The sequence below is a fragment of the Fusarium oxysporum genome, chromosome 14, assembly GCF_000149955.1.
Source record: "Fusarium oxysporum f. sp. lycopersici 4287 chromosome 14, whole genome shotgun sequence".
NCBI classification, from domain to species: Eukaryota; Fungi; Ascomycota; class Sordariomycetes; order Hypocreales; family Nectriaceae; genus Fusarium; species Fusarium oxysporum.
Window position 1 is genome coordinate 1,064,519 of NC_030999.1, and position 131,685 is coordinate 1,196,203.

The window sequence follows — 131,685 nt, forward strand, 5'->3', positions numbered from 1 at the left end:
AACTCAAAGGGAATTATTTTCGAGCATTTTTATTTTGATTGAATGACTAGGAGGGAGAGGATAAACTAGTAAAGTGACAGTCAAATTTTTGGATGCTGCATCACGTGCGTTGTCGCCCGGTCAGCATGAGCTAAGCCAAAAGTGACATGATTGTTTTCTTGCCCACTGAGCTCATTCAACACCATCACCATCACCGTCCGTCATCATCAACTGACGCGACTGCATCAAATGGACTTCAAAACACCAATCCGTCAAGTCTCAAGGCTTGATTCTCTCCCTTTTGACCAATCAACGCCACGTTCGCCACCATCGCCATCTACTACTCTCAAACGACCACATCTCAACGAGTCGCGCAAACGTCAATATCCAGCATCACCACCTGAATCTCACTCCTCGCGCAGAGTCAGAATCAAAACCATGCCTGCTACTCCAGCTAAGCGTGCTCGCCGGACATCGACAATGACCAAACTCCACGCCCCGGCGCAAATCCTCTCATCAATCCTCCCAGTCTACCTGCAAACAGTGAATCGAGCCTTGCTTCCCAGAGCGATGCATCCATGTCACGCGGTAGTAAGCGCTCGAAACGCTCTTCGTCGCCGACCAAGTTATTTCCGATGTTTGGGCCAGAAGGGCACCGGTTGGTGAGAGATTCACTTAGCATGACGGCTCCACGGCGAAAGCTTCCTGAGTCCCTTGCTGAACTATATCGAGACTTTTATGATGTCACGGGGCGATATGGCATCATTCCGCGGGGTATCAAGGGGGCTTTGGATCAGCATCTCAAATTGACAATGTCGCTTGATCGCGTGCATGATCATATGTTCTTTGACGATGAGACGAGCGAGGACTTGGATAAATCTGAGTCTATGTCTCCTGTAATGGTCTTAGACGAGGAAATCCTTCGTCGCGCTTCGCGCATTGCTGATCGGTCAGATCAATGCTCTCAGATGCTCAGCGATGAGGCGGCCTGGAACTGTCTTGTACATTGCCCTCTGCTCGATCTATTTACTTTCGACATGGCAGATCAAACCATACTCGATTTTATGCCTTGGTAAGCTGAACCCCCCCGCCAGAGACCATCATATCAAACTCTAAACCTCCAAGTACAACAACAAACATCGATTCCACATATCATCGCTTTCCTGACCCTGCCAGCCGCGTCGACTTTGCCTTTTACTTTACACTTAATACCATTCCTCCTGCGAATCAACCGCCTGCCATTCCGTGCTTCAACTGGACTTCGGACAGGATGCTTCAACAATACCCTCTCGCCTTCAGCATCGAAACTAAGTGCTACGGCGGCAACGCAGCAAAAGGGGAGCAGCAAATGGGAATCTGGCACGCAGCGCAGTGGGAATTCCTCATCACTCGCGCGGGTGCCGAAGCGGTAGCAAAGCTAGACTTTCTACCTGGTATTGTAATCCAAGGTCATACCTGGTCACTTGTTATCACGATGAGGAACCAAGGCATAACGGTACGTTTGATGAGAGCTTTAAGAGAGCTTTAAGAGAGCTTTTGCTGAATATGTCTAGAACGTGCTTTGCAGTGTCGAGTTTGGAAATACAAGTTCTGTTGTTGGTGTGTTTCAGGTTATGGCTGGTCTGAGGCGGCTGCGGAAATGGTCTCTTGAGGTGCTATGGCCATGGTATACGATGTATTTACCGGGATTATGCGCAGATGCGAGAGCTGATGAAGTACGCCAACCGTAATAGAATTATGACCTACTCAGGTATTAACGGCGGAAACGAGCCCCGTTGCGTGTCTTAGTCCAATCATGCTTCTCCAACTTCGATGGTTCTATCTCTGTTCACGGCAGAGCTGCCTCAACTGAGCATGCTGGTGACTTCAAGCAAATGAAGGATGAGCGTCAGCGAAAGAAGGAACAGGCTGCACGGGAACTCGAGGAGCAACGCAAGTCTCTGGCCAAGCGTGCCCAGACACCTTCAATCCCCCATCCTAACCAGTTCTCTCCCGCTCTTGCGATGACGGTTGAGACTGCTGAGCCCAAGCCCCTGCCTGACGATATTCCACCTCGCAGTCTCCAGAACGAGCTATTAGCGTTCAAAGCTTGGTGATTTAAGCAAAACCTGTGGCATGGAATACCTCACATAGAAGATTGAACCAATCAACTCACTACTGCGGCTCATTATGAATGACCCGATCTTCAATCCATTTTAAGCACATCCAGTGCGACGCATGGAAATAGGTCGGAGATAGACGCATGCGTGAGAATGAACAGGGGGTACACGACAATTAAGAATAGAAGAGTACGGATAGGTATAAAGCAAATGAAAACAGATTAGAGCAGATGTTCGTATTGGATTAAAATGCATTTTACGGGGCCATAGTCAGGTATTCAGTGTTATGTTATGTTATGTTATGTGTATTTTTCGTCCGGGGGGCCATTGGCCCCGAAAAGTCTCCTAGGGGAGCACAGGACGTGCTGAGCTAAACTATCTAGAATTGCTGTCGCATCCGAATCCACCTAGAATACCCGCAATGTCCACTTGCATCAACCGAGAGCGCCGGACGCCCTTTCCTCCAAGTGGCACCTGCCCTACTCGTAGCCAGCCCTACGGTAGTCTCAAGCACATCGTCTTGGACGTCAAAGCAGGTAACCCAAGGAAAGCCCTTATGCAACTGCTATTCCATCTAGCCCATCCAGCATATCATCGGCACAAAGGCGCATTTACTTTCAAGAGGTCATCCCGTCAGCGGGTCCCGCTAGTGTTACAGCTGCTTCTGTTGCAATTTTGGCCTATAAAATTTTTCTGCCCTAGCAGAACGCCAACAGCGGGTGCCAAGGAAAAGTTTTTACAGGAGAGGACCATCAGGTATTCAGTGATGGCTAATTATTGCCTACCCTAGGGTAGGTGCTGATGAAATTGCGGGGTTCATTTTATCTGTTACATGGCCAGCTGCGCAGCCACACCCCAGTCCGACGTTGCCCCACCGACCACAAAATACCAGGCTTTAAACAAAAACATTCACGACTCCGCGCCATCCCTTGACATTTTATACCGCCTGCACTTCCCATCTATCGCCCTGAACCACAATAACCTTGCGCAAACTCGCTCTTTTCAGCTGTTTACAACCCATGTGGTATCTTGAAGGGGATTCCGTGGCTGACCCTACAACCACGTTCATCGAGGGTTGGATACGCGAACTCGAGAAAAGCAACCCCCCCCGTGTATGGGAGGACGGTAGCTTCGACATCGGAATCATGCCAAGCTCAGGAAGCCCCAAGAAGCCAAGGACGAGGAATACAGCACCAGATCCGGATGCCACGCCGCGTCAAAAAGGTTCGCTCTATTGAATGCCGATCTCAGGCTTACCACTGACCGTTCTCTTAGGAGCGGCGAGTCTCTCAGACGCCAGTTTAGACTATGCATCATCCGAGAGCGGGTCTAACAGATCAATTCCGATTAGTTCTGGATCCTCAAGCCCCAGGAAGCGGGAATTAGAGCTGCGCAATGCAAAGCAATATCCACTTCAGCGGAAGAGGATAACGGCGGGTATAGCTCAGATCACGCCGCTCATGCAAGACCTTGCACATTTGATCAATGGTCCTACTATTCCCTACAACATGAAGGTGAGTAAAATACATCTTCAATGAAAGGTCCTTTCAATGGTTGACGTTGGAGTGTGCAAGGCTCGAATCACGACGCAAGAGCGCTTCCCTAATCCTCCACTAGAGAGCTGGTTCATGCCACCCACCACAGACCAAAGCGTTATAGCAAATGACGAGTATATCTACAGACGGCTTCGCATGATTCGTCGCCGGACGGCTGAGTGCGAGGACCGGCTCTCTCATGAGTCGACCTGGAATGATTGCGTTCATTCTCCGCTACTCGAGGTTGCCCTTTACGAGAGTGAGCAAGATGGCGTCTCATATGAGAACATGTATGTTTCTCCAACAACGGACTGAGACTGGGTTGACAATTGTTCTCACTACCAGCACGCAATGTCGAATTTACCCGGGCTTACGCGACCCCGACACCTTCATCACGGACGCAAGGATCGACTATGGCATATTTTTTGAGCCGCAAGAAGACTCATCGCTCTACTCAGCCATCAAAACATTCAAAGCCCGCAACGAGAACAACCGAGTGGCCCATGTTCAGCTGACCGACGAGCGAGACACGCCGCTTGCCATCAGCATCGAGACCAAGAATCCGAAGTCGACTGGTAGCGGAGTTGCTGGTCCTGCTCAACTTGGGACCTGGGTGCGAGCTCACTTTCGACACCTGGAGTCTTTACCTCGTGCTGATCCCGATAACCTTCCTATGCTTCCTATCATCTTTGTAAATGGGGCTGACTGGCGTGTTGATTTTGCTCAGCGCACACCTGATAAGCTGGTTGGATTTCTCACCCTTTTTCACCATATGCGTGCTAACTGTGTCGCAGATTATCTGGGAGAGCATTCAGATTGGTTCCACAGACTCTTCGCACGGATGTTATGCTATCATCGCTGCTCTACAACGACTCGCTGGGTGGTGCCGAGATGATTACGCACCCTGGTGGGAGAAGGCTCTAGCTGGACTGGAAGGACCTGTCTAGAGAGATGCACCGAGTAAACCTCTGGAAAAACTGTGCAGCTTTGACTCGCGAGTGCCCTTGGTAAGCCGGGCTTTCAGAGACCATCGTGTAAAGAAATGACCCCGTTCCGTCTTGAGAAGACCCATGCCATTGTGGAAAATGTTAATTGGTTTGAATCCTGGAATGGGCCTAGCCTGACTAGATTACTTAAGTAGGTGGTAGTGCGGTTCTGGTTTGTAGAAGAAGTCAAATCGATCCTACAAGAGCAGATGTTTTACACAGGGGGTTAGGCAAAACAGCGGCATTTGAATCTCGCAAGATTAATGTAACCATTAGATCCGGAAGGACTGAGAGTGAGCTATTTCTATATGTGTCCGGGGATGAGGGCGGAGGCAGGAACTTGAGATTTTAAAAAGACGCCACACATGCACGGGCCAGAAGAATGGTACTTAGACGAAACACCTGCGCAACTGTGTACAGTAGGGACAAGTCATCTGGATCTGGAAGGTTCAATGATGGATGATAGGAGGGGCCTGAGGCCATGCCGAGCAGATCTGGCAATGCCGTGCTTTTTGCCCGGATGCTCCGATGCAAGTTTAGGACTCAGAACAAAATCGCATTCGATACATATGATAGCTGCTTCCGACAAGCTGTAATAAAGACTGAGCTTCTGCAGCTTTGCTGGGGGTAAAATAGGATGGGTACATTGTTCATCAACACAGGAGCTGGCCATTATGACTAAGCATACATAAATATAATAGACAGGAATGGTGGAGATGGGGTAGATATCAAGTCCAAGTTACGTATTCTCAGCTGCGCCACTGCACGGCGGCCTCAATACGCCACCCTAAACCTGCAGATGGGCAGGTAATCACTGTACCAGCTGCATTTGTCTCGTAAAGATATGCGAGGTTTGCCATGGAAAGAACTAAGGGGAAAAGTTTAGCGTCGTCGCTTCTCCCAGTGTGCATGTATATCTCATCTCCAAGTTTGACGGTAAGGTCAGGTAGTCGCCGGGTACAAATGAATGTCCTGACTTGGACCCCAACAATGAAGTCTCCCGGCACCTCGACCATCATGTTCATTTTATGAACACAGAGTGCAATATCCACAGTCGGCTGTATACCACGAAACATAGCCAATATCCTGTAGCTATCGGCAGATATTTCCCCGTGGATCAACACTTCGTACAGGAATAGGTCGGGTTTATCGACCTTTTCGAGGCCCAGGACACGAGCTATGGCGAAGGCATCGTAGATTCTGGATAATTCCTTCAACCAAACGGCGACAATAACAACTTCGGTAGCACCCTGTTCTATCATCCACTGTCGCCGTCGCAGGGCTGCATGCCAATTGGTGAAGAACGAGACAAATGGTCCTCCCGGCCTTTGCCACAAGAGGTGGTCACGGCACGCTTGGGCGTCACCGGGTCGCGAAGGATTGCGTGCTATCATGTTCCCATTCTCATCGAACGTGCAGTTTTGGAGGCGATGATTGTTGTGCACCTCGACGCGAAAGCCAATATCACAGGGCCAATGGAACTCTTGCAAGTTGAAAGCCATAACGCAGTATTGAAGAGGACGACTGACGTCAAACGGCCTAGATTCTTGGCTCCATAAGTTCTTCAAAGGAGAAAAAAAACGAAATAAAGAAAGAAAAGACACGTGCCAGACCAGGCATCTAGAGTGGAATCATGAGACACAATTCTAAATTTCAGCCTCAGGCAGCGACGCATCGGCGAGAAACCCATGACTCATTGTAAAACATGGCCAGTATCACCCTGCATTACGACAGCCCATTGGGTTGGTTCTGTATGCCTTTCAAATCTTCTCTTTTCTATTTCCTCGTAAAAAAAAGCAATCACAGATACCTCATATGAAGGTGATGACGTTACTCCTAAACTATCCAGAGGATCTGAGCCTTTGTGTGAAGGTAACCCTACTGCATTATCCAGATGCTGTACGAAGGGCGACACCCCATCGCTCCCTTGTGTCGATCATGAAGACGATCCACTTCTGACCACAGTAGTGTCGATTGATGATGTGGAGATCGCAACAAGAGAAGCCAATCAAAAGACCCCAGCACGTATGAGACACGGTCGTCATAAGCGCTGGTATGATCGAAGTGCATATTCGAATGAGAGATACACGTGATGTATACTTGCCAATCGTCATGCAACCCCGCATCGGACTCGTAGGGGATGCACGGCGTACATGTCTATAGGCTAGAATACATGCTCGAGTATTCGGGCATGAGATGGTAACTTGTCGAGCTCCTTCTGTATGGAGAGGGCTGCGGCCTTTATGCCACACAAACATATTGCTTTACCTCCCCCTCCCCCTCCCCTCCCCGACCTTTTCATGTTGAGGGAGCCATGCCTAGCCTGGACGGGCAGTTCCCAATCCGTGAACGCTTTGCACCAGGCCGCTTCGACATCTAGTTCAGCTCACATCAGATCTTCCATGTGTCGATTCTCTGCGCCATCTACGTGCATACGCCGGTGCTGGCGCAGGCTTTCATGGCGTGCCGTACGTTGAATATATGCCACATTCAGTCTTCTCATCGAGCTGTGAGAGCTAAAGTAGGAAGGTGTGAGTAACATATCTCCATTTTAATATGTTCTATTCCCAAGACCCCATTGTGTCCTTTGCTGCCTACTCAGTAATCACCCGGACACTTCGTTTCGTCGTCTAAGGTTCACAACATCTTTACAGACAACTCTATCGAGGGTCTCGCCTGGCGAAGCGCGTCGCTTCCTTGAGAGAACTGGAGTTGGTGAAGCCTCTAACAGCGCAGTGTCAGTTCTGACTGGCTGATCGCTGGTGGTCTTGGTGGCGATGACTGCGCCGACGATAGTCCCCGTAGTGCCGTCTACTTGCCCTTCCATGCCGACGTTTAAAGAACGTTCTGGGCCAGGTATGTAATCTTTACATGAAATCCCACACTCGTTGATCTCAACAACAGAGATTGGAACCGGTTCTGGGGCACTGGCTCATTCGTAGTAAGCCAGGTTCAACGATCTGTAACAAAGAGCGTTTGTGCGCGCCAATCAGGCTTAGGCCATGTCGCCTTTCTGATAGGTATCGTTACTGCTACAATCAGCTATCATGGAAAGAAGCCTGTGTGCTGGCACAACTCCGAATCGGAATGGCACGACTGGATGGATATCTGCATCAGATCAGAGCAGCGCCTACCGATGAATGGTGAACACTTGGAGAAACGGAACTTCAAGTTGACTTGCTACTGCTAATAGCTCACGGGGACCAAGAGGACAAACGACAATTAGGCTGCAAAGAACAAGGCAAAGAACAATAGGGGCTTGACGAAACCTGAGAGGTAGTTTCTCGAAGGGACGGTTGCTGCGGGTGATGCGCTGTCAGAGTTGGTGCCTGTTGTTGTTCCCTGACCGCTTGACCTGTCAGTTAGGAAATTTCAGCTTGAGATTCGTCATACACCAATCCTTGGGGATGCGCTGGCCAAGTTGGCACCGGTCTGGATAAGAGGGTTGTTTCTGGCGCCTCTATTGACATGCTGATCAAGATGAAGAATGACGGTGGGAACGAGGAGAAATTCGTAAAGAATATAATTTTACATCATGGCGCGGAAGAACATCGGGTAGCCGGAGACTGGCAAACCAGTATATCTCATTTGCCGATGATGCTGCTAAATGCTACGAGGATTGAGCGGAGCATGAATGTCCCAAGGCCAGTTGCCACGCCGCAAGTCAATGTTGCATTTGACAGCGAGAGCCAGGCCCGAAACCTCGATCGAACCCCAATGTCGACCTCAACCAAACTCCCTGGCTTGATATCATGGAGTCAGCAAGAGCTACAGTTCAATATGGCCTAAACCGAATGTTGATGCTGTCGTCATCATCTCTCTTCCTTCCATGTCTGCCAATGGACACTGTGGTATCAATACTTTTGGGGATCGGTTCCATAGTGATGTTGGAAATACGACCTCGCACCCTTGTCGGTCCCAATGTAGATCATCTGCTTGGACTTGTATACACATCTTGCGCTGTTCAAGGCAAAACTTTCGTTGGCAGCATTCAGAGTAGTGTGTTCAAAAAGAGGGGACTGGATCGGATCGGCAGATCCAAGAAGCTATGAAGGCAGTATTTAACAGAAAGCAGTGAAACAATCAACATTCGGTATTTGGATCAAAAGTTTTTACCGGTGGTCTTTTGGGCTGGCACACTATACCAGTCGCCTTCAAGTGCGCTGAAACGCAATAATAATGGAAATTCAAAGGTAAACTAGCTCCATAAGAGTGTGATATACGCTTTCCGGTTAGTTGATGCGTCGAGTTTCGACCGAGTCGGCTTTCTGATGAGCGCCTTGGCAAATGCAGGAAAGTGGCCTCGGAGATTCGAGTCTGTCCAGGATGACTTATGTATGACCCGTAGTCCACATCCAGAGAACCAGCTTTTGTTGTTCCTCTGCGCTTCCTCAAAGGCGCATTTTAAGGCTCGGGATAAATTCTAGAGTAAGATGGCTTAAAAGCGAGTTGGGCTCCCCCAAGTATCTTTTTATCCACATGATGATAGAGGAGGGCGAGATCAGGAACTCGACCCCGGTGGTCTCCACGATGCGGCTGGTCAAGATAATGATAGAATGTCTTGAGCCTCGTGCTGGTCTGGAACATGTGCATATCACGTACGTTGATGCGGCGTTTTTTTTTTTTTTTACCATACGAGCGCTAGAAGACTGTCAGCACATGAGCTTCGCTAGCCCGTGGTATATAAAGACCTTAGCATCCGTTTTCAATAAAAGTGCGTGAGCCTACTGAGCCATACCTGAAGACGCCATTTGATACTGAACTGAAAGTCGGTTCGCAGTGTGCAACAAGGTAGGCTGTAATTCTGAACGTTCTTCTCAGGATTCACCGCACGATATCATGGTATCGCGTGGAATCGGTGGCTAGCACTCTATTTTTATTGGCTGATTCTGTTACGGGGAAACATGGCCCCTGCCCGGAAAAACAATCGGATACATCCGAGCTGACGCCTTCCAATCAAGGTTTCCCCGCATAGTCAAAACCTCCATGAAAGCGTACGATACAGGTATCACAATCAAGATCAACAGGAGGTATTTTCCCGTACAAAGAAAGAAAAGAAACGCAGAAGCAAAATAGTATGTGCTACCAGTCTTAAAATGAAAAATCGAATCATCACGAGTGGCCTGACGTCAACTGCAAATGAATCATCAACTACTGTACGGTTAATCCAAGGACGGATTCAGGAGGATTTGTATGAAGGAAAATCCGCAGGCATAAACAAGGAGATACTCGGAAAAATTGAGTCTAGGCTCGCGTCATGCCAACTCGACAAAGTAACGGTAATATGCGCGTCCAATTACGTTTGGGAGGGGGATTTCGAGGATGGGCTGTATATCGTGGGCGGGGCGTGCCAAATCCAACTTCGCATTGCCGGGTTGGCTGGGGACAAGATGAAAGTTGGTATGTTTTTACAAAGCAGTTTTGGCGATATATGCAATCCTGTCTAACAGCAAAAGACGCGACTGAGCACCACACAACGTGCAGTTTGTCGCGCGACAGCGAAGGGCTCGATGAGACAATTAGGAGCACGGACCTCGACATCTACGAGAGCTACGACAAGGGCTCAAAATTCTCATCGTCCGGCCAGCTTACGCCGGGTTCTGGAGACGATTCGGATTGTGGACCTTTCGACGATGAGCCTGCTCCTGTTCCTCCGCCGGAGCATCCTGGCGAAGATTATACGGTGGACTCGCTGTCTCGTGAATCGACATGGGGTTCAGACAACGGAACAAGCGCGGATGAAATAGTCGAGAGTGCCCAGCGCTCGGCGCATTCTGAATCCGATGCTCTATCGACAGAATATGACCTTCCACCCTCGGCACCCAGTACAATGATCATTACGGGGCATGGAGATGAATCTATCGAAATTTCAAACATAAGCCAAGGGGATAATGCAGTCTTCATTTTTGGGTCCGGTATCAGCGAAGACTTGATGGAAACATTATTGCCTCATCGATCAAGTTGAGATTGACCTTTCAAATCCAGCGGACATCACCTTGAGCGTACTGCTGTGGTTGATAAACAGCCTTAGACTGTCGACTACAAAGGAGCAATACCTTGTTCCGTGCTCACCCCCGCCTTTTGATAATCTGTCTGCGGCCCTCTGCCGATACCGAAGTCCTCTGCCTTTGACACAGCCAGACGGACCCAGTAACTATAAGACAGTTAGGATGGCTTCGGCAAGTCCTTCTGCGTTGGTGAGGGCATTTTGCTAAGAAGCCGTTGGCAATCCTTTCATCTGATACGTTGTAAATAAATCCATATGAAATTGAACGCATTAGTTTGTATGATGCGTGGAGTCCGAGTTCATCCATTTGTCAATAACACTTAGGAAGGCATGTATCCTTGGGTTGGAGGGCAATGGATATGAAAGTCGACACTTGTTATTCAAAAGATGACAGGCCTCGATGGTTTTGTCTATCATAGGCATGTAATTCCTGCATCCTGTTCTGCCTTCCTGATACTCGCCCATCGTTCTTTCCATCCCCTTCCTGATAAGCTTCACCATGTAGAGCCATTCGCCTGTTCGATGTCGGCCATTTGAACCCAACACCATAACTATCTCTAGCTATCTCAACTTTGCTCCTTGATTCTCATCCGGACACTCAATTTCGTCGTCTGAGATCCGAAACTTCTTTGGAGTCGACTCTGACGTCTCGGGCGTCGAAGAACGTCGCTTCGCTGGGTGAACTGGAGCGGATGAATCCTCTGACTCTGCAATGCCGGTCCCGACTGGCTGACCGCTGGTAGTACCGTCTACTTTTCCTACCATCCTGGCCGTTGATAAGCGTCCTAGTACACGTATGTAATCCTCACATGCTCTTCTACGTTCCTGAGTCTCGTCCGTTGATCTTTCCATCCCCTCCATGATCTGCCTTAACATCTCGAGTCCCTTTTCCATTCGTTGTAGGTCAATTGGATTGGACAGCAAACCTCGAAATGAAATGAAAAATGCCAGATTAATCTGGTTGCCGATAGTTAAAGGAGATCCCTTTCCCAGCTGCCCGGCCTTTAGCTCAGGGGCGCTTTGAGTCAGTGAGAGAGCCTCCTTCGGCTTTAATTGCTCAATGTAAAACCAAGCGAGGTTGAACATCTCCAAGATCGTTTCCGGGTGTTCTGGCCCCAGTACCTCTCTCTTAGACTTCAGCACACTCTTCATCATTTCCTCCGCTTCCTTGAAGTGTTTTTCTTTCCGCAACATTATGGCCATGTGGTGTGAGTGGGAAATCAAAGCAGGATGGTCAGCACTCACAACCTTCGCCATCCTTTTCAAAACATCCTCTAGCATTGGCTTCGCTTCTTTGTAACCATCATGTAGGGCACAGGCACTAGCAAGGCGGCTTTTTGATTCGAGCGTTCTGATGTCCCCCTCGCCGAACAGCTTACACTTTTGTTCTATCACATTCTCTCTTATCCGTAAGGCTTCCCGAAAGGAACCCGTTCTTTCATAAGTCAATGCCAGTTTTTCCAGAGCAGTCAGTGCGTCGATTTCGCCTTCATCCACGATATTCTTTAATTGCTCAATTACCCTGTCTCTCAATACCTTGGCCTCTTGATAGCGGCCTTGAATGAGGTATATGTACGCCAGATTAGCCGTTGAAATCAGTGTTCTTGCGGGATCCTCTTCTGGGGCGCTCCTTCTCGTTTTGAGGACCTCGAGCTGCAGTCGTTCAGCCTCAAAACACTCATCAAGATCAACAAGAGTACTTGAGAGGCTTTCCAAGCAGTCCAATGTGTTTTCGTGTTTGTTGCCAAGAAGCTTATTGTATGTCCCCCATAGTTGGCAGTAAAGAACCTTTGCCTCTTGTTGACGTCCTTGTTGACGAAGGTACAAGGCCAGGTCTTGCCGTGAGCGCAAGGTATTGAGGTCGTCCTCTCCCAGCACCTGTTCCATGATTTCAATGGGCTCGAGCAAGATTCGGCTTGCTTCTTGGGGTCGACCGCCCTTGGAACGGAGCCGCGCCAAATCCCGCCATAAAACAGGCGTGTCAAGATGCCGCGCCTCATGTTGATCTGTTCGTGCTCGCATCGCCTCGATAATCATGTGTCTTGCCTCGTCTAAGCGATTTTGTTCCTCATAGATTGAGGCTAGGCTCAACTTGGTAGCGCCCATGTCGAGTTGGTTTTCTCGACTTGGTGGGCGTTTTTTCTTAACCTCCAAGACCTCGCTCACAAGAGATTCAGCCATTTCGTAACGGCCTTGCTGCTTGTACGTTTCGGCGAGAACAGTTTTGCGTTCAAGTTCGACGGCTGTGTCGTCAAGCATGATAGCCGACGTAGAACCTTTTCTTTCCCCCCATTTACCTAATTCCAATTGTACGTTGTCTGAAGCTTTGTTGGTATCCGGATCCGACATCGCGGTCGATTCGGCAATACGGTAGTCTGCGAGGTTACAATGAGAAGATTTGGAAGACCAAGTCCCAGAGACTCTAGGCGTGGCAGTCTTTTCAGGCGGTCTCGCAGGGATAAATGTCATACGATCTCTCCATTCTCCATTCTCCAAGGCAGCTATCCAACCTCTTTTGCCTCAGGCATCAATGCAGTTGAGTCGCGGAAGATGTGCCCTTCATCTCTCACCAATCAGATAGCTCATGTACGCGCTACTGCCCGAAACGTTTGTCATGTTACGACCCAAGCGGGCAAGTCATGTGGGACCATGTTTCCACCAATCAAAACTAACCAGACCCACAAACTCACCAACGGCGTCATCTTGGACTTCGGCTTGGTAAATTATGGGAAAACACGAAGTACCCTATAGGCAGTATTTTTCAGCTATCCCCTTCCTACTCAGGCACCGGATCACATCTTCTACTGCGGAAAAGTACCACCGCGTCTTCGGGTGAGGCTGTCCCCATCACCGAATGCAGCAATCAATCTAGCAACAGGGAGAGATTTCACCAAATTCGTCGACCTTTCCAAGGACAGCTCGTTCTTTGGAAAGATATGCCCTCGTTATTAGGCAACGGCGACCAGAGAAGCACTCGCGACTCTCCTACCGTCCCTATCTTCTGCACGTCTCTTTTGTACAGATTTTGTTTCTTTCTTTGTCTCTCTCTTATCTGTTTTTCGACCAGATGAGGGGCGTTGCAGCGCCCTTCATCTGGTCGGGATCAACTTGAGGCAGTCTCAAACTGCCGCACGCATAGGCTGATCTCTGCCTTCCTAATATCAGGCTCCAAGAAGCGGCTGCGATGTGCCAGCTGCGCCTTGTCATCCCGCTGACGGGTAACAGGCTCGATAGAATGCGCCATTTGTGCCGATGATATGCTGGATGGAGTACGGTTCACTGACGCGTTTGCAGAAATTGGACGCCATAGGAAAGACTAATTTCGCGTGGCGAATGACTAATCCTCTATGGCCAATAGCATTCCTGTAATTAGCGTGTAGATATGTTCCGATTTCTCTAGCTCAGCACGTCCTGTGCTCCAGTAGGGGACTTTCGGGGCCTATGGCCCCCCGGACGAAAAACTACACATAACATAACATAACATATCCCCTTCCTGCTCAGTCTCTATCATGATCGTCTACATCATTATAACAATCAAACTGTTGTAGGGCTGTATAGTGGACGAGTCGCTCACGCGACCCATCAATGTCAAAAGCTCAAAACCGCGAAACCTCGTAATTTCTCTTCTCTAAGCTTTAGTCCAATACATTCGTTCCACCTACCTAATTTCTGCCATCACAATTATGATTAGCAGCCGATGGCGAACCTTTCCAGCACTAACGTTCGCTACACATGATGTTTCGCAAGGCAGAGAAAGCTCCACAACACACTTGCCTCCTCCCCGAACCTTTGAGCACTAAATGCCCATCAAGGAAATATTCGGACTTTTCCAGGGTTAGCAATTGAAGTAAATAGAGAGCAAGGGTATATGGTCTAGACAGTACAAGAATGAATAGAGGTTACAGAGACAAAGAAGACTTGAATGGAAATATACCCGTTCGAGTGGGAGACATTGTGCCAGGATGGGGCAGGCAAAGAGGATAGGAAACAAGCCCCGTCTCCATAGTTATCAGGTGTCTCGAGCAGCTGTTGAAATGACTAGTTTGATTAAAACACTTTTTTACTAGGGCACTAGCCAGTTTCGCAGTTTGTTCGACGGTTTAGCCAGCCTTTCACAGGCCCGTCGTGCGATTCCTTACTCTTACATCTGAAGCAAGAAAACGTCCACCTAGTACCGGCGAAAGATCAGGGCCGTGCTTAGCGAGGCATTGCAAACGGGCGCCTGCGGTCGCTGGCTTACCGGATGGTTGTTGAGATTGCCTCGTTCCCCAGTCCCGTATTGCTAAGATACGGTTCGGCATTGTTCCATTTGCTCCGGCGATTGACAATCCCTGCTTGCATTGTCAGCCCTGTTAAACTAGCCTGTCAGTTTCGGTAGGTAGAAAGGACGTAACGGCGTGACCGACGCGGGATCCTCGCATTAGCTGGTGGTGGGGAAGGCGGCCATAATCAGCCGCCAAAGTATGCAGCGGCCGGTATGTGACGTCGAAACAAGCGAGCTTAGACACACTAGTTATAATATGCATTTTTCTATTTCCAGCCGCGCACAACCAGGCTGTAGTGCTTTTGTCGCCGATACTCAACGTCCCTTGTCCCAGGCCCCTCTATGGTTGTGCAACCATCCGGTAAGCTGAAGATGAAAACTCTGCTGTCGAGAAAATAGGGGTTTTGTGGCCATCCCTTCATTCAGGCACGGTACTGATTTGTGAGGTACGACGAGGGAATCTGACCCATGAACCCAACATACACGTGTCTTGTTAAAGTCTACGACTCCTAACGGTTTCTGCAATTCAACAAAACCCGCCTGGACTGTTTATGACCGTCAACTTGTCATTCCGCCAGCCAGAGTCTTCAACATCTACAGCATCAAATGCTTGGCACCATATGCAAAGATCCTCTCCGGAACCAGCGACTGCGACGTGAAAAGCCTGTTAGGCTAACATATAACTGCGTCTTTCCTTTCTTCGGCCGATAGCTTTATCCAACGTTTTACCTTGTCTGAGCGGTCACTTGGCCTGATTGCTCCAAGACTCTGATCTATCGCGCAGCCAGCCGCAAACCAGATGCAGTAACTGCATACTTCGTATCTGTTCAATACGGCCAGCAACAAGAAGGATACCCTATCGCTCGCTCCGCCTGCATCAATCTCCATCGCCCTCGAATGGAGGACCAAAGGTGCTCTCTACCCTCGATCTCGACACTCCTTTGTTTGGACGATGCCAGCTCGTCTTTGAACAAGTCCTCTCCGACTTCATGGCAATATTGTCCTCCCGTCGAAGGTCAGTGACGCTACTAGCTCAATATGTGCCTGATTGACGTACATTCTCATAGTCTCTCAGTCGTCACGTAGCCGTGGCCAAGCCGGATCAGGATGGACCCAACCCCCCCGGCGCGGACCTCCTCCCACGCCTCCTATGAGCACAGATGCTTCATTCAAAGGCTGCAGCTTCCCTTCTACGAGATCACTCAGCCGGTCATGCTCAGGTTCGGTACCAAGACTGTGCTGTGACGTGACCACGCCACCACTCAAAGCTGGTGCGCACTGTCAAACGTCGATAACAGCTCTTCGCCAAGCGACACTCCCTGTTCTTGCTCCACGTCTTCCAGGAACACATCACGCAGAACACGCCAACACAGCAGTGCAAATGTTCCCCCACCGTTCAGGCACCTGAGAGGACGAATACACGAGCCTCCCAGGTATGAGCCTCGTGTAAGCTGGAAGTGCACAAGAACTAACAGCAGTTAGGCGTGCGACAACTGCCGGAAGCTGAAGGCCAAGTGCGATGACACGAAACTATGTACAACTTGCAAGAAAAAAGGTGCTGAATGCAAATACCGTGACCCGGTGCCTAAGCCGTAGGTTTCAAGGGATTCACATTATCTTGATATCAAAACTAAGAATTGTTGACAGGACGGATAAAGCTCAAGTAGACATTCTAGAGGCCATCGGTTCTATTCACACCACACTTGACTCGGCCATGATGTACCTAGGGCGATTTGATGAGAGATTGATCAAGATAGAATCCTTCTTGCTAGGATCGCCCTCTGTCACCAATGGTGCTTCTACCAACCCAGCGAACTTCATAGCCACACCCGTACCACAGAAAAGCCTTTCAGGTACCTCATGATGAGCGGCGTAGAGCCTTCAGCGTACACAACAACATGAAGCGCCATGAGAAGCGCTTTCACAGGTCCGATTTAATCGGCACGGATTCGCGGTTGAGAAATATATGTTCAAATGACGCGACCGTCTTACAACAAGGGACGATTTGGAGAAGAAGCCTCTGGCGATTGTGCCTCCGAGACCGAGAGTGAGCAGGATGATAAGACGGCTTGAAAGATCCGGTCAAGGACAGTTTGCTCGGAAGTCTGGCGAAGTGGATAGTACGGCTCCTCAACGATGGGATGTCATCCTGAATAGGAGGCTGGAGGGTACCAGAACAATGCAGTGGCGTCCAGGGTTGGTTTCTCGTCCAATGTCGACTGATCCGTTATTTCAACAGTGAGATAGAAGACCAAAAAAAAAAAAAAAAGAAACAAACATGGAAGAGCAAACGCGAGATTTATCGTACATAGGCTTCACATTGGTGCAGGTTGCGTACACCGCCAACGGCGACGTGATAATACCAGCGGAAGCACCTCCATCTTTACTGGATGTCGACGGTAATGAGCTGATCCGTCTCCATGCTAATCTTGCAGGTGTTAAATGCATCGTCCCTGATGAGAAGCCAATGGCAAAGTCCAAGACGTCCCGTTCCATCAATTAATGATTGCGACTCGAATCCCAGCATGACCATCTCAGGTAGTGGCAGTGTTTTGATCCTTTATGACTAATTCTCAATTGCCAACTATGGTCGCAAAAACCCTATACGTAAAGGTCAGCCAGCTGTCAAACTTCCTCGCGAGTACAATCAAAAGTGGCCCGAGGAAGAAGTCACTGCATGCCATGATGCTTGACGCATCTTTCAACGTAATCTCCAAGCCAAAGAGCCGTGCACTGATCCTGACTGCTGCCATCCATGCCAACCAGTCTGGTCATGGCGCAGAGTCTCCCGCTGCCGGCGGCCCTCTCAAGACACTTCCCATTCATACCGGTACTCTTGTTATGTTTACAGTGTACTTCTCTACTGCCATGTGTTTGGTGAAAAGGGGAAGTAGGTGTTGGTGAAGGTGTCGGCTTGGTAAGAGCGACTGAGGTTATATTAATCGTTGCTGCGAAGCGCGCGTTATTGAAGTCCGTTTTGAGACCTGGTCGTCCCAGTTTCGAATATAAAGTTCCTAATCTGCTTGGGAATAAGATCAGTCCTGTCTTCCTGTATATGCGGAAGACGAGGGTATGTCAGCAACAATTCTCTGCGGCAAGCCGGGCTCGGATCGTGTTGGAGCCGACAGTTTAGGTGAAAGCGGTCAAAGCTATCGGTTTGCAAGAAAAAAAATTTCTAGCTTTATTTGGTCCCAGTCCTGGGGCTCAGCGACAGCCGTGATCTCGCATTTAAACCATCACGTCCGAAATAAGCTCTCGGCGGATGTATCCCGCTCATCCCCCGCCGCCTCTCATCCCTCTCTTCACCCCCTCCCATGAAAAAGAAATCCAAAGTAGAAAAACAAAATGGTATAGACACAGGATATGACAGTACAGTAAAGATCAAAATAGATTGTCCTTTTTTTTTTTTTTTTTTCTTTCACTTTCTTTGGTTTATACCGCACCGAAACTTTAGCCAGAGGCGTTTTGATTGTACAGACGCTTCTCACCATTCATACAGCGTGAATGTACTCTTGCTGACAACTAACGTCTATGCTATGATCGAAAAGCGCAACGCGATTCCTCTAAGGCAGATAATCAATCCCGTCCTCACCTCCACATGCTGGTCTTCTCCAACATAGTCCAGAAACAGTCGTTATGGTCTACAGATGGACTTTACAGTATTCTTTCTAGAGTGTCCAGAATCTGACCTCAGGATCTCACGGCCTCGATGGAATGAAGTAGATAGATGCTCAGCTCAGCTGCTCTAAAAATAGGTCGAGCATGGCCCGGCTCGTGCAGTTCTATTCTACAACGTACGCCACGGAAGTTACTCTTCAATTTCTCAAGACGGTGGCCGTCGGCCATGTCAGGAAATATAGGTTGAAAAAGCACGGCGCCATACCTCTCCACCATGTCGTAAGTCTTGCCAGTGGGCGAACATAATTAGAAAACGATTTCATCCAATGTTATCGATAACATCAGCAAGGCCCCAACTCTGGCTTTTTGCCATCATGTCTTGATTTAGAACATGATACTCGCTGGCTACAAGAGCGCTAATATGCCAGGTTTCTTCTCGAGCTGACAAGAGCACCACGGGTCGCGGAAGCTAGCAATGGAGGCCTGCATAAAGGCCCAGTTCCTAATAGTACAAGGGAGCCCGCATGAGGACGCACGCCATATAACCAAGTTACTCTGCTTCCAGTATAAGTTACACATCATTTTGCTAGGCTCCATCTGTACAGCTCTCTGGTACCTGATCGATGCTTTTGCTCGCATCCGATTCGTCTGATCCCCCTGTAGTAATGGGCTTGAATTCGCGAACGCTTACATACGCGTCCAGGATTTCCGTTCTCGAAGTAGCATTCGAGAAGTAGAGAGCCAAGGCTAGATCCAGTCTGCAGGTACAACTACCCAATATCTTGGTGTGAGGGTATGTTAGAGAAAAACATGGCTGTTCTGTTTTCATGTGTTCGTCATGAATCATGCCATCCAAAAACATCCAACCTCCCAAAAAGAGTACCGAGGAGATACACGTTCAAGAGCTCTCAGACCACGACTGACTGATCACTATGTAGCCATACGAAATGACGTACAAGTTCAATCAAAGGTACATGTTCTGGACGGATAAAGCAATGGATGTCGCTAGGTCTAGACGAATACCAACTTCTCATACCTCCTCAAGCAAACTACTTGGGGTCTAGTCGAGCTTATCTCATGGGCAATAGAGACTCCATTGCTAAGCAACCCATTTTCTGACAGTCAAAGACACGAGTGTCTATCAATCTCTTGCAGTGAGATTCGACTTTCTGCTCTGGTGATTTCATCATGGCTATTAATGTAGACATGCCATGCATCTGGGGCTCATACATTTTCACGAACGTTGCTTTCCTTTAGTTTCAGCCGAATACGTTCCAAGATGAGCGGTACTGCAGAAGCCATTAGGCCGGGGGTACATCGCTGATCCCTCCAAAAACAAGCACATTTCTGGTGGCCCAAGCGGACCAAACACACTACCTGTTTTCTGACTCAGCCACGGATGGCGACATTCACATCCCGCTTCTCAAGGACCCCTATAACGCTAGCTTGCAGGTTGTGACTGCGTTTCTCGTTCCAGAATGCTAAAAATACGCGCGAAAGGTAGCAGGCAGAAATTCTGGTGCAGTATTGAAGGTGGCTTCTCTATAAGGGAAGTTATCTTCAATCCGTCCCCGGTCGAGCCCGAGTTGACGCTGATACGACTGAGTGTTTGGTGGCTGATTGTAGTGGCCAGGGCAGGGGGGAGACAATTGCGCTGACAAGAAAAGTGGCCGTCTCTCCATTCGACATGATGGGGAAGATCTCTTTAGGTGACACGGAACGTGGGGGCGGCGGCCCGCAATGGGTCCAAAGTCCAGACCCGCTGACGACTGTTGCTGCTAGTTATGTAAGCTACGACGACACCTGGGACACGAATACAGTGGTGCACCGCCGACAAACAAGGAGAGCGGTAGTGATACTGCATCAATGGATGGGTGTACTAGAGTCACTGTACCGACTCCAGCACCCCGTATTCAGTAGGACCGCTGCCTTGTCTGTCTCATTGCTCTACGGGAGTCTGGCCAATGACGCCAGCCAGCTACTTCATGCAGGGATGTGCCAAGATATCAAATATAGTTCCTGCGCTAGCCAACACGATGGAGTGCCTTTTTCCTGCTCACTTGCTGACCAAAACATCATCAAGAAACGACACACTCGGCAAAAACAGTATTTTGGCTTCACGATAAGAAACCAGGGACGTTTGTCTTCTACTTGAATCCCGTCTGTTTCGGTGATGTTCCTTCCACAGTTGCTCTTCAGGCCATGTTCCAACAGCTTGTCTATCAAGATCGCCGAGCATTACAGCATGCATACGATCAGACAAACCTTGAACCCCAATGGATCATATAAACGATTGCAGAAGCCTTCAGCGGGAAGGTTGTCTACATCATGACTGATGATCTTGATGCTTCTAAAGTATTGAAGATTCCCAGTTGGTTACAACTTGAAGGTTCCACTCCGTCATCTCGCCCAGAAGCTTCTTTCAAGTTTCTCATCCATTTGGAGAAGAGCAGAGTTCCCGACTCTGAAGATCTCTTGAATGGATGTCCCACCATCGATCTTGACATAGATACACCTCAGCCCCGAATGAGGGAGACGTGTATCGAACGTGAATCGAAAGAGATTTGCTGGATGTTCAGCCAGCCCGAAGAAGTGCTTCTTGAGCTGGTTGATATAATCACACCCGTTGAAGAAGGTTTGTTCATCTTGTGTCCCTATGTTCCACAAATCATAAATCTGATTCGCGTCTCGCGATATTGAATCACCAGAGAAGGCACGACAATACCTGGATCAGCTGATGAGCCAGCTGACTTTCGCTGGATTCGAGCAGGAATTTGGGCGGATAAAGCAAGAAGAGGCAGTCGCGCTATTAGACATCCGGAAACTATTCATCGACGCCTAGCCAAGTATCTAAACAACATCCGCGCATTGGCAATTATGGCTTGAGAGAGATCTGGGAAGTCGTATGTGCCGTTATCCCAGAGCGGGCAACTACCTTGTGCGACAAGGTCGTGGAGAATTGATAAAAGCTTCTTTTCGAGCAAGGGTGCAGCTTGTATGTCGTGATATCAAATGGGGAGTTTGGTCTCTGACTCCTTCTTCCAGTCTTTGATGTGCTTTCGTAGGCTCCGCTGGAGCTATAACGACCTTTATAGCTCATCCGCGCAAGGGCAGGTTCATTAACTGAACACCTTGGTTCAGGCTCTTGCTCCAGGCACGCTCACTCGTAGTGAAGCGTGCTGCGTAGCCAATGGGTTGCACATCTCGATTTCTGTCTTCTAAGAGGTGTTTGCTTTAGATATTGTATGTAATTGGAGAGTCGAATAGAGTACTTTGAACTGGACGGAGGCAATACTACCGAGGCTAATCTTCAGGCAGGTTCAGAGGATTCGCCATTGGCTGCAAACAGGAAGCCTAATATTTGTACCCTGGGGTCTTTATTAAGGTTTCGTTTGCAGTGGAGGTGATCAGCAACCAGCAGGGGCAGGGGTGCCATGCAGTATGTAAGAAAATCAAGCCAGATAAAACAGGGGTCACTATTGCCTTGATCCGATTGTGGCGACAGGGGTCAGAGGCAGTAGTCACGCCCTCTCCTAGCCCGACTCTCATTCTGATTTCTGCACTAGGCAAAGAAGAGAGCCTTGCATCTGGACAGAATCCCTCCGAGATCTGGGATCCTGCGGCCTCAACTTGGAGCCGCCTAGGATGGCAGAATTATAAGCAAACTGTCTTTCATAATGCTCTCTGGAGAGATTTGGAAGCGGTAGATAGCCGGGCTGGATCACATTGGCAACTTCTTCCTTCAGGTTGCCATTCGGAACTTTCGTCAGTTCACCCGTAGCTGTTACAACCAAGTTCAGAGCATTTTTGGAAAGGAATTGAAAATGTAGGTGCTGGAAACACTGATGTCAGCAGCCCCCTGGCTTTTGGCAGTTCGCTTTGCTTCGAGAGGCCAAGGCGATTAGAGAAGCAGGCGGGGAGGCAGAAAATATCTCTATATACATTTATAGGAACATGCAAGTAAAATACTGTAAATACTCAGTGATAGCTTTTTCCTTTTCAATTATGTATAGGGATAGCCGTAATCCTGGAGACGGTCCCTATTTATCGCCGAATGCCCATCTCCCCGGTAGCATTAAAAATACTAGTCTTTTTGCTCCCGTCTCATCATGGTCTTTGGATTCACGCCGTTAGTTTCAATGGATTGACTTTTCAGATTATACTAATACATTTGGCATTTCCGAGGTTTCGACAATCTTTACACTCTTCTGTCAGATGAAGTACCATTGTCCCTCTCTTCGCAATCTTCGTCATTCTTTGTTGCTTCGGGACAGCGTTGAATGCTAGGTCGGATGAAGGCAGACTCCGTAATCTCCTCGTTACATTCGTTGCATGTAATCTGCTATTTAATGTTTTAACACATAGTGCCGGCTTTAATCTTAAGTTTAAAGAATAATGATACATATAAAGTTTTGTAGTGAAGAAGGAGAGTTCGATGCGAATGGGAGGGAACTTTCCTTTTATAGCGTTCAGCGCGCCTTACGCTTTCCATGCCACCAACACAAGAACACTTTGAGGAAGATGAATATGATGTCTATCATCGGATCCGGCACGGCGACTGAGAGTGTGTAGTAGTCTGTCGCGGCGCCACGACAAGATATGATGGACCGGATCATCATGTAAAGCATGTGAAGGGCGGAGAGACAACAAGAATGTCCCGTGCACAGAAATGGAAGCGACAGGGATGCCGCATGAAGCAGGGTTCATCCGTCTTCCCCGAACCACCCCATAATCTGGAGGCCGGAGTTGGGGACACGCCACCAGCGGCTAGAACGGGCCTCCGGGCTGTAGGTGAATATGAGACATATTGGGCAATCTCTCAGTTGGACATGGGAGATCAGCCAATGATGAGTGCCTATGTACGCTAGTTGAGGTCCATTTTTGGTCTTGCAAGGGGATGATAACATACAGCCAGGCTCTCTTTTTGGTCCTGGCACCAAAAGTCGCGTTCGCAGCCCCACTCGCTTGTATCAAGAATGATTGGTCTAGGTGCATCCAACAGACGCGGCTTTAAACCTGTGACTCTGCGGCAAGTCTAGACGACTAAAGATAAATACTGGGTAGGTTCACCATTCGCTTTCGTCTCGATGATCACATGCTCATAGATATTCTTCCCACTCAGCATACAATCTGGCCTTCTCGCACCCTTCCTGCCCACCCTCAGTTTTGAACACCAAGATGCCTACCACGCGTCGCCAAGCCCAGGAGAAGCGACGTCGGGGCGGAAGGATGCTACTTGCATTGCCGAACGGTTGGCGCTGCCGGACTCGCCATACCCCATACTGCTGCTGACGCCTTGCCAGAAATTAAAGATGAAATAGTCACGCTTCTCAACCGAATGCCGAAAGGAAGAACCTTTGTCTTTCAGCCTAAAAAAGCCCAGTACTGCTGCACTGACTGTAGGGAAGTAGAAATGAGGCAGAGCACGAAGAAAGAGAAGGAATAGTGGTCGCCTTGGACCCTTACGTAATTGTCGAGAGACTACAATAAGTCTTGGCAGCACTCATACACCTACTTGACGAAACACCTTATTTGCCCGTTCCAGCTGAAGGATTACATGGCCACATGTTTCAATGACCGGAAGGATGATAATGTGGTCGACAAGCGCTTGCGTCCTCCGGTGAATTCCATATACGTTCGCCTCACTGCTGAGAATCTTATCCAGGTACCACTGCATGAAATTTATCAGGCGGAAGCCTATCCGAAAAAGCTCCAGGTCAGCCTCCAGCTTGGCGGATGCGACAAACAACAGGTGAGCAAGGAGGAGACAAACCGTCGACATTCTGTCTTTAAGCAACTGGAGACACTCATCTTCGAGGGACCACTGAGAGAGCTGCTACTCGGCACCAAAGAGAGAGTCAAGATTGGGTCTATATTTATGGATCAGTATACAAATATTTGGCTGCACCCGACGCCCGAGTATCTGTCATCGAATCCGGCCCTGGATCCGGGTCTTCGGAGAGCGCTCTATGAACTGTGGACCTCTGCGGCGGTTAAATCTGTAAATCTACTGGTTCTTCCCCTCCGTGAGAGCGATGGGGAGGGCATTCTACCACTCGATTACGAACCCCGTTGTCAACTGAGCGGCCCGTTTTGGAATCAACACCCGCATAAAAGTCATATCCTTTCTGTTCAGTCTATCGAACGTTACAAGCATCAGCATCGGATAGTCTCTGCATTCGTCGTGAAACCTAAAGGCTATGTCTTGCCTAAGGGATACAGCTTGAAAGAGATTAGCATTAACGAAGAAAAGATACACGCGGCGGGAGGCGCGACCGTATATTTGCAGCTAGTCGGCGCTGAAGATCAAAAGTTCGATATCCAGCTTGAGGGCTAGGAAAAGTTCATTTACAACCAGACAGGCGAGGACGTTAAGGTGTCCGGTGGTGAGGCTAGTGTGATTATGACTGACGCTCCGGCAGCAAATCGGGCTGCTGATAGCGGAACTGAAGAAAGATGTATATGGCGTTACGATGGAGCATCCTTCATGTGCTCCATCATGCGCTTTGTTCTGTACTGTATAAAATCCGCTACCCTATACCTGCCCTGTGACTTTGTTTTTAGATTCCCGTACATAACATAACATAACATAACATAAAATTTAGATTCCCGTATTATCAGTGACTCATAAAAAAAAGCGATGCCAGGGTAACCCCAGGGATTCGCCAGATGTTACCAACCCCAACTACTGTTTGGTGAGAACTAGAAGGAAGAAAGAGGGCGGATATTCCAGCTACCTTCTCCCTTCATTTCCTTGCGAAGGAGCCCACGTCAGATATCGGACCTTTGACTCAGTACACAACTTGACCTGGACAAATAGGGCAAGGTCGGCTTACAACGCAGGATGACGAAAGGAAAACGGTACCAAACGTCCTATATCCGCTCCAGGGCTACGGTTTCCCATTAGCGCGACAAAAAAACGTCGCTCTTGAGCCAAGTGAAAAAGATGCGCGTACATGGGCGCAGCTCGTCTTTGCCAAGTAGTGAGCCGTGAGAACATATACATGTAGTCAGGGTTGGTATCAAAGCACGTACCTGAGCCATCGCGCCAGTCTCTCGGCCTGCGCCTTTCAGGCACAATGTCTGCCACCCGAACAAGAGGCCTGCCGACCTGGCTGTCTGCTATGCAAAAACGAAAAGTCGCCATCACGATAGCCCATCGGACCTTCATCATATGGTCCATCCACAAAGACCCGTTCCCTGAGGCCACGACGCGTCTGTCCCGGTTGGGACGACACTTGCTTGCATCCGTGCTCCTGATCATCCAGTTGGCTTTCCTTGTTGGTGTGCCTGCGGCGATGAGCTTTCAGGCATGGTCTACCCAGAACCAGCTTTGGCCGGCCCTGATCGATCTGGGATTGGGGAAGGAGGCAGGCGAAGTCGTGGTATATCTCATTCTTGATGCGATACTCCTCACGATCATCTTCTGGGGTGCCGTGCCGGTGATGGCGCAGAGGCGAGGCCATGGCGATCGAGTCAGGGTCACGGCGAATACGGCATTCGTCTTGATGGTGACGGCCATTGTCGGCGTCTCGGTTCGCACGATGTACTTGACATGGAACTGGACACTACGTTCTGCGCTGGCGTACGACCATACTGGACTGAGAGCGCGGTGCAAGTTGATCTTCTTCACGGCGGGCATCTTGCTCTGCTCAGGCTGTGCCTCGATCGCCGTCTTTGTGTTTTATGCGGCAAGATCGGGCACCCCTTCCAGGAAGCAAATCCGGATGGTGGACGACACAGCGGATGGGGAGAGCAAGATGAAGGCAGTCGATGCTATCTAAGGGGGAAGATGTGTCGTGTTCTCATCAGAATTTTGTGCAGGCTTGGCCATCTGGAAAATGCAGGAAAGGAAGGGTCGACGCAGACATAGCCAAGATACTGAATCCAAATTTACGAAACAACCCTATGGCCCGCGACATTATCGTCCTGCCTCGTACAGGTCTGTTAGCCGTTTGCTTGAACCGCTGGATATCGGGCGTCGCTTGCTCCGCAAGTGTTCCCGGAGGCGCTCGCTGTATTTCGTCCTTCTTCCTCTTCTCCTTCTTCCTCGTCTTATTCTCCTCACCGCGGCGGTTACCCTGTCAGCTTTGTTGTCAAGCTGCCTGTACTTTGCTACACAGTCGAATGTTTCTAGTTGATCGAACCAGGAACTGTATTTTTCTTCGCGATAAAATATAATCAGGCGCCCCAAGAAATCTTGGCATACCTCAATTTGAACTCCTCTCTGAGATTGAGAGGCGCTTTAACTAGACGGCGACCAGTTTTTTTCGGGGCCATTACAGAACCTGGTGCCTGGAGATGAGGCCCTCTGTCCGTGGCCGGAACAAGGTCCTAGGGCTCGGGTCTCCGTTACGCCAACATCCAGGCGCCGGAGGAGCTAAACTCAACGTTTCGATTACCAACACAAGGTCGGCCAACCATAGGCGTCTGCACATGCTAGGTCAAGTCCAGACCTTGTCGTTACCATGAAACGGAAGGCTGCTGACATGGAGCTGACCCGGCGAGATTGAAAGTCTTCCGGACTTGGCTATAGTACGCGGCTAACGGATGGCCATCCGAACCTCCCTACTTTTGGTCTTGGGTTGGTCCTTGCTCTCCTAGTAACAGCATGATGATTCTCTCCTTACTTTCCTACGTCCAGGGTTGATTGCTATATAGAGCTTGATCGCTCTCGGCTCCAGCCACAGGCCTTTGTAGCAGTCGTCAGACCTTGAAGTCCTTCATACCAGGCTTGTAGAGAGGTTTGTGCAAGCCATATAAAAGGGATAGACATTCATCCAAGATTCGATTCTTCCATCCTTTTAGGGCTTGCTCAAACCCATCATGAGCTCTTCGCGCAAGTCACGGACCGCCTCAAGCATGTCCAATGTCATGTTCACAAATGCTGTGTACTTTCCCAACTACCGGATACACCAGGGGGATACACCAGGCATGCTCAACTACAGCTGTATCAACTACGTTTACTATGCTTACGCCTGTGTTTCAGCCGATGGTGGTGTTTTTGTAAGTTCTGTTTGCTACTCATTTCAGCGTCTCGGCAATCGGGCATACTGATTCAGAGCTTAACTCCAGTTGAGCGACGAATGGGCGGACGCTCGAGCGTCTGTTGACGGAGTCCAAGGCGGATTGGGGTCTCTAATGCACCTCAAGCTGAAGTATCCTTATCTTCGAGTTGTTCTGTCCGTTGGAGGCGGCAACTCATCACAGATTTTCCCCATGGTGGCTTCCAGCACTCTTTTGCGCGACAACTTTGCTCGCTCAGCCAAAGGCCTCGTCGAAGCGTCTGGTTTAGATGGAATCGACAGTGAGTTGCACCCGAGACACTGTCTCTGACTATCATAGTCACAACAGGAAGAAAAAAAAAAAAAAGACTGACAAAGTTGGTCACAGTTGCGTGGGAATACCCCTGTGGTGCTCAGCAAGGCTACGATTTCCTCGCACTGTTGGCAGCCGTCCGTATTCATCTCCCGGAAGAGCATTATGTGCTGACCGCTGCACTCCCTGCAGCCAAAGCTGCCTTGCAGGTTCTCGATTTGACGGAGATAGCCAAATACGTGGACCACATCAACTTGATGGCCTTTGACCTTTTCGGTTCATGGATGCCGAAAGCTGGATACCACGCTCAACTCTATGCCGGGGACAAAGAAGAAACGTCGGCTTCTTCAGGTGTTTCCTACCTCATGTCGAATGGATTCCCCCCGAGCAAGATTCTTCTTGGTATTCCCACATTTGGGCGAACTTTCCTTCACTGTACAGGAGCAGGTCACGAGTACAAAGGCGTTGTTGCTGAGTACAGTCAGCTACCACCTAAGGGGTCCAAAGAGTTTGTTGACAAACGCTATGTTGCGGCGCAATGTACGGGCACAGACGGCCGTTTCGTGACCTACGACAATCCGGATACTGTCAAGATCAAGGCCGATTTCTGCAAGCAAAAGGGACTAGGAGTGAGTAGCCCAACTGTGGACGAAAGTGTCTTGTATGCAATATAAGCGCATTCTCATCACGAATCCCCAAATATTGTGACTAGATCGCTAACAATGGCCTAGGGTCTCTTTTACTCGAACGGTGCCGCCGATTCCAGAGATGAGTCGAGGAGTCTGGTTGCGGCTGGCTTCGGTGCCCTCCACTCGTCTTAAGAAGTATTTACCGCTTCTTTTTTTGGTTATGGACTACTGTTTTGCCAACGGAGTATAGCAGGTCGGGGCTGTACCAGTCTAAAAGGCAAATGAGGACTGGCAGGGATCAAGGTTTTGTTCCAATATGACTATCATTTGCTCCTGTCCTTTCGTCGCTTTAATTTCGTAAAGAGAGGCACATCGCCTAGGCCGTGTATATAGAATAAGGGGCGTTCTACAACATCTCTAGAATAGAGACAAGAATATGACTGCTGGGCTCCTATACAGACTAGATATACTAGAGGGAGCCGGATCTGTCTTTGGTAATGGGATCATAAATCTGGATTCCTAACTCTGCCCGAGCACCTTGTTCACTATTTGATCCTCTCACTCGCCTACGTCTAGATTTCCGATCTATGTCCTCAACACACCTAAGGTCAGGGAGAACGCAAGAAGATCAATCGATCTTTATGTCAAAGCACATCACCGCGATTAACTACGGATCATGTCTTTTCTCGGGTGTAAAGAAAGAACAGAAAGTCAAGGTCCACCTCCATCCACTAATGGCAAGTCAACCAGAACATATATGAGCGCATTGTGTATGACACTTTATTGACCATGCCAAAAAGTAGCAACATTGAGGAGGTATGATGAACAATTCTCAAGCTATTTAGGCGACTCTCTAGGCTCCACGGACTGAACTACCGTTCGTCGATGGTAGGAAAGTGCTTCAGAAGTTCTTGGTAGACTACCTCACTCATGTCTGTAGCATATGGTGCTTTATTCGATACTATAAACGAAGACAATGCCTGGGACAAGCTCGACTACTTGATGCGTCAAGTCAGAAGACACGATCAGAGTAACGGTCGCTATGCGCATTATGCTAGTTGATTAACTATCTACCTAGTGCACCATACCAAAATGATTCTACGTAGAATTCTTTTGTTCATGCGCGACTGTTACAAAATGCTCCTTGATATTCTGCTGTAACCGTAGCAAGGCAGATTTTGTCAGGTCTTGGGCGTCGTGACCACCGTGGCCTCTATGAAGCAATTCATAATGAATGTTTCCTTCGCGAAATCCGTGCCTAAGAAAACGTTTTGGATCGTAATTCACCGTTTCTAACGCCTCAGAGACCTCTTCGATCTCCAGCAACCCGATTGCTGTCCCGTGTCTGACGATCAAGTTTAACAGGAGATCATCGCGTTTCAAAGCTTGATAAACTGCATGCTGGAGGAACGAAACTGCTGTACCGACATCTGGCTTCCAATACGTTGATACTAGATCACAACCCTTCTTGAGAAAAAGAGCCCAGATACTGCTCAACTGCGACTTGAAGCCCAGCTCCTCCAGCTGTTCAGTTTCCCAAATTCGACAGCTCAAGTGACACTCGCGGTCTTTTGGGCCTCAGCAACGATCGCTTAGTGCAAATTAAATGTGACTAGATAGTGGTGTCCCTGTCGATTCTGTTCCAAGCAGCCTGTAGAGATGGTTGACCTGATCGTGGCTCGCACAGCGCACAAATCCAATGTATATTTCCGACCACTGGACAGAGCTTTGCCCCCTAGATTCGTCACATCTCTCTATATTGTGCAGTCCATGACCGTCTTGAATACATTCTTGCATGGAAGGAATGCGTCCTCATAGACCATATTGCTAGGCTTGTGTGTCACGCGCCACGAGCCTCACCGCTACGTCGGCGATGTGATAGAATGCGAGGCTGCACACGATTTCCTCGAACCCATGACACTTTGCGTGTCATCGGCGTTGTCAACCGCAAGAAGCCACTTGCCAGCACCTTCAGAGCGTAAGTACCGATAAACTGGGTTCAACTGCATTGCTATTGTCCGCAGTCGGAGTACCACAAACGTCTATGATCTGCAGACATGCCTGTCCGAAACTGGCATGGCTCAGCACTGGCACCTAAAAAACCGAGTAGCCCTGCTTCTTCTCTTCGGTCCAGTAGGCGAGCTGTAGCGCAGTGTGCGTTTTGCCAACACCTCCAAGGCCGAGACGTAAGACTCTCTGGCATCCGCTATTGAACAGCAGATCTTGCAATGTCGTGATATTATGATCTTGGCCTACGGTTAAAAGAACTAAGAAAGGCAAGCTGTATTTCATATGCATCGACCAAAGAACCTCAATTTTCTGAAGTAAGGCTGCTCGTTGATACTGGGCCTGAAATATCTTCAGCCATAGTTAATTGCGCTCGCCCGGGGCATGCTGTAAGGAGTTTTGAGTAGTTGAAAAGACCAAGAAGCTAAGGAAGGCCTTCGCACAAGCTGTTGCCATAGCTGCATATCCCAACCAGACATTGCTTTTGTGGCCATCTGCATATTCACAAGCGCCTTTCATGATAACACATGGGAAACTATCCCAGACGCCAGCGCCTTCCATCGCCTACGCAATAACATGCTCCGCTGCGACAATTCGATCGTGGTCCTCACCGGACTTCATAACGCACTTCCAGGGGCCACGAACCCGAAATGTACAGCAGGCATAAGGCGGACCTCTGCAATCACTAAGCGGGTTCGGGGCACAAGATTATCTTTGCATCGGCGCTATTCGCAAGACTCTTTCTTCACTGTATGGCGGTAGGACGCCTCGAATAGTCTGTCTTCCGTAGAACCAAGATACTCAACATGAAGGTCTCTATCTTGACGAAGAATACCACCACCACCCAAGTAGTCTGATATCTTGGCGCTCAACTGCCGCCGATGTCGAGGTCCTCTAAGCTCCTCGTATCTCCAGGTTTAGTCTGTCCAGTTCGTCGAGCAAGGCGTCTTTGCGGGCAAGGTGGCCAGTTGCCACCTAGAGTCGTACTGGATAATGCTGCTGCTAATCATGACATCTCCAAGGACGATTTCGTCGTACTGTGTACGCAGCAGGCCCCCGGCCCAAGAAGTCTATGCGGCACAAACCAAAGACGGTCAAAAAGGGAAAAATTTCGATCTTTATTGTACCTAAGTGAAGTGATCTCGTTGAGACCGAGATAAGCGCATCGTCACGATCTTTGTGGTGCTCATCAACGACAATAGGCTCGTCCTTGTCCTCTAAAATCTTCATCCCCTCAGCCTTCTTGCTCATCATCAGCCTCTTGAGCCCTCTTTCAGCTTCAGCAGCTTTCCTAGCCTCAACTTTAGCCTCCTACTTTCTCTTGTGAGGGTATCGGATATCTTCAAACGACATGATGTTTTCTTTTCCAACTGGTTTTGATTCGTGTAATGTACGCGTTCCTTCAAATATCCGATCAGAACGTTAGTTGTCATACAGCCGTGCGGCCTAGCTGTTGTCTGCAGCGGAGACTGGAGATTGATGTCAGTTCAGGCGTCAGAGGCCGCGTTTTGAGAGCGAGATCCATTGATTTGGTGGTAGCTCAGAATGGCCATGACTTTTTTCCGCGTAATCCTGTGATGTCCACGAATCTCGACTACTCCACATCACTGACTGCAAGCTGCGCGAACTTTCCGGTCCATGTATAATCCATTTAGTAGCATATACGCGATGAAAATGCTTGAGAAGATGGCGAACTAGTGATTTGGTGTCGCTATCTGTCTTCCTGGACGTATTCTTTTGGCTATCACTCTCCTGCTCAGCACGCATTTCGACAGCCTGCACCCATTTTTCCTCTTCTCATTAAAATCGTTTTAGTCTGTCATCAGCTAGTTGCCGCATATGTTGTGTCGATTGCTCTCCGTGCATTTAATTGAACCAGAGTCTTTATGCAATCGTCTAGCTGCCTTCGTAGGCTCGCTGCCGAATTGAGCCGCCGGGGGCTGCCAAAAGCTTCAACTTCCAACGTCATACAGCGCAATTATGATTCAAGTCGATTTCAGTCCACGACATTAAGTACACGGTAAAACTCCCATCAAACACACCACCTCAAAACTATGATGACAAGCTCTTTTGCAAGAAACGCCAGGATCTGCGCATAGGCCCCAAGGAGGCTACCGCAACCACCGATTTCTCACACGATGAATCACGTTGCTTCAGTTCTGACACTCTCCTCATGCAACCTCGCGGTCATCATATTCGGTATTTTCAAGATAACTCAAAAAAAAAAGAAAGAAAGAAAGAAAGAAAGAAAGTGGCGCGAGTCCACCATTACCCAAACTGCCAATCAAGGAATGCCCAACTTTAACCTTCACATTTGCTTCACCGGCTCTCAGCTCACTACCGCGATTGCTGAAGACTGGCTCTATGTGGAGGGCCAGATCCGTTCTGTCGCCGGTCATCGTTTACCAAGCTCCGTACTCTTCGGCTTTTCAACCGGTGATCTTTGCTGCTGTTGCGCCAGCTGTCAACTGCCCGCTGAAGAAGACCTCGTTTGCCTTGAAGGGGAACATTGAGTTTGGCCAAAGCCCAACCAGTGCGGTTGCATTCTGTTTCGTACATGAGACGATTGCCTCGATACTGATCCTTGGGATCGCACGCCCGGGGATAGACGCAATTCTGTTCTTTGAACTCCGGGGATAGCTGTTCGGTGTCAACTGCCTCGATATCGCAACGAATGGTGAATTGCTTCTTGACTCTGTCTATGGAATACTCAAAAGCAATCCATTGAACACCGTCTCTGTCCTGTCGGACGACCAAAGGGTTTGCAGCACGAGTAGGTCCACGTGCTTTCTCAAGGTTGAGAGCGGGCGATTGGCGATATTTGTCAGGGTGCCTCAGTTTCATATGTCTTGCCAGGTTGCTCCGGAACCATCGGGGATCGCCTTCGGGTTTGTGTGAACAGTGATCGCACCCTCCGGAGAATGCAGATTGTAATTCTGGTCCGGCCGGATTAGCCTTCATCGAGATAGAAGGCGCTAGGGTATTCGACGTACCACGATCTGCAGTGCAAGCTTCAGTAGGTAGTGGCTTTCGAGTTCCTCTTTTCTTTTGACCTTGACTCCTGTCGTGGGTCGGTGCTGATAGCTCTTCTATCAGAAGGATTTCTTCAGATATGGGTCCCGTGTCGCGTAGGACCTCTCCCGCCTCAGTTCGAATGCCTCCCCGCGCTATATCCCTCCTCTCCTGCCGCACAGCGCCTTCTACTACATGTTTTAGCTCAGCAGTTGCCTTGCTAAGCTCATCATCAATGCGGTCCATGGTCAAAGGAAGAGGTTGTACGAAGAGGTAGGATATGGTGGCCAGCCTTTTAACTCTGATGATCTGCCGTAGTCTAAAAGCAATACGCATCGAGTACGTCTGAGGAAAAGATGAAATTAAGGAGAAAGGACGGATACCATAACACAAGTTGAGTGGCTGGCTTTATGATGAATTGACTACCTGTATCTTCCCCCTATCTTTGGCCCCTGTAAACCGCCTCAAATTCATGCTCGGCTTGCTGATCAAGCAGGGGTACCTGGCACCTACTCAGACTAGAGCCTTACAGCGATCAATGTCTGCTAAAGTACCCTGGTTATATCCTAATGACTATCTCTTGCTATGTTGAGTAGGTTAGTGCAATAGTTGGACTTTGGCTGGATTTGTTTATGAACATAGAGGACATTTGGGCCGAGGTTTTCAGAAAAGACAGTCGGGTACAGAGATATAGAGATGTACCTTGCAGGATCTCGACTGCGAAGCTAAACCCACGGGTGGTCCCAGGCCAACGGCCGCGGCTGATTATCGTTGAGAGTCTCAAGTGTAAGATCGATTCTGACGATTCTATGTCAATCTTGAGCCCTGGGTCCCGGTAAGGATACCGCAAGTCGGGAGCTGGGCGGATGGCGAAACGAAGTCCGGCCCGTCTTGGTGTTTTCTGGGTATTCTGTATGCTCGCCGAAGGCTTCGCGTAACTCCGCATTGCGGCGTGCGAGATTAAGTATTGGTGAAGGTGGGTTTTGAGCAAACCATCGAAGAAACGGTTGGTTCTTATCCTTAGTGATTTTGACAAGGATCTCAACTGACTGCTATATCCACTATAGCTTTTCCGAACAGCTGATGGAAAGCCAGTGAATCTCGAGAGCACGCTTACTCTCAGCCTTCACGACTTCGCCCCAGATTTAGAATGCGAAGGTGTACCAAATATTCCTATATCTAGCTCTTTTGCCGACATCTGCGGGTTCTTGGTTGACGCCGAGGAGGTGCAGAAGGCGAGAGAGTCTAAGGATGGCAGAGGTGTCAAATCAACTCGCAAGGTAAGCAAGCGGAAACTTTCATCTAGTTCGCTTGACGAATTGGCCTCGGATGATGAGGAGAAGTTCAAAGAACAGGAGGAAGTGATTGATATCAGGGCTAGTCATGACGATGAAACCTTTCAGCCGCGCCCTGGTGATGCCAATATCACCGATGGGGGAAACGGTTTAAGACCGCGAGCGGTGAAGCGGCGTGCTTAGTCCTCGTCTATTCTCAGACCTCGTCCACGATGCGCTCGGGGAGTACTCGCACGACGCAGAGCTGGCTGGCTTGCAGTACAGCGCCAGCCTCGATTCGCGCGGTCTGTTCTTGGACGTTAGCGGGCACAATGATAAACTGCCCATGTGCTGTGTGTGTAAATTCTTCACGACCTCAAAGATCTTGGCTTGGTCCTTGGAAGAGACTTTCTTGCCCTTGGTGGTGAACGGCTCCGAGCCTACCCTACCCGTGTATATGGTAAGTTGTGATCGTCGTCTTTTCCGTCCCAAAAGTTACGGCGCTGGGCTTCTCCCAGTTCAGAGCCTTTGTCAATCATCACCTATTTGCTCTGGGCCCCACAGGACGACTGCCTACGCAGTGTCTTCGTCAACAAATGCGATGGCTTCGCCATACCTGTCGATTTTGGTCTTCACCGGATCCGCATTACAGGGAGAGCCGAAAGGAGTGTCCGCTTTCCTCTGCTTCGATAGAATTGTTGTAGATCGTGGGCGCCGCCAGCACCCGTCGTAAAGTAGTAGTCCTGTCTGGAATGGGTCCGTATAATTCACCTTCACCAGCGAAGCGCGGACACTCCTTTCGATCATCCCTGTACGCAGACCTTTGATAAGAGTTCTTGTTCCTGAGATCCTCGCCACATCCACGACAAGAATATGCTAGCTATGGATGAACTTGCTTTGTTGAGTGAGCCATGATTGGATATTCGTTTCGGCGGAAGAGGAACGGGAATCTATTCAGCTTGGGCCGAGTTCAGATCGATCTTAAATATATAGCGGGCGACTTTTTTCATAATCGTGAGTGGGCACCAGCAGTTGGGGCTTGTTTGCTTTAGCAGCGTTGCGGCTCGGGGAAGCGCCAAAGTCATCCGCCACAGCCAGGGGGCTAAGCGATATGACCCAGGGTAAAGGGTCGGCGTGGAACGCTGGTTTACTGAGACTTCCTTTGATAATGCCTCCCGTGGGTCAAAGCAGATTTCTACATCCCGCACAGGTAAACAGATGCACGCCAGTCGACTGATTTGTCGTGACGGACTACCGTTACCGCTGAATACGTTAAAGCAAGTGATCAACAAAGAAACTTCATGGCGGTGCGCGGCCTAGCAGAGTAAACGCCATTATTTGGAGATGACCCAGGGATTGCAGGGTTATATGAAATCATTCCGAGTGGCTGGCTCGAGGCGTGTTGGTCCATTTAATGTGATTATAAATTGAACCTAGCCATGGACCTCCAAGTCGTATTTATTTCAACCTTCTACCACATTTCGTCTTCAATTCTCACCAAGGCATAAGTCAAACAAATTGTCGTGTCTTGCCAAAGCCAAGTGAAGACACCTGCTGAACTTCCTTCCAAGCAGACAGCGTCCTTGAATCTAACGCAGACTGCTACAGAGTCGCCATCTTATGGCATAAGGCAACCCCCAAGCTACAGATAATTCCCTCGGTCACGGAAAACAATTATTGGGTGTTCGAGAGCTCACCGTCATGGAATCCAGTTCGGGTCCACGAGATCAGATACCTAATGCATCACCATCTGCCAGTTACTATCTGGACTCCTTGGTACAGCACCAGGACAATCAGCGGCACCTACACCGGGTTACTAATGCGAATCCATACCCTTTCATCTGGCATTTCGAATTCCAGTCTCAGTCCCCTGACCAGGCCTTTACTCCAGCATCAATTCAAGAATATCCTGTCGTCGGCTGGTGGGACGATTATATGAGCCTTTCTTTCAAAAGTGCGCATGGCGGTCTAACACGCAACCTATCGCTAGCAACGACTCCCAACTCTTCAATTGGAGCGCTGTCCTATACTAGCTCCTCGCAAGATGATCTGTCCGGAGCTGCCGTGAATATGAAGACCTGGCAGGAACCGCCAACCGGTGAACCAGAGTACTGTGCAAACTCACGGGTGAAATCCGAACCGCTGGAGCTTAAAAGCACAGCAGTGGCCCCCAAGGCTAAGGAACCGTACGCTAAGCTTATTTACCGAGCTCTCATGAGCGCTCCCGACCAAGCCATGACACTTCATGAGATCTACCAGTGGTTTCGTGACAACACCGACAAGCACATCAAGAAGGACAGCACACGGAGGAGGCCAGGCAAGAATGACAACGGTTGGCAGAACAGCATCCGCCACAACCTGAGCATGAACGAGGTATGTTACGACAAGATGCCCTGTCTATATTTCCCCGCCTCAGATCTCGCTTTCACATCCTCCATTCCCAGTAAAATACTAGGTATAGCCTTTGACATGAGCATGAGCACACACACACAGGCCAACTCTTTTCGCGGGCTTCAATGCTGATAGTGGATTCCGGTTGCAGGCTTTCGTCAAACGAGAATACAAGCAGTTGTCAGACCCGGCCTCGAACGGAGGAGACCATGGCTCAACCAAAGATGATGAATCTAAGAAGCCAACAAAGTGGACGCTGGAAAGCTGGGCGGTGCAGGATGGAGTCAAGAGCACGAGAAGATATCGTCACAACAAGTATGGGGTTTTGCGGTAAACTGTCGGCTTCTCGGCAAATCTGTATCGGAGTAACTGAGAAGCTATGTGCGTGAAGTATTCCAGCCGTTCCATAGATTCGATGATGGAAGCAAGGACGCTCATCGAAATGTCGTCCTTGCTTGGCAAAAGCGGACATCGTCCCCTGCAGCGTGGATTTACCTATGGGCTTGATGGAGCGTTCCCAACCACAATGCACGGCCACTGCGAGAAATTGCCTTTTAGTGGAAGCCTTATTGCACTGGCACACTCATGTATTGCTAGTATATTAGAAGAAAAGATTAAATGTCTTGCGAGAGTAGAGCATCCGCCGTTACTGGTACGTTAGGCTGGGACGAATCTTATACAAAAGAGGACGCACTATGTTGAAGATGGTTGCTCGCAAACACTTGAAATAATTTGGAGGAAAATTGTGATAGATGATTCCACTAGTCGTCCCTGACCATCCTACATCTCGAGTGTAGCTAACAACCATTAGCCATTCTGCAAGCATTGTAATTCCTCCAAAAATACAGTTGAGGGAGCATAGCATACGACCTCCGCAATTACCGAAGACAAGGTCCAGCTAATCACTGATCAAGCCAGATAAAGCTCTAAATTCATTGCCAACTCAGCACGAGACTCCCTAATAAGCTATTATTCTTGTGGCTTATGTGGATAGTTGGCCGTTTCTTCTGGCTCAGATTACATAGCCCCTGTGAATTCAGGCGCTAGAATTGCCTCCAAATCATTCTCGAGCATTTGTGCGATATTGCGTCGCTCAAACTCGCTGTTCTTCGGGTCTCTCGACTTTTTATAGCGGTCGTCCAGGTCCAAGAATTGTTCACTCGGCGCTAAATTCTGTATCACCATATATTGCAACTGGCCCAGTCTGCGATCTCGAACTAGTTTTGGTTCGCGCAATTTGATGCCTGATCGAACTGGCACTGGGCCTTGGATACCGGGAGGGACGTGAAACGGATGTTCGAGATTGATGCCAAGGGTTTGTAGCACCGAATCAAGCTCTTCCAGCGTATCTGACGGGCAATAAACGTTCACATAGATAGGAACTTTCTTGAGCTGCCATTCTTCCAGAGGCAGCCCTCGGTCGATAACGCAGCCGAAACTGAGTGTCTCGTGCCTCTTGATCATGTCGCTTAATAACTCAGACGTTTCTTGATCCAGCAACATAAGCTTGCCAATTGCGTACTGAGATTCATCATCGTCTGCAGGCTTCACGATGGGACAATGGTACGGTGGTCGGCTGGCATCGTTTCCGTTGTCTAGAAGTTGGTCCTGAAAAGACCGGGCTCCTGGGTCAAGCTCTAATGGTTCGCCAGAGTAGCATTCGAGATCCAGGACGAGGCAAAGATGTTGATGCCTCATACTATGAAGCTCTGCATGGAATTGTGAGTGGTTCATTTCGGCCAACTTGGAAAGATTAGTACAGCTGATGTCAAGCGAATCATGCCACCCACACTTCCAACGCAGACTATTTCTTCATCTCCGCATTAGCGCATGAGTACGAAATCAGAGATCTACTCACCAGATTTGTCTTCAACTTTGAGGTTTGTGGGAAAGACGTCGCTCAGAGAACCATCTGGCTGGCCTCTCTGTGTCAGATGAATTAGCGGTTTTTCTGGACGCATATGGAAAGGAAAAGGATTCTAGCGACTAGAGTTAGAAGCTGTACCGAAGACGAGCTTGGCAATGTGAACGATCCCATGCTCAGTTGTTATATTATGAAATTGTGAAAGTCATGCCACGTCAGCAGGCAGGATGCCAGTGGCAGTTGTGCCACAGCCACTGTTGTCTAGGAGGTCCTTTCTGCCATCGTCGCCTTGGCTCATCCCTCCACGCGATAGGGCTGTTCGCTCACCGCTTTGGAGTGCTGTGACACTTGCCGTCAGCTCTGGCATTGCTATGGAACCTAGAAGTCTGTGTTTCGGGCCAAAGCTTTGTAAGCCAGTAAACAAATCTACTAGTATCATCGCTATTGATCCTTGATGAACTGTTTCCACAGAGCTGCCTTATGAAGACTAAAGGGATAGGAAAGTGTTCTTATATTGTCTTGTCTACCCAATTAGATTAGTACCCGCAGCCCCACAGTTGTACCTGCCATACCATAAGGCAAGCCTTCATCTTTCCAACGCTTCACATCCTCGTGAAACGTTTTTATTGCTGCTGCCTTGTGCTGAAGTGACTCTTGGCGAAGTAGCAAGCAGGGTCAGTGACTATCTGGAGGGCGTAGCAAAGCGCAAAACGAAAATGTGCGGTCATAGAAACCACTGATTTCGGAACCGCCAGATTGTAATACATACGTGCGGATCGGAGACTTCTAAATTGAAATAGACCACCTGGTGACAAATTCTCCCTGTTGAATTTTCATATAAATACTCTGTTCTGCTGTTTTGACTCCTCAGATGGACTGTCACTGTTCGTGCCTTACGCTCAATATTCTCTCTCCCAACATCTGCAACCTTTACTATCGCCGACCTCCAGCCAACGAAACTATCTACCCTTACCACCATGGCCATTCTTTCCCAGGTTCCTGCCATCGAGGTCATTCTTCGTATGAACAACGAGAGAATGAAAGAGTACCGCCGTTCTCCAGAAATGTTGGACAGTGCTATGTCCGGATCAGCCAACCAAGTTCCCAGCTACCACTGCTACATCGCGTCTGAGGCAGGAAGACCCTACTTCATCGAGTGCACCATCTCAAGTCTATGTAACTTTCCTAAAGACGTGGATGCTCTAATCTTTGACGTCTCGGTCGATGGGCAACTATTCGCAACAGAAATCGTGCGTCAACGGGACCTGAATCACTCGGATCAACATGTCGTGAAAATCGATTCACGTTACTGTATCATCCGGGGACAGTCGTATTTACAGTCATTGAAGTTCGGGGTCTTAGCACCCGGTTTGTCTAACTCTACTCCAATATACAAATACTAACATGAAATAGACGAGGAAGCTGACTGCGAACTGATGGACCGTGATCCAAAACGTAGAGAGTCCTTGGGGCAGATCATAGTAGAGGTCTGGTACGGCAAACAGCACCTCATGACAAAGAAAGATACATTAAATGAGCCTCTTCGCCCGCTTAGCAAGGCCCTTTTCAAGGATGTAATCATTGGCAACGGGGATGTCACGCATGGAACTTGGTTAGTCCCATCTTCTCTGGATAGCGGCCTCACTTTGACTTGCTATAGCTACCAGAACACCAAGAGCGATCATGCTCCTAGCTTCTGTCACTACTCGTTCGGTCCTAAAAGGAAGATTGGAATCTACCACTTCCATCACCGACCTTATGGTATGTTAGAAATATGTTGAATAGACATACGCTGTATTCATACTCATATGACTTTGTCAGATATGCTCGTCACCAAAGGTGTTACTTCGTCCGGTATCCATGCTCTGGCGGTTTCACACCGAACTATTTCCAGTGGACCTCAAGAGCAGTTAGTCTTCGATCTAACTGGCGACGATGATTGACGTAGCCCGGTGTCGGCAATCACGTGGCCGAAGGTTTACAGACATTAATCCTTCATCATCGCTTGGGCATGGCATTTTGTTTACTCACTTTCTAGCTCATTCTATATGTTATCGACCCGACGATTCAAGTCTATACGCTCTTGCATTACTTGCATATAAACCAAACCAGATCCCATACTTGAGATAGAAAGGCTAGCAGGACAATCGCACTGCTAATTTAAGTACGCCTTCAAAAAAACACGTCACAAGTCCAAGCCACCTCGCATCCTGTGCTGTGTACCAAGAACAGCCGTTCTGCAAACTTTAACCTCATGAAGAACTGGGTATAATCCAAGCGTCTTGTCCATACTGAGCTGCAGTCTAATCCAAGACTGAAGAAAGAGTGTATTTGCGTACCACTTGGCTATGTCTCTTGGCGGGTCTCGACCTATCACTTGCATCTTTGTACGATTCACCATCAGCACGCTGCTTCTCCATCGCCGCATCCGCCTCGTCCGACAGTCGTTGCTTGTCCTGGTCGGCCATCGTCTCCAAGGAACTCAATGACACCCGGTCCCGCTTCAATCGACGACTGGAACGTATGCCAGTGGTGACTGATTTTCCAAGCGTTTCGGCCTCGCAAAGCAATTCGTAGAGGTTCGAGTACGGGCGGAGCCATGCTCGGCTCGCCCTTGATCGTTTTTTGGTTGTCTTGTCAAGAATGGTTACGTGATAGGAGGTCGAGGCGATGGGATCCTCTTCCAGTACCAGGCCGTGAACTCGGAAGCCAGATCCTCAGTAGCGATTCTATTTTCTCGCTTGAAATGAAAGGAAGCTGAGTTTCTTTCTGAGTTACTAGAGCCTTTCCATAGACCTGGAAGAGATCAGATTTTGATGGCCCTTTCTCTACACGGGGGCTGATTCCATGTGCGCAGGAAACTTGGGAGTACCGGTACTCTGGCGAGGCAGTGAATAGCAAGGAAGATCAAGCAAACAGGGTCAAGGGAGACGAAATGAGAGGCTAGAGGTGACGACACACTTAAAAGTACAACGACAGTGTCACTTGCGTACTCATTGCTAAAGTCCACAAAGGAAGTACGATAAGAGAAATGCAACGCAATCACCAATCCAACCGTAACGTCCATCAGCCTATGATTTCTATGACTTCAGTGGTATACCGATTTCATCGCCACGATGACCCACAAAACGAAGAACTGGAGTCTTGACACATTACAGCAAAATGCACTTGTGCTCATCATTGAGCTAAACAATTTTCATCGCTCAAAGGGTGAGGTCTCATAACGCGTGGCCTGGACGGCATGAGCTTTTGGACAAGGGCATGTAATCTTACTAAGGCGTTCTGTGTATTTGCAAGCGAGGTATGATCACTAAAACTGGTAGTCCCTAACCCAGTACACCACTCCCGCACTCAAAAGGATGACCCGACATGCAAGATACGTCAATCTTCGGTCCGCTATATTTGCTTATGGCTGTGATGAAACTGAGTAGCTGCCGTGCTGTGCAGCATTCATTGCCTTGCCGAGGTCTCCACTGCCAACCCTGTGCTTCGTATGGCTGATCATGGCCAGTGACTGGTGATCTCTTGTGCGTAAACGCATCAATTTTCTTTGCAGCTTTCGCAAGTTCCACCATTCTCTGTAGCTAGTCCGCCACAGTTGGGTCGAGTCATGTAATAGGGGCAAATGCCTCGGGCTTTGTCAGCAAGGTCGAGCTTTCCAGGATTGACTTTGGTGTTGTTGCTTGACGGCATTGTCACCAAGTTTCAGATCGGCCGATTGTATGGTATTAAACTCCTTGCGGTTTGTCAATAGTTGCAGCAACGTAGGCTTCCCGATGAAACAATCTCGAGCCTGTAAGATGCGCAGGATAATTTAATTAGAAACAATAGATGTTGAGGTAGAGAAGAAGATCGTGCTGGATTGTTGCCTCGGATTGTGTCGACCCAAGACTGTTTATATGGAAATTCTTGCTTGACAATAGACTTGTCTGACATGTAGCTGATACTTACGCTAGTATTGATTTCAGAGCAGGACATCCAATATTCAACTCGCGATGACGTGTCATAGCGTATCTCAGTCCACGTATGAGCAGCTACCACATGGAAGTGGTGGCGGCTCTTTGCCTGCAAGCCCGGTGGCTGTTGGCCTCCAGAAATAATGTGCTTTTCACCGCCTGGGAATATCATTAGAAGACGTAACCGCCGCATACGTTTGGGTGCCCCTTGTTACAACCGTTCGGGGCCACCGCCAAGCCCAGCATCATCAGGTCAACCATAGCGCATTGCCAGATATGCACAACGATAGGCGACAACGCCGGCTCCAGAGGCTTTGGGAATTTCAGCAGGTATACCAGCATCTACAAGATCCGCAACTTGAAAAGAAAGACTAGAGGCGAAGTCATAATGAACAGTCTATATGAAAGCCTCAACGACGAGCGGCTAGCATGTAGTACAGCTAAACCGGATAGCTGCACAATTTGAGGCCAGAAGTAGCGCGCACCGTCTTCAGCTGCTGTGGATGGGTTCCAGTATGCTCAACTTCCGCTCGAGGCTCTTAGCTCCACCTTTACGCTTGCCTCCATGTCTCAAGGATGAGGCAGCCTCCTTGGTGCTGAAAGTACAGCTGGACCATTGACCTGACCTCACACTCGCCAGTCGAGATTCTTGAAGTATTAGTGTATCATGTCTCTGTAACTGCGGATTTTATCTGTCAATCTATCTACCACTATACTCTTAGTGTATCTGAATTTTTATCTTGTGTATGACCACTTGGCAGTTCTTTGTGGGCCACAAATGCAGGTATATGCAGTTGGGCAGCATACGTACATCGCACGTGGGCACTATGGGAAGTTCCCAGTGTATGTCAATTGAAGGCCTTTGTGCTTTTCTGAGTACTTGGGGTTTTCTGTATACATTAACATTCTTTTGATCGAGTTGGGGTTTGGGTTGATGTGTATAGCGGCAAGCTGATAATGGAAGCGAAGTCGAGAAAACCGTAGTATAGTAGGGAGAAGGAAAAAATGTCCTGCGAGATCTAAGCAAGCCACGTCTAGGGGTAGCAATAGATTTTTTATGTCCTGGGCAAGTATCACTAGACCGCCTAGTAATGGGAGGGCAGCCGAGTACGTTGACTGGCAATGCTTCTTTCCATGATCGAGCCCTGTTGACCGATAGTATCCTGGCTCTCACAATTCCACCTGAGGTCGTAGTAATCTCACCGCCCGTACTCATTCCTCGCATGATTTAACGGCCGCTCCTCTAGCTATGTCTCTCTAACTCATGGATCATATAACCGAGCTTGTCACAGGTATTGCCCTCGTTGATGGTATCAAAGGAGGCGCTATGTGCTACGGACATGAGAGATAGCCCGCGGCACAACAATCGGCAGAGACAATTTCCAGTTAGGGAAGGTAACGGAAGTATGGACGGAAGTGCACCTCATGTGGCCTAAATAAGCGGAAAAGGAGCCCATTGCTCCGGTTCATCCTCAGTATCAGTGACCCTAGAAATCCTCTCTCGGCCACGCAAGAGGCACGGAAGCCGATCGACGAAAATTACTAGACGCCAATGGCTAGGACATTAACTCATGTTCAAAATGTGAGATATTAGGTCACAGCGAGAGCAACGAGTACAATGCCCGTATGTGTTTATTGGTGTTCTTTACCTTTGTGCCCTGGGGGTTGGAGCCTCTTTTAACCTCTCAATCTTGTCACAGTTCAAAATGTGTAACGGCCTATATGCGGTCCTATCTCTTCTGGAATATGCCAATAAGTACATGACTTAGCCATTTTCATTCGCGCGGGTTTTCATGGAGCGCTGGCAGTATCGGGAGCACAAGACGATGAGGCAGCCCTCTCTTGTACTAAGCAACGTTTCATGGCCTTGAAGCTTGAAGGACACAAGGGTATCTCAATAGATCCAATCATATGGCGAAAGTCGGAGATAGACTGTTTGGCTGTCAGAGACTTCAGTAACGAATAAAAAATGTAACAGAGAAGCATACATCGAAAATATGGACGTGACCCTCAATAATCGAGTTTCCCCCAATTCGAAAGGTTGTCTGAGGGCTGGAATGTACTATGATGACTGTTGCACTTTTGATAAAGGTGCCAGGTTCGAAAATGAGCATGGTTTTATCGATATCATGCCTCCTGCGCTCCTTTAGAAAGACAAGACGTCGAAAATAAATCGCACATGTGACCTTGTGTGGAAGTGCGCATCTGCTGCAATTTGCCTCTACGAACTTGCCACATAGTATAACCTCCGTTTCCGTCTTTGATAAAGTTAGTCTCTGTAACAAAGGCTTGATGTAGGTCAGTCTCACTTGATCCATCCTTCGGATCTCGTTTTGCTTCGGTATTAAAACGTCGCGCTTAAAAGGAGAAGCCAATGGCAGTGGCAAAGTCATGATGATTTGAAGAAGGAAAGAATGTCCACAGACTTTTGAAGTTATTTTAATGGTTCTTTCTAGATAGGAATCGCCCTAAATATATGCTCCCCTATCCCCCCTCCTGACTGCTTATTTCTAGGCAGGTACCGCAGAGCCTCATCTTTCTATATAAGGCAAAACAAAAAAGAAAGAAAAAAAAAAAAAAAAAAAAGGGAGAATACGGCAGGGATATGAGTGGGTCCTCGAACAGGGAAATAGGTGTCAGTGCTCATTTCCGTGGCTGATGTAGACATGATTCGGCATATGATGGAAGCACCGAGACTCGGGCTACCATTCTCGTTGTTGGAGTGCCATTTAGCGTAGAACGACCTGTCGATCTATCCTCATAAGCAGAGTGTGTGGTGGCCAAGGGAAGCGGTGCGACGATACGGAAGCAATTGTTTTGGAATGTTTAAGTCAATCTGCGCCAGTATCTCAGTCATGTATCCCATCTCGCTATATTGTCGATTTGCGCCAGTTATAATTGCCAGGAGCTGACGATAGAAATCGAGTCCATAGTAGCTCGGTTAGCAACCAGGGTCCCGCCAGAAATCCAATCCATGATAATATCCTTTAGTCGAGGCTACAAGACTAGCAATCCGATAATGGACAACTCAGCACGCGTTCGATCGGGGCCACCCTGTCTTAGTGAAGGATAGGAGTGGCCAAGTGGCTGTCATAGGTATAGAGTTTTATGCGCCAGCAGAACGCACTACGAAGTGGCCAGTGATAGCCGCGCGCGTATTGGTATATGTGAAAGTCCGTCCTGGTCCAGTGAGCCGTTAGCCCAACCGACACTCCTCAGCTTGTGGTGCCTCGTCACCTCAAAACAGGTTTACAGGCGATCCAGTGCCTAGATTCACAGGCATAAATGCTTTAGCGGTATGTAATGTAGCGTAATTGTTGTGCGCGGACCCTGTTCTAGAGTATCAAGATGATAGATATAAACAGAATCATTTCTTTGAGTCAAGCACCTTCCTCATCTTCCTCATCTTCCTCATCTTCCTCATCTTCCTCGCGTTCATCATTCCTATCATGAAGCATATTTTCTGCAATTAAGTACGATGCTTTAATTACTGCCTTCCCAATTGCATTCTCCATTGCAATACGAGGTCCATGGAGTGTTTTCATACCATTGTCGAACTCTCGGCGATCATGGCCCTCCAACTTCAAACGCTTAGACTTCCGGGCCTGTCTGATATCCATGAGGAAGCCCGAAAAGAGTAAGCTGGACTTCCCTCTGTCCCATTTTTCACCACTTGGATCTGTGATTTCCCACCTACCGGATGTGCCATAGGCTTTGAGGAACTCGTAAATCGCTCTCTGGAAATCAAGGTTTTCCAGTTGGTCGAAAAGATTGACGGGATCCATCATCTGGACGACATGCATCACCTTCCGTACAAATTCCCGCTGGCCTTGACGAAAGTCCAATGTGTCAAAGGGCCGAAAACCATGTCGGTGGTGGCACGCCAAGTGTCGGATCACCGTTTGCATTGGTACACATCCCTCATCGGCGGCCTGCACAGGCAGGAGTGTCCAGTCTGGGAGACGTGAGTGTTTTAAGTGTTGAAGGAATCCCAGCATCTTCATATTTTCATCATTTGGTTGTGGCTGAGTTTCAGTCCATTCAGCCACGAAATTGATAAGCTCAACCTTGGCCCAAAAAAACAAGATGAGACGGATAGGCTCCCGTACCGGGCCTCTGAAGGGGGAATTCTTTTCCATGTCGACCAGTTGACAACGAAAATGCTCCCGTGCCCGGTTTTGGAAAACGACATTCCTAATCCTGACTAAGGTATCCTGGAGTAGTATCGAGTTTCCGATGCACCGCGGGAGGCGACTCAGTAGTGCCTCCTCCGGAAAACTGAGGGGTGGTTCTATCTTGAGCTTCATCGTCAACTGAGCCAGTATGTCTCCGTTGGCAGAGCTCTCTGTCTCCGTGTCAGGCCCACAAACAGGCTTTGCCATAAGCAGCGGCATCTGTGATGCGAGAGAAAGCAAGCACAAACCCAAGCGCTCCCCGGGGTTTTTTCTCAAGAATTCCAGTACTTTGAAGATATCGCAAGGTTCTTTCAGTTTGCAGCAAATGCGTAGCTGAAGAATTGAGTGGTTTTGGAGCAAGAACGCTCGAAATGATGTTGACGTGAGGGCTAACGCCTTGATGTCATTGTCGGCCAACATATCGGTTATGAGAAGACCGACATCATCGAATAGAAAATTAATCTGGTCTCCATTTTTGGTCATTGGTAGGGAAGAAGACTTGTCAGGAAGGGAAATGTATAAATGAATAAGAATAGAAGGTAAAGGCGGAATGAATGGAGGAGATAAAGAAGAGCAAAGTTATCTGCCAGATGAGTTGTTCTTATACTGAAGATGTCAACCAACTCATACACACCAATGATCAGCCCTTAGGATTAGAATTCAAAATTTACCAATTTTTTTGCCTACATCTGGGGACATTTTCTGAATTGGGGTACCCCTGCAAAAAGGATTGGTTGCCGTGACTCGAAACAGATCATCCTTGCCTTGAAAAACAACAAGGCTTCTGATGCATCATCTCATTTGGAGGCGAGGGGATGTGGTGCTGGTCAAGTGGGTCAGATATTCTAACCGTATCCGGTGTAGTGAACTCTTCTCTCTTGCACTCGAAGAAATAAGCTTGCATTATGGCACTGGTCCGAAATTCAACTGTACACATGCCAATACGTACTGTCGAGAATGGGCTGTCCAGAGAAGAAAGGGACTGCCAGTCTGATTCAAAACAACATCGCTCATCCATAACTATTCCAATTCATAAGCCTCGTAGGCGGGGTGAGATCTACATATGGCTCCCTCGGAACTCCGGCTATGGAACCAACCGAAGACCCTGCAAATTGTACATCTGGCAGCATTGCTGCGCTGGCCTAGAAGAAACAAGGAGTATGTCCGTGATATCAGGAAAGCAGCTAGAGGAGCTTGGCGGCTTGGACGGGAAAGGGCCAGAGTCGAGCATAGCATACCATTCAGGGACAAGTAGCGGGGGCCATCCCATAGGATCTGGTGAGACCAGGAAAACAGGGTAAGCCCCATAAAAGTACTTTAATGGTGTCTTACTGGATCCCAAGGGATATGACCTACATGAAATATTATAATTCTAGGCACAACCCGGCAATTTCTCCTGTTCGTCTTGCTGTTCAGGCGTGACATGCTCCTTGCCTCCACCGCGCGCGTATGTAGCTCTGAAATCCACTTGGCCAGTGCATCGCGATCCACCACTTGAATTATGCGGATGTTATCTCGTACACGGCTCCCCAGTCAGCGGACCGAAAATATAAATTGAGGCATTGTGCCGACCAATGCACTGCCCTTCGTCGACCAGTTTCCATTCCTTCATCTCGACCAACAATGAGAGAGAGCGTTCCCCTATCAATTTCCGTCATGACGAAAAGAAAAGCTCTCACGGTACTCGATGGCTTTATGTCGGCCCTCGTATATCTTGAACATGACGAGCTTCCAAAAGGCTGCCGAGGTACTCTCGATGATAGGCTGGATGCGATTTCAGCCTGGTCCTCTGCGCAAAATGTTCAACACGGGTCAAAGGCCGTATGGAATCTTCTTGTCCAAACCCAGAATCCAGCCTTCATCCGTTTCTTGAATAAGTCTTACGAACACGCAAATGGACTCTGCTTCGACGGCATGATTACTTTCTACATGGCCGAGGAGAATATGGTCCCCGAAACCTTGGAGCAAGCATTTGCGTTCTTTTGCTTGTCCTATGTCATCTCTCGCCTCTCTTCCAGAGAAGGGCCCGACAAGCGTGATGTCCTCGCCGGTATCCGTCCGTGGCAAGCGCTCATGAGGAGGGACGAAAGCGAATGGGCATTGTTAAAGGACCTGGTTAAAGCTTTGGGCTTCACAGAAGACATAGACGCGACCAGCCAGTCCAACACCGCCAGAATAACTACCACGAACACAAACCACCACCTAAGTGGCCGGGGCCATTTGTCAGAAGAAACGACCAGCTCTAATGCTTTGCAGATGACCTCCATATACCGGGCTATTCGACAGTACATTTATAGGTACCATGACTTCTGGTTCAAGCTTGGTGGCGGATGCAGCCCAGTGGAAAGAGGCGACAAATGCATCACTCGCTGGAATCAGTCACTGCGCAAGCCGGACCAGATATTGGAATGGTCTGTCAAGAACCTGCAGTGTGTATACCACAATCAAGACCCAACGTACTACGGCATAGTCCAAATTACTTTGCGACTTTACCGTCTAGGCTACCTTCAATCAGTTGATGTCCTTGAGTCCTACACGAAAGGAGTAGCTGATGTAAGCGACATCTGTATAGCATTCGACCAGAACAGCACTAACTTCGCTGTGAATAGTTTTTTTTCGAGGATTCTGCCGACTGTGAGGAGTTTTGTCACTGGGTTCACGGATGCTGCCATGAAAGAACGCATGATCCCTGCCGGGAAGAATTGAGTTGCTACAGGTGCCTTGATGCATAAACCACACCACCATCATATTAGATGGGGAGGCCTCGCTCCTACGTATCTATCGCGATTACACCGAAAGAACCGGGGTTCCCATGTTATAAATATTCGTCTCACACTGATAAATATGCGCATGAATTCTGTCTCTAAGACATCGAGTGTTGAGTCTACTGGCCACACCAAGAAGTGGGACCCTGGATAGCCCTCAAAACCATCAACGATGCGCCTGTTTCAGGTGCTCATTTCGGTGGCTAACGTAGACATGATTCGGCATATGATGGAAGCGCCAAGCCTTGGGCTGCCACTATCGTTGCTGGAGTGCCATTGAGTCACAGTACACCTGTAGAGAAGCCTTATGTTTATGTCCCGAGCCTTCTAGATACTGGAAGAATTTCTGCTTGCTGATATCTATTTTCTCATTCATATCCGAGGAAGGCTTTTCGAATGGATACAATAGTGTTTGAAGCATGACATGGATTGGCGGAGGAGCGACGAGAGGATAGGGTACGCTGCGTTGCCCGTCGTGAGGAGGAGAAGGAGGAGGAAGCACAGCGAGAGCGTCTTCGCGAGCGTAGGCAGCCCAAGTGCCGCCTGACAATTAGGGGTTCATGGAGGCGGCCAACAGAGGTACACCCTGTATTTTACAATTGAGACTGAAGTCAGAAGATTGCTGTAGTTCGTCTGAGTGAGATGTGTGTGCGGAGGTTGGCTAGCCTGGTGGAAATGACCAGGGGCCTGTATCCAATGCCCCACTCTCTGTATCGCCTCGAACATCAGCGTCATGGCTGTCCAAGGTCCCCAGGACAGATTGAAACCACTGGATCTGGCCATCACTGCCTTCTATTCCTACGATAGCGTTATGGCAACCCTGTAGAGATTAGGTGGACGGTATATAAGACAGGATGGCAAGAATAAATTTACAACTGCCATGATTATTAGAGCAATCAAATACCTCGTTTTCTACCACCCATGCGTACTCATATCACCTTCACCTTACAATTGTGTTTTTTCCCTGTTGTCGACTGTCTCTCCTACATACTCATCTGCAGTTTTTTCTGCTTCACATGAATACCGATATAGATACGGAACATTAACTCAAGCCCGAACTAAGTACCAATAACCATACCAAGGCTCTCGACATGGCTTCGTCGGGCCTCTCATCAGCTTCACCGGCAAACTCGTTCTTCGACAATAGAATTCTAGTAACAGAAGGGCGCAAACTCGGGCGCAAAGGCGACGATTTAAGCAATCGCCATCACCCATACGTACGCATGATCCTCGAAGCCCAGAGCACTGGCACTAATGCGCAGCCAAAACGTCGCACACAAAACCGTGAGACCTTGCCTACGTTATACGCAATTTTCTCTTCATTTGTTGCATTACTATAAGGGTCCTTAATCTTGACTTTTCTCATCATCGTTTCGGCTATGAATCACTACTTCCAACAGGTCGTTCCATTGCGGCTAATCACTTCCGTCACTAGTCGTTCGAGCTACCGTTAATGCCGCTGGCCGTCAAAAGCTACAAGAGATTCGTCAGAGCGTGGAAGAGACGAATACGAATATCCAGGGGCCATCTCTATACGGATGTAGCTTCTTTGATCCTCCCTCGTTGTCCAACAAGCCCCATCATGCGCCAGGCGGCCAGTTTCATGCTAATCAGCACCTCGGGGCGATTTTGAGAACATTACCGCCAACGCAACTCAGATTCAGAAAAAGTGCCTTTTACGCAATTGAGGACCCCGTTACTGATGTGAAGATCTGTGACGGTAAGCCCGATGTTTAGCTCTATATGCATACAATCAGAGTCAATACTAACCGCCCGCCTGTCAAGTTACGAACGAACCGCGCACGATATCTTTCCCCATCAGCTGTCAAGATGATTCTGCTCTGCGGAAGTGCATCAACGACCCTTCGTACCACGTGGGAATCTTTTGCGCTGGGGGCCTTGAAGACGTCCAAGACATAGCATTTCCTGAGGGCTCGCAAATCAAAGTTGATGGCTTGGAGGGTACGGCCAGCTTTGGCCGGAAGAATAAACCTGGATCGGTTACGCCAATTGACATCTCGAACGGCCTCCGTCTTCACCCAGGGCCAACCCATACTGCCGAGCTTACATACGGACCGACAAGCAAGGTAAATCATTGTTCAATTCAATACACATGTCTTACACAATTGGATTAATACATACTATAGGAGGAGTTCTATCTTGTGATTCTTCTTTGCAAGAAGAGGTCGATTGAGGGGGCAGTGGATGATACCACTGAACGTGAGAAACTATCGGCGTCCTCCCTAAATCCAGACCGTGAGTACTACTAATTGTACGTATTCGACTACTGCTGATACACGAATTAAGCCAGCGGCAGAGCACAGTATCCTGATATCGCCGTAACTTCACAAGTGCTTACCCTTATGTGCCCATTATCACAAAAGCGATTAGAGCTTCCATGTCGCGGCCTTGATTGCAAACACTTGCAGTGCTTCGATGCTACCACTTATATACAGCTGCAAGAACGAAGCCCACAATGGGAATGCCCTATCTGCTACATTTATGTGCCATTTGATGTACTGGCAGTCGATGGGTATGCTCATACTTCGAGGTGATGGATCTTACTAACCCTGGGCAGGTATATGGAGAATATCCTTCACGAGACACCAAACAGCCAAGAAAGAGTTACTATTGATGCAAATGGCAAATGGCATACCAATCTTTCCAACCGGTGTTCTCCCAGCGCCGAAGGGTACAGGGCTCCTGTTATCGACCTAACACTTTCTGGTGATGATGGCGAGGTTCTTCAGGCCATCAAAGGGGGCGAAACCTCGGGGGACACATACACAGTCAAGGGAAAAATACCCAGTGACTTCGATCTCGCCTGACGCACTCCTGTAACCCAAGGCGGATACTCATGCTGAGAGACTGGAGGAACCAAGTATAAAGGCTACTGTTACAGGGATTACACGTGTTGTAGGTTTCACGCATCAAATTAAACAAGGACTCGTCAGAATGCGCTTAGTATTTGAACTTCATCCATCTGTTTATTGCAGATATACATCATGAGTTTAGGTCGATATTGCTACCTAGCACCATGCAATTGCCCCAGCTTTCAACAACCTCACCGACACCGCTGCCGCATCTGGCATCATTGAGCTGCTTAAAAATTAGATCCTGGCACGAAGAACAATTTGACGCCTTGTGGAAATGGCGAAGCAGACTTTGCCAGATTTGCCGTTCACCTTTAAGACTCCTGGGACAGTTCCCACCATGGCCGTCTCCCGCCCCCTTCCCCCCGAGGAGCGAGTACATCTTGTAGAACGCTTCCGAAGTCAGAAGGTGGAAGGTGAGTTCTAAGAACCTGAACCATTCTTTCACGTAGACGATTGTTGAATCAAGACGGGATCTGGTTTACAAAGTTGGTCGGTATCCATAACCCTGTATGGAGAGAGCACAACTCAAGTTTTCATGGGACACGTGGTAAACTGAGTTAAGATACGCTGCTGCTATTTCGCTTTCTTTAGCCCGCCAGTTCCGAGAATTCTCATGTCCTCTTATTGCCTCTGGGATACATGAATCCCGTTGTACTGCGTTCCATAACATATGTCACCTGGACCAGCGGAAGGGCCAGAGACCGCCTGAGGATTGAAGAAAACATGGCCACTCAAATCGGGTAACGTCGCATCGGTAATGTCCCCTTCAAACACAAAATGTCCCCCGTTGTGCTCCGTTCCGTCTCCAGCTTTGAGAGGATGGTTGTAGATGGTAGGCCGTGAGTGCTTTTCTTCCGCTTTGTTCTTAGCTAGTTCCTTCGATAACGGTCCGCTGCCACAGAACATAACTCCATTCACCTGATTGAATCCTGGGCCCGCGACTGGATTGTTGTATGTTCCCATGCTGCGTGTGTTGGTAGAATCGTTCGACGGCCCGGGAAGGGAGCTGAATTGATCGTCAGAGGTCGTAGTCGAAGTAATACCGCGAGAGCAGGTTGACTGGTTCCGGGGAGGGCTCATGGCTCTGATGTCGGTTTGGATCTCACTCAGGGCTTTGGACTGTACGAGCTCAATAGTCAAACTGAGACTACTCTTCTGCCGTTCAAGATCGACAAAGATATCGATGATATCTTGTTCTCTGTACCACAAATCGAAGGCAAGAGACAGACGTCGTCTTGTTTGTAAGGAGGCCAAACAGTTGTCTTTGATAGTAAGAAGAAGGGCATTGGTCTTGGCCCCAATTTCAGGGGTCTGAAGAAGTTCGCTTTCAGAAATGCTGGTAGAAAGGGTCTCAAGTTCTTGGAGCTGCTCACGATACTTTTTCAGCGTCGACCGGCCCCTCTTCATCTTTTTCATCATATCTAGTACAGAAAGGCATGCTTGGCTGAGCTGAATCGCCGACGCCGCGACCCCCAGAATTTCTGCCATGATAGCATTAACTTCGAAAACGCGACCAAGGAAAGTGTTAAAAAGAAGAGTGGCGGAGAGAACCTAAAGACGCGAATAACGGCTTTGACGACGCTATCATCCGCAGAATTCAATGGTGTGGGGCGTGGGAACACAGCAGAAATTCTGATTGCCCTAAGGTGTCATAGGGATTTGCGCCAGATAACAAAATTATAAAAGCTGCCAAGGGAAGGGCAAGAGGGTAAGAATTAAGAATTGGCAAACCCTAAACACCTCATTTGGTAAATGCAGATCCGGAAGGTGCCCTTTTCGCTTTGTTCTCAAGTCACTCTTCAATGCGGATTTGCCTGGTTATGCGGTCGCCTATTTTTGGGCTCGGATGCATCTCGTTGCGTGGGGCAGACAGGGCTACCATGCCTCGCTGTCTCGACAGGTGTGACAACAAGAATCTCTGCATAGACATGAGGCCGCTGATTCAAGGGCCAGCCTCGGCACACCACCCACGGAATCATATCAGTCAGGGCGCCTGCAAGGTTGAAGACAGTCTCGGCCTCACCCAGATCAGTAAGCAAGGATGCTCTTCATTGGCCCACCTCTCGCTTTGCTGACAGGCCGTTCAATTTGACTTATCTCCCCGAGCCTATGCCAGTTGCTGGCGGCAGGGCGCCAACTTCAGCCTCCACATTGTCAAGTGGTCCGGGTAAGGCGGCTGCACATTTTCCATGCCGCAACCCTGCCACTGGACTGTCGTGTACAGAAAAGCAGTGCTGCGGGCAATGCACACCGCTCAGTGATGGATATACGGCAACGCACTGAGCAGTCCAACGGCAAGGATGTGCAATGCCAAACAGGGTTCACCCGTCTTACACGGACAATAGCGCAATCTGGAGGCTGGAGTTAGCGCCAGGCCATCGGCGGCTGGAACATGTTCCGGAGTGCCGGCTGGAAACGCTTGGCTCGGGCTCGTAGTGAGGCAAAGAAACTTAAATTGAACGACTCGTCAACCAAAGGTGTGCGTGTCGATCTAGGTTCGCGTCGGTTCGTGTCTGCAACCCCTGCCGTACTATGAGTCTACGGCTGGCCAGACAAGGCTCGCCGCTTGATCAGTGACTCCATACCCATGTAGAAGCTTTTGTTTTCTCATCTGGCGAGATACCCAGACACAGTTACCCTTGTTTGCTACCATAGAGGGTAGCCGCTAGCGTTAGTCGAAATGCAGTTTGATTGGCCTGTGGCTACAGAAACAGGACAGATTAGTCGAATGCCCTGTCCTGTGTAGCTCGCGGAACGCTTACCATGCAAATTGCGACGTATCGCAAAAGCCATGCTCAAACCGTCAAGGTGCCAACAAGGAAGAGTTTTCATGACAGGCACGGTTGATCCCCGTCGATGCTAGGGTCATCATCATAGCCTGCACGGCCCCTGGCCAAGCACATGGAAGACTCCAAAGTAGAGCGGCACATAACCTTGATACTGCTGTAGGCAAGGGCATGGGTTACAATTAGGGCTTGTGTACGCCTAAAGTCTCGCCTCTCATTGCGGTTGCGAGAAAACGCACAACGATTCGGGTTTAAATCTCACTGCCATTGCCAATCCCACTATTTTATCGTGTATGGTGAAAAACCAAAAAAACACGTCTCGGTGTTCCTCTGTTGTCGCTTCTGCCTTTATACTGCTCTTGTCCCGTCTCGGCAGGACCCTGTCTCGATCTGCTTTCGGAAGTGTTGTATGAGCATTATCAAGAGCGGCAACCTATATTTCACACTTGACTCTGGCTTCATGATTTCGACTTGGCCCAAACAGCATCAGAAATCATTCGTTCTTGGACTCAGTCACAGTACCGAGGTAGAATACAACGCTCATTGCAGGAACAAATGAAGGACGCGTGGCCCTCAGGTTCTCGGAAACGAAAGGTAGGTCACTGCCAGATCTTAGAAATTGTGGTAGCTCCAGCTGAAGCATTTAGTCGCGGGCCCCAAACCGTTCAACGCCGGGCCCACAATCCTCGACTTGCATTCCAGCTGGCCATGAACAAGAGCTACAGTCAAAAGCGGTAGAGAGTACAATATTTGTAAACCCTTTCCCAAAAGCGCAGCGAGCAGATGAACCATCAGTTCTAGCAGAATCGTCTCCGAACCCACCCAGCAGCGAATTCGTCCATCTATCTCACTCTGCCATCCATTCTCCCAAGTCCTTGCAACAAGACTCGCAGAATCAAACGGCAGGCATGGAGCTTAGCAAGCAGCATTCTACGGAAGTGGCACACAATGGACCTGCAAAAAGTCCCAGTGAAAGGCGACGGATAGTAACGATCAAGGTTCCCCAAAGGAATAACGGTAACGGAGGTTCAGGAGACCGTAAGTGGGATATTCCATCAGTTTTACACTAGCCACTAACAGTTTGCTCGACAGGTATTGCTTCGCAGCAAGAAAAAGCACCACCCCGTACCAAGGAGTTGGATACTCTGTCACGGGAGCCTATTCAAAATTCAGGAACGAATAACCTCAATAGAATGACGACATACGAAACAACACTTGGCACGGAACATATCAGTTCGTCGCCCTCTACGTCCTCTCAACTGAAACAGAATGTAGACGTTATAGCAAAGACAAAACTGGCTACAATTCAGATGAAAGGCAAGCCAATTTGCTCTTTTTGCCACAAAGAATGCTCAGATATGGATTCGTTTCGCGAACATGTACGTGTCTGGTGTCAGTACGGGCCAGATCTTAGAGTCACCGAAAGTTATGTTCCACTGCCCTCATTTCAGGAGACGACAGCCGACCGCACACGTTATCATTCACACTACCTCTCCGACGAACAACCTCCACCTGAAGGTATGATCAGGTATGCTGAACAGCCTCTGAATCTCCAAGGATATTTTGAACACCACGAAACCCCAATCTCAGATAGCGTAAGGGAGGCAGACAACGATTCACTGGTATATGGAGCGGACACCCAATGCATCCCTTTCAAGGTGATCTTTTTCCCATCTTGCCAACGGTGCCGCGTTCTTGGAAAGGATTGCAATGGCGAGACTCCTTGTGATAATTGTACCAGTAGGTGTTTGACAACAGCCCCAGAGTTCATGTTTCTGATGCTCATTAGGTATCGGCAAGGGCTGCAAATATAACATCGATCGCGAGGTTGACGGCAGGGGGATGGAGAAGCGGAGATTCTTCGAAGCTTGCAATCAGTGTCTGGACAGTAAAATAAGTTGCAATGGCGATGGCAAATATCCTTGCGGTGGCTGCATTGGTACGTGCTCAACTAAAACCTCAGAGTTTATATTTCTAACGGTCAGTAGATGGGAAGAAGAAGTGCATTTATAGCGTCGAAGCCATGATAGACGCCGACCTAGCAATGGAAAATATAGCTCTCCTTTCCCAGCGAGTCAAAGAACTGGAACTAGCGACCCAGCGTGGCTTGATTGCCTTTATATCGAAATCATGTTCCGGCGTTAGACGGGGTATCGCGAAATTCTACGGAGGAATCTCAAAAGCGCCGCGTTACGGGAAACAGAAACGTAGGCTGTATTGAGACATAGTTTTACCATTTTCTTTTCTTTTTAAGCGCAATTATAGAGAAAGTACGACGTAATGTATAAGGTGTGTTTTTGACCTGTTACTTGGGCTTTAACGTAGCCGACAGATGTAAAGTGAGGCATGCGCCTGATGCATTACTCGCAGGCCAGCGTTGCCCATGAAATGTCTTACGATGGAAGTCGTATCACCACCTACAGTTTTGTGAGGCTGATATGAGACTTTCACTTTATGGTCTCACTTGTCTCTGGGACTGCCCCCACGTACCCTAAGCCAACTATGATAACACTATTGAACATACTTGCTTTTATCAAGACATCAGGCCAAGTCGTAGGCATCTCTTATTCAGCCCTCCATGGACCATAACCTCGCCTCAAAGTTTCAGATGACGGTCAGCTGCCGATGGAAATGGGAGTTTGCCAGCCCTCCTTCGTGGCCTTGAGGAGTATCAACTGAGCCAATCGGGAACATAGCTCGATTTGACTGGCCTGGAGACAACATCAAGAAGCAAGCCGCCACGGATATGTCTCAGGTCAGTTCCAAGACATCGTCAACCCCATCCAGCCGATCAGAGGTCTCCATTAACGTTCCTTTTGTGACTTAAGTTACATGTAATGTATCGCTTTTACCCCTGCATGATTATCTAATTCTGCATCCTCAACCATCAAGGCTAGGCATGCGCGTGCTAGCTTTATGGATTGATCTGCCTTGTCACAGTCCAGGGTCAGCAGAAGCCCCTAAACCTGCGGAAGAGCCTCGGGCCTGCGTCTCTCAGATGGTGCACCAAGCGTTGTTGCATCACAAGGGTGGTTGCGAAATGGAAAGGTGGGTCGCTGGCCATTTTTGATCACCCTGTTCCGTACTGAGTGTCCGGCCGTTCCTGGTGGCAAGACTTGAAGACATCAAAACTTGAAGCCTTGCTCAGTCCATGTTGAGATGCGGCAAACCAAGTCGGTAAATACATGATAACAAAAAAAAAGTGGTTAGCCATCAAAAGTAATGATCTCAATTAAGGTGTAAGCTATGGGATCGAAATGTGTTCTTATGGCTGATCATTGATGTGCAAACATGCTTGTTCTGCTCGAGGCATAGAAGCTTCTTCACGAGCGAAGCGGATAGGTGAGGCGTGCCGGAGCAAAATAAGAAACACCTTGAAGACTTTCTACTTGGTTCGCTCACAGTCGAGGCTCAACTTAGTATCTGTCTCTGCCAGCTTTGAAGTGAGGCTTGAAGCTCTATACCAGAATGTGATGAGAGCGGCTTAATTTTATCCTGCATCCTGTTTCACAATAATGGTTTCAGACACACAGCCGTGCGATTATCATCACTTCGTCCTTGTCTCAGGAGTCAGTGTGCGTAATTAAGCCCTGGTCTGCTTGTGATGCGTAAGCGATCAGGCTGCCTACATAAAGGGAAAAACAACCGCGCTTCCATTTTGCGGTCGCTCCTTCTCACTTTTATCACATACGTCAAAGAAAGGCAATTTTCATTACGATATCGCATATACTCCAAAACCCATCGCTGAGCGTTTTCCGTTGCTTGATAGGATAAAGACGTACCTATCCAACTGGCTAGTCTAAACCCTCCACGACGAGCAAAGCAATCCCCGAACGTCCAGAAGATGGGAGGCCATTCGATGTCAGCGTCAGAACGAACCCGGCTCATTATTCATTTCATCCAGAATGAGCTTGCAAAATGCCAGCAACTTCAGACCTCCTATGAAAATGCCATCACATCCCAGCTTGATGAACCTCCTCTCATCAGCAATTGGGTGAGCGGCCAGAAGACGGGGGGCGATTCGTTACTACCATCAGAACGAAACCTGCTCTTAATTGCGTTGTTCAAGAAGTGGCTCACAAAATTTCATCAGCTTCAATCCTCGAAGGAAGCTCCGCTACATCCATCGACCTCTGGACCACACAACCCAAACACCATTGAGATGGAAAATACGCATTTTCAGAACCAGATGGAGTTTTCATTTGAGCTTTTCGAGTTATATGGTCGCCGTTTAAGCAAGTATCTGATGGAGAGCTGGTATCAACGTAATGAGGTGATTTCCACACAGTCAAATGACATTCGAGTGACTGAAAAGGCAGTCGATGGTGAGGGCGAGGTTCCGCAGTCCCTGTTTACCTTGCTCATTGGTTTGAGCGGCAATGGGCGAAATAGCTAGCTGTTCTGATTGAGCTAATACCGGTGTTTCATCCTGTGGACCTGGTGCATGGTGAGCGAACGGCGGGACGTCGAAAAACAGAGAAGCTATTAGTCTTTTCCTTTATCAATAGATGTCTTGCCTATGAAAATTTGCTCTATTAATTCATTCACTTCAATTACTCGTCTATCAAAATTCCCACTAGACAGCATTGCACCGGTGGTATTATACAATCAACCTACAGTCCATGTCTGGCGTGTTGATTCCTCATCAGTATCGACTTCGCTGTTGGTGTTTGGGTCGCGATGTATATTTCAGCTAATGGGGCGTAATATCTTTATAGTAAGCTATGGTAGATTGATTAGAAAGGGAAGAGAAATCACAGACGTCCGACCAGAAGCGGGAAAATATCAGACAGAAGCCAACCACGCAGGCTGCACTAGGGTAAGTAAAGGTAAAAGACACCGCATCGCCACCATTAATGCCGAGGTTTTGCTCACTTTCGATAGGCTTGATAGCGAGGATGAGAATAAAAATGCTGTAAAATACCTATTTGCATATAGCCGATACAAGAACTAAATGATGAGATGTAAGCTTTTTACGAAAAAATGCCGCCGCTGTGGATGGGGATGCCGCACGAACCAGGGTCCATCCGTCTCACCTTGGGTGAAGCTTGTGCCCCACTACCGGCAACTGGAACAGGTTCCGCCCAACGACCTGCTAGTTGAAGCGGGCGACCTACCAACAGCGAGCGTCTGTACGCACTAGTTTCGGCTCGGGCCAAAGCACTTTTCAACGTCCAGGTGCCCTTGTCCCTGTGATTCCGCGGATGGTTTTTGGCGAGGCTGGCTCCTTGATCTGCGGCCTCATGTCCACGCAGAGATTCATGTTTTCTCACCTGTCGAGACAACGAGACATGGTGGCCCTGTCTGGGGCTACAGAGTGGAGTTTGTAGGCATGGATCGAGATGCAGCTTCACGTGTACAATCAACAAAATACGTTCCACAATGTGATCTAGCACAAAACCGGAGTCTGAGCCTGAGCCCAAGGGAGGGTAAGGGCATAATATCCACGAGGCTCCATGAGATGCACAGAAAAACCAGATAAGTCCCGTTAATAGCTAAAGTCATCATCATCTATACGATTCTCATCGGCTAGGCGCACGCACAAGTCTAAAGAATAGCGATAAATGACCATGGTCCTTGAGCAAGCAGGGCTGCGGGTTGGGTTAGGGTTTATATATGGATGAAGCCTAGCCCGCCATTTGGATTGTTTTTTCTCCGTTGGAGCTTGAGAGCCATTTCAATTCCCGAACTGTGGCAGGCAGACCGACTGAAGAGTTCGCAGGCACTTTGTGTCTTTAGATTCTTGAGGCTCTGATTAATTGTGCCATAACTCGATACCACTTAAGCTGCCAGAGATCGAACCGCGCCTGCGGCCCGTTATACTTTAATCAGAGGCCAGGTTTACGCCTTGGCCTTTCATTTCCTCCCTAGGCGACATCCAGTCCATCAATTCTTCGCTCTTCACAACCGAGCGCCCGTTGGAAGCTTCTTGCCGCCACAACACAAGTGAACGTCTTACCAACTACAATTCCCATCTCTGGATGCATCATTACGCAATGTCGCGAAGGCACATCAAAGTGTAGTGGTTTATCATGGAACCCGCAGAGGCGATCAGAAGCGAATCTACTGCTAGTCGCGGCTGGCCATCATACCAAAAGGTTTGTTGGTCAAATTCATTTTTGGCTGTACCGATTTATTAACTTCTGCTACAGAGCCTTACTTCGAAATATCATCAAGTAGAGGCTCACTATCCTCAACATACTGATACAGGACCATTCGCTTGTTATTTTCCTGATGGCGGGAAGCATTGCAGCTCCCTAGACGCCTTGAATGAGCGCTTTACAGAACACCAGTATAAATTCTCTCACCCTGGCTATTCCAAGATGTACGCCTCGAAGTACCATTGGATTCATCACGTACTAACTCATGCTTCAGTTTTGCGAGAACAGACGCTATGGAAAGTCATTTACGGCCGAACCAGAAGGTAATGAGCCCTAACGGCATCGACGACTGCTTTTTGGCCGCTGGCGATGATAAGTCTCCTTCCACGTCCCAGCACTCCCCGATGGCTGGGTTGCCACTCGAGACACTGTCCACAGGCCAAGATGCCTCAAACGAGCTCCTGCATCTCGGCTCTCCCAATGTGCCAATGACAAATTCTCCTGAGCTGTTTGCTCAACGGTGTTCGGCAGAGAGCACGGCTATAAACGCCATTTACGGTAAGCATGACAGGTCATTATATTCACCCAGCTTACGAGCGTTCGCTCTGCAGACACTGGTAACCGTCTATATAAATGCGAGTGGCCGGGTTGCGAAAAGACATTTACTCAAAAGAAGAGCCTGAGAGTCCACGCAAAAACCTGTCGTTTCCAATTCCCAATATTTGTCCCAAGTGATACCATCAGCGGGTTAGGTGTCGAAGGGTGGCATGATAGCGCAACGGTCAGACATTGGAAAAATTACCGGTTATCATAACTAACACGTTTAGGGTCGCGATGAAGTTCCATCTCCAGCACAACGACCCCTGTATTCGAACTTGAATATTCCCTGTGTTGCCGCGCCGATTGGAAAGTTCCATTCGCCATGGGTCGGCTCCCAATCGGTTGAACCATCCACCGAAAATGGCACAGCCATGCAACATTCACTATCACCCGAGAGGAAACACCAAAGTAGGAGTCCGCCTACATCAAATCTTGAGACGTCCATTGTTGACCCTGGCGATTTAGCTTACCAGTATACCGGATACGAGGGCCACTGCCAAAGAATCTTACCAAACCGCTGGTTAGCTGCCGACTTGCCTCACTCGCTGGACGAGACGCCATATAAGAGACGCGATAGCTCCCAAAACGCTAATTTGGAGGCTGCAAGAGCAGCCATTACCATGCCGATCAATGGAAGAAATGGCGAGTTTATTTGCCTTTACTGCCAAGCACACTACCGGGAAGACACTAGATATGAACGTCATGTGCTAGGTGAGTACAGTAGGTGGTTGGCATTATACTTGTTGTTGATGTTTACTCTTTAGACTGTTTTACCGACCAAAATTGGTATGGTGATGACAACTACCAGTTTCTTGGCCAGGCTGCTCCTGAGAGACTTGTACATGCGGACAGGACATTGAGTATTCCGTCACCACAATTTCGTACTGAATCACCAACGTTACAAGTAAGCGCCACTAGCCCGGTGAGAACCGTACCTTGGCACCAACGCGCGACTATCAGAGCTTGAAACAGCTTACAGCAGCTACAGCTAACACACCACATTTAGGACTCTTCTGTGCCTCAACCTCAACAACAATTTCACCTTGATCAAAAACCATATGCTTTATCAGCCACAGAAGGCGCCGCTGCGACTCCGATTAGAATAAATGGGAAATACCCTTACCCCTTTTGCCCATTAGAGGCCAAGAAAGAGGCACAGTATAAAACTCATTTACGAACACGTAAGCAGGTTAGGTCAATGGATTCATACTGATCACTGACATTTCCTCCACAGACACTGGTGAACGTCCGTTCAAATGCAGGAGGGAAGGTTGCGGCAAGTCATTTGCTCGACCGGACAGCCTGAAGCGTCACAAAAAGACATGCAGGCATAGAAAACAGGAAGTCTTGTCCTTACCCCAGCATCCTGCGGGATCGCCAGTATCGGATACAAGCAATACCATCGGCAATGTAAGCAGCGTAGCGTGGCATGATAGCGCAGCGCTCCGACCTTGGGAAAACTGCCAAAGATCACAACTGACTTGCTTAGGGTCCTTCTAAGCTTTCACCTCAAGCACGAGCTTCCCCAGATTCTAAACGACGTTCTCCGCAGAACAGTTCGACCCTGCGTGTGCCGTTAGTCCATAGTGAATGCGACACAGGACGAATCGAGGATGTGATAGACGTGTGCCTTGTACGAGAATCGGACTGTCAAGAACACAAGTCGTCGACGGGTCACGTTGATGATGCCGTTGCCAATGCGGATACCGACCAGCAAGAGCAACTCAACGAGCACCCCGATGCATCCACCAACACTGGCTGCGGCCATGCCGAGACAGACAACAGGACTACCCTTGGCTACGAGACCATTCTCAGTATCACGCTTGATCGCAATATTCAACAGTTAACACCACTGCAAAGCACAAACCCTCAAGTTCAAATTCGTCTAAATCGTATCCGCGACTACTACCTACAGCGGGACATCGAACATGCACAAGAGGCTGAATCCTGCGATATGGGATCTCATAAAGCGAAGCAAAGTGATGTAAAACAGAGAACAGGGTCAATCACGAAGAGCACCATATCGCAGGCCGAGGACAATAATGTGCAGTCCAAGATTTCCAAATTGAAGATGATACTGCCGGAATTAGAGGAGGTGGATCTGAGTAAGGTCCCGGAGGATGAGGTCGATTACGTGCTAGATGTGTTAAGAACTGTAGCTGAAATTATATACATGCCCACAATAGCGCAGTCTTCAAGCATATGTGGGAGGTAACGGTACAAGCGACGGATTGACAGAGAAATACACTGACTATCGGCTCCTTGGAATCATTTGGGGGGGTTTCCGGACATCCAAATGACAATGCGTGTCTTGTTGGGAAGTCTCTCGATCATGCCAAGGGGGAAGAGGGGGCAGCATGGTACTCCTAGGCCCTACAAAAGGCATTGATCGTCCTCCCTACAACAAGATGCCGACTCGTGCGTCGAATCCAGCTACGAATGATGTTTCTTGTCACAGACGTGGTTGCAATCAATTCACGGGCCAATATCATCGCCGAAAGGGGTGATGAAACGAAGCTAATCGATGCAGGAGATGACATCGTGGGTTTATCAGGATTGCTCCTGGAAAATAAAAGAGTAGCATGCATGATAGGATTAAATTACAGCTTACAGTCTCGTCCACTCTCTCGGGCTGACTCACACGTCGTTGACGCCCAACCTCCTGCACGAAAGCCTAAGATGCCAATGTCAAGTCAGGATGCAGACTCAATCGAATCTCGAACTGGAACCTGCCCTTGAGGTCATGCTGTTTTTTCGTTTTTTCATTTGGGATTGGCGAGCACATACAAGCATATATATATCAAAGTTGGGACTAAGATCAAACCAGCTTTACTGGCTCGGAATGAACTGACTGCGAAGACGAGTACTAAATGGAATGATATCGTATGGTTCTTCGCATTCACCGCATTTGCGACCATTGTCCGCCTTCATCGTCAATTCGATCTCGCAATGCATACAGCGCACATGCTCACAAGGCAGAGTTCCATACAAATCCCCTCCAGGATGACCAACGGGGCAGCCAGGTGAATCCCCCTTGGTGACCCATTCTGATCGCTTGCAGTTCCGTTTGATCATTCGATGGACTATCTCCAACTGAATGCGCTTCATACAGTCATAGACCGCAGAGGAAATCTTTTGCTGAATTTCCTGCGCGAATGGCTTGTCATCTGATGACTCGGGTTGATTAAGGCAATGGACGAGAAGCGGTTCATGGTTTTTCGACTGAAACTGGTAGCAGTAATGAAGACCCAGCTCTTTGCGTAAGATCCTGTGATTGCTGTTAGTTCATGACCTCTGTTATGTTGAAAGCTGTCGTCAAATGGCTGTGCACTTACTCAAAAAGGTGTCCATACATCAGTTGTGGCGTCGGGGAAGGGCCCTGAGGCAAGTACCAGCTTTCGAACCCGGGCTTCAAATAGAATTGAAAGGAGAAACGCAAGATACCGCCATGCCGCAGATATATGCTATGATCCTCTTGCCATGGAGTGGGTTCGGAAACCTCTTGAGGAAGATTAACTCCTTTGCATACTGGCGCCTTCTCCGCGCGACCTAAATGTTTCCTCAACTCACACCAGAGGCAAAACGTTCTCTCCGATTTATGCGCATCGCGAGCAGCCCTCCACACGTTACGCCAATAGCGACGTCGACGTGCGTATCTGTTCTCCATGGCAGTGAAAAGACTTCTGGGATTAGGCTCTTTGCGAGCCTATGTAAGAGCAATGCACCGAGGAATATGAGTGCTAGTTTCTTTCGGTTGAAGAATACCCGCGCAGATATGCCGAGGCCCCTGCTTGTGCCTTGGGGAGGACGGGGAAAGTCTAATGGAAGCGAATCCTGTGTTGATATGGATGGCGTACACGAGGAAAGCGAGTAGAAAAAACGAATGCAGATAGCAGTAAGTATGAACTAGGGGACCCTTAGACTATAAATAATACCAAATGACCAGGATTGGGACTGGGCTCTGTGTGAAGATGGCGGTGAAGAAGCTCCTGGCATTGTGTGCTAGGGGCAGAGCGGCTAGAACGTACTGGACTCAGGGGGTTTCATCTGTATTCTTTTCACCGTTCGGGGAGTTGGTACGTAGAGTGTGACAAAGTGCTTGACTTGGCCAGTCAACTTTGAGGCCCTACACAGGCCTGGCACACGTTATTAAGGCAGAGATGATAGACAGTGTTGCTAATAATATGGCAATAAAGTAGTATATTGCAATACAAACCATATGATATGGATCTTCTCATATTGTCACAATAAGATATGAGCTTTTTGATATTGTACCAATATAATATGAGGATGTCCATATTGGCAATATATTATTTATATTGGGTTGTCGGTCCTGAAGCGAAATTGCCTCTTGATCGTGGTCTGTCTTGACTTACCCTACACCCCACGGCAGGTATACTCGGCATTTTATTGGTGAGCACGCACTTCCACTTAACACGCGTCGCTATTTATAGTTAAGCCCAGGACGCGACCACGCGTTTCTTCCGCGCGCCAAGATTGGTACGGACCATGTCGGCCATTATCATCACAGGCCATTTTCTTTACCACTATCGAGCTTGGACGGACCTACCACCATGCCTCAACAACGCCTCCCTTTTGTAAAATGGTCACAACGAAGAGAATCGTCAATCTCAGTAGACTTTTCGGACTATTCCGGCCAGCACTTACACAGCCCAGACGAAAGCGAAACACCCAAATCCCGACCTTGCACAGCCTCTACAACTTCATCCATCAAGCCCAGAACATCATGGATCTTCTCCCATATGCCGGACGAGGAGATAGAGACGAGATACTACAATGAGCGGACTGGAAAAGAAGAGTGGCGCTGCAAACACTGTGACAGAACCTATGCCTGTTCTGGGGGTACTGCGGCTCCTGCAAAACACCTTACGGACCCTCCTCCTGACGGCCACGGTCTGCCAAGAGGAGCCCCGCGAACGACTAAAGTGACAACGATACGAACGATTCTCGAACGAGCTCGTGCTGTGGCAGAGGAAAATCCCCACAAACGTCGTCGGCTCAACGATCAACCCGGTGATTCCATCAACCCTGACCAGCTCGAAGTTTTATATGTGAGGTTTATTACGGCCTGCTCTCTCCCATTTCGGCTGGTGGAATGTCCAGAGTTCCGGGCACTCTTGGCCTACATCAATAAAGATGTCGATACTTGGCTTCCAGACACTCATGAGACCATCAGAAAATGGATCATGCGGCAGTACGAAGACCAGAAGGAGAAGGTCAAACAGCGCATACAGTCGGCCAAGTCAAGAATTCACATCAGTTGTGACCTCTGGACTTCTCCCAACTCTTTGGCCATCCTAGGCATAGTCGCACACTATGTCACAGAAGACGGTCAGCTGGAACACCATGTTTTGGCGTTGAAAGATATCGACAGTGAGCACGACGGTTCTCATCTTGCCGTGGCTGTTTTGAATGTGATAGATGAATGGGGCTTTGCCTCCAAGCTTGGCTATTTCGTAATGGACAATGCTGGGAATAATGACACCATGATGAGATCCCTTTCGCTTGGTCAGCACAATGGCTCGTTGTTTCTCCTGACTGGTGGCCCTAACATCCTGCAGGCCTCCTACGCCGATATGACATCCAATACGACCCCAAAGTGCACCGACTGCGCTGCCAAGGTCATATCATCAACCTCGCTGCCAAAGCCTTTCTTTTCATCACCGATGATGAGAAACTCGAAGTCGACGATCCTAGCGTGCATAATGTGACACTAAGACATATTGAAGCGTGGCGGAAGAAGGGGCCTCTTGGCAAACTTCACAACTTCGTCGTTTTCATCCAACGCAGTGTCCAGCGCGGCCAAAAGTTCCTTGCCGTGAGCCATAACCACAAGCTCGCACGGGACAACGATACAAGATGGAGTTCGTGGTATAACATGTTGCGAGTGGCCCTGAACCTCAGAGATGCGATTGACGGCTATTTCAACAAATGGATGGAATCAGATTGCGCTGGAGACGAGCTCTCTCCAGAGGACTGGGTCATCTTGGAGAAGGTTAAGTCCTTCCTGGAGAAGCTGAAGATGACGACCAAAGCTCTCGAGTCATCGTTTGCAACACTCGACAATGTCCTCTTGGCCATGGACTTCGTACTGGCACAATTCGAAGCCGGCAAGGAGGCAACTATGAATGATCCGGTGATGGCACCAATGTACAACTCGGGCTGGGCCAAGTTGGATAAGTACTACCGCCTTACTGAAGAATCGCCTGCGTACGTTGCGGCTATTGTGCTTCATCCTTCGCACAAATGGCACTACATCCAGGAGAACTGGAAAGAAGAGTGGATTGAGCCGTCAAAGACGCTGATTGAGACACTGTGGAACGAATATAAACCTATGGAACCACCGCTTCCTCTCTGCGAGGTCCCATCGACAACCACCAACGAGTTCTTGAATTGGAGGAACAAGCACTTGCAGCCGTCACTCACCATGGACGAATATGAGCGATATTGCAACTCTGAACGGGTTTATGGCTTTACGAGCGCCCTCGCATGGTGGCTAGAGGAGACACAGCAGAAAACCTACCCGAACCTGAGTAAGATGGCTGTGGATATACTGTCAATTCCTGCAATGTCTGCGGAGCCGGAGCGGCTCTTCTCTGGGGCGAAGATAACGATTACAGACCGTCGAAATCGACTTGGGAGTGATGTAATTGAGGCATTGGAGTGCCTTAAATCATGGTGTGGGATACGAGATTTCCAGGGTGACGAGATTTGAACGGGTCACGTGGAATATATTGCATGTATTGTCACACTGCCAATATATTAGCTTCTTGGCAATACATATAATACGAGTCATGTTCATATTGGATAATACAATATGCACCCCTTGACAATACAATAATATTGCGAGGGGGTTCATATTGCCAATACCGTATTGTTTATATTATTAGCAACACTGATGATAGAAATCTTCACCGCTAAAAGCTTATTCATATGGCAAGTCATATTGGCATCGCCCAGCAGCTGTTTCATCCTAATCAAGACTGGCCAGGGCTTTGCCCAGGTGTGAGGTTCACAATAAGATCCTGGTCTCCTGCTGCAAGGCTGTACCGTTCGTTCCTTGTCACCGCAGGAGAGCGAGCATCGAAGGAGTCTGAATCCTGGTTCATTGCCAAACGTAAACATTGACCGCTTCCTCACTAAAGCATGTTCAGTCGCTTAAGGAGACTGAATCATCCCGGTGATGAGGCCACACACGGCCGCATTACTGGCCTGTATACCAAGACGCTGTATTTCTGAAAACGCTCGGTACTAGTGACGCTAGATATGCGGTAGTCGAAAAGGCCAGTCCAAACAACGATTCGTGTAAACAGGCGGTGGGACCGTACCAAAGGTCTAGCCTCCGAATGGACCAATTGCGAATTGCTGCGGTAATTGCCATATAGACAAGGCTTCATGTTTTGACCACAAACGCCAAGCGACCCGATATTTGGGAAAGAGTACACTAGCTTATCACCACGTTTATTCAGGTAACACCTGATGGCTACCGGCCACGGGGATCAACGGAAGAGTAGTATGTAGGACATAGTCTGAACAAGTGCAGATATGTGAAGGATGAAACGCACATTTCTAGACCCACGCATATTGGCAATCAACTACATTCACAGACTTATCATTAATTCACTTCCCGGGCGTCGAGAACAGGCAAGCAGTGCTTTCCAGGGGCTTGCCAGCTGCGCCGCCACCTCGCTATGTGTACTGTGGAGTTTATAATGAGGCTACAACTAGTGCCCGGGAATGGCGCTTCTCAATGACGCTTCAAGAACTGGAAATAGGCCGTCGAATACATCTGACTTGTACAGGCCTATGTTGCGGATCATCAAACATGGGCATGCGGTATACCTATGCCCCGGCAAGTCTTGCCCGTCAGCTTAGCCAATCAGGGAAGCCTGCATATTTGACCATCAAAACATGTTGTTTATATTGCGCAGTAGTGCTGGGTGAAAATGTATTTTTATGAAACTTGGTTGTTCATTATTGAGCTGAGAGTTATTCTCGGGTTTATATCTCTAGATGATTGTATCTAGGACTTTGAACTTTAAATCTAGGACTTTCAGACTAACAGTCTGAATCCTGAAGGGAAGGGGATTCCCGGATTTTCCAACACGCCCCCATCCACCTTGTCTTCAGGGCACAGAGTCATCGTGGACTTCAGTACTCCAAATAATACGACCTGCTTCCTCGATCGGACATGCACTGACTCGAATTGCTTCTAGAAAGTGGCCATGGCTGACGGCGTTCAATGGTTTAGTGAGTCCGTCTGCTACCTGCTCATGTGTGCTGACGTATTGCACATCAATATTCCCGGCTTCAACTTCTTCTCGGATATGGTGCTTGGTTAACGGAATGTGCTTTGTCCGTTGGTGAAGCTCAGGGTTTCTGCATAGCTTTAGGGAACCCTGGTTGTCGCCGTTCAGTGGGATAGGCATATGTAGCGGAAGGAGCAGTTCAGAGAAGAGGTTCCTAGTCCAGGCCAATTCTCTGGCACACTGGGAGAGTGCTGTATATTCAGCCTCGGTAGTCGATAGTGCCACTGTTTCGTGCCGTTTGGCCCTCCATGAGACTGTAGATCCTTCAAGTTGAACAAGCCATCCAAACGTCGATCTTCCCGTAACAGTGTCGCCTTTCCAATCCGAGTCGGCCCAAGCTGTGATGCTCCAAGCGGATTCAGGATCTTTCTTGACGCCCCCAAGCACCAGGCCGTGGTCTCTTGTCTGCTGTAGATAGCGGAGACCTCTTTTGATCATTCGTGAATGTGTTGGTGATGGATTCGACATGTATCTTGAGAGTACCGAGAGTAGGAAAGCTAAATCGGGTCTGGTTTGGGTCATTCCATACATCAGCGAGCCGGTTTTCGAGCTATAGTCTTCTCGTTCTTCTGGAGAAGCCGAGTCGCCATTGTCTCTTGGTTGCAGTGTCGAGAGTGAATTTCGCTCCATCGGGGTCTTGACCGGTCGACAATCCTCTAAGCCGAATTTCTTCAGTATTCTGGTAAAATATGCATCCTGGGAAAGGTAGATCAGCCTTGAGTTCCTGTCTCGGGTTATTCTTACTCCAAGAAAATGGCTGGCGGGACCGAGATCAGTCATTGTGAAGATCTCTCCCAGGCGGGCTTTGTACCCTTGGATTGCTTCCTTGTTGCTGCCCATGATGAGGAAGTCATCCACATATGTGATGATGATCACTCCCGTTGTGGGATTGTGATATACGGCCGTGTCAGACGTTACTTGTCGAAAGTCAAGGGATTCCAAGGCCTCCTTCAGCTTCTTTTGCCATTGCCGAGGCGCCTGTTTGAGTCCATAGAGGGATTTGATCAGTTTGCAGATCTTCTCGGTTGAGAATCCTGGCGGACGGTCTTCTGGGTGTTGGTCGAAATACTCTACAAGCCCTTCCGGCATTTCGATGAAGACTTCTTCCTCGAGGTCCCCTTCCAGGAACGCCGTCGACACGTCCATCTGCTCAATCTCCCAGTCAAGACAGGCAGCAACGGTGAGGAGGATTCTCCAAGTCGCCGCTTTGGCAACAGAGGCAAAGGTCTGGTTGTAGTCAAAGCCGAACTGTTGTTCAAAGCCTCTGACCACCAGCCGCGCCTTGAACTTGTCGAGGTTGCCGTCCTCGTTTTTCTTGACCTTGAATACCCATTTGACGGTAAGTGGCCTATTGTGAGCTTGGTTGCGGTCCAGCATGCGCCAAGTTCCTTTCGTGAGGAGACTGCGCAGCTCACTGTGTATTGCTCTGAGCCAATGCTCCCTTTGCGGACCTTGAAGCGCTTCAGTCATTGTTTTGGGCTCAGTGATCACCTCTTTTCGGAGATCGGGCAGCTTAGCTGATGTCATGGATGTTGTCGTCTGTCCATGCTGAGGATTATGCACCTCAGCATGCTGAAGATTGTTCACTTCAGACCTTTGTGGCCTTGGAGTCTTTGTCTGCTCCGTGACGGACTGTGGCCGGCTTGAGATGGGAGCTCCGTTCTTGCGGATTTCCGGCTCAACATCATGCTCAGTTTCGGTCAGGAGTTCTGTCTCCCCAACCTTTTCGTAGAATTGTACATTTGCAGAACGGACGATCTGATGTCCCTTCCTGCGAGAGGGCACCCAGCAGGTGTAGATCTGTGAACCTTCCATGCATAGGTAGATTCCAGCCTCTCCTCTTGGGCCAAACTTGTGTGATCTCAATCTTCGTTCCTGCGGTATGTGTATCGTGACTTGTGAGCCGCAGATTCGTTCTCCGGACAGATCCGGCTTGTTGTCTTGTCCGGGGAAGGCCTCGTTGAGAAAGCTTTCCATGGGAGTGAGGCCATCAATTGCCCTGGTGGCTGTCACGTTTGTCTTGCGCACCATATCTTCCAGGACCAATGGCCAGAGCTCTATCGGGATTCTTTCCGATTCCATGGTTGCTCTGACTTTGTCAAAGATGATGCGGTTAGAGCGCTCAGCAACTCCGTTAAATTCAGGAGTATATGGTGTCGTCTTGATGATCTTGACGCCGTGAGTGTACTCGAGGTTTTTGAGAGACGCACCATAGAGCTCAGAGCCGCCATCCATTTGGATTGCGTACACTCGGATGCCATACTGAGTTCGTATCTTGGAGATGAGCTGGCCTAGAAGTTCCGAAGCCATCCCCTTCCTCGTGAACGTGTAGGCCCATCTCATTCTATGCCTGTCATCTGTGGCAATCATTCCCCATCGTTCGCCTCTAATGCCCGGTGGATTGACTTTGAAGGTGTCAACATGAATGAACCCGGCCCTGGAGGCTCGTTTCCGTTTATTTCGCGGAGTCCATCGTAGGGCCTTTGCGATGTCGCAGGCGAGGCAGTAATTGAAAGGCTGATGGTCGTGGTGGCCGTCACAGTACATTCCTCTGGTCATTTTGGCAGTCTGTGACACCTGATATGCGTTAACATGGCCGAGTCTTCGGTGCCAAAGGTCGACATTCAGGCATTGGTTTGATGAAGCAGTGTGATGATTGCATGGTTCTGGCTGGAGTTCCGAGACGGCCTGGTTTGAAACAGTAGTCTTTCCGACCTCAGTGTTCACGTACAGACCGTCCCTTCCTATGCGGAGGAGACCAAAGACATCTCCTGTTGGGTCGTACATGTCGTTCCCGTCTATCCAGCCGCCGTTCTTGTATAGCCTGAGTCCTGACATGACATTTACCGGAAACTCAGGGATGAACAGCGTGTCTTTGAGGTTAATTGTGACCTGCTCACCCCATTTGTTTATGAAGCAAATTTTGACTGTCCCCTTACCGAATGGGTACACCTTCCCACCGCCCGTAACGAGGACCGTTCGGGTTGCAGGCTGCAGTTCTGTGAATAGGCTTTGGTCGTTGCAGATGTGGACTGATGAACCTGTGTCGAACAGCCATTCTGCGGTTGAAGAGATGTTATCAAGGGAGACTTTACACGTCTCTGTATTGTCCATAGGTAGCTCGTCTGAGACGCTGTCTTCAAGAATCAGAAAAGATCGCTCAACTGTCATGTGATTTGATTCCTTGATATGGAGATTCTTGGTGCTGTCGCGTTGAAGATCATGCTCCATGAGTTCCTTGGCGAGACGGACTGCCCAGTCGGGTCGCTTATCCTTATGGGCGAACCAACAATCATTTTCATGATGTCCTCTCTTCTTGCAGTTCGTGCAGGTATGTTCCTTGTTCTTGCCGACTCGATGATTGGTTTCCTGGCTAGACTTGTTCGCGGCTCGCTGGTTCTTTGAAGATCCTCTCCTCCGGCCACTTGCCTCTTGCTTTCTTGCGGCCGGGCCCTTCCTTCCAGTCTTTTTACTGTGAGCCCAGTACGTGGAGGCAGTACCATGACTGTCATCATCATCTGATGACCTGTTTTCATCAATGAGATCTTGCTGCATTGATCGTAGTGTTGGCGGATGCTCCGAGCGTAGGAGAGCGCGCTGTCTGGCAGTCCAGTCAGGGTACTCGTTCTCGCAGGCAGTCAGATAAACAACCTTTTTGAGGGTATCTGAGATTGGTTCTTTCTGCTCGAGGAGAAGTTTGACGAGTCGTTCAAAGTCGACATTAAATTGTGGAATTGTCTCGTAAGAGCTTGTTTTGATCCGGATGAACTGGTAAAGTGTTGTCTGCAGAAGAACTGGGCCCGTGCCAATACAATAGGCCTGGAGAAGGTTGAACATCTCCTGGGGATTCTCAATCCCGACTAGTTGACTGAGTGCTTCTCCAGTGCAGTTACCTCGGATGGAGACGGCAGCTTTTGCCGCCCTGATCTTTTGATCCATAGTCTGCTGTTCCTCGGGAGGGTAATCACCAAAGACAGCATCTTCGAGGACATGTTGTCAAGCTTTGCTGCCTCGACGAGGATATTTTTGCTCCCAATTGGAGGGGCCGCCTAGCTTGAGCTCTTGCGGAAGGAAAAGAGTATTCTTTTCAGAGATGACCGTGGTACTGTCATACATTGAGGATGGTGTGTGGTCTTGACCTGAAGCACCAGGTTGCGACGATTCGGATGCAGGCGATACTCTGATTGTGTTGCGAGTTCGCATGGTGGAAGGTGGGGCTCGTCGTGACGTCATCTTGAGTTGAAGTTAAAGTTTGGTTCTTTGATTCAGAAGAGAAACCCGGTGTTTGCTAACCCGGGCTCATAACCTGTTGTTTATATTGCGCAGTAGTGCTGGGTGAAAATGTATTTTTATGAAACTTGGTTGTTCATTATTGAGCTGAGAGTTATTCTCGGGTTTATATCTCTAGATGATTGTATCTAGGACTTTGAACTTTAAATCTAGGACTTTCAGACTAACAGTCTGAATCCTGAAGGGAAGGGGATTCCCGGATTTTCCAACAACAACAGATTCTCTGCAAAATTAAGTTTAGCACCAGAAAAGAAGTCTGGCCGGGGGAACATTGGCGTATCTTTCTGTAACACCTAAAGGACGATTAGCCTCAGAGTTACTTCTCTGTAAAAATTAACATCAGTAAGCAATGATTGATATTTGTATGTTGGATGAGACACAGGAAGGGAGATGATGGAAGAGACAGAAATGCAGCGCTATGATATGTGAAGAGATATGAAAGTAAGGCATCACCTTACTTGATCATATTGTTTAGAGGCCTTTATCCCACAAAACCGCCAGACCTCTTCCCAAAATTCTGGGATATTCTCTATGGACCATCGATGAAGCCCCGGGTAGTCGTCAAAGTTGAGATTGTAAGTCGCCTTGACCTGCTGGAGAAATTTATACATTGGAGTCAATTTGGGACTCTGGTGACGCCAAAGCTGGGCCGGAAATTGACATTTAGCATCCATTCTTTCCATCTCTGAAGCAAGTGAATTAATAAATAATTAAAGTCTATATCAACAAGCAATAGGCAGGGGCGAAAGAGAAAGAGATGTAGCTATCTTCGCTGGCCGCTGGCTGGATTAAATAGAAATATTAAAAGGTAAGTATTTATAGTATAATTAAGATTATTTATATCCGTTAATGCTTAGGTAACTAAGGACATAAGCAAACTGATATGATAAAATAGAAAGATTATTTGTATAATAAGCAAGCGGGTCACTATACCACGCGGCAAAAGATTACAAGTCCTTTATAGTTTAAAACTATCTCAAGGATATATAACCTCATTAGAATAATAGCCCTAGCTATAGTAAAATCTACTATATATACCATATTAAGGTATAGAGATAATAATATTATAAAAGATTTACCTTTGTTTAATAGTTATTTAGTATTTTTATGTTCCCTATATGTTACTTATTTAGGATACCATTATATATATAATACTTAATTAAAATTAATTAAGTTACTTATTAAAGCTTTTTTTAATATATTTCTATATATATGAAGAATCCTTTATAGAAATGCAGATATAATATGCAGATATGAATAAGCTCTTAGATCTCCTCACTTAATATATTTGTAGAGCTGTGAAGAAAACTTAATACTTGTACTGTTTCGTGTATATACATTGGTGTGTTACCATGCAGTACCCACCTACCGGTAATACCCACCAACCGGTAAGCAAAAAAAATATTTCCCCATACAAAATACAATTTTTCAACCAGATGTAGGAAATCCAACACAAATAACAAGAGTGAAATAACATTCGAATTTCGTTTTAGAATTAAGTGGATTTTAGTATTTTCGCGGTATTCTAACTTCACGCCCTGCCCGCGTGCGTACCACAGTTAATTCTTCCTCCTCCGAATTTGACCTCTCATCTTCTTCCATCCCTCCTACCTCGATCACATCCTCAACAGCATCTGCCCTTTCAATTGCTTCGTTTGGCTCAGAAATAGCGTCACCAGCCACTAGAGCTTCGGCCAATGTCATGAACCTTTTGTTAGGATTCGGTATCGCCTTCCTCTTCTTGCCTCTGCTCAACCGGCCAACTTCCTCCTCCAGACTGGCTATTCTGGTGCTGAGAGAGGCGATCTTTGACTCTTGAGCTTCAAACCCTCTCGATATCACAGAATAGCGCCTTCTTATTGATGGGCTCTTGTTCTTCCCCAGATCTCTGATGTGGCGGCTGGTCGTTGGCGTATGATCAGAGTCGACTTGCCCGTCTCTGTGGCCGTCTGACCCGGGCGTCGTTTCTTTCTTGTCCGGCTGAATCTCAGGATGCAGGAGCGCTTTCCGTCGTGAAATCGGCCAGTTTCCAGTCACTCTCCAGCCTGAGAGGATGTTTTTCTTCGTCATACCCACTGCTCTGGCTTTGGCATAGGCCTTGATGAAGTTGACCTTGTCCACTGGCGCAGAATCGGTCAGGCTGGTGAGTTTCTGCAGTTCTTTTCGATAGGCAGCCTTGGATGCATTGAAGACACCATTGTCCAGTGGCTGCAGACCATGAGAGCAATGTGCAGGCAAGTAACAGCAATATACGTTGTTCAAAAAACACGTAGCCATCCACTCATCCTGGATTTAGGGTCAGTGCCGTCAGCGGTATTTCCGATCTAGAACAGGTAGACACCCACAGATACATGGCTTCCATGGCCATCTAATATGATGAGCCTTGCATCAAACTCATCTGCTGGTTGTGTTTGAGGCAGATAGACCTCCTTGAGCCACTCGACTGCGATATGGTTGTCCGTCCAGCCGTTGTCGGACGTGATATAATACCAGTCGGCGATTTTCCTGAACTCGTCCCTAAACCACTGCTGCTGAAGCTCTTTGCCTTTAAAGATAATCCCAGGCTTCAGAAGACGGCCATCTGCGGTGACGGCTTCGATAAAGGTAGTCCAAGTGCGGGACTGCGAGCCCTTAAGGAAGGCCTTCCTCCAAGGATCGCTACTGCCAATAACCAAGGAATCCAAGCCTATATTTTTCAGTGGATTAGTGAGATTTGTAGCAAGAGTGATCCATACTTACCAAAACCAGCCATGATACCGCCCTCGTCAACATTAACCGTGTTCTCCGGCTTGATCCAGCCATATTCGCTCTCCCGGATACCAAAGTACCAATTGACGGCCATTGGGGTAAAGGAATTGAACCTTGCAGCTTCATGGCGTTTTTCCACCTTCGTCTCGATATCGGGATGGCGTTTGATGAACCTGGCTAGCCAGTGTACACCGATATGCCTTTCCCGGCCTTGCTGTCTCAAGAGGGCAGCGACGGTGGCGCGAACTTGATTGTGGGAAGGAGCATAGCCCAAGTCCTCTTGTCGAAGTATCCAGGTGACTAATCTGGACTCCTGCGACGTGGGTAAAAGCTGAGCAGGTTGGGTGATCTCGGATCTTGACGGTAGGCCTCTTAACCTGTCGGAGAGAGTGGTTTGAGGCACGCCATTCTTCTGGGCAGCCTGGTTCTGGGAGAGGCCATTATCTGTGACATCCAGCATAGCCTGGATAATTTCATCCTCCGTATAAGATAATTGAGGCATGTTGGAGGCGATGAAGGAAAGATGGGAAAGAGAAAATTCTGAATGAAGCTTCAGGGAGGCTGGTTGACGAGGGGGCCATTTTGAGACATTTCACATTAGTGCCGTGCGACCATGCCGCATGCGTCACTGAAGAAGCAATGTTTAAATATTCAATTCCATGCAATGATTAAGACAACGCGCATGCTCTCATGAAAATATCTTTTCTTTTGACAAAGTACTGTGCAAATGAAACTAGGCATTTTGTATGGGGAAATATTTTTTTTGCTTACCGGTTGGTGGGTATTACCGGTAGGTGGGTACTGCATGGTAGCATGTAGGCGTGTTTGAATTCTGCCAAAAATATCTGTAAGGTCCCCTTCGGTTTATGTGAGTTGATAGACAACAACTTCATCTTCCTATACAGTACCACATCATGCTCTCCACGTTTGTTGTCATTGTTTCTCTTGTTGCTCAATACAGCTAGCTGACTATGCTGTTTTCAGTAATGAGTTTCGTTCTTAAGGAGCTAAGGGCAGTCACATATGTAGCAGTTGTCACCTTCCTGTCAGGTGATCACAGAGCCTCCATATATACAAGCAAATCCTGAGCTGTTAAGGATGCCATTTTTTGCCCGATTACTAGTTTCTTGGAACCGAGCTTTCGCCTTATGCCCCTATAACCATACAACACACGGTTGATGTCTTGGTTCCAAAATTTGTTATCATACTTTACCGTACCCCGCAGCAGCTGCTTACAATAAGCATAATCGTCGTAATATGCAATAGTCACGGTGAGTGCATTACGCGATAGATAGAGTAATCGCTTACTAACACGTAAGACTGATATTGGTGTTCATCAGAAGTAAACCGTAAGACTAAGAATGAGACAATCCAATGATTGTTCTACATATGCCATGAAGCTGACATGTATTAGAGATGATGACAAGAATCCCCCCAACTTTGAGATCAGATAGACATGCGGCTACCTTCTTAAGAAAGTCAAGAAGTATAGAATCACCATACTGAAGCTTAAAAAGTCTCCATTACTCAATCTCCAAGAGTCAATTTCTCCGCCGTCACCTGGACAGCTTTAAAGGTTGTATTTTTGCCAACACTTTCTCAAGCGACTTCAAACTTATTCATACCTCATACTTGTAAGATGCATCTTGCATATGTCAGCGATGAGTCCTTCCAAAACCTGGATCCCATAGAACAGGATATTGTGGACCGCATCCGCAAGCGTCGTGCTCCAGCACCCTTGCAACCTCTGGACCTAGCACTACTGCACTCCCCACCCGTAGCCGACGGATGGAATTCCTTCTTGGGCGCGATCCGAACCAAGACAATTATCGACGCTGGTCTTCGTGAGCTCATCATTTGCCGGGTTGCCGTGTGCAACGACGCTTGGTATGAGTGGGACGACCATGCACCTCTTGCAGTGCAGGCCGACGTGTCAGCTGGGGCACTCGATTTAATAAGGAAGAAGGATCTCGCAAGCGTGAGCAAAGATGACCTCAAACAAGCCGGCTTGGGGGATAAAGAACTGGTGGTTCTTAGGATTACAGACGATATGACGCATAGTTTGAAGTTGGGGGATGGTGTTTTGGGGGAGTTGAGAGCGTATTTCAGTGAAAGGGAGATTGTGGAGATTATTGCCACTATCAGTTGTTATAACTGTGTCAGTCGATTCCTAGTTGCGCTCAATGGTAAGTCTTTCGTTTCCTGATGTGGTAACCTCCTGCTATCATGACCTGGCGCTGATTCTAGAAATAGTAGGTGAAAAGAACGACACCGACACAGCCCTGGATCACACCGCACGTGCCTAAGAGTATTTCACTCAATCGTTTATGGTCCATCAAGCCAGGTCGAAGAGATCTTATTCGACTTATATGCCTAACGTCGTCAGGCCTACCTTGCTCGACCATCGCCCAGAAACATCGGTCCATCATGGAGCACATTTGTGAGCACTTTCATAAATCCTACCTTACCAACTAGCAATAAAAACCCTTCTACCCAACTAAGCCCTGCCCGCATCACTTATGCATAAGTAGCCGTGACGTTCCACTCGCTCAACACCATGCCCCGAATTTCGGCCAATATATATCCATCATATCGCAGTGCTTCCTCTAGGTTTCGAACCGGCAGTCATACTTGTTAGGGTCATCCACGGCTCCCTTGTTATCTCAGTCACACTGGCACACGATCCGAGACGCTCGCTGCTGAACATGATCGCCGCGACGAGCACATTCTCAGGATCGGACCCAACGCGCTGTTATTGGGCCACACAAGATATAGAAAGGAAAACAAGAAGAGAAGAGTAAAAGAGTCTGAAGTAAGTCGAGGTTGAGTGGTGACATTAACGGTTTATGGAATACTAGCCCTTGCCTCTAAATTTAGAGGCGCAAAATCCATTTTTAGCGATGATACAGATTAAAGTATTCCGTCGCGATATCCTTTCTTACTTCACCCATTCCACCCAAGAATTCCTCATTCTGACATGTATCGAAATTTTCGTCAAGTGCCAACTCCATAGGCCCTGTGCCAATATCGAGTCTCATACAGCTTATAGTGAAGAAGATGTATCGTAGCATTGCAGAGGGGCATAGTAAATTATTCTCCAGCTCGGATGCCAAGACCGGCTGTCCTTGGTACTCCGACCCTTGTAGCAGACGCGGCCACGACAGTGAGAAGTGGTCAAGAAACTCAACAATAGATACTATCATCGCGTCCTTCGGAAAGACATCCAGAATGGTCTGAGAGGGCCAGGGGAAGTTGGCAAACCAACGGAGATGTGCAAAGGTGAGATCGTCATTGTTTAAGATATTCTGCAACCCCTCGAAGGCAGAATCGATGGCATCCAGCGCCCCAACTGGTTCGAGAAGCCTATGAACGGTGGATCTGTCGATAGACCAGAGACAGCACAGTTGATGGATCGCCATGTAGAACAGATCGTGATTCCTACAAGCGGCCAGCAGAATCAGATAGCGACGCCCGGCCTGCCCTGTCATCAAGGAGTTCACTTCAAGCTGCGCCGCTTGACACAGGAGAGTCTGATGCCAACACTCCATCTGTTGACGAAGTTCTAACTGAGTCTCACGGTCAGCAATACGGACCTCTTTTCAACGGCTGGCTGAACCGGAGTTCCGACGGGGCACGCCTCATCTCCCAGAGCATCACGTGGATGTGCCAGTCATCCGGATGTTAGGATGAGGAACAGCTCACCTGAGCATAGTTACAGCCAGGCGCCAATGTTTCTTGGCTATGACTGTTACGAGTCGGCCCGACCATATCAGCATACAGGCTTGTCAACAAATAAATGAAATAAAATAAATCCAAATCAAATCGAGTCGAAATGAACTCAAATCAAGTCAAATTGCTGGAGCCAAATTTATTTGAATATCTGGATTCATTTGGATAGAAGCACTGACCAATCATTACTGGTACATACGATGGCTAAACTCAATAAATGCTGGCATTTGCCGTGAGGAGTCGGTCAAGCCGTGCCTCGGACCGACAGAAAGGACAGTATCTAGCTCTCGGCATAGCCGCGACACATCACCGGTATTTGACCCTGGCATTTAACCCCTGCAATCTGCGGTACGTGCTAAGTCAAGGTCTACAGTGGAGGGCAATACAGTGGGGAGCAAGAAGTTTAAATACCTTTTGATGTACTGGCACCCCCTGTCTAGCCTGTCTAAAGATTATTATATTTCTAATTCTGTTATGAGGTCTGGGAAGGCCAATCAGTATACTTTAAATCAGCGTGTAAAAGTTAATATGCACATGGTCATATATTTAAAGAAGCTAGCAGCTTAAAAGATACACGCCTGGTATTCAAACTTATTGCCCCCACTGTATGCCATCTCGTTTTCGGTATCGTTCGACGTTATCGTTTCTTATGCGTAAGCTTGAACCCAACAGTGACATGGTCCAGGAAAATATCACACATGCCGTCTTCTTCGCGGTAGCTTTGCGCAAATCTATGGAAGATGAAAGGTACTTCTCGTCGATCTCTGCCATGATTGTATGGTCCAGCTCAAGCGTTTCCTCAATGGTATTGAGACCTGATAGTGGAGGGACGGCCGAACCGATTAATAGGTACAACTCCCTACGCCGGCATCATCGTACCAGATTGCGTTAGTGGTTGTTGTACTGAATAGGGTACCCACCCCTGCCTTGACCACCCCCAGGTGCCGTATTTTTGTGGCGAAGTTGTGGGGAAGGTTGTCGTTCGTTGACTCTCGGTGATGGGTTCGACAGATTACCACAGAATGGAGCTAGTCTATGTGTACGTTCGAGCAGCCTTCTCCTGGAGATAATTGCCGAGCAAGTGGCATAATTTGTCGTTTGATCCGTGGTTGTCACCAGTGTAGAATCACACTTTATTCCAGATATTATAATCCTCCAACACGTGCTGAAGGAGCTTCCATTGTTCGGCACCACCGTGACTACCCTGCCTGTCAAGACCTGGCAACTCCGACAAAGCTAATAGTGCCTGCAGCGCTTTCTTTGCATCCGGATCTACAAATTTGACGCATATCCCAAGGAAGGCTTTGTGATTTGGAGCAGACCACACCTCAGCAAAGAGATGAAGTTTCCATGGTGTAGACTGCAATTTTCTCCGCAACATGTCTTTGTGCACACAAAAGGAATTGGAGACGAGCTTCTGTATGGAGCCGGGAGAAAGGCTGATGAGGTCATCTGCCGCAGGATTGACTGCAGAAATGAGCGCATGAAGCTCTGGCCAAGAACTGCAGTTGTAAGAGAGATTACGGACAGTCACGAGCTGAATAAGTGCCTCCAACGCTGCTTTGTGATTGATGGCATGTCTCAGAGTTTCTTCTCGTTTTGCCAGTTGCTTTGCAGCATGCACCTCGCCGGCCTTGGCGAAAGTATCCTGAATGAGACAGTCACGCCGTTTTTTAATCGGATGTTCATGGGCTTCCAGCTCAATGCCGTGTATCTTGAGCAGATGATTCCGAAAGGTCGTTGAAACGGTCGTGGAGTAAGTCGGACTTGCACAATGCATGCAGTAGTAAATCTTCTCAGTTTTGCGACCGCAACGAGATGGCTCCGAATTGAGGGGCTCACGGGCGTGTGCCCAGGTATTTGCGGTCGTTTTGCGCTTTCGTGCCACGCGCTCTTGGACATCGCCGCTTGCGAATCGAGGGTTCGTGCTGACGATTGAGGAAGAGCACAATTCGCTTGCGGACACTAGAACCCCCGCAGGGTCAGTGGAAGTGGACGTCATCAGCGAGGCCATACGCAGGCGGCAGCAACGTCCCTACACACAGTGATGTTGGAATTAAGGAAAGAGTGGAGAGCTGGAAAATCGTCCCTGAGCGGGATTACTACAAGGATCAAATTTTTCCGCCGTATTGCCATGCTTATGGAATACGACATCCGCGTATGGATAGAAAGCCTGCTCAGAGCGTCGTGAGCGAGTGTTGGAAAATCCGGAATCCCCCTTCCCTTCAGGATTCAAACCGTTAGTCTGAAAATCCTAGAAGAAATCATCTAGAGATATAAACCCGAGAAGAAGTCTCATCTCAATAATTTTTTTTTTTTTTAAAAAAAACTAAGTTTCATAAAATATTTTTTCACCTAGCACTACTGCGCAATATAAACAACAGCGAGCCCCGTGGTGCTTCTATCACGTAAGTTTGGATGTCCATTTTCAGGACATGGCTTTGGAATCTCACTGAGTCGATAGCGAGCCATCTTCCTAGAATACTTAGTTGCGGTTCCAGACATACATACATTCGAATGACGTGTCGTCAAGGTCAGACTCAAGCAGCTGTTGAAAAGACGGTGGGGCGGTGCGGGGATTTCCCAAATGGCCCATGACGCCATGGATAGCGTGGCACAGACCATCTGTCACAGGAGCCTCAGGAAACAACTGCGTTAGTAATCTAGCTGTATGCTTTAAGTGACCAAAAAAAACTTCAACAACAGCGAGAACGAAATTTTTGAAAACAACAGCTATTTACAGCGCCGCAACACCGCTCCGAAAGGTGAATTGGATAGCCCAGTGTCGGTCGCATTGCCCAGTGCGACTCAGGCATCATGGCGACCCCGTGGCCCCAGGACGAAATCTGGCCCACTGATTACCGAGAGCACGCCACAAATTTGAGCAAATATCTCCAAAAAGCACTGTCAGCCATCGACAACGGCGATGGTCTACCCGTTGCATCCCGTGGAGTTCGAGTTGCCCTCATTGGGGCTCTCACCCTCATCGTCAAAATGCAGAGCACGCCCGATCTTGGTCACGTCTACGAAGCAGTGAAAATCGGCCAAGTCGAAACAAAAGCCGCAGCCGAAAGCCTGGCGCATCACGTCAACAGCCTCAAAAATGAGCTCAACGAAACAAACACCAAAGCTCAACAAACCATGGAAGTAGTTCAACGTAATTCAGAAATTGCGATGGACGCAAAAACGGCCGCGAAAGAAGCCACGGAAATCGGTAAAGCAACAATGAAAATGATCAGAGACATGAAGCTCGTAAGCCAGCAAAACCAAGCTAGCATCACGCCCACTTACGCCAACGTGCTGGCGAGGGGAGGGCTGGCGACAAGCATACATAACCCACAGAACCAGAAAGCATCACCTGTCCAGACCGTACGCGAGATCATCATCAACATCAGAGACCCTGTCACTATAGCCAACATCAGAGCGATGAGTCCCCGTAGCCTCAAGTCACATGTAGACCTCGCAATCGCACAAAGCAGCAACGAACACATAGAGAAGATCAAAGTAGTATCCTCCAATCAGCTCAGGAGCGGTGACTTGAGCATCAAGACGGCCACCTCATCGGACATGGTAGCGCTTAGACAGTTTGCAGAAGACTGGGAACAAAGGATCGGAAACGGTGCCACTGTACGCATTCCGACGTATGGTGTCTTGGTACATGGTGTACGCACTAGTTCGATGGATATGGATAACTTCGAACTCATTAGAGATGGGTTATTGCAGGATAATAAGCCTTTCATACCAACTGCGGAGATCAAGTACATAGGCTGGCTGACGAGATCTTCGTCCTCTAAATCAGCATCTTCGGTCGTGGTCGAGTTCACACGACCGGAAGATGCGAATAAAGTTATTGATGAGGGCCTCATCTGGCAAGGCGAGGTGTTCCAATGCGAACTCTATGACAGACAGTGCCGCGTGAGACAATGCTTCCAGTGTCACAAATATGGCCACATAGGAACCCAGTGCAAGGCAACAATAACATGCGGCTACTGCGCGCAAGAGCATCCTACCCGGGATTGCCCAACCAAGAGCGATAGGGACGCACCACGGAAATGAAGCAGGAGGTCAATAAGGCCAAAGCGGCCTCTAAACTGCGGCCCAGATATCATCTAGAGCTAGAAAGCTTCGTCACCAGGATATCTACCGGAACCAGAACGCGGGAGCGGCAAAACAACACCAACACAATCACCAGGACAGGACGACCTATCTTGGAATCAGGCCGACCCCAGGACGCCAGTTCGACCCGGAGCAGGTCGCCTACCAAGAGGCTACAGAAAAGAGCGAACCCTGGCAGTGACCAGGTGGCGTCAGATAATCCCGATAACGAGATCGTCGTAAACATGGGGAGCCAGCGGCCAAGACGAACGGCAGCCGCTTCCAGGAGGGTCTTGGAAGCACTGGAGGTCAACAGACAAACCACACAGCATGGTCAACAGATGGAAATCGACGACCAAGAATGTTAACACAAAATACTCTTACAATACTACAGTACAACGTCAGAAAATCCAAAGACACAGTCATGGCCACGCTCTTACGAGATCCCGACATAGGACGATACGACATCCTCGCTATCCAGGAGCCTTGGAAGAACCCATTCGACACGACAACTCACCACCCAGCCAAGGATCAATTTCACCTATGCTACCCAGACAAAGACCAAACCTTTCCAGCCAGGGTCTGCTTTTTCATCAACAAGAGACTCGATCACTCCAGGTGGCACTTTGAAGAGGCAAACAGAGATCTCGGCTCACTAAACCTAAGACTCGGAACAGAAGAAGAGCAACGGATTATGGTACACAATGTCTACAACCCGACACAAACCGCAACCGAAAGAGGGAGCACGCTACCCCTTCTCGGCAAAGCACTGGAACAATCATCCCAACATGAACAGATCATCATTGGCGACTTCAATCTACACCACGAGCTGTGGGGAGGTGACCGGGTCCAGCGAGCGGACCCTAATGCTGCCGAGCTCATCACAATCATCGAAGATCACTGTCTCACGAGCAATCTTGTCCCAGGCACTATCACATATGAAGAGCGTGACGGAAGAACGACCATAGACCTATGCCTCACGACGGCGGGCCTGGTGGGCAGACTGATTCAGTGCGAAATCGAAACAAACATGGACCACGACTCTGACCACCTACCTATCGTCACCTCACTAGACCTGAACATTGTCAAAATGATGGCCAAGCCCCGGCGAAATTGGAAAGCCTTAGATGAAAAGACATTCACTCGCGTGCTGCAGCGGGAGCTTCCGCCACAGCAAAGACCAAGAACGAAGACAGCTCTGGATAGACATGTGGAGGAAGTGATGGTAGCCTTAACGGTAGCTGTCGAGGAAGCAGTACCGACGACGATTCCATCCTCGAGATCGAAATCAGGATGGAATGAAGAATGCGCCAAAGTACTGGCACAATCAAAACGACTCCGTCGGCAACACAGCTTATACCATACCGAAGAGACATGGGAAGCATACCGAACGGCGAGAAATCACAAAGGTAGAACCATCAAGAAAGCGCTCAGACAGAACCATCGCGAGAGGATAGAAGAAGCTTCTCAATCCCCAACAAACCTCTGGCGGGTAGCAAAATGGGCCCGAAACAGACATAACCAAAGTCCGAATGTGACACCAGCACTGATTGATCCAGCCACAAAGCAACAAGCAAATACCCCAAACGAAAAAGCAGAGCTTCTCAGAAAGACCTTCTTTCCAGTGCCACCTGAAACCAATCTCGAAGACATAGAGAATGCCAACTACCCTGCTCCCATAACCATGCCACCGATAACTACGAGAGAGATAGAAGAAGCCATTGAAGAATCATCCCCATTCAAGGCTCCAGGACCAGACGGCATCGCGAATAAGGCACTCCATATCGCCTCTCCCTGGATCAAGCACCATCTCACCAAGATCTTCAATCAGTCCCTCGCCCTTGGCTACTATCCGGAACACTTTCGACAATCCACAACGGTGGTCCTCAGGAAGCCAGGGAAAGACAACTATACCGTGCCAAAGGCCTACAGGCCAATCGCTCTATTAAACACTACAGGAAAGATCATGGAAGCGGTGATAGCAAAGAGGCTGAGCTACATCGCCGAGACTCATGGCTTGCTGCCCGATACCCATATGGGTGGAAGAAAGCTGCGATCAACAGAACACGCCCTTCACCTCATCATCGACAAGATATATGACGCCTGGAACACTGGGCAAGGCAAGGTGGCAAGTCTACTGCTTCTGGATGTATCAGGGGCGTTTGACAACATTTCACATGCACGCCTATTGCACAATCTGCGGAAGAGAAGGATAGATGAAAGAACAGTCAAGTGGATCGGAAGTTTCCTGCGCCCGAGACTAACAAAGCTATCAATTGATGGCTTCACATCTGAACCCTACAGATTGGAGACAGGAGAGCCACAGGGATCGAATCTATCCCCGATCCTCTACCTCTTTTACAACGCGGATCTAATAGAAAAGTGCGGAGAATTAGAAGACACAATGACAACCGGCTTCATAGACGACGTGGCTATCCTGACCTGGGCAGACTCCACGAAAGAGACATGCAAAAAGCTACAAGAGGCACTCCACGTCGCAGAGAAGTGGGCGGCCACTCATGCATCTATCTTCGCGCCAGACAAGTTCCAGCTTACCCACTTCACGAGGACAAGAACAAGAATAGATGTAGAGGAACCCCTTCAGACAAGATGGGGCATGATCGAACCAAAGAAAACATGCAAGTACCTGGGCCTCATCATGGACTCCACCCTCACCTGGAAACAACACATAGACGAAGTACAACGCAAGGTCACCAAGACAGTCAACGCCCTAGGCAGCCTCGGCGGCTCAACTTGGGGTGTGACAATGCGAGAGATGCGCAAGATCTACAAAGGAGTGGCGGTGCCACAGATGATGTACGCCTGTTCTGCCTGGTCGAATGCAAACTGGAGGACCAGGGACAAACCATACACAGAGCGAACACTGAGCAAGCTTCAAAGCCTACAGGCAAGAGCCTCCAGGGTGATCAGCGGGGCATTCAAGGCAACGTCGATACCAGCCCTTGACATAGAAACATACCTTCTACCAGTTGAACAGCAGCTCTTCAAGCACAATGTCAACGCTCTTGGCAGGATCGGCCCGGCTGATCAACAACCCACAGAAGGGGAAGCCAGAAGAAACAAAAAGAAAAGCCCGAGAAGAGCTATCGAACGGTCTATCGCCGATCGCCAAGGGCCGAACATCCGGAGACAAGAGCGAATCGTCCCTTATATCGTCCCTCCATGGTGGCAGGGGCCACAGACGTTCATCGAAGCAAGCACAGAGGAAGCCCAAGCCAGACATGATCGAATCACACAAGACGAATCAGACGCCATACATATCTACACAGATGGGAGCGGCATCAACGGCGGCGTCGGTGCTGCCGCGGTCTGCACCACCACCCAAGAAACAAAGAGCGCATACATGGGAGACAGGCTTTCTAACCATACGCGTATGGTTTAGTTAAACCATATATTACTCATATATTGCCCATATGCCTATACCATACGGTCTGAGGCGTATGACCATATATGATCATACGCGGGATAAAGTTGCTCCGAGTCAAAAATAGTCAGGTAAGGAAATCGGCGGCAATAGAACACCTTGACCATTCTCCTGGTCCTGAATGGCCTCCCTTTCCAATAGATCCATAAGGTAGAAAGGATACTCGAATGGCAAATCGGTTGCTTAAGCTATGCGTGGGCAACTTGGACTGCCGTGCAACGTCTCCGTAGCTCCAATCCTAAGGCACCTATCAAGATCGCTTCGAGTCACATTGTCAGGCTTCATGTCAAGTTCAAGTCGCTCACTTATAGCAAACAGTTAGTACGATCCTGCCTGCTAGGCAACAGCTGCTGACTTGCAGGCAGCAACAGTATTCCATATCATATAGTCTCATACGATTCCACTCCTTGAGATAGAAATCAAGTCTCATTTGTTAACCTTGCCCGATTCACTGAGCGACCTTCTGACTGCCGTGACCGACCGTCAGCTAGCCACGCCTCCGCGTCGCGCGACACTTCATGACGAAGCTAGTGGAAAGCCATGATGCCCGTTGATTGCTTGCCATGGACTCCTTCCTCAGCCACACGCCTAGTGACCGCGAGTCCTCCATTGCTGCAACAATCGAGACGGCTTCTGAGATACCTGATAGGCAGAGCTTACCCTCCGTTGCATCTTCCACTTCAACGACTCCAAAGCGCAAACGCATCACTACGGCCGATGCGACGTGGCAACACACTCGAAAACCTCAAGGATCCGAGCCTGAGCGCGCTGGGCCAAAAAAAGACTTAGTGTTCTACTGCAAATACTGCAGCAACCCACCGTACTCCACATACGTGTCTACCACATTTCGTAACCACCTACTTAAGATACACTCAGTTGAAGCCGCTGGCTCGGAGCCAAATTCGACCAAGAAAGTGCGTACCAGCCTCATCAGAGAGGCGTTCAACAAAGCTGGCGAGATTGAGGTTGCTAAGCTTCAAGAAAGAGAGGAGCAAGTTCTTCGGAACGTACTTAATCCAAAGGCTGCAATGGAAGCCTTAGTCCAGCTGGTTACTGTCCGCAATCTCCCATACAATTGCAATACTTGGCCAGAGTTGCACGCTCTGCTTATGGCGGCAAATTATACCGCAGAAGAGCTTATCAATACCTCCCACGGCCATGTCCAAAAACTCTGCTCGAACTCATATGCGATCCACAAAGATATTCTCCGAAAAAAGCTGCAATCCTCACCTGCCAAGCTTCACCTCTCTGCCGACGTATGGAGCGCACCAAACCACAAAGCTTTCCTAGGAATATGTGTGCAATTTATGCAGGAAGGCACAAAAAGTCCCTGCCAGGCATTGCTGGCCTTGCCTGAACTTCCTGGCATAGACGGCCCTGGAAGCCACAGCGGAGCCGAGCAGTGGAAGCTCCTTCAGCCAGTCATTGAGGAGTACGGCATCTCAGGCCAGCTGGGATATATTACAGGAGATAATCACGGTTCCAATGACGTGTTATGTCGTCTATTGAGCCACTTCCTTGATGGACGAGGCGTCGTCTGGAATGCAAGACACCGACGGATTCGTTGCCATGGCCACGTTGTCAACCTTTGCGTCCAAGCGTTTCTTTTCATGGATAGCAAAGAGGCTGTGCTTGAAGCCTGCAGGCAGATTGAAGAGATGGACCAAGCTTCGTTCAACATTGACATGATGCAGGGTTGGAAGAAGCGAAAGGAGCGTGGCTGGAGTCAACTCGGTCCGCTCGGCAAGTTGCATAATACTGCTATCCATATTAGAGCCAACGATTACAGGTATAATCTCTTTAGGAGGCGTGCCGGCAAAGTCCTCGGGCTCGACAACGATACACGCTGGAACTCATGGTTTCTTCTGCTCGATGCCGCTCTTGATAAGGAGGAGCATATCAAGTGGTATCAGGACAAGTACTACGACGCCCTTGTGGACGACTACTTAGCACCACAGGATTGGCAAAACCTTCGCGAGACGCGGAACTTCTTACAGCCGTTTTGGAAGATAACCCTCCTTACTGAGGGGTATCGTTCAACGCTCGATCGTACATTATTTACCATGGACGTCCTTCACAAGCATTACCAGCAAGCATTCAGCAAATACAGGATGAACCAACAGCTACTTGGCCCAGTACTGACGAGCTGGCATGTCTTCGACAAATACTACCAGCTCTCCGATGAGAGCCCGGCATACGCTGCAGCGCTTATTCTCCATCCATCCCGAGGAAAGGCTCATATACAGAAAAATTGGCCAAAGGCATGGCATAAGAAGATCTTTACAGGAGTGAAGAAGTTGTGGGAAGACGAATACAAGAACCTGCCAACCGTTTATACTACTCCTTCCATTGTTCCGGCACTGGAACTGGATGAGTATGACCTGCTTGCACAGGAGCTTAATGTCATAGGCACAGAGCCTGACGTTGACGAATATGAAACCTACACCTCCCAGCCGCCCATTCCAATCGACTGCTCCCCCCTTGTCTGGTGGCTCCGCGATGAGCAGAAGGAGCGCTTTCCCCGACTGTCAAAGATGGCAATAGACATTCTCTCAATACCCGCCATGTCTGCTGACCCTGAGCGTACATTCTCTGGAGCACGGCGTACAATTTCGTGGGATCGAATGCTCCTTGGAGCATCGACAATTGAAAAGGGGGAGTGCTTAAAGAGCTGGATTCGTAGCGGTATAACGGCAGGGCTACAAGTAGACGAGGTTGAACAATATGAGTACATGGCAGAGGAGGGAAGCACCAGCGCTCTAGAGGAAGATGTGGGCCCTTGACCGGTTTGACGTCATTTGCCGTATGGGCAATATATGGTTTAGTTCGCCATACAGGAATAAATCATACACCATAAACCATTCAGGTCCGTATGGCGTATGGCGTATGGTTAGAAAGCCTGATGGGAGACGATACAACCTCCACCGTCTACGCCGGTGAACTGCAAGGCATCAGCCTAGCCCTCCAGATCGCGCAGGAAGACAGAACCAAAGGCAGCAGGAGAAGCAAGGTCATGATCTACACCGACAACCAGGCCGCCATTCGCTCCACCGCCAAGCCCAAGGGTAAGTCAGGCGCATACTTGCTCAAGAGCATCACGCAACATATCGACCAACTCCGATCACAAGGATTAAACACTGAGATCAGATGGGTTCCTGCGCATATAGGAATCCAAGGCAACGAAGACGCAGATCGAGCAGCAAAAGAAGCGACAGGTTGGAGAGAAGGAGATCTCACAGGACCGAAAGCAGCAGAGCCACAGGAGTTACACCCACTTCGATCAACCATGAAGACATGGTCTCATAAAGAGACCATCAAATCATGGGAGACAAGCTGGGTATCCGAGACACGTGGTCGAGCATCCTTCAGGCACACGCCCAAACCTTCGCGCAGGGTCTTGGACCTGCACGATGGGCTCATCAAGAAGCGCAGCGCACTCCTCATGCAGCTGCGTACAGAGAAGATAGGCTTTAACGACTTCCTCTTCGGCCAAAGAGTACCAGGTATCACCAGCAACAGATGCCCCTGCGGATCGGATCGACAAACGGTAGCGCACGTCCTCCTGCGCTGCCGTCAGTACCGCCAACTCCGGGACCAGGAACTAGGACGACTCCGAGGACGCAACAATCTCCGGAAGCTACTGAACGAGCGCAATGCAGCCGCCAAGGCAATCAAGTTCATCGAACTGACTCAGATCCTTGGGCAATTTCAGGATCGAGACCTGAATAGACAAAGCTGAGCACTGGGGGGAGACTGTAGGTATGCGGCCGCGAAAGAGAGGGCTTCACAACCCGAGAGAGCCTCGAATCAAGGATCCATCAGCATTAAACCACTGCGTACATGGGCCTGCCAGCAAATGTAGATAGTGGTTAGAGAGAGAAAAGCGGGAATTTTGGGAACAGCTGGCCAACGATGTTTGACGTTGGCGAAGTGGGGCATCGCGGAACAATACTGATCCGCGAGACTTCGGCTGTTCGCCGGACCCCGTTATCCGGGCATAATCGTTTAGACGATTACAACCGAGTAGGATATAATCAAATCAAATCAAATCGACACGGGATATTTCGGCAAATAATGAATCCCTGTCACTCGGGATAGTAATGTGGTTCTGTGGCCCAGCGGCACAAAACTCAAAGCATAAATACAATATCCACTAATAATAACCTTACAGGCGCTCGGTCCGAGTCAGTTATCTCGGCTAGGGTTCCGTTTTTGACCGTCAAAAACGGTATTTGACGGTCAAATTCCTAAAGGGGGTTTTTGGCGGTAATTTACGTCAAAAACCCTACAATTTTAGGCTTAGTGCCTACCCGTATTAGGACTAGTATATGCACGGAATAGGTTTAGTACATCGTAAAATTACCGATGGGACGCACAAATCATCACCAATTCTCATCTTCGGTGTTGAAAAGCAATGGACATGAGACTGTCACCATGAGTAACAAAGGCGGTCGCCCTAAAACCCATGGTGTTCATGAACACTTTGCAGCAGCCCCAATTCCTCCAGGAGGGGGTAAATTCAGTCAACTTCGCGTTCGGTGCAAATACTGTTCTAAAACCATGGCCAAGCACGTTCAACGTCAACAGAATCACCTTGCCAAAGAGTGTCTTGGTTTCCAGCAAGCTGCAGGCCATGTTGATCGCCAGCCTCGAATCACTACGGCTTTGTCCATAATGGATCGAAACTCTAAAGATCAACTCGATCGAGCCGCAGCCCTGGCCATCTTTAAGTCTGGCAAGCCATACACCACCTTCGAAGACTCTGGCATGGTTGAGTTCATCCAACAGCTCAATCCAGCGTACAAGCCCCCTAGTGGTGATCGAATTGCCACCATACTTCCTGAAGTTTACCAAGATTACCGAGTCCAAGTCAAGGAGATCCTCGACGATGCCGATCATCTCAATGTCATCTTTGACGCTTCTGACGACATAAGCAGCAACCGTATTGTCAACATTTCGATTTCAATTCCCAACTCGGTTACATTCTATTGGAAGACTGTTAATACACGGAACGAGGAACATACGGCCTTGAATACCATTCGCCTAATCCAGCCACTATTGGAAGAGGTATTCACGAAGGAAGGAGAGGACTTCCAGGATTTCTCTCGTATGAACGCTATCTGCACAGATACATGCTCGACAATGCGGAAACTTCACGCTGAGATGAAGAATATGCCTGAGTTCAGGCATTGTTTCTTCCTTTTGTGTGACTCCCATGGTCTTCAACTTCTAGTGAAAGACATTGTGGAATCGGAGAGATGGGCTTCAGTCCTTAAGAAAGTTACGAGAATCATCACGTTCTTTAAAAAGGCCAAGCTCCAACTCGCACGACTTCGTGCTTATCAGCTTGAGTGTTACGGTAAACAGAAGGCTTTCATTACACCAGCCATCACTCGTTGGGGAACACAACTCGGAGCTGTTATGTCTTCACTGGCGAACAAAGATGCTCTTCGAGCATATGCACGTGATGCTATGGTCCTCAATTCCCTAAAAGCTAAGGCTATCAAAGGGGAAGAGGAGGAAGAGGAAGATCAACAAGTCCTAAGGGCAATACTCTCGTCCATCAACAACTTTGAGTTTTGGCATGAGGTAGAGATGTTGGCTAAGATCCTTCGGCCTATCGAAAACGCACAACGTTGCTCGGAGCGAGATCGCTCATGCGTTGGAGAGGTTATTCCCCGTTGGTTGACTATCCAGAGCAGATGGGATGCCCTTGAAGAGGCTAACCAAGATCCTCTTATCAACTACTCGGAGCTGAGGCAATGGCGAGTCCAAAGGATGAAAGGTCAAACGACAGACATCCACCACTTCGCATTTGCCTTGGACCCACGGACAACAATAGGGGAGGGCCTTGGGCTTGACACTATGGAGAGAGCACATCGCTTCCTAGAAGAAAACACTAGTAACGAAGAGTACCAACAGCTCTTTGGGGAGTTTTGTCGATTCCGTGCTCGCGAAGGTGCTCTCTTTGGCCCAACCTCGCGGATCTATCGAGAACAGCCGAAGACTCCTCATACGCCTTCTCACTATTACATCCTAAGCGCGTGGGGATACTTTGGGTCTATGGGAGTCAAGTTGGCTACATTGGCAAGGAGAGTTCTAGGATCCTTGGCAAACTCTGTTCCTTCAGAGCGTTCCTTCAGTGCTACGAACTATCTTCATTGTAAGCTTCGGAATCGGCTTAGTCCGCTTAGCACTGACAAGGTCACTTTCATCTATATGAACAGTCGGGTGCTCAAGAGGCTCAAGACGGTCAAAGATAATCCGGCAGAACCGATGGTCGTCAAAAACTGGGAGACAGTTGATGTTGCTCGGTTAGTAAAGATAGAAAACGCATTCCAAGACTCTATTGTTGTCGATGGCTGGCGTTGGGAAGAGACCGATTTGGAAAATAGTGGAGATGATATGGACATCGGCCAATGAGAGGTTTTTGACATGTAAAATACCAAGAAGTTTCAGACGTCAAAAACTTTGGTCAGATAGGTAAATTACCATTCGGTAAATTACCTCGACGGAACCCTACCCCTCATATTCCAAGGGATCATCGGCAGTTTGTATACTGAACAAGAAATTATGCGCGATATGAGATTGTATCAAAAAACAAGTGGCAGTCTAGGCGAGATGTCAGCAGCCACATTCTGGAATGCACACTCAGAGTAGCGCAGTCTCTGGCGGAAGCCGTTAGATCTAAGTACATATGGAGAGCCACGGTCGAAGGTTGATGAGACTGATCACTAAGTAGCCACAGACAACGCGAAGTCTCGACAATCTTGTCCAACTCACTATCAACTTTAATATCATCATGCCTTTCTTTACCGATGACATGTGCCTTCTGTCTGGGCATCGGGACAACGAATTTCGGTCCGTTGCGCCTTGTCGCATATATCCGCTGACTAAAAGTCAAGAGGGTATCTGGATAGAGCATCAGACAGATCCAAAAAGCAGCAAATATCACCTGGTGCTATGTTTGGACCTGTCCAAACATGGCGATGGCAACGCTCCCAGTATCGGAGAAATCAACAATGGTTCGTGCCACACGCCAACTCCAAGAAAAGCCATCAACTGATTGATTGTCCCTACCAGTTATTCATGCCATTGCTGATCGCCATGGTATCACACGTTCGACGATTGCGGCCATTGGCGGTAAACCACAAATTTTGGAATACCCGAGTGACTCTGTCGTTCAAGACATTCGCATCATGGTCAGCGAAGCCGCCATTGTCCCGGAACAATTTGTAGCTGAGATAACTCGACGTCCGTTCTCGCTTGAGAAGGAATTCCCAGTACGATGGATCATTCTCCAGAACTCGGATTCTTACATGCTCTTCGTCATTGGCCATCATATCGCCATGGACGGCCAATCTATTAGTGTCCTGTCAAGCGAGTTGATGGGACTTCTCAAAAATCCAGAAGAAAGGTTTCCGCTATCATCAGACTTCAGCAAGATGAACGCTATCGAGGTTAGTAATCTTATTATGTGGATATCGAGACACATCTTTCAACTGTAATCTAACGATTTCCTAGAGGGCCTGGACCATGACCTCCAACTATGCGGAAAGCAAGGAGACGATAGCTGGTCAAGTTCGAACTCAGAATCAAACCGGGTGGCCTGTGCCTGCTCTCCCAGCAGAAGGACCGAGTCTTCCTTATCGAAAAATTGACTCCTGGCAAACATTCCCGAAGTCGGTAAGTGAACCATATGCCATTACACTTAGTCTCCTCGAGTTGATCGATTTATAGGAATTGGAAGGCTGGGGCAGCATGTACGGAACATCTTGGTTTCGTGTAGCCACCGCGTTGGTTGGTCTTGTCGTCGCGAACGTGACCAGACCACAATTGGGACTAGACGAAGTATTGGCGGTGGGATTCGGCAGCCGGCCTCAAGAAATGGGGAGCACTGTCGGTCAATTTGCCAACGCCCTGCCCGTGAACGTGGGATTCTGGGATGCGTTGACGACAAAAGGACCGCACCAAGGAACGTTTAGGGAATTCGTCAAGGCCATAGGACGCAACGTAAGTGCTGTCAAGAGAGCCCAGATGTTAGCGCCCATTGAGGTTGCTCATGCTTGCCGGGAATTCGACATTGCCTACAAGCCCCCTCGTGTTGCCATTACTTACTCACCCGAACTGTCGCATCCGGACCACCGGCTGTTCCCTGTCGAAGGCGCCTGGAATTTGTTCTTCCCTTTCCACGAGTATGAGTCGGAAGTGCGATGTGGGGTAAGTTGTTCGCAAATCTTGAGACTGTACTGTGAACTTGAGTGTTCATGCTAACTCTCGGAATAGCTGGTATATGATCCTTCAATTTTCTCCGCAGATGCTGTACAAGACATCAGGTCAACCTTCGAGCGCCTAGTGTCTCTTAGCAAGCAGGAGTCTGTCAAGCTATCCGAGATGCTGGAATGGTTACCATTGTATCCTAGCATCCCCGAACCTGGGGTGGACATCGCCAGGGCGGACGACAAGGCCATGATAAACCCATTACAACACTTCCACCATTTTTTCGATGTCCATGCACAGACAAGGCCAAATGCTTTGGCGTTAGACTTTCAAGAACTAGGCATCTCAATGACCTATGGAGAACTTTATAGCTCCACCCAACTCAAGGCCAAGGGTATGTTATCCGCCGTTCGAACCTGCAGCAGATTTTATGTTGCTAACGAATTGTTGTGAATTAGGGCTCCTTTCAAGAGGCGTCTGCCGTGGTGATCGGGTAGTCATTCAGCTGCCGCGAGGCTTCGCCGTTGTCGAGTGGATCGTTGCTATCCTCAAGGCGGGTGCGGCGTTTATTTACCTCGATCCCGAATACAATCAGCGTCAGAAGTCCATCATTCTGTCAGACTGTCAGCCGAAGCTGGTTATTGACGAAAACCTAGCCGCAGAACTTCGAGATGCAAGCAACATCAACCAAGAGTCCAAAGCCACTAGTTTCAGCGCTGAAGAGGCCGGCTATCACACCGCCGATAACGATCTCGCGTACATGATTTACACCTCGGGCTCGACAGGTAAGCCCAAAGGCGTTATGATCGAGCACGGGAACCTGTCCGCCTACGCTAGAGCGGCTAAGGACGTATACAAGACTGGCTTCGGTGGCCGAGTCCTGCAGCTAGCCACCTTTTCATTTGATGGGTCAATTCTCGAGCTCGTCGCCTCTCTTTGTACTGGTGCTACGTTGTGCTTTGCGCAGTATCCTAAACAGCTCGTTGGTGATTATCTCGGAGAGGTCATCAAGGAGAGTCGAATAACCTTCATGCACGTAACGCCCACGTCCCTCGAAGCATTGGCCATGGAGGGAGAGTTACCTACACTTCGCCAAATATCTGTCGGTGGAGAGCCACCCTCCCGGAAGCTTTTTGTACGATGGCACCCTTATGTCGACCTTGTCAACACCTACGGACCTACCGAGACCACGGTAATGGTTGCTGGCAATAAGATCGACAGGTCTTCAAAGATCCCAGAGATTATGTCAGTGGGTAGGGCGAACCTGGGATCAGACATCTACATCTGTACTGAGGATCTCAAGATTATCTCGCGCCCAGGAGTTATTGGGGAAGTCTGCATTGCAGGCCCCCAAGTGGGCCGAGGCTACAATGGAATTTCCAATGGAGCGTCTCGGAACTTTACCGCAGACTCCCAGGGAACGCGATGGTATTGTTCCGGGGATAGAGGCATGTACATGGAAGATGGATCTTTGGTGATAACGGGCCGAATCGATCGCGAACTCAAGGTTCGTGGATTCCGCATCTCGCCGGAAGAGATCGAAGAAGCGATTCTCGACGCTGGACTTGGTGTCGCAGAAGTTTCCGTGCAGCCAACCGAGGATAGAACGGGCTTGCTTGCATTCTTATCTCCAGCCACCGTTTCGATTCCAGATCTCATCGCTATCCTCAAGGAACATCTACCAAGCCAAAAGATACCGTCACAGTTTGTGCCTCTCGGTAGTTTGCCGGTCAATCCCAATGGCAAAACCGACCACAAAGTGGTAAAAGAGAACAGGAGTGGTCTCTTGAAGAGCTTCTATCAATCGGAAGAGCAACCGAACGTTGGAAGGTCTAGAGACGATATCAAGAGCTTCTCTGACCATGAATCTGGAGCTGACGAGAGGACTGCTCATGTTGAAGAAACAGTCCTCGAGAATGTCGAACTGATTTGGCAAGAAGTTCTTGGTGTATCAAGGCCACTCTCAAGCAACGTTAACTTCTTTGATATTGGAGGGCACAGTCTCCATGTGCCCAAATTGCACAACAAGCTCAAAGAATCATTTCCCGGTACGAAGATTAGAGTGACAGATTTATTCCACCAGTCCACCATCGAACAACAGGCCGCCTTATGCAAGTCTCACCAGTGGAAGAACAAGGCCACAGGACTTGACGGCATCACTCCGTCCAGCAAGGGCTCGGCTTGTACAAGCCCTTCTCCTATTCCTTCCCTAGCTTCCAGCTTTGTGCCGGTCACGACTCCCAGCACCGTCCTCGGCCAGGATGAGATCGCTGTCGTTGGTATTGCAGGGCGCTTCCCAGGAGCTCAAGATGCAGACACATTCTACAAGAAGCTGCTTCAGGACTACTTGGCCATCATCGACTCATCAAAGAATAGAGACACACTTCCTGGAAACATATGGGTCCCAAAGGCCGGGGTTCTAGACAACATTGAGGACTTCGATTCGGACTTTTGGCATCTATCTGAGGAAGAGGCCACCGAAATGGACCCCCAACAGCGCCTATTTCTCGATGTAGCATACGAGGCCCTCACAGACGCGGGCTACTTCCACGAAGACGACGAGAACATGGTGAAGAGGCAAGAGCGCATAGGTCTGTTCATTGGCTGCGCCAACAATGCCTATCATCTGCACACCGAGTCGGTAGCAACCGATTCTTTCTTGCGTGAAAATAGAGGCTTTGTGGCGCCATCCATCTCAGCCCGCACGGCATACCACCTGAATCTTACCGGGCCTAATGCAACTGTACAGACAAGTTGCTCTAGTGGCACCGTCGCACTTTCTATGGCATGTGATGCGATCCGTCTTGGCCGGTGTGACACGGCCGTGGTTGGAGGCGTCCAAGGGTGTGCTCAACTCAACGTATTTCAATATGTTGAATGGATTGACGATCAACGTCAACTCAACGTCAATCAATATCGAATACGGATTACATAAACATCAATCCATTTTGAGTTATCATTGATTGAATGGATTGAAGGTGGTGGATTTAGGGTAGCTGGTAATAGGACTCGTGATTCCTGAAGAGATTTTGGCATCTTGAATAGGTTTAGTCCGTGCGATCCACCCTTCCCGTTACACTAACTTTAATTCAGCCGAAGGCTGACTCTACATTAATTCATTCAGCCGAAGGCTGACTCTACATTAATTCATAAGTTTTCCCGAGTAATGAGGGTTTGGTGCAGACAGGGATAAATAAGTTTCTCGGAATCTGATTGGTCCAGATTTTGTATGGCCAGCCGCGAAAGAACGCGCAACTGGCTGATGGCACCAAAAGAGTGGGGCCAATCGGTGCTGGCCCCTGAAAGGCTCACGCGGAGTGCCGGCAGCTTGCGTCCATTTGGAATTGTTTGTTTACTCAGTACTGTGCCAGTACCACGCGTTCAATTCATCTCCCCAATTCGACAGGTCTCGATATGGCCTCGTTGATTGAGTAATGGATATCGGTCTCAACCCCGAAGAGCTCTCTACTGATTTACTCTTCGTTGTTTGTGCTCGTTGTGGGGAGGAGAGACCGGAGAGTGCCTTCAGAGCAAAGAGGCAGTCTGCTGGGCAAACTAAGCAATGCATAGACTGCCGTAACCAGCGCGTTTCTCATGTAAGTTCTGCCTTCCTCGTCTATAAGTCTCTTAACCCTCATCAAATGAAGCATTCTAGATCCAAAGTCGTGCTCCAGACGCTGCGGAACATTGCACTTCGTCCATCCTCACCTGGCAGACCTGCCACGAAGAGAACCGAAGGAGATGCTGGCCTATCGCCTCCCAACGAGAGATCCGGAACCCAGCCTACATCGCCAGAGAAGCTACGGCAACTTCATACAGCTAGGAGTTTATTCGGAGAGTCAATTAGCCAGCCGCACGTAGTGCTAGGGACGCCAATTCCACCAACCCAACAAAGCTCGCGGCTCTTCCGGGCTCTAGCTCCGTCACCGCCTGTGCAGCCAACGACCCATCCACTCGTCTCACATTCTGATCCATCTACTCTTCGAAGCAGCACACCTGGTGTGGATTACCCTTACTTGGCCACCAGGTTCCACAAGGGGGGGAAGGACTCGCAAGATGATTCCTTGAAGGCTGGGGCGAGGGCCAAGCTGGCTGTTATCCAGCGCGACCATCGTTCACGACGCCGTGCAGGGGAGACTGTGTCACTGACTCCCACAATATCTCAACTTGGCTTCTTGGAAGATTTTGAGGGTCCTGGAGAAGGTATCCTTGTTCTGTGGCCCCAGTAGTTTGTTCAGGCTAACCACGGAACGTAGATGGGAGTCAAGATCAACTACGACCGAGTGGGTTTCTAGATGGGGATGGGATAATCAAGGAAGGGGATGACAGGGGACAGTTCTCTGAATCTGATATTGACGCCGATGACTATTTCAACTTGCTGCTTTCACCTGATCGACCACGGAGGTACCTCAAACAATTAGGGGTAGAGTCTGATTCCGATCTAGGGGACGAAGACGAGAACGACGATAATGATTGCGTGGATGGAAGCCCTCTTCGCCATCGCTTGCGGCAGCCTTCCGCACAGCTAAGGCGTGGTCGCCGTGGTCCTGCCCCTGGTACAGGAGGGCGGCCAAGAAAATCTCGAAGGCAAACTCGATCGTCGATGCCGCCACGGCGTATTCGGAGTCCAGTGATAATTCCACCTGAAGAATCGGCGGTCTTTCATGCGCAAGATCCGGTGTGGAATGGCGACCTTGAGGCTTGCGCCTTGACTGGTCGCGATAAGGCAATCCTCCGCGAGTTCTGGACAAAGCTGGACAATGACCAAATGCAGTTTTGCGGTCGATGCCGGGAGTGTTGGTTCCAGATGAAGATCGATTGCGATGGCATTTGTGCGCGTTGTTATCGAAAAGATGAGAAACGCCACCCCGACGAGCCGTACTTCTTCTCTGCGGATAATCAGCTCGACTTTGGCCCTGTACCGGCCCGGTTGCCCCAGCTTACGCCTACCGAAGAGTCTTTGATTGCTCGTGTTCACGTCCACGTGAACATTATGCTTGTGCGAGGGCAGCAGTACAAGTATCGGGGGCACGTAGTTCACTTTCTCCGTGAGGTTGGCTTAGTGTACAACCAGCTCCCGCTTCTGCCGCAGGAGTTGAACATTGTATTACTACGTCCTGCCAATACGTCGTCCCACGCAATTCTTAGTCGGCAATTCACCCGCCAGTTCCGTGTCCGCCGCCAGCCGGTTGTCATATGGCTAGACTACCTCCGGCGCCATCATCCTGGGTATCGATGCGTCGTCATCGACGAAGAGAGGCTAAATCAATTGCCCCAAGATGGCAATGTCCTGGATGCCATCCCCCAGAGTCAGGTGGAGGCTGCGGATGTTGGACCCGAGGAAGATCAGGAGGCAGAGCCTGACCTGGAGGACGAGGCTGCAGTGCCAGACATGTTGGCAAAGGACACGGAGCTCGATGCTCTGCGGTCTATTCTCGCCGGAGAGTCGGAAGCTGATTCAGAGCTTTCCACAAGCTTCCAGGCGCAGGCGCAACACGAGCTGCAGCTCCCGAATATACGACACACACCCATTAATGAGTTCAATCGCTCTCATGCCCTACTCTCCTTGGCGTTTCCCTGCCTCTTTCCTGACGGTAGAGCCGACTTTGTTGAACCTCGATTGCGCTCCATTGATTACAAGGATTACGTCGAGCACGCGATGCGCTGGCACGACGGGCGTTTTGCACGCCACCCGACCTTCCGCTTCGTCGCCTTCAACACGCTAATGCGGTCACAAGCACGTTCGCGGTCCAGATTCTTCGTGAAGCAACATGATGGGAGACAGCAGCCGCTGACGCGAGAGCAACTTATTCAGGCGCTGGAACACAGCGAGGACCCCGAGGCGCAGGCGCTGATCAACTCGATCACAAGGCATGCGGTGTCTATTCGCGGTACGCGTCCATTCTGGAACAAAAAGAGGCAGGACCTCGAGGCCTATGCCTATAACCTTGGTTGTCCTGGTGCATTCATCACGTTTAGCCCGGCAGATTTACACTGGCGGAGTCTCTACCAGCACATGCCCCAGTATGACGACTGGCTAGCCGCCACCGAGCCGGAGAGGATGGCTCTATCGCGCCGCCTATTGCGGCAGAACCCTCACATTGCTGCTTTCCACTTCTACCGCCGATACACCCTCTTTCGGGATATCGTGCTAAGTAAGAAGTTCAGCATCACAGATTACTGGGATCGGTACGAATGGCAAGGCCGTGGTAGCCCACACAACCACGGCCTGTACTGGATGGATAATTGTCCAGGGGCCGACATGGAGGACGAAGCGGCTCGTGATGTATTTGCACGCACATGGGGATTCCACGTCACTGCCATTAACCCTGAGCCGAGTAGGACTATGCCTCAGGGTGAGGGTAATCCCCTGAGCGTGGATCCCCTGAGCGTGGATCCCCTGAGCATAGAGATGACATTCCTGCGGCTCTCACAAATCGTCAACCGCTGCCAGCGCCACAAGTGCAATACCACGTACTGCTTGCGCGTGAGGAAGAGAACCGGTGATCTGGCGAGGGACATGGAAGGTGCCGCTGCGGATATCGAGGCGGCAAACGTTGCCAATCCAGAGAGGGAGTGTCGTTTTGACTTCCCTCGTGCCTTGCGGGAGCTGGCCGCAGTGATCAGGAAGGAAGGCAGGTCGTACTATGTCTTTGAGGCGGCCCGGAATGACAGCCTCATGAATAACTTCAATCCTGCGATTATCCTAGGCTGGCTAGCCAATATCGACATATCTCCTTGCACCAGCTTACAGGCGGTTATTACGTACGCTGCGAAGTATTGCAGTAAATCTGAGAAGAAGACCGAGTCTTTCGCCAGGCTTGCAGACCAGGTCTTGCCTCACACATCGCACGTTCAGCCCCTGTTGTCCTTCTCCTCTCGCCTGATGAACAAGCTGATTGCCGAGAGAGATTACTCGGCGCAGGAGATTTCCCATCTGCTGCTTAACATTCCGCTGCAAGAAGGCACCCGTATGGTTGTCACCGTGGACTGCCGTCCGTTGGAGCGACAGGCACGTTCGTATCGTGTGGACGGAGATGTCAACGAGGCCATCGGCAGCTACAGGAAATATCTAGAGAGAAAGGACCAGCATGAGGATATAACCTATCTCGAATACCTGCAATCGTACAATCTCAACACGTGGAGGAGACTCGCTGCTCACGCGAAGAAGAGAGTCCTGTCTTACTTCCCTCGATACAAGTCTATGGAGGCCTCTTCCCAGTTTAACGACTTCTGCCGTGTTAAATTGATGATGGTTCATCCACATCGCTCTCCAGAAGAGTTGCTCGTTGTGGGCGGGCAGCGGTTCGATTCCTTCACGGCTGCGTACATGCACTGCAGACAGCACCATGATACCCATGCGGACGATCATTATGGGGAACCAGATACAGATGAATTGACGGCAGAGGAGGATGAATTTGAGCTTGAGATCCATGAGGAGCCCATCGCGGAGGAGGACTGGCATGAACTCGCCCGCATGCTACCTGACCGCCCACTGGAGGAAGAGGACATCGACATCCTCGGCCGCCGAGACATTGACATCAATTACGATTGGACCCCTCGTGTTGGGCGGTATGCCGATGATGGCATTCTCAACAGCGACTACTGGAAGCAACGCAAAGCGAAAAACACCCTTGACCTTGATGTGGATGATCAGCCCTTGGAGGCTCGCGATTCCCTAAATCCAGAGCAGCGCATAGTATACGATACGGTGATGGGCCACTTCCTGACCCAGGATCCCTCTCAGTTGCTACTCCATGTGGATGGCGGAGGCGGCACTGGCAAGTCATACCTCATTAACCTGCTCTCCGCGCACCTCCAATCCGCGACAGGGGGGAGGGGGACACCTGTTTGGCGTGCTGCGCCAACGGGCGTCGCAGGAAACCAGATATCGGGCACTACCTTGCACTCCCTGTTACACCTCCCAATCAATAAGGACTTCAAGCCTCTATCTCCCGTTGATAAGACCCAGCTCCAGAAGAAGCTGAAGGATATCAAGTACCTCATCATCGATGAGAAGAGCATGCTAAGACTGCGTCAGCTATCGTGGATCGATGACCGTCTCCGCGAGGCGTTCCCGAACAGGAATGAGGAGTTCTTTGGCGGCCTGAACATCCTCTTGGTTGGTGACTTCTTCCAGCTTCCCCCTGTGCTACAGAAGCCGCTTTGTTACGACAAAGAGGTGCAGGGAGTAGAGATCAAGGGCAGGAACGCATATAGGCGCTTCGATAAATCAGTATTCTTGAAGGTTGTTCAGAGGCAGCGCGGCGACGACCAGGAGGCGTTTCGCACAGCTCTCGGGGAACTGCGGCTGCTCCAACTATCTATGGAGTCTTGGAAGCTCCTGTCCACCCGCGTGCAGGCAAAACTAGACGATCGAGAGGTCGCGAGGTTTTCCAGCGCCCTGCGAGTATACGCTACCAAAGATAGGGTGAACGAGTATAACCACTATCACCTCGACCGCCTCGGCCGGCCAGTCGTCCAGGTCAAAGCTAAGAACGTCGGCCCTGGTGCGGCTGCTGCCCCTGATGACAAGGCGGGCAACCTTGCGAAGCAGATCCCTATATGCATTGGCGCTCGTCTGATGCTGACGTCTAACCTTTGGCAGCCCGTTGGCCTCTGCAACGGCGCTCGCGGTACGGTTTACGACATCGGCTGGGCACCCGGGGCTGACCCCATCCAAGATCCTCCTTGTGTTATCATGATGGAGTTTGACAAGTACAACGGACCGGTGTTCCTGACCACCCCCGATGGCAAAAAGATTGTCCCAATTCTCCCAGTTGAGAGAGACTTTCTCATCGGAGCCACTCTCTGCGCTCGCACGCAGTTTCCCCTGATCGTATGCTACGCTATTACCGTGCACAAGTCACAAAGCATCACAGAAGATATGATCGTGACGGATCTCTCCTGCCGGGACTTTCAGACCGGTTTAAGCTACGTGGCTGTCTCTCGTGTAAAAACGCTTGAGGGTTTGATGTTAGATGCGCCATTTGATCGTAATCACCTGGTCTACGGGTCTCCCCCGGATGGCATGAAGATGAAGATGAGGGATCAGGAGCTTAGGAAACGACAGGTTCTTACACGGAGTCCTTACATGATATATAATACCAAGAATGGCCATGGCACTGGATCAGTACGTAGTAGTAGTAATAGCTTCCCGGCCCGCGGACACACGGCCTTCGGCTGAGGCTACCCCATGCGCCCCATCGCCGCTCCAATGTGCATGGGGTGGCGTAGTATTTTAGGTCTATTCGACACCCACAATAGTGGCACCATTATTGAATATAATTCCCTTCTTCCTAGAATCAATAGTCGTTTGTATAAGGCCAGTTAAGAACGTCGTATATAAAATGGCTTTCATGGGAAGAGACTATCACCGAGCTGTCGCCTTTGCCTGTGAAACCAACCAGGTCATCGGTTCTGCTGAAATATGCAAGAATTCCTAACTCCAGTCTATCTGGAATCAAGCATCTAGCGTGAAACCAGCTCAGTTCTCTAAAGAAGCCCATAATCCACCAGCTGATGTGCATCTGTGGTGAAAGCCTTCCGAGTGAACGGCTATTTGAGTTACTGATTGCCACTATCCCTGTTTTTTTTTCAGAATCATCGCATAGATCCAGACAGCCTTCGAGAACTGAATGCAAATGTTAGTGAATTCCTGATCAAGTCTCTGGATGGCACTGCATATACTCACCAGCAGTTATTTGACCTTCCCATACTCCATATTGATAGTCTACTAGGCTGTGGCACTCGATACCGTCGCATAGCCTTACTAGTTCGTTTCCCATTTTTTAATCATTACTTTCGAAATAATACTCTGCGATCTTAAAGGCTGTTGCGATGAATTCATAAGATCAATTTGGCGCTGGCCTAATCCTAACCAAGCGTGATTGAAGTTGTTCCATAGCTGGATACGATCAGCGTGGAGATTGGTGTCGTCAAGGTTAAGACCTGTTCAAATAACCTTGGTTAACCCTGGCATTCTTTTGTTCTCGGCTGCAATTCCATAGATGGTGGAATTCATACCTAGATCGGCGACTTGAGACAATAGCCAACTGGTGACGCTAATCAATGTCTCAGATGCACTTTCGAGAGACCCATTGACTATATCCTGAAAAATGCTTCCTAGCTGCCGCTGGTACCTGACCCATTTCTCCTCAAGGGCGCCCTCCGCATAGTTGTGATCGTCTGTCATGGAGACGTCGGCAGCGTTTTCTGTCTGCGGCAGTGTGCTCATCCTTTGCATGATGTTACTCGCATAACTTATTGCATTACTTTGTTGATGAATGCTTGCCGGCCCGTTTGGGCCTCGTGCCGACTGCCGGAGGCTCGGATCAACTGAGGTCCCAGTCTCAAACCCAAAGTAGCTCGAGGTGACGTCTGGTGGCATTTTCTGCATAGCTGGAGATTGCCGAGAGCTGAAGTTCTGCGTATCGTACAATGTACTTGGGGTGCTCAGTTGACCAACGTGATACATCTCCCTCGCTGCAGTACTGTACCCGTCAAAGCCTTCCGCTTGGCGAGTGTCATGGCCATACTCAGAGCCACAGGCTGTAGCTATGCGGGGCATGTTTGCTGTATAGAATGATGCGCTGAGTTCCGAATAAAAGCTAACATCGCTGCCTGCGGCTCTCATGCCTCGCCCTGTCGATGAAGTGGCAGCAAGAGACGCAGGGCGATATCTCTCGTTAGATATCCCAGCGAGCAAATAACGCTGTTGTGACCGGTCGTTAAATGACTGTACCGGTTTGGGGTTCGAATGGACCGGCGGTTCATTCTGCCTCCTCAGACGGTTTAGGCCGTCCATGCCTCCAAGACCTCCGATACCACACAGTCCTGAAATTGGTCCCAGCTGATGGACACCTAGTAGTTCTGGTGCGCTTGAAGCAGACAGAGTCGACTGACGACGAGTTGGACTTGTTAGACGACGCTGAAGGCTGTTTTTATATTTGCAATTCGATAGACGTTTCTACCAAGCGGCAGTCCTTGCTCATCGATTTGTGTCTGTCATCCATATACTTGAGCTCCGGCGATCCTAGAGACTCATGGTAGAGCGGTTAAACAAGTGAAGCCCGGCCGTTGGATGTAAGCTGGGTGGTAGCAGGGTTCAAAACGACATGTAAGTGAGAAATTAGGCTGCCCAAGTCCTAGAACAGGGGGCTTTGGCGTCTTAGCTAACGGTCTAGGTTTCAATATGTCGCTTAGAGATGAGGAAGTCCAAGGACGAGAGTGCAGACTGCACATAAGCTACCTCGCCTCGATCCTTCGGAAGAATTTGGAATGCGTCTGTAGGGTAACTGTCGTTTATCGTTAAGTGCAACTAACGGATATCGGCTTAGCCCGAGGTGACTAACAGCACTATCTAGATACTGGAGCTTGGTTGTCGCAAGTCGTCGTGGTCCCCGAAAGCTATTTGATAGGCAGCGACACATGTAATACATGCCAGCGGATTCTGAGACGGGATGACACATCCCTTCGGAGGCAATAATGCGCCACCTGCATTTTATTCTATCTATTATAATTAAACTGTTAGGATCTGATATATCATCTTAGCAGAGATTACAATACCTTAATATGCTCTGTCTTAGTTACTGAGCCCTAAAAGGACGGCCCGTCCATGTTATTCGACAACTGAAGCTGGTACATGACAATGTAGCCATGGATAAGTCTGAGATCTCTTGGACGCTTGCCGTACTGGCTCATCCTCCGCCAACAGGGAGGTTCATTGCAATGCCCAAGACCCAACCTGGTTATTTCTTTGTATTTCTGATTGGTTTTATGATATGCACTGAACATGGAACGACTCTTTCGTTTGCTCCGCAGTACACTACAGAACCTTTTCGTTCAACAGGGAGAGATGAAGGGTAAACCTGTGTAGTCCAACGGAGCACCGTCAACTGGGCAATCCAATTCTCCCAAACGGTCTTCAGTAATGATGATTGCAGATGGTGTCGAGGCCTTAGCCAATCCCAGTGATGCCACTGCAGACATTTGCTTCGTTCATGACTTGACAGGCGACCACACCAGCACTTGGACCGCACATAAGCAGCCTACACCTTGGCCGAAAACGCTCCTTCCATTGGAATTACCCAACGTTTGCGTTCTTACCTACGGATACTAGGGTTCCGTCGAGGTAATTTACCGAATGGTAATTTACCTATCTGACCAAAGTTTTTGACGTCTGAAACTTCTTGGTATTTTACATGTCAAAAACCTCTCATTGGCCGATGTCCATATCATCTCCACTATTTTCCAAATCGGTCTCTTCCCAACGCCAGCCATCGACAACAATAGAGTCTTGGAATGCGTTTTCTATCTTTACTAACCGAGCAACATCAACTGTCTCCCAGTTTTTGACGACCATCGGTTCTGCCGGATTATCTTTGACCGTCTTGAGCCTCTTGAGCACCCGACTGTTCATATAGATGAAAGTGACCTTGTCAGTGCTAAGCGGACTAAGCCGATTCCGAAGCTTACAATGAAGATAGTTCGTAGCACTGAAGGAACGCTCTGAAGGAACAGAGTTTGCCAAGGATCCTAGAACTCTCCTTGCCAATGTAGCCAACTTGACTCCCATAGACCCAAAGTATCCCCACGCGCTTAGGATGTAATAGTGAGAAGGCGTATGAGGAGTCTTCGGCTGTTCTCGATAGATCCGCGAGGTTGGGCCAAAGAGAGCACCTTCGCGAGCACGGAATCGACAAAACTCCCCAAAGAGCTGTTGGTACTCTTCGTTACTAGTGTTTTCTTCTAGGAAGCGATGTGCTCTCTCCATAGTGTCAAGCCCAAGGCCCTCCCCTATTGTTGTCCGTGGGTCCAAGGCAAATGCGAAGTGGTGGATGTCTGTCGTTTGACCTTTCATCCTTTGGACTCGCCATTGCCTCAGCTCCGAGTAGTTGATAAGAGGATCTTGGTTAGCCTCTTCAAGGGCATCCCATCTGCTCTGGATAGTCAACCAACGGGGAATAACCTCTCCAACGCATGAGCGATCTCGCTCCGAGCAACGTTGTGCGTTTTCGATAGGCCGAAGGATCTTAGCCAACATCTCTACCTCATGCCAAAACTCAAAGTTGTTGATGGACGAGAGTATTGCCCTTAGGACTTGTTGATCTTCCTCTTCCTCCTCTTCCCCTTTGATAGCCTTAGCTTTTAGGGAATTGAGGACCATAGCATCACGTGCATATGCTCGAAGAGCATCTTTGTTCGCCAGTGAAGACATAACAGCTCCGAGTTGTGTTCCCCAACGAGTGATGGCTGGTGTAATGAAAGCCTTCTGTTTACCGTAACACTCAAGCTGATAAGCACGAAGTCGTGCGAGTTGGAGCTTGGCCTTTTTAAAGAACGTGATGATTCTCGTAACTTTCTTAAGGACTGAAGCCCATCTCTCCGATTCCACAATGTCTTTCACTAGAAGTTGAAGACCATGGGAGTCACACAAAAGGAAGAAACAATGCCTGAACTCAGGCATATTCTTCATCTCAGCGTGAAGTTTCCGCATTGTCGAGCATGTATCTGTGCAGATAGCGTTCATACGAGAGAAATCCTGGAAGTCCTCTCCTTCCTTCGTGAATACCTCTTCCAATAGTGGCTGGATTAGGCGAATGGTATTCAAGGCCGTATGTTCCTCGTTCCGTGTATTAACAGTCTTCCAATAGAATGTAACCGAGTTGGGAATTGAAATCGAAATGTTGACAATACGGTTGCTGCTTATGTCGTCAGAAGCGTCAAAGATGACATTGAGATGATCGGCATCGTCGAGGATCTCCTTGACTTGGACTCGGTAATCTTGGTAAACTTCAGGAAGTATGGTGGCAATTCGATCACCACTAGGGGGCTTGTACGCTGGATTGAGCTGTTGGATGAACTCAACCATGCCAGAGTCTTCGAAGGTGGTGTATGGCTTGCCAGACTTAAAGATGGCCAGGGCTGCGGCTCGATCGAGTTGATCTTTAGAGTTTCGATCCATTATGGACAAAGCCGTAGTGATTCGAGGCTGGCGATCAACATGGCCTGCAGCTTGCTGGAAACCAAGACACTCTTTGGCAAGGTGATTCTGTTGACGTTGAACGTGCTTGGCCATGGTTTTAGAACAGTATTTGCACCGAACGCGAAGTTGACTGAATTTACCCCCTCCTGGAGGAATTGGGGCTGCTGCAAAGTGTTCATGAACACCATGGGTTTTAGGGCGACCGCCTTTGTTACTCATGGTGACAGTCTCATGTCCATTGCTTTTCAACACCGAAGATGAGAATTGGTGATGATTTGTGCGTCCCATCGGTAATTTTACGATGTACTAAACCTATTCCGTGCATATACTAGTCCTAATACGGGTAGGCACTAAGCCTAAAATTGTAGGGTTTTTGACGTAAATTACCGCCAAAAACCCCCTTTAGGAATTTGACCGTCAAATACCGTTTTTGACGGTCAAAAACGGAACCCTACGGCGGTGCGGCTTGCCTTCAAAGGAGAAAAACCCATCACAATCGGCGTCGTTGATCGGGAGGATGTTGCTACCGATGCCATGGGCATCGTCCTCCGATATCTAAGGCGTTCTGGTTCTGAGGTGCCGCCATTAGATCCGACAAAGTTGTTGTCAGAGAAGGCGAACTCTCCAAAATTCCTTCTCTGAAAGCTGCTGTTAGGGAGCCGATAGCATCCCCGCAGTTTTGCGTAGTCGCATAGCCCGTGGAAAATCCCGCTCCTAGCACCGCACTAACAGTGCGTGCCAAGAAAGAATTTTTACAGGGGAGAGTTGAAAAAAAAAAGATTTCCTTGGCACACGCTGTTAGCGCTCTGCTAGGGTAGAGAACTTTTGCAGGCTAAAATGGCAACAAAAGCAGCTGTGGGGCTAACGGGGCCCTAAAAAAGTGGCCCTGAGCACGTTGACGCGTCAAGGAGTTGTCTCCTGTGTGGGTCTCTTCCCGGAAAGAAATGAGGCCCTGCCGGCGTGCCGACCAGGATCAAACAGTGGCGGACTTGCCCAACCAAGTAGAAGTGTTGACTTTACGGCAATTGGAAAACTATGGAGTTACAGTGGTCAGTCAGGGAGTTGAGACCTCGGGCCATAGGTTTCTATGGAGGATTTAGAGCCTTGCGATTGGAGTACAGTGGGATGCAAAAAGTTTGAATACCGGGCGTGTATCTTCTTTCGCCGCTAGCCCCTTTAAGCCAGCTACTACGTGCATATCAGGTTTTGCACGGCTAATAAGAATATAGTGATTGGCTAGATCGAGCTTCTTCCTCAGATTAGAAGCAGGCCGAACTCCAAATAGGCTAGACAGGGGATATCAGTACTTCAAAAGGTATTCAAACTTATTGCATCCCACTGTATGCACGGCCGGAACAATTAATCAAGTTTAGCTTAGGGGCTACCCAGCAATGAATATGTGTCTTGATCTAACTACTTCAGCGATATGGACCGTTATTCTTTCGATGCGGAGTTCGAAGGAAGTCTTCCTTCTCTGCCTTGCTAAGATTTGATGATAGCAAGATCGGTAGGAACATCAACAGGTCGCGGTCGGTCCAGTCGCTTGCAGGGACGACGCCGTCAATCCTTGGCCGCTGCGCACCGAATGAGGATCCATAGCTTACTGCTGCAACAAGAGTATCACCTTGATTTACCAGCTCCTTAAGCCCGGCCATTGACTGGTCAGGCCAATAGCCATCATCATATACCACCAATATTGCCCCTTTGACCCCCTCTTTGATAGCGTTGTCAACTCCCCCTCTTGAGTCGTGCCATGGGCTAGAAATGCTTTGGGAAGGGCAATATGTCTTCTTGCTCTAGTCCTTCAATATTGAGTCTTTTGGGGATTTCCCGTGACTGATTTTCGATCTCTGCGCGGAAGTCCACCACCTTACCCAGAAGCGAAGAAGCCCCTGGCACAAAGACATTATTCTGCTTGTAACTCCGACGTTCAAGCATAACATTTCATCCATAAGAATTGCCAATCCGTTGATTTCATACTCCGATAGTGTTCTTGCAGACGCGAGTATGTTAGCAAGTCCTTCCGAGCCATACGCGGTGTGCGGTTTGCAGGCACCTGTGACTATTAATGACCTACCGGAGAGCTCTATTAGATGAACAAGGCACCTGCATTGTGTAATCATCACAGTCGAACCACCCAACGACACGGTGCCTATTATATCCGGCTTGCTCAAGGTTTCTTCAAGTCGATTCTTTATCATAATTATATGCCCCGGTCGTGAGTTGGCACTATCGATGGATAAAATCTGCTGCGTTTCTATATTCGCAATCTTCTCTAGCTCTCCGCGAATTGGAAGCAGTAGGTCATCGATGTCGATAGCGCCTGCTTTGTAATGCGAGGTGTCGGTTCGAGCACCTCCCTTCGCCGCGACGGTTCCCCCAGTAGGTATTATAACGATTGTATCCCGCTGTATCAGCTTTTGGTCTTGCTGGACGGGACTGATAGCTCTTGGAGTGATGGCATTTGTCAAAGCTGTTCTGGTGACTGGTGCGGGTTGCGCCCCAAGTGTGATATAGAAGAAACCGTAAACCAGTCCAAGATAGCAAAAGCCAAGGTCATAACTATGAGAGTGTTGGATAAATTTTACGTGATATTTGGGGTTTCAGTTGTTCTACTGACGCAGTCTCGTTGTATAAACGCAAGCAAGCTTTGTTTCTGATTCATTTTTCCTCTCACGAACACACAAAGCCTCAATCAACTCTCTCAACCATTTGTACCATTTCTTTCGTTCTTGCTTATGCGCCTGCAATTTGCGAACTTCCCCTTGGTTGAAAGGAAATTCTCCCCCTTTTTCAATGTAAACGGCGTTGAAGTCCCTGACCTCCTGTGCAGTTGCTTTAGGGGACGAGTTCAGTTGTTGCAGCCTTTCTGCTGTGCGTCAGTCATTGTGTTCGTTTTCGTTTCATACCACAGACTCTTACCATCACTATCAGGCTGGAGTTGGCAATCGTAATACGCACAAAGCGGACCCCATTCTGGAACGAGGATATAACTCGTTCTGTCTCCGGCCTTCTCGTAATGCTCAAGCAATCGCGATGTCTTATCATCCATGGTTGAAGTAAAGGCAGGTAATTGTAGCAGTTTACCAGAGTTCAGTAAATAAGTCTCGAGAACTGGCTCGAGGCGTTTATAGCTAAGACCCGAATAACTCAGATTCAATACAATGTGACTTACGATGCCGTCAAATCGCGTACTGAGGAAAGAGGTAACTTGGGACGCCGTTTAGCATGTACTGCAACAATATCACTTGCATACCTTATGCACCAGAGCTTATGCTATGCACTCAAGGTCATAGGTACTGAGAAAAAATGAGTACCCTCCTAGATGCATTCCTGTCTGGGTACTGAGAAAAGAATGACGTGGCGCGAATTCTACTACAGTGGGGGGCAATAAGTTTGAATCCAAACTCAAGTACACATTCGCTGATTAACCGAGGTAAGAGTAGTTTCCCACGTAGCAATACCCCAATCGGGATAGCCTTTTACCTCATACAGCTTAGCACTTACTTTATCAAGCTAAAGCTTTATATACGGGATCTGGATTACAACAGCTGGTACTTCGGCCTGCATTCAAACTTATTGCATCCCACTGTATTTTACTCCTAAACGCAGCGTCCGGTTCGAGACGACGTTATGCTTATTCGCTTTCCAGGCTCTAAGTTCAAAAATGCGCTGATGGATCTAATATTGGTCTTGCTAGAGGACTGGGAGGATGTTTTGGGGCACGTGATTGGCGATACGGTGGTCAGAATCTCCCATTTTCTCCATGGCTTGGGCCGTTGAACGTGTGTGATGCTGCACCGCGTCTCCATATTGCAGGTACATGCATAGAACCCAGCTAGTCCTAGAGCTACTGTTGGATCTCCCCACTCAATTCCACACTTCAAGGTTCTGAATTTGGAAGAATAGCGGGCCAGAAAAGCCTTCCGTCCATCCCGAACCATGGCTCAAGATATACAGGCCTCGGCAAATATCAGCCTGGTGAATTGCGAGTGCTGTGTCAATGCATTACCCGTGGATGTACGTCATCGCGAGATTCGCCTAGAGATCTTGTATAGAGCTTTCACTTTGCTGAGCACCCGGGTGGTTCCGATCAACCTCTGGGCATCCTGAGTGCATTTGGAAGCTGAGGGAAACACCTCCACCCCCTGTTCATACCGAAACTTCCTCTTTCACGCCTTGATATAATCAGTCAGGCAGCAATGCCGCAGGACTTGCACCCCTTGCAGAGTGTTCTCAGCAGCCCCAACTCGTCATAATACAAGACAACCCTATGGAGGTTCCGAATGCCTTGAAATGTTCAATCGTGGTAGAATTTGACTCTTGTGAATCAACGTCCAGCTCTTGACGAGAAGGGTGGGTGGCACGTATAAGCTTATACCATCAGAACATCGGCCACGTTCAGATGTCTAGGCACCATTGCAACCTTATGTTGCTTTTCATTCCAAGCCCATTTCAACAATCCTTGAGCCACACAAACGAGTCTCCTCGCAGGTGACCCAAGTCTGGTACGGACCTTACTTGTTGCATTTTTCAATGTTGTGGCCTTAATGCTCAAGCATTCCTGCGAGAACCCAATCGCCAAGGACGGGTAACTGGAGACCGGGGATGTGATGGTAATCAATAGAAAACGCATTTTACCACCACGGATCGCAAGAAGCTTCGTGAACAATACGATTTGGTACTGAACAGTACAGTTAGGCAAGATGAGAGTGTAATTCAATTCAGCCCATCAGTAATTTGTATTTCTCCATATTCAGGCATCGTTTTCATCTTCTTGGTTATCCATAATTGGTTCAAGTTATGCGCGGAATCGGCCAAGAGCATGCACAACCCTACATGGTACCCAGAGGCAATTGGTGCACCGTGCAGTCTATCAGGAGACTAGTTGTAGATCTGCTATCAGTCGCAAAACACACTGCTGAAGCTTGTTTCATCATAAATCCTATTCCATAACGCTCATGTGTCAAGACCCCAGATGTACAACAACGACAAGCCTGTAGATGAAGAAGTTCAGTCGACACCTGAATGTCGTCGCGGCTTATTTTGATCAAAAACTAATGTAATGTTATGAGTTGTGTACCGTTTATGGTTTATTTCGGCTCTAAAAAGTTGTACAGAAACTAACATACCACCTTTCTTACAGCCTCGAACGCCAGTGACTGAAGTAAACATCGCATAACCTGGAAGCCGCTAAATTATCTCGGTCCTCCCTTATTCATACTAATTTCCCTTTAAACTGGTACAGTGGGATGCAAAAAGTATTCACGGGTGTGTAAGTCGCATGGCAGGCCCTAGCTTCTCTAGTTAGTAGCTTAGCTTAGCTTAGGTACTCGATACTAGGTTACCCCCCTGGTTTAGGTGTGATATAAGGTATTGAGGACCTGACAAGCTACCCCTGACTAGCTTCCGAGCATCCGACCTACTTGCACACCTGCGAATACTTTTTGCATTCTACTGTATCCAAAGAGACGCACAGGAAGCTCTGGATAACCCCCCTACAGATGACCTGCCCCTGCAGCATTCTCAAGTGCCGAAGCCAACCGCCGCACCCTGATCCCTTACACTCAATGCCGGCTATGATCTGCCGGGCCATATAACCCACTAGGACGAAGGACGACTAGGGATTGTAATGATTACTGTATAGGACCCATATAAGACGTAGATCTAAGGTGTACAGTGGGATGCAATAAGTTTGAATACCGCGCGTGTATCTTCTTTTGCCGCTAGCCCCTTTAAGCCAGCTACTACGTGCATATCAGGTTTTGCACGGCTAATAAGAATATAGTGATTGGCTAGATCGAGCTTCTTCCTCAGATTAGAAGCAGGCCGAACTCCAAATAGGCTAGACAGGGGATATCAGTACTTCAAAAGGTATTCAAACTTATTGCATCCCACTGTAGTTAATTGCTGAGCAGTCGGCACTCAGCTACGGCAGTTTACCATTCGGTCATGTCTCGACCCCCCGCAGGAAGTAAGTTTGTTCCGTCATTTGCTCATCGGTAGCAACGGCAGTAGAGATGGATTTAATGCTGCATCATTACATAAAATGCGCTTTTTGCATTAAATATTTAAAGCAAGACGCGCTTTGTATGCATTATTTCCTGTCGCACTGAGCGTGCTTAAAGGGTTAGAGTGAATATGATGAGCAGCAGCAAATGTGTTGATTGATGTCTTAAGTTTTCTCTTGTGCGGGGTATTCCATCCCGCACAGTTACTTAAAGCATATAGCTAGATTACTAATGCCTACCCTGCGACATTTCCTCTTCTATCTTAGGCTTAGCGCCTTCTATAATAGGTTTAGTGCATAGGAACAATATAAGTCCTTTTCCGACCTCCTTTTCTCCACAGCCTTCAACCGTCTGTCGATGTATCCCCCTGAAACTTCTCAATTCGACTCCCCACTACCTTCAGACCCTCCGTGTGTCTTCTACAATGCCCAGAACCCCTGGAAGGCCAGCCGATCACCAGGTCCACCGAGAATTTATCACGCTTGCCTCCGACGCTAGTTCGGGTTTCAAGAACTCTAGAGTCAAGTGCAAGCACTGCGGCCACGAGATAACCAAGGGCACTACTCGTCAGAAGAAGCACTTACTTCGCCATTGTCCCAATTACAAAAGGCAGCAACAGTCTCAGCAGCCTCAACTTACTCATCACTTTCCTGTAGTGGACAAGACCTTTAAGCAGATGCTTGATGAGCTTGCTGCTATAGCAATTTTTGCTGATGGCCGTCCATTTAACCTCTTTGAGTCCAAACGAATGCGGATTCTGTTGAGCAAGCTAAACACTGCCTGGCAACCACCGTCTCGTCGCCGAGTACAGCGGCTGCTAGCCCCGACTTATTCTCAGTACCACAATCAAGTCCAGGCTATCCTCGACCAAGCAGAACATATCAACGTAATCTTTGACGCCTCAGACAACATCACAAGTCATCGAATTATCAATATCTCGATACAGGTGGCAAATGGTACGGCGTTCTACTGGAAGACGTTTGATACAGGACAGATTCAACACACGGCTGAGCACTACATCGATCTTTTGTATCCTGAGCTGGAGATAATTTGCAAGGGCAACTTCTTGCGAATTAACTCGTTTTGCACAGATACGGATAGCGTGATGAGGAAAGCTCATGTGCATTTGGCAGCAAGAAAGGAATTCCAACATTGCTTCTTTTCCCTCTGCGATTCACATGGGCTACAGCTACTCATCAAGGACATCCTAGAGCAGCCGTTCTTTGAGGAGGCATTCAAAAGCGCTACATTAATTGTCACCTTCTTCAAGAAGTCGAAACTGCAGTTGGCTCGATTGAGAGAAGCACAAAAGGCAGCTTGGGGCCACCATAAGGCGTTTTTATCTGCGTGCGTCTTTCAGTTTTTCTGACTCCTAGCTATAGCTGACTGCTCGCTTTAGTGTAATCACACGCTGGGGCAGTCAGTTCAATGCTTTACAGTCAGTTTTACGCTGTAAAGAGCCTCTCCAAGCATACGCTCGCCGTCCTGACGTAAGGGCAGAGCTAGCCTCCGGCTCTCTCGAGCTTCTTCCAAAGGTGCTGGAGTCTGTCAATAACCCTCACTTCTGGATACGCCTAGAGACTGTTTTGGCCATAATTAAGCCTGTCAACAGTCGTCAGCGTGCCTCAGAAGCCGATCGGGCTCACATCGGCCATGTGATTCCTCGTTGGCTGGAGATTAAAGCAGAATGGAAAGCACTTGACGAGTCTCAGCAACATCAAGACGTGAATTTCAGCGAGCTGTATTCCGTATGGTTAAACCGTATGGATAAACAGACATATGATATTCATTATGCGGGATTTGCATTACGGCCTGACACAGTCGGGACTAAGCTTGAAGAACAGCTGATGATGAAAGTGCTGCAGTTCTTTAAGTCAGCAGTCAATCCTGCTGACTACATCAATATTGTTCGAGAATTTAACCACTTCCGAGCACAATCGGGCGGCCGGTTTGCTGCAGGAGGCTTAGTCTATTCAAAAGAATGGACTCCATTAGATGCTTGGATGCTTCTTGATAACCAAGGCAGCAAGCTGGCTGCACTTGCAGTCCGGATCTTTGGAACCATAGCCAATTCAGTTCCCTCAGAGAGATCATTCTCGGCAGTTAACTTCCTCCACAGCAAGGCACGCAACAGACTCACACCAGCCAACGCTGACAAGTTGGCGTTCATCTACATGAACGAACGGGTGCTAGAGAGGATAACGCAGTCTCAGAATCAACCTCTTGATCATCGCAATGATCATTCTACGGTGGTCAGCTGGGAAGATTTGACAGAAGACGGTTGGCTTACACTCGAAGATACGTATATGGAAATTCATTGCGCATCAAATCTGGAAGTTGACGCTGTTGTCGGCGAGTTCACTCACCAACCCGCCTCCGACGGAGAAGAGACAGTGGTGGACACACTTGAGGTCGAAGATGGGTCAGAGAGCGAAGGAGCGGGGGAAAAATTGACCTAATTTTGCTTGGTTGTTTGTATGATATGGCCCATGGGCAGCTTCATAAATGGGTCGTAATATTGCAATAAAAAGCGCGCTTTTTATTAGGAATAAAATGCTGCTTCGTTATAATAAAAAGCAGCTTAATACACATGTGTATTATGCACGTGCCCATCCCTAAACGGCAGCCCATCGCTTGTGGAGATATGTATCGTTTCAAATGCAAGCAGCAAAGAGCTACTACCAGACAAAGCATCTTTAACCACTTTGAGAATTCCAAAAGAAATATTTCAGAGCCGTGTGTTTCAATAAAGGAAAAAGTTACGATGTGATGTCCTCGCTCTGCGCATCTGCCGCATCTCTGCGCTTCTTTGCAGACAAATGCCTTGTGGCCTAACCCCCAGCAATTGTAGCATTGCACTGCATCGGCTCCAGGCTCGAACACGCTGGTCCTCGCCGATTCGCCTCCGAGGTGAAAGTACTTGTCCTCCAAGAGCCTCCTTGCGTCATTCTCCTTCGTCACGTAAACCACCATCGACCCGTAAGCCTTGCCGTTTCCCTTATCGCTGAGCCAGTTCATTTTAGCTATCGTCACTTCATTTTCTTGGCCGAATGCCTCGGTCACCCCGGCTAGAAAGTTTTGGTTCGAGTCTAGAACGGCTGACCGATTAGCACCGTTGATCTTGACCGGGTACAGCCGCTCTCTCAGGAGCTTTGCCCCGGGTATATCTGTTTCCAACACTGCTTGTCGAACCATGTGAAGTTCCACCACCACATCTCTACAAATTACCTTGATGATGTTGGCGTTCCTAGCCCCTCTAACCACCGCTGCACATCTCCATCTCTCGCTCTCCTTTTTTGCCCTCACAGCGGCCTCGATTGCCTGTCGAACCTGTCCGATCTGCGCCTTGTCGCTGTCATCGTCGCCCGCTCCGGAGATATCTATCATGCAGAACAGGTCCTCTCCAGGGGATGAGAGCGGCGGCGCAGGTGGTGACACCGGCTCGGGACGTCTGACACCGCCGTTCAGCCCCTCCGTTGGTAGTACTCGAGCTATGTCTGCAAACGACCGCCTAGGGTTCGTCTGGGCGGAACCGGTTACGGCGCGCCGCGCTATGATATCTAATTTCTGGTGGATATGTTTGATCTCTTCGGCAGCCTGCACTTGCAGGGGCTCGATATCGCGTGAGGCGTGCTGCTGCATTCGTTTGAGCTCGTCAATCTGTTCCTACATCAGCTTTCGTTTTTCTGCGGCTTGCGCCTGAATGGCTTGAATATCCTGTTGCAGCTGCCTAATCGCTGTCTCCTGGCCTTCGATCATTTGCTTGAGCGCCTGCTGCTCCTTTTTCCAAGCGTTCCACAGAGTCTCGATGATCCTCAGCGCTGCCCACAAATCAAACAAATCAAATCCAGGGTCATATTTGGGATATCTCCAGCACTGGATTTGTTGTTTGAAATATTTGATCAAATATTCCAAATATTTCAAATCTCAACATCTGTGCTCTCCAGACTACTATTTCCAATCTCCCACTGGAGTTCATCCCTCCCACCTGCTGTCGCCCCCAGCTTCACCGCGCCATGTCTGACCCAGATCTTAAGACATTGCAACTTCTCCAATGTTTCCGTCGTCATTGAGAGCCTCTGTGACGTTAACGTCAGCTTGGCCAGGCTGAACGACCTCTCACAATCAGTCGCCATCGCCGGTATCGCAAGTATATCGAGAGCCAGCTGGCTAACCATGGGAAACTGCCCCCGCCGACCCATCCACCATTCAATTGGATCCTCAGTTTCTTGTGGCTCTAGCCGCAGATATCGCTCCAGCTCGCTACCCATCGCCGTAGTCTTCGCTGTCCTGCTTTTAACCCATTGCCTAAACACACTAGCTTCAGATGTCTTTCGTGGTACAATTGGGGATGCCGCTCTCTCCACAATCGCCTTCTGCTGCTCATCCACCGGCCGACTGCAGCGGTACCAGCGGTCGAGGTAGTCAGACAGTCCAATCTTGGCATCCCTCACCCACACAAGCTGCTCCTCTGACGCCCAGTTCACCTCCAGATAGCTCATGCCGAGTGACGGGTTGAGGATAATGGATGCGGCGAACAACGGTGACTCTCCAAGCTTAGTGTAGTACTCATTAAGTTTCTGCCAGGCGGTTATGATGGACAGTCTCAGATAGCGTCGGTGATCCTTCCCCATGTCGTCGATTCCCGATGATCCTGATGACTTGCCTGGTCCATCATCGCATTGTCCCATTGACTTTCGTGGATGCATATCCATCTCTCAATCTCTAAACCTAGCAGGAAGCTGCCGATTTCGATCCGGTCGCCCTCGGGCCGGTTCGACTTGAGAATCTGTATTCTCTCCCACTGCGTCGTCTGGGACAACATGATGGAACAACTTCCGATCCTCCAGGTGTTCCAGCAAGTACTCCATGCCTGTCATCACCTCCCAAAGCCGTCCATTACCTCCCTCGCTACCCCAGCCCTGCGTTCTCATAGTCTGCAGATAGAATGGCTCAAGGATATGTTTGATCTCTGCCAAGAGTCTCCAGTCATCTCCCTTCAACATGTCGGCCTCGGGCAGCCATTTCTCCACCTCTGGATGAACCAAGAACGCCCTAATGTCTCCAGTGTTGCGAATAATATGGCGATAAAGTAGTATATTGCAATACATACCATATAATATGCCTTTTCTGATATTGTGGTAATATGATATGAAGTCTACGATATTGTGACAATATAATATGAGGATGTCCATATTGGCAATATATTATCTATATTGGGCTATCAATTCTTGGGTGAATTAGCCCCGTGAAAGCTGCAGAACTCGGCCTTACCCTATATAAGAAGCAGGGATAGCTGGCATTTTATTGGCCATCGTTCACTTCCACGCACTTCTTTGTTGACAATTAGACCTAACACGCGATCACGCATGAAAGAAACGCGTGAGGGAGTGCAGACCATGTTGGGTTGGGCCATCTTCGCCTCTGCTCCCCCCAATTTCTTTTCTTTTTTTTTTTTTTTTTTTTTTTTTTTTTTTTTTTTTTTTTTTTTTTTGGAAAATCACTCGTCGAACTCAACTTTGCAGATCTAACTGCCATGCCTCAACAACGCCTCTCTTTTGCGCAATGGTCACAACGAAGAGAGTCGTCAATTTCTGGCGACCTTCTGGAGTTTTCCAGCCAGCAATCGGATGATCTGGACGTAAGCCAAAAGTCCAAGTGCCTGTCATCTCGACCTCGCACCGTCTCCACAACCTCCTCTACCAAGCCCAGAACATCATGGGTCTTCTCTCATATGCCAGACGAGGAGGTAGAGACGAGATACTACAATCAGCGGACCGGAAAGGAAGAGTGGCGCTGCAAACATTGCGACAAAACCTATGCCTCTTCAGGGGGTACTGCAGCTCCTGCAAAACATCTCATGGACCCTCCTCCTGACGGTCACGGCCTGCCAAAAGGAGCCCCGCGAACAGCGAAAGTTACAACTATACGAACTATCATCGAACAGGCTCGTGTTGCGGCAGAAGAAAATCCCCGAAAACGCCGTCGACTCAACGATCAATCCGGAGACTCGATCGAACCCGACCAGCTCGAGGCGTTATACGTGAGGTTTATCACGGCCTGCTCTCTCCCATTTCGGCTCGTGGAATGCCCAGAGTTCCGAGCACTCTTGGCCTACATCAATAACGATATCGAGACTTGGCTTCCGGATACGCATGACACCGTCAAGACATGGATTATGCGCCAGTATGAATGCCAGAAAGAGAGGGTCAAGCAGCGCATACAGTCGGCAAAGTCAAGAATTCACATCAGCTGCGACCTTTGGACTTTTCCCAATTCTTTGGCCATCTTAGGCGTAGTCGCACACTATGTCACGGAAGACGGTCAGCTGGAACACCATGTTTTGGCGTTGAAAGACATCGACAGTGAGCACGACGGTTCTCATCTCGCTGTGGCCATTTTGAAGGTGGTTGACGAATGGGGCTTTGCTTCCAAGCTTGGATATTTCGTGATGGACAACGCTGGCAATAACGACACCATGATGAGATCCCTTTCGCTTGGTCAGTACAACTCACTATTTCTCCTGACTGGCGGCCCTAACATCCCACAGGCCTCCTACGCCGATATGACATCCAATACGATCCCAAAGTGCACCGACTCCGCTGCCAAGGCCATATCATCAACCTCGCCGCCAAAGCCTTCCTCTTCGTCACCGATAATGAGAAGCTCGAACTCGACGATCCAGGTGTGCATAATGTGACACTAAAACATATTGAAGCGTGGCGGAAGAAGGGGCCTCTTGGCAAGATTCACAACTTCGTCGTTTTCATCCAACGAAGTGTCCAGCGCAGCCAAAAGTTCCTTACTATTAGCCACAACCGTAAGCTCGCACGGGACAACGACACAAGATGGAGTTCGTGGTATAACATGCTGCGAGTGGCCCTGAACCTCAGAGATGCGATTGACGGCTATTTCAACAAATGGATGGAATTAGATTGCGCTGGAGACGAGCTCTCTTCAGAGGACTGGGTCATCTTGGAGAGGGTTAAGTCCTTCCTGGAGAAGCTGAAGATGACGACCAAGGCTCTCGAGTCATCGTTTGCAACACTCGATAACGTCCTCTTGGCTATGGATTTCGTTTTGGCACAATTCGAAGCAGGGAAGGAGGCATATATTGACGATCCGATAATGGCGCCCATGTATAACTCGGGCTGGGCCAAGTTGGACAAGTACTACCGGCTCACTGATGAATCGCCTGCCTACGTTGCCGCTATCGTGCTCCACCCTTCGCATAAATGGCACTACATACAGGAGAACTGGAAAAAGGAGTGGGTTGAGTCGTCAAAGAAGTTGATGGAGACGCTGTGGAATGACTATAAACCCGTGGAATCACCTCTTCCTCTCTGCGAGGTCCCATCGACGACCACGAACGAGTTCTTGAACTGGAGGAACAAGCACCTGCAGCCGTCGCTCGTCACGGACGAATATGAACGATATTGCAACTCTGAACGGGTTTACGGGTTCACAAGCGCCCTTGCATGGTGGCTAGAGGAGACACAGCAGAAAAACTACCCAAACTTGAGTAAAATGGCGGTGGACATACTGTCAATTCCCGCAATGTCTGCTGAGCCCGAACGACTCTTCTCCGGGGCCAAGATAACCATTACAGATCGTCGAAATCGGCTTGGGAGTGATGTAGTTGAAGCTCTGGAGTGCCTGAAGTCATGGTTTGGGATACGAGAGCTTCAAGGTGATGTACTTTAGCTGCCGCAGTAGAATAACCCAGATCACGTGCAAGATATGGGATGTATTGTCATACTGGCAATATATTGGGTTCTTGGCAATACAATACAATATAGGCCAATGCCATATGGCCTAATACAATATGCACCACTTGGCAATACAATAATATTGCGAGGCTTCCATATTGCCAATATACGTATTGTTTATATTATTCGCAACACTGCCCGCTGGCCGGGGCTGCCCTTTCGCCAAGCGCGCAGCCGCCAGCGGCGAGAGGCACGAGGCCAGAAGCCAGCAGAAGTGATTGAACGCGCATGGGGGAATGTGCTGTGGTGTTGCTTGAGCATGAACAAAACAGACCAGAAAAACGAGAGGATTTATGTTTAGTTTTGTAGGCAGTGGTATAGGGCCTTATGCAACAGGCCAGAAGCTCGGATTAGCAATCGAGGCTCAGTTACAATGCCTCTTAGGATGAGCATGGGGCAAAAAGGCATGGTCAGGGTTTACAGCTGCCGTATCACCATAAATCACCAGGATACCAGGCTTTTTTGCCTCTACTAAGCAAGGTAATCCACATCAACGTCACTGTCCCCTCTTGATTGTTTCTCAGATAGTGATAGGCGGTGACAATACTGAAATTACTTATCTCGTCCATGAGTGACTATGGAGACGGAGAAGTCCTTGTGCTAGAGACCCTGATAAGCAGCAATGCCAATCAATCACACGCACCAACTGCCGACACGGATAGTAAATCACAGTCATGCCATTGGTTCTTGTGGGACTGTCCATACTGAGAAGGTGGTAGCTTCATATAAACTTTGGAGAATGAAAATGAAACCACATGGTTTAAAGTTTATCATATTGCCTTTGAGGAATCAAACTTATGTACAGTGGGATGCAGGAAGTTTGAATCCAGGCGCAAGTACCCGCCTGCTTGCTAAGCCGATCGGTAGCTATCCCTCCGCTCTGTTTGTGCCTAATCAAGTTAGCTGGTTGACTACCTGGGCTAGAAATGTAGCCGATATAGCAGAGCCACCCTTGTGATAGAACTAGAGCGACAAGGCAGATACTTCATCTCGTATTCAAACTTATTGCACCTCACTGTATCCGTACGTTGTTTTCTTATTAATTTTCAGTGGAAGCTAAATAATCTTGGGACTTGTTCTTGTTTAAGATAAATTGGCAGAAAATAATCGCCGCGCCAAGGGGTGATTATCCCACATATGATCCGACTACCCACTCTCTCGCCTTCGTAAGTCAACCAATCGGAATATTGTGAAACAGATTAGCTAGCTAAATGATCAATGCCGTGAGCGCGGGCCGATGCCTAGGCAAAGCAAACAAACATTTCGGGTGCCGTGCCACCTCGGGCTCTTCTCAAGTTCCCGATCACAGCAGTAAGCGGAGACAAACTGAGTGGTCTCTTCTACTGTGCGACCCCGTATTTTGAATGCAGATGACTTTTGTGTCTCTAATTTGCAATGTCTGACAATAAGCTCGACTCACCCTTGTCATGGTCGGTTGTCAGCATTAAATGTTTGTGCTTTGATTCGTACAGCTTTTGCTTGGCTCATTTGTGCAACAAACTTAAAACCATCATCTCTCGGTCCGACATTTCATCACCTTCCTTCTAGTCGGGTCACAAGACAGCACCGTTGGCCAGGGTTCAGGGGCAATAGAGTTTAACCTTTAGCGCCAACCCTATTCTTGATTAGCCAGGAATCAGACTAGAATGCGGAACACCAAATAAGGAAGGACGATGCGTTTAGGCAGAGACTTGATGAGTTCAAGCCAAGTTTAACGTTTAGGCCTTACATGTAAGCCTTAAGGGTTCTGATAGAAGACACCGAGAACCCAGAGAAGGAATTAGTGTCTCATACATTCTACATGGATCTATATGGGTGGCCAGAACATCCTCAGACTTTTGAGAACTCTTCGTATTTAAACTCTGTAATCATCAAGGTTTTGAAGGTATCATTTGTTTTTTTCGAGATCAAACACGCCACACAGCTTAGTATCACGACTTACAATCCAACACACGCTTCATATAAACTCAGTTATTCTTCAGAAAACAGGACCTGTTGCATGTCGTTTAGCTACTGTAGAAGTTATCTATAGGCAACTACGGGGGCGTTATAATAAAATATTTGAATTGCGTATAAGACATGTTATTTGCGGCTCTAATGCAGCCGAAAACCTGAATGCTGGCCCATAACTTAATGTAGTTGCAGGTCTTGCCGATATGACCGGTCTTGCTAGTATGACCAGGTACCCAGGACACCTCAAAAGCTCAATGCAAGATATGGAAGGTCTAAAGCGAAGAGAAACGTATGGCGGCTATAGTTCCCAAGTGATAGATAGATCACGCAGGTAATGCTTATTACTGTAAAGCAGTTTTATCAATAGTCAGTGAGCTAGAGTTGTTAGCGGCCGTTCCTCAAAGAGAATCAACTATACTGTGGTATATTGAGAGGGTTTTTTCCGGGCATTTTTCCAGGGATCCTAGTCGCTTTCGCCAAAGTGCTGTAAGCGGTTATGGGTGAGATGATTGCCGCTTCCGAGAGGGTCGGTCAAGGGGGTTAGGCGTGAGGGAATGCAGTGGGTTGTTTTTGCCGCGTTGTGGTTTTCCCAAACCCAAGTACAGTGGGTGTGCAAAAGTCCCGACCAATTCCGGATCCACCCTAACCACTTCGATTTCTACCGCGACTTTCAATAACAAACTACATAAGTAATTAAATATTAATAGTAGTATACTATATATCAATTTAAATCCTAAAAGCAAGAGATTATCGTGATATAGATTAATACTTAGTATAGTACCCATGTGCCTGATAGCAAGCTTCAACCCGTGACTTCATCGAATATATCACGTTCTCGATGACTTCCTCTTCAATCTCAAGCCAAACCTCCTGTGCGGCTTTAATCAAGATGTCCATATACTCATCAGAAACCGGATATGAAGCCATCTCGGGATATTTATCGCATATCCTTTTTTTAGTATTTTCCATATATTTTCTATAGGATTAAGGTCAGGACTATAAGGAGGGAAGTCACATGAAATTACTCCCTCATGCCGAGCCCATTTCTTTAACCAATCTTGCGTTATATGAGCTTTAAATGTAGGTCCGTTATCATGTTGACAGGTCATGCCTTCTAAGACTGTTGATGGAAGCCGTTCTTCGAGACAAGCCTTGAGAATACGTCCGGCAATGCCGTTGTTCTTTGATCGGGGGTCTCCATCAAGAGGTATGAGATTTGTCGTGCCTTGCAAGGAAATTGCAGCAAAAAACATCCTAGATTGAAGACGCGGTGGCCTTTGAGGCTGTACCTTATCTCTATCAAGTCTCTCTCCCTGTAGTGTAGTTAGAATAGCTTTCTATAAGACATAGGTATTAACTAACAGCTGAGTAAAATGACCACTTGGTATAATCGCCGTCTGTACGGTCAATTGGGACCTCGTCAGAGAACCTCCAAGTATGCCAAAAAAAAAAAAAAACTCTCCTCCTCTTCGTGATAACGATCAGCAAATTCCTGTCGTTTTTGGACAGCTTTTGGGCTAAGGAACGGTCGACGAGGTGCAAGCTTGTGTTGTATCCCCTCTTTAATAAGGTATCGACGACTTGTGCTTTTGTGGCACAATAAATTGCATTTATCTTTGATTTCTTGGTATGAGACGAAAGCATTGCGATCAATGACTATATTGATATGAGATTTATTGCGTTCTGGCAAGATTGGCGGGCGCCCAGGGCGTTTGTTGTCTTTGGCCGATTGTTGGTGACGGTAACGGTTTACGATCCCATAGATCGCATCTGCGGTTGTCCCCTCTTTGTCTGCAATTTCCTTGGTTTTATAGCCTGAATTGTATATTGTTACAGTACTTGTCCTTTTGTGAGGAGAATGATATGTTTTTCGCTGTATTCGAGGCATTTCTCACTATTAATTTGATGCGTTGAAGATCATGTGTTGATGTTGTTGAGAAATGAAATGCGGGGTGAGGACCGAAATTGGTCGGGACTTTTGCACGGAACTTTTGCACGGGACTGTACATATTTCCTCTTACATGCAGGGGTCGAAGACAACTCTATACTCAGGATGGCAGTAGTCAATTAGAAGGCTAAAGAACTATTCGCTTGGTTATTTGGTTACCTTGTTACTCAGGCTGTTATTGTCAGATATTAAGGTGAATCGTGTATATCTCTTGATTCTTTCGCAATCGAAGGACCATTGAGACCTTATATCTTTGACTGGTTCCTTCTAGGACTTGAGTCCTAGAAAGTCCTAGATGAAAGTCCTACGATCTAAGTTTAGGGCGTCAAACTTTAATCCTGAACCTTAATCCTGAAGTTGAGGGTGAACCCTCCAACATTCAACACACCCCCTCAGGCTCAATAGGTCCCAGTTGAGCCTGCATTTCCTAGGCAGTCTTCTATCCTCTGGAGCCTTGCTTCTATTCCTTCTTGCTTCCGGCTCTGCTGCTGTCTTTCCTGAATATCTTCCAGGCCAAGTTGATAGAGGAAGCGGTTCCATCTGCCTGCCGGCAGGGCCTTTGTTAATCCGTCTGCGATCATATCCGTTGATTTGGTGTATTTGACTTGAATTCTCCCTTCTTGGACCTCCTGTCTCAGCCAGTGGTTGTGAATATCCACGTGCCGCAACTTAGTCTTCAAAGTAGCGATTTCGGCGGTCACAAGGTTGATAGTTTGAGTATTGTCGCAGTCGATACGGATAGTCGGATCATCCATCTGAACTGTAAGCTCTTTCAACAGCCGACTCACATAGAGGGATTCCTTAGCAGCCTGTGCCAGGGCTAGGAGCTCTGCCTCTGTTGTGGATGTGGTGACTGTGTCCTGCTTGCTAGCTCTCCAGCCGATCAACCCGTCGAATAGTCGGATAGTGTACGCTTGGGAGCTTTTCCGATCAAGGGTGTTATCGGCAAAAGAAGCGTCACTAGCAACTGTAAGACCTCCGGGCCCTCCGAATCGTAGGGCTCGGTGCCTTGTGTGTGAGAGGTAGTGGATAACGCGGTCGGCGGCGTCTTGGTGTTCTTGGCCAGGGTTGACAAGAAATCGGGCCAGCCTGGAGGCGGCGAAAGCTATGTCAGGCCGGGTGTTAACGGCGATATAGAGGATCGAGCCGACTTTACGTTGATATCGTTGAAGTTCTGCCGGGGTTGCTAGTCCTGTTTGAGGTCGTAGCTCTGTTTGAGTCATTGGTACTGTAGATGTTCCCTTGTTAGCTAGATTTGCGATTTTGTCAATGTAGGCTGTTTGAGATAGCCAAATCTTCCTTGCAGGTCGGTCCCGTATGACTTCCATTCCTAGGAACCATTGCACGGGGTCTCCGCCTGTTAGTTTGTATTTTGATCCAAGCTGTCTAGTCAATTCATCGGCCTTGTCTTTCCGGGCCTTCCTGTAAGCGATGATAACATCGTCAACGTAAAAGAAGAAGAGGACTCCTTCCTTCTTGAAACAACAAGGTTCGTGAGGAATCTGTGTGTAGCCTAACTCTAGGAGGGTCTTCGAGAGTTCTTTCTGCCATAGCAAGGGAGAGGCTCGTAGTCCGTACAGGGCCTTGTTGAGCTTCAGGATAGTTGCTGTTTTCTTATACCCCGGGGCCATGTGCATGAAAATATCCTGGTCAATTGGGGCGTTTACGAAGGCGTTGACCACATCGTATTGGACCATCTCTAGGTCAAATCTGGCCGCAATGGCTATCAGGGTCCGGAAAGACCTTCCGGCTAGGGTAGCTGCATATGTTTCTTGCAACCTTCCCTTAGCTTGTTGGTCTCCTCTGACCACTAGCCGTGCCTTGCATTTCTGAAATCGGCCGTGTTTATCGAACTTGTAAACGTATACCCACATACAGCCAAGGACTTGTTGGTCAACGGCGCAAGCGTCTTTCTTTCGAATCTCAGTCCAGGACCTCATTTCCTTGTGACTCTGAAGGTGGCTTTCTTCAGCCTCTTGAAAGAGCATTCCAAAAGGGTGATGCTTTAGGTCTTGATGTTTCGTCGGGGGCGGCGGTAGAGAGTTTCGATGCATTTTCACCCCTTGTCGGAGCTTCCGTTCAATTGAGGTCTGGAGAGGGGACTTTGTTCCGGCTAGGAAGGCTGCTTGCCACGAGACTGTTTTGTTTCCTTCGTCTGATAAGACCCTGGAGCTGTGCGCTAGTAGCGCTGACAGTGGTGTGACTGGAGGTGTTAGAAGGATATCAGAGTCTTCTGACTGTTTAAGGCCGTTTTCTAGGGCAGTCGCCACGATGCAGTCTTCTGTTTCGTCTGTAATAGGGCTGCTTTCGTCTGCTAGGGTGGTTGTTGGAAGGACCACTTCAATACAGTCTTCAACCTGTTCGGCTTGTTCGTTGTCGTCTTGTTCCGGCAGGGAGGATCCTTGTACGAACTTGGCAACTTCTTCTAGGTCAGCTTCGAGTAGTTCATCTTTGAAGCTTTCCCAGTCTCCGTTGCAGCCTTCGTCTTCATTAAATATGACGTCTCGAGTATTGACTATCCGGTTGATCGTGGGGATCCAGATCCTATAGATATTTGAGGACCTATATCCCACTAGGAAGCCGATCCAACCTTTGGGCTTAAGCCGCATCTTGCGATTGACCTTCTGCTGGGCATCTGAGGTCATTGCATAGGCCTTTGCAGCCAAATGCCCGTAGGTGTGTTTGATCCGGCTGTTTCTTCGGCTGTGGAATCCCTGCTGCTTTGGCTGATGCTGTATGCAGTTGATCATATGGCGTTTTCCAGCCTGATGCGTAGTTCGGCGTTCGGTTGTACAGATAAACTGCTGTCCTTCCAATTTCTGGCCACAGCTGGTGAGGAAGCTTTGCGCCTGTTCGCATAGCCCTTTCCTTGTCCTTGACTACACCCCCTGAGCGTTCGGCACCCCCATTCTGGGCTT

General features: G+C 48.7%; 40 protein-coding genes across 47 annotated transcripts; 24 read left to right on the forward strand and 16 right to left on the reverse strand.

The window, feature by feature from the left end:
• The first annotated feature begins 170 nt into the window (after window positions 1-170).
• On the forward strand, window positions 171-1,807 carry FOXG_17250 (uncharacterized protein). Of its 2 annotated transcripts, XM_018397268.1 has the most exons (3): window positions 171-1,051; window positions 1,105-1,474; window positions 1,533-1,807. In XM_018397268.1, exons 1-3 carry the CDS (start codon window positions 558-560, stop codon window positions 1,707-1,709), a joined length of 1,041 nt encoding a protein of 346 aa, XP_018258032.1. In that variant the 5' UTR covers window positions 171-557; the 3' UTR covers window positions 1,710-1,807. The 2 variants fall into 2 exon arrangements, with proteins under 2 accessions (XP_018258032.1, XP_018258033.1); XM_018397269.1 differs by having other exon boundaries at window positions 177-1,051; window positions 1,105-1,807.
• Window positions 1,808-1,853: 46 nt separating this feature from the next.
• Window positions 1,854-2,075, forward strand: FOXG_22707 (uncharacterized protein; the record flags this gene model as incomplete). The annotated part of the gene is made up of 1 exon (XM_018403114.1): window positions 1,854-2,075. The coding sequence occupies one exon, from the start codon at window positions 1,854-1,856 to the stop codon at window positions 2,073-2,075; it is 222 nt and encodes a 73-aa protein (XP_018258034.1).
• Window positions 2,076-2,990: 915 nt separating this feature from the next.
• FOXG_17251 (uncharacterized protein) lies at window positions 2,991-5,170 on the forward strand. The gene is made up of 5 exons (XM_018397270.1): window positions 2,991-3,302; window positions 3,354-3,592; window positions 3,653-3,903; window positions 3,959-4,358; window positions 4,408-5,170. Exons 1-5 carry the CDS (start codon window positions 3,098-3,100, stop codon window positions 4,558-4,560), a joined length of 1,248 nt encoding a protein of 415 aa, XP_018258035.1. The 5' UTR covers window positions 2,991-3,097; the 3' UTR covers window positions 4,561-5,170.
• Window positions 5,080-6,210, reverse strand: FOXG_22708 (uncharacterized protein). The gene has a single exon (XM_018403115.1). It carries the CDS (start codon window positions 6,099-6,101, stop codon window positions 5,349-5,351), a length of 753 nt encoding a protein of 250 aa, XP_018258036.1. The 5' UTR covers window positions 6,102-6,210; the 3' UTR covers window positions 5,080-5,348.
• Window positions 6,211-6,719: 509 nt separating this feature from the next.
• Window positions 6,720-8,769, forward strand: FOXG_22709 (uncharacterized protein). Of its 5 annotated transcripts, none has more exons than XM_018403119.1 (3): window positions 6,720-7,130; window positions 7,254-7,455; window positions 7,504-8,769. In XM_018403119.1, exon 3 carries the CDS (start codon window positions 8,068-8,070, stop codon window positions 8,386-8,388), a length of 321 nt encoding a protein of 106 aa, XP_018258040.1. In that variant the 5' UTR covers window positions 6,720-7,130; window positions 7,254-7,455; window positions 7,504-8,067; the 3' UTR covers window positions 8,389-8,769. The 5 variants fall into 5 exon arrangements, with proteins under 5 accessions (XP_018258040.1, XP_018258041.1, XP_018258037.1 ...); XM_018403120.1 differs by having other exon boundaries at window positions 7,546-8,769; XM_018403116.1 differs by having other exon boundaries at window positions 6,720-7,455.
• On the reverse strand, window positions 7,205-7,426 carry FOXG_22710 (uncharacterized protein; the record flags this gene model as incomplete). Its single annotated transcript, XM_018403121.1, has 1 exon — window positions 7,205-7,426. One exon carries the CDS (start codon window positions 7,424-7,426, stop codon window positions 7,205-7,207), a length of 222 nt encoding a protein of 73 aa, XP_018258042.1.
• Window positions 8,770-9,580: 811 nt separating the features above from the next.
• Window positions 9,581-10,998, forward strand: FOXG_17253 (uncharacterized protein). The gene is made up of 2 exons (XM_018397271.1): window positions 9,581-9,999; window positions 10,056-10,998. The coding sequence occupies exons 1-2, from the start codon at window positions 9,696-9,698 to the stop codon at window positions 10,562-10,564; spliced, it is 813 nt and encodes a 270-aa protein (XP_018258043.1). The 5' UTR covers window positions 9,581-9,695; the 3' UTR covers window positions 10,565-10,998.
• FOXG_17254 (uncharacterized protein) lies at window positions 10,951-13,057 on the reverse strand. Its single transcript, XM_018397272.1, has 2 exons — window positions 12,307-13,057; window positions 10,951-12,259 (listed from the first exon to the last, which is right to left on the reverse strand). The coding sequence occupies exons 1-2, from the start codon at window positions 12,604-12,606 to the stop codon at window positions 11,168-11,170; spliced, it is 1,392 nt and encodes a 463-aa protein (XP_018258044.1). The 5' UTR covers window positions 12,607-13,057; the 3' UTR covers window positions 10,951-11,167.
• Window positions 13,058-13,709: 652 nt separating this feature from the next.
• Window positions 13,710-13,850, reverse strand: FOXG_22711 (uncharacterized protein; the record flags this gene model as incomplete). The annotated part of the gene is made up of 1 exon (XM_018403122.1): window positions 13,710-13,850. The coding sequence occupies one exon, from the start codon at window positions 13,848-13,850 to the stop codon at window positions 13,710-13,712; it is 141 nt and encodes a 46-aa protein (XP_018258045.1).
• A 2,127-nt stretch (window positions 13,851-15,977) lies between these two features.
• FOXG_22712 (uncharacterized protein) lies at window positions 15,978-16,734 on the forward strand (the record flags this gene model as incomplete). The annotated part of the gene is made up of 4 exons (XM_018403123.1): window positions 15,978-16,106; window positions 16,169-16,303; window positions 16,353-16,462; window positions 16,518-16,734. 4 exons carry the CDS (start codon window positions 15,978-15,980, stop codon window positions 16,732-16,734), a joined length of 591 nt encoding a protein of 196 aa, XP_018258046.1.
• A 34-nt stretch (window positions 16,735-16,768) lies between these two features.
• On the forward strand, window positions 16,769-17,373 carry FOXG_17255 (uncharacterized protein; the record flags this gene model as incomplete). Its single annotated transcript, XM_018397273.1, has 3 exons — window positions 16,769-16,797; window positions 16,869-17,038; window positions 17,183-17,373. 3 exons carry the CDS (start codon window positions 16,769-16,771, stop codon window positions 17,371-17,373), a joined length of 390 nt encoding a protein of 129 aa, XP_018258047.1.
• A 167-nt stretch (window positions 17,374-17,540) lies between these two features.
• Window positions 17,541-17,645, reverse strand: FOXG_22713 (uncharacterized protein; the record flags this gene model as incomplete). The annotated part of the gene is made up of 1 exon (XM_018403124.1): window positions 17,541-17,645. One exon carries the CDS (start codon window positions 17,643-17,645, stop codon window positions 17,541-17,543), a length of 105 nt encoding a protein of 34 aa, XP_018258048.1.
• Window positions 17,646-20,816: 3,171 nt separating this feature from the next.
• Window positions 20,817-21,330, forward strand: FOXG_22714 (uncharacterized protein; the record flags this gene model as incomplete). The annotated part of the gene is made up of 2 exons (XM_018403125.1): window positions 20,817-21,123; window positions 21,197-21,330. The coding sequence occupies 2 exons, from the start codon at window positions 20,817-20,819 to the stop codon at window positions 21,328-21,330; spliced, it is 441 nt and encodes a 146-aa protein (XP_018258049.1).
• Window positions 21,331-24,045: 2,715 nt separating this feature from the next.
• Window positions 24,046-24,825, forward strand: FOXG_22715 (uncharacterized protein; the record flags this gene model as incomplete). Its single annotated transcript, XM_018403126.1, has 1 exon — window positions 24,046-24,825. One exon carries the CDS (start codon window positions 24,046-24,048, stop codon window positions 24,823-24,825), a length of 780 nt encoding a protein of 259 aa, XP_018258050.1.
• A 742-nt stretch (window positions 24,826-25,567) lies between these two features.
• FOXG_17256 (uncharacterized protein) lies at window positions 25,568-26,272 on the forward strand (the record flags this gene model as incomplete). Its single annotated transcript, XM_018397274.1, has 1 exon — window positions 25,568-26,272. One exon carries the CDS (start codon window positions 25,568-25,570, stop codon window positions 26,270-26,272), a length of 705 nt encoding a protein of 234 aa, XP_018258051.1.
• A 1,042-nt stretch (window positions 26,273-27,314) lies between these two features.
• Window positions 27,315-28,627, forward strand: FOXG_17257 (uncharacterized protein; the record flags this gene model as incomplete). The annotated part of the gene is made up of 4 exons (XM_018397275.1): window positions 27,315-27,494; window positions 27,564-27,795; window positions 27,882-28,435; window positions 28,538-28,627. The coding sequence occupies 4 exons, from the start codon at window positions 27,315-27,317 to the stop codon at window positions 28,625-28,627; spliced, it is 1,056 nt and encodes a 351-aa protein (XP_018258052.1).
• Window positions 28,628-32,779: 4,152 nt separating this feature from the next.
• FOXG_17258 (uncharacterized protein) lies at window positions 32,780-33,700 on the reverse strand (the record flags this gene model as incomplete). Its single annotated transcript, XM_018397276.1, has 1 exon — window positions 32,780-33,700. One exon carries the CDS (start codon window positions 33,698-33,700, stop codon window positions 32,780-32,782), a length of 921 nt encoding a protein of 306 aa, XP_018258053.1.
• A 620-nt stretch (window positions 33,701-34,320) lies between these two features.
• On the forward strand, window positions 34,321-34,932 carry FOXG_17259 (uncharacterized protein; the record flags this gene model as incomplete). The annotated part of the gene is made up of 2 exons (XM_018397277.1): window positions 34,321-34,366; window positions 34,550-34,932. 2 exons carry the CDS (start codon window positions 34,321-34,323, stop codon window positions 34,930-34,932), a joined length of 429 nt encoding a protein of 142 aa, XP_018258054.1.
• Window positions 34,933-36,429: 1,497 nt separating this feature from the next.
• On the forward strand, window positions 36,430-37,453 carry FOXG_17260 (uncharacterized protein; the record flags this gene model as incomplete). The annotated part of the gene is made up of 2 exons (XM_018397278.1): window positions 36,430-37,101; window positions 37,271-37,453. The coding sequence occupies 2 exons, from the start codon at window positions 36,430-36,432 to the stop codon at window positions 37,451-37,453; spliced, it is 855 nt and encodes a 284-aa protein (XP_018258055.1).
• Window positions 37,454-38,136: 683 nt separating this feature from the next.
• FOXG_17261 (uncharacterized protein) lies at window positions 38,137-38,853 on the reverse strand (the record flags this gene model as incomplete). Its single annotated transcript, XM_018397279.1, has 1 exon — window positions 38,137-38,853. The coding sequence occupies one exon, from the start codon at window positions 38,851-38,853 to the stop codon at window positions 38,137-38,139; it is 717 nt and encodes a 238-aa protein (XP_018258056.1).
• A 1,107-nt stretch (window positions 38,854-39,960) lies between these two features.
• Window positions 39,961-40,926, forward strand: FOXG_17262 (uncharacterized protein; the record flags this gene model as incomplete). The annotated part of the gene is made up of 4 exons (XM_018397280.1): window positions 39,961-40,351; window positions 40,397-40,595; window positions 40,644-40,744; window positions 40,805-40,926. The coding sequence occupies 4 exons, from the start codon at window positions 39,961-39,963 to the stop codon at window positions 40,924-40,926; spliced, it is 813 nt and encodes a 270-aa protein (XP_018258057.1).
• A 360-nt stretch (window positions 40,927-41,286) lies between these two features.
• Window positions 41,287-41,451, reverse strand: FOXG_22716 (uncharacterized protein; the record flags this gene model as incomplete). The annotated part of the gene is made up of 1 exon (XM_018403127.1): window positions 41,287-41,451. One exon carries the CDS (start codon window positions 41,449-41,451, stop codon window positions 41,287-41,289), a length of 165 nt encoding a protein of 54 aa, XP_018258058.1.
• Window positions 41,452-46,319: 4,868 nt separating this feature from the next.
• FOXG_17263 (uncharacterized protein) lies at window positions 46,320-47,078 on the reverse strand (the record flags this gene model as incomplete). The annotated part of the gene is made up of 2 exons (XM_018397281.1): window positions 46,320-46,383; window positions 46,417-47,078. 2 exons carry the CDS (start codon window positions 47,076-47,078, stop codon window positions 46,320-46,322), a joined length of 726 nt encoding a protein of 241 aa, XP_018258059.1.
• Window positions 47,079-48,770: 1,692 nt separating this feature from the next.
• FOXG_17264 (uncharacterized protein) lies at window positions 48,771-49,820 on the forward strand (the record flags this gene model as incomplete). Its single annotated transcript, XM_018397282.1, has 1 exon — window positions 48,771-49,820. The coding sequence occupies one exon, from the start codon at window positions 48,771-48,773 to the stop codon at window positions 49,818-49,820; it is 1,050 nt and encodes a 349-aa protein (XP_018258060.1).
• A 1,282-nt stretch (window positions 49,821-51,102) lies between these two features.
• FOXG_22717 (uncharacterized protein) lies at window positions 51,103-52,707 on the forward strand (the record flags this gene model as incomplete). The annotated part of the gene is made up of 6 exons (XM_018403128.1): window positions 51,103-51,163; window positions 51,315-51,599; window positions 51,665-51,966; window positions 52,027-52,135; window positions 52,187-52,412; window positions 52,458-52,707. The coding sequence occupies 6 exons, from the start codon at window positions 51,103-51,105 to the stop codon at window positions 52,705-52,707; spliced, it is 1,233 nt and encodes a 410-aa protein (XP_018258061.1).
• Window positions 52,708-53,029: 322 nt separating this feature from the next.
• FOXG_22718 (uncharacterized protein) lies at window positions 53,030-53,179 on the forward strand (the record flags this gene model as incomplete). The annotated part of the gene is made up of 1 exon (XM_018403129.1): window positions 53,030-53,179. One exon carries the CDS (start codon window positions 53,030-53,032, stop codon window positions 53,177-53,179), a length of 150 nt encoding a protein of 49 aa, XP_018258062.1.
• A 44-nt stretch (window positions 53,180-53,223) lies between these two features.
• Window positions 53,224-54,443, reverse strand: FOXG_22719 (uncharacterized protein). The gene has a single exon (XM_018403130.1). The coding sequence runs from the start codon at window positions 54,241-54,243 to the stop codon at window positions 53,377-53,379; it is 867 nt and encodes a 288-aa protein (XP_018258063.1). The 5' UTR covers window positions 54,244-54,443; the 3' UTR covers window positions 53,224-53,376.
• A 1,653-nt stretch (window positions 54,444-56,096) lies between these two features.
• FOXG_22720 (uncharacterized protein) lies at window positions 56,097-57,836 on the forward strand (the record flags this gene model as incomplete). The annotated part of the gene is made up of 5 exons (XM_018403131.1): window positions 56,097-56,135; window positions 56,189-56,579; window positions 56,634-57,281; window positions 57,331-57,480; window positions 57,530-57,836. 5 exons carry the CDS (start codon window positions 56,097-56,099, stop codon window positions 57,760-57,762), a joined length of 1,461 nt encoding a protein of 486 aa, XP_018258064.1. The 3' UTR covers window positions 57,763-57,836.
• Window positions 57,837-59,236: 1,400 nt separating this feature from the next.
• On the forward strand, window positions 59,237-60,059 carry FOXG_22721 (uncharacterized protein). The gene has a single exon (XM_018403132.1). It carries the CDS (start codon window positions 59,386-59,388, stop codon window positions 59,935-59,937), a length of 552 nt encoding a protein of 183 aa, XP_018258065.1. The 5' UTR covers window positions 59,237-59,385; the 3' UTR covers window positions 59,938-60,059.
• Window positions 60,060-61,573: 1,514 nt separating this feature from the next.
• Window positions 61,574-64,457, forward strand: FOXG_17266 (uncharacterized protein; the record flags this gene model as incomplete). Its single annotated transcript, XM_018397283.1, has 9 exons — window positions 61,574-61,639; window positions 61,694-61,866; window positions 61,917-62,200; window positions 62,254-62,423; window positions 62,470-62,953; window positions 63,007-63,146; window positions 63,249-63,423; window positions 63,477-63,652; window positions 63,732-64,457. The coding sequence occupies 9 exons, from the start codon at window positions 61,574-61,576 to the stop codon at window positions 64,455-64,457; spliced, it is 2,394 nt and encodes a 797-aa protein (XP_018258066.1).
• A 614-nt stretch (window positions 64,458-65,071) lies between these two features.
• FOXG_22722 (uncharacterized protein) lies at window positions 65,072-65,909 on the reverse strand (the record flags this gene model as incomplete). Its single annotated transcript, XM_018403133.1, has 2 exons — window positions 65,072-65,510; window positions 65,578-65,909. 2 exons carry the CDS (start codon window positions 65,907-65,909, stop codon window positions 65,072-65,074), a joined length of 771 nt encoding a protein of 256 aa, XP_018258067.1.
• Window positions 65,910-79,249: 13,340 nt separating this feature from the next.
• FOXG_17267 (uncharacterized protein) lies at window positions 79,250-79,916 on the forward strand (the record flags this gene model as incomplete). The annotated part of the gene is made up of 2 exons (XM_018397284.1): window positions 79,250-79,796; window positions 79,864-79,916. The coding sequence occupies 2 exons, from the start codon at window positions 79,250-79,252 to the stop codon at window positions 79,914-79,916; spliced, it is 600 nt and encodes a 199-aa protein (XP_018258068.1).
• A 441-nt stretch (window positions 79,917-80,357) lies between these two features.
• Window positions 80,358-81,482, reverse strand: FOXG_22723 (uncharacterized protein). Of its 2 annotated transcripts, none has more exons than XM_018403135.1 (2): window positions 81,313-81,482; window positions 80,358-81,172 (listed from the first exon to the last, which is right to left on the reverse strand). In XM_018403135.1, the coding sequence occupies exon 2, from the start codon at window positions 81,156-81,158 to the stop codon at window positions 80,505-80,507; it is 654 nt and encodes a 217-aa protein (XP_018258070.1). In that variant the 5' UTR covers window positions 81,159-81,172; window positions 81,313-81,482; the 3' UTR covers window positions 80,358-80,504. The 2 variants fall into 2 exon arrangements, with proteins under 2 accessions (XP_018258070.1, XP_018258069.1); XM_018403134.1 differs by having other exon boundaries at window positions 80,358-81,176; window positions 81,313-81,466.
• A 1,196-nt stretch (window positions 81,483-82,678) lies between these two features.
• Window positions 82,679-83,416, forward strand: FOXG_17268 (uncharacterized protein; the record flags this gene model as incomplete). Its single annotated transcript, XM_018397285.1, has 1 exon — window positions 82,679-83,416. One exon carries the CDS (start codon window positions 82,679-82,681, stop codon window positions 83,081-83,083), a length of 405 nt encoding a protein of 134 aa, XP_018258071.1. The 3' UTR covers window positions 83,084-83,416.
• A 740-nt stretch (window positions 83,417-84,156) lies between these two features.
• FOXG_17269 (uncharacterized protein) lies at window positions 84,157-85,802 on the forward strand (the record flags this gene model as incomplete). Its single annotated transcript, XM_018397286.1, has 2 exons — window positions 84,157-85,254; window positions 85,377-85,802. The coding sequence occupies 2 exons, from the start codon at window positions 84,157-84,159 to the stop codon at window positions 85,800-85,802; spliced, it is 1,524 nt and encodes a 507-aa protein (XP_018258072.1).
• Window positions 85,803-93,075: 7,273 nt separating this feature from the next.
• Window positions 93,076-100,207, forward strand: FOXG_17272 (uncharacterized protein; the record flags this gene model as incomplete). 2 transcript variants are annotated; one of them, XM_018397287.1, is made up of 7 exons in its annotated part: window positions 93,076-95,042; window positions 95,107-95,904; window positions 95,963-96,339; window positions 96,404-96,565; window positions 96,620-97,099; window positions 97,166-97,493; window positions 97,558-100,207. In XM_018397287.1, the coding sequence occupies exons 2-7, from the start codon at window positions 95,682-95,684 to the stop codon at window positions 100,032-100,034; spliced, it is 4,047 nt and encodes a 1,348-aa protein (XP_018258073.1). In that variant the 5' UTR covers window positions 93,076-95,042; window positions 95,107-95,681. The 2 variants fall into 2 exon arrangements, with proteins under 2 accessions (XP_018258073.1, XP_018258074.1); XM_018397288.1 differs by having other exon boundaries at window positions 93,076-95,570; window positions 95,622-95,904; window positions 97,558-100,034.
• Window positions 100,208-106,422: 6,215 nt separating this feature from the next.
• Window positions 106,423-107,781, reverse strand: FOXG_22724 (uncharacterized protein). Its single transcript, XM_018403136.1, has 2 exons — window positions 106,794-107,781; window positions 106,423-106,733 (listed from the first exon to the last, which is right to left on the reverse strand). The coding sequence occupies exon 1, from the start codon at window positions 107,733-107,735 to the stop codon at window positions 107,055-107,057; it is 681 nt and encodes a 226-aa protein (XP_018258075.1). The 5' UTR covers window positions 107,736-107,781; the 3' UTR covers window positions 106,423-106,733; window positions 106,794-107,054.
• Window positions 107,782-113,635: 5,854 nt separating this feature from the next.
• Window positions 113,636-114,439, reverse strand: FOXG_22725 (uncharacterized protein). Its single transcript, XM_018403137.1, has 2 exons — window positions 114,009-114,439; window positions 113,636-113,955 (listed from the first exon to the last, which is right to left on the reverse strand). Exons 1-2 carry the CDS (start codon window positions 114,136-114,138, stop codon window positions 113,699-113,701), a joined length of 387 nt encoding a protein of 128 aa, XP_018258076.1. The 5' UTR covers window positions 114,139-114,439; the 3' UTR covers window positions 113,636-113,698.
• A 5,417-nt stretch (window positions 114,440-119,856) lies between these two features.
• Window positions 119,857-120,739, reverse strand: FOXG_17275 (uncharacterized protein; the record flags this gene model as incomplete). Its single annotated transcript, XM_018397289.1, has 2 exons — window positions 119,857-119,904; window positions 119,957-120,739. The coding sequence occupies 2 exons, from the start codon at window positions 120,737-120,739 to the stop codon at window positions 119,857-119,859; spliced, it is 831 nt and encodes a 276-aa protein (XP_018258077.1).
• Window positions 120,740-127,559: 6,820 nt separating this feature from the next.
• On the reverse strand, window positions 127,560-128,967 carry FOXG_22726 (uncharacterized protein). Its single transcript, XM_018403138.1, has 2 exons — window positions 128,182-128,967; window positions 127,560-128,132 (listed from the first exon to the last, which is right to left on the reverse strand). Exons 1-2 carry the CDS (start codon window positions 128,461-128,463, stop codon window positions 127,704-127,706), a joined length of 711 nt encoding a protein of 236 aa, XP_018258078.1. The 5' UTR covers window positions 128,464-128,967; the 3' UTR covers window positions 127,560-127,703.
• Between the last annotated feature and the right edge of the window lie 2,718 nt (window positions 128,968-131,685).

What these genes read in the sequence shown, in the direction of transcription:
- FOXG_17250 (XM_018397268.1), top strand. Translation starts at nt 558, where the DNA reads ATGTCACGCGGTAGTAAGCGCTCGAAACGCTCTTCGTCGCCGACCAAG. An exon ending in ATACTCGATTTTATGCCTTG is followed by an intron (nt 1,052 to 1,104) that starts GTAAGCTGAACC and finishes TAAACCTCCAAG; the next exon opens with TACAACAACAAACATCGATT. An exon ending in TGAGGAACCAAGGCATAACG is followed by an intron (nt 1,475 to 1,532) that starts GTACGTTTGATG and finishes GAATATGTCTAG; the next exon opens with AACGTGCTTTGCAGTGTCGA.
- FOXG_17251 (XM_018397270.1), top strand. Translation starts at nt 3,098, where the DNA reads ATGTGGTATCTTGAAGGGGATTCCGTGGCTGACCCTACAACCACGTTC. An exon ending in CTATTCCCTACAACATGAAG is followed by an intron (nt 3,593 to 3,652) that starts GTGAGTAAAATA and finishes GGAGTGTGCAAG; the next exon opens with GCTCGAATCACGACGCAAGA. An exon ending in GGCGTCTCATATGAGAACAT is followed by an intron (nt 3,904 to 3,958) that starts GTATGTTTCTCC and finishes TCTCACTACCAG; the next exon opens with CACGCAATGTCGAATTTACC.
- FOXG_22708 (XM_018403115.1), bottom strand. Translation starts at nt 6,101, where the DNA reads ATGGCTTTCAACTTGCAAGAGTTCCATTGGCCCTGTGATATTGGCTTT.
- FOXG_22709 (XM_018403116.1), top strand. Translation starts at nt 8,068, where the DNA reads ATGCTGATCAAGATGAAGAATGACGGTGGGAACGAGGAGAAATTCGTA.
- FOXG_17253 (XM_018397271.1), top strand. Translation starts at nt 9,696, where the DNA reads ATGAAAAATCGAATCATCACGAGTGGCCTGACGTCAACTGCAAATGAA. An exon ending in TGGGGACAAGATGAAAGTTG is followed by an intron (nt 10,000 to 10,055) that starts GTATGTTTTTAC and finishes TAACAGCAAAAG; the next exon opens with ACGCGACTGAGCACCACACA.
- FOXG_17254 (XM_018397272.1), bottom strand. Translation starts at nt 12,606, where the DNA reads ATGAGGCGCGGCATCTTGACACGCCTGTTTTATGGCGGGATTTGGCGC. An exon ending in CTGCTTGGAAAGCCTCTCAA is followed by an intron (nt 12,260 to 12,306) that starts GTACTCTTGTTG and finishes GAACGACTGCAG; the next exon opens with CTCGAGGTCCTCAAAACGAG.
- FOXG_22719 (XM_018403130.1), bottom strand. Translation starts at nt 54,243, where the DNA reads ATGGCAGAAATTCTGGGGGTCGCGGCGTCGGCGATTCAGCTCAGCCAA.
- FOXG_22721 (XM_018403132.1), top strand. Translation starts at nt 59,386, where the DNA reads ATGGGAGGCCATTCGATGTCAGCGTCAGAACGAACCCGGCTCATTATT.
- FOXG_22723 (XM_018403134.1), bottom strand. Translation starts at nt 81,378, where the DNA reads ATGGTCGGGCCGACTCGTAACAGTCATAGCCAAGAAACATTGGCGCCT. An exon ending in CTGGCTGTAACTATGCTCAG is followed by an intron (nt 81,177 to 81,312) that starts GTGAGCTGTTCC and finishes CGTGAGACTCAG; the next exon opens with TTAGAACTTCGTCAACAGAT.
- FOXG_22724 (XM_018403136.1), bottom strand. Translation starts at nt 107,735, where the DNA reads ATGAGAGCCGCAGGCAGCGATGTTAGCTTTTATTCGGAACTCAGCGCA.
- FOXG_22725 (XM_018403137.1), bottom strand. Translation starts at nt 114,138, where the DNA reads ATGGATGATAAGACATCGCGATTGCTTGAGCATTACGAGAAGGCCGGA. An exon ending in ACTCCAGCCTGATAGTGATG is followed by an intron (nt 113,956 to 114,008) that starts GTAAGAGTCTGT and finishes GACGCACAGCAG; the next exon opens with AAAGGCTGCAACAACTGAAC.
- FOXG_22726 (XM_018403138.1), bottom strand. Translation starts at nt 128,463, where the DNA reads ATGCTTTCGTCTCATACCAAGAAATCAAAGATAAATGCAATTTATTGT. An exon ending in AGTGGTCATTTTACTCAGCT is followed by an intron (nt 128,133 to 128,181) that starts GTTAGTTAATAC and finishes ACTACACTACAG; the next exon opens with GGAGAGAGACTTGATAGAGA.